The sequence below is a fragment of the Paramacrobiotus metropolitanus genome, unplaced genomic scaffold (assembly GCF_019649055.1).
Source record: "Paramacrobiotus metropolitanus isolate TYO unplaced genomic scaffold, Prichtersi_v1.0 Parri_scaffold0000070, whole genome shotgun sequence".
NCBI classification, from domain to species: Eukaryota; Metazoa; Tardigrada; class Eutardigrada; order Parachela; family Macrobiotidae; genus Paramacrobiotus; species Paramacrobiotus metropolitanus.
The window spans coordinates 333,903-471,695 of record NW_026570290.1 but is presented as its reverse complement, the minus strand read 5'-3'; the positions used below and the strand labels follow the sequence as shown (position 1 = coordinate 471,695).

At 42.9% G+C, this 137,793-nt stretch overlaps 18 protein-coding genes and 1 long non-coding RNA gene across 32 annotated transcripts in view; 4 read left to right on the top strand and 15 right to left on the bottom strand.

Annotated features, from left to right (window-relative positions):
- The window catches only part of LOC129594640 (myosin-2 heavy chain-like), a gene marked incomplete at its 3' end in the record, with an annotated part of 16,922 nt that extends 10,670 nt beyond the window's left edge, over nt 1–6,252 (bottom strand). Inside the window, exon 1 of the mRNA XM_055491392.1 lies at nt 4,849–6,252. Coding sequence (XP_055347367.1) covers nt 4,849–6,252 — 1,404 coding nt within the window. The remainder of the gene's footprint in view (nt 1–4,848) is intronic.
- The window catches only part of LOC129594716 (RNA-binding protein 25-like), a 30,469-nt gene extending 22,189 nt beyond the window's left edge, over nt 1–8,280 (bottom strand). For all 6 annotated transcript variants that reach the window (XM_055491492.1, XM_055491495.1, XM_055491497.1 and 3 more), the window contains exon 1: nt 7,412–8,280. The gene's annotated coding sequence lies outside the window, so the exon portion shown is untranslated. The remainder of the gene's footprint in view (nt 1–7,411) is intronic.
- An 8,989-nt stretch (nt 8,281–17,269) lies between these two features.
- Nucleotides 17,270–27,348, bottom strand: LOC129594661 (protein vav-like). The gene is made up of 14 exons (XM_055491426.1): nt 26,940–27,348; nt 26,629–26,745; nt 25,516–25,655; nt 25,312–25,414; nt 24,406–24,786; nt 23,328–23,683; nt 22,774–22,822; nt 22,622–22,708; nt 22,410–22,519; nt 21,816–22,084; nt 19,506–19,953; nt 18,310–18,512; nt 17,796–17,953; nt 17,270–17,657 (listed from the first exon to the last, which is right to left on the bottom strand). Exons 1-14 carry the CDS (start codon nt 27,153–27,155, stop codon nt 17,601–17,603), a joined length of 2,694 nt encoding a protein of 897 aa, XP_055347401.1. The 5' UTR covers nt 27,156–27,348; the 3' UTR covers nt 17,270–17,600.
- Nucleotides 27,349–33,971: 6,623 nt separating this feature from the next.
- On the top strand, nt 33,972–34,717 carry LOC129594723 (uncharacterized). The gene is made up of 3 exons (XM_055491506.1): nt 33,972–34,099; nt 34,282–34,446; nt 34,579–34,717. Exons 1-3 carry the CDS (start codon nt 34,010–34,012, stop codon nt 34,681–34,683), a joined length of 360 nt encoding a protein of 119 aa, XP_055347481.1. The 5' UTR covers nt 33,972–34,009; the 3' UTR covers nt 34,684–34,717.
- Nucleotides 34,718–35,327: 610 nt separating this feature from the next.
- On the bottom strand, nt 35,328–37,162 carry LOC129594692 (uncharacterized). The gene is made up of 3 exons (XM_055491463.1): nt 36,198–37,162; nt 35,963–36,113; nt 35,328–35,852 (listed from the first exon to the last, which is right to left on the bottom strand). The coding sequence occupies exons 1-3, from the start codon at nt 37,027–37,029 to the stop codon at nt 35,672–35,674; spliced, it is 1,164 nt and encodes a 387-aa protein (XP_055347438.1). The 5' UTR covers nt 37,030–37,162; the 3' UTR covers nt 35,328–35,671.
- An 11,503-nt stretch (nt 37,163–48,665) lies between these two features.
- On the bottom strand, nt 48,666–49,896 carry LOC129594712 (uncharacterized). Its single transcript, XM_055491487.1, has 3 exons — nt 49,722–49,896; nt 49,568–49,628; nt 48,666–48,921 (listed from the first exon to the last, which is right to left on the bottom strand). Exons 1-3 carry the CDS (start codon nt 49,836–49,838, stop codon nt 48,788–48,790), a joined length of 312 nt encoding a protein of 103 aa, XP_055347462.1. The 5' UTR covers nt 49,839–49,896; the 3' UTR covers nt 48,666–48,787.
- Nucleotides 49,897–52,858: 2,962 nt separating this feature from the next.
- LOC129594653 (uncharacterized) lies at nt 52,859–54,465 on the top strand. The gene is made up of 2 exons (XM_055491415.1): nt 52,859–53,103; nt 53,273–54,465. Exons 1-2 carry the CDS (start codon nt 53,043–53,045, stop codon nt 54,280–54,282), a joined length of 1,071 nt encoding a protein of 356 aa, XP_055347390.1. The 5' UTR covers nt 52,859–53,042; the 3' UTR covers nt 54,283–54,465.
- On the bottom strand, nt 54,382–55,783 carry LOC129594654 (uncharacterized). The gene is made up of 3 exons (XR_008691219.1): nt 55,471–55,783; nt 55,371–55,400; nt 54,382–54,777 (listed from the first exon to the last, which is right to left on the bottom strand). It is a non-coding gene; the product is annotated as an uncharacterized LOC129594654 (long non-coding RNA).
- Nucleotides 55,784–67,922: 12,139 nt separating this feature from the next.
- LOC129594656 (uncharacterized) lies at nt 67,923–70,073 on the bottom strand. 2 transcript variants are annotated; one of them, XR_008691220.1, is made up of 3 exons: nt 68,808–70,073; nt 68,469–68,640; nt 67,923–68,394 (listed from the first exon to the last, which is right to left on the bottom strand). XR_008691220.1 is itself a non-coding variant. In XM_055491419.1 (3 exons), exons 1-3 carry the CDS (start codon nt 69,481–69,483, stop codon nt 68,354–68,356), a joined length of 459 nt encoding a protein of 152 aa, XP_055347394.1. In that variant the 5' UTR covers nt 69,484–70,073; the 3' UTR covers nt 67,923–68,353. The 2 variants fall into 2 exon arrangements, 1 of the variants encoding a protein (XP_055347394.1); XM_055491419.1 differs by having other exon boundaries at nt 69,238–70,073.
- Nucleotides 70,074–70,288: 215 nt separating this feature from the next.
- Nucleotides 70,289–86,492, top strand: LOC129594605 (uncharacterized protein F54H12.2-like). 6 transcript variants are annotated; one of them, XM_055491348.1, is made up of 14 exons: nt 70,289–70,644; nt 70,811–70,907; nt 71,038–71,120; nt 71,540–71,599; nt 71,742–71,923; nt 79,016–79,285; nt 79,346–81,244; nt 81,316–81,689; nt 81,746–82,077; nt 82,148–83,019; nt 83,082–83,359; nt 83,427–83,543; nt 83,612–85,865; nt 85,939–86,492. In XM_055491348.1, exons 7-10 carry the CDS (start codon nt 80,015–80,017, stop codon nt 82,633–82,635), a joined length of 2,424 nt encoding a protein of 807 aa, XP_055347323.1. In that variant the 5' UTR covers nt 70,289–70,644; nt 70,811–70,907; nt 71,038–71,120; nt 71,540–71,599; nt 71,742–71,923; nt 79,016–79,285; nt 79,346–80,014; the 3' UTR covers nt 82,636–83,019; nt 83,082–83,359; nt 83,427–83,543; nt 83,612–85,865; nt 85,939–86,492. The 6 variants fall into 6 exon arrangements, with proteins under 6 accessions (XP_055347323.1, XP_055347324.1, XP_055347326.1 ...); XM_055491353.1 differs by having other exon boundaries at nt 70,297–70,644; XM_055491349.1 differs by lacking the exon at nt 79,016–79,285 and having other exon boundaries at nt 70,290–70,644; nt 79,899–81,244.
- Nucleotides 85,701–88,033, bottom strand: LOC129594606 (uncharacterized). Of its 2 annotated transcripts, none has more exons than XM_055491354.1 (4): nt 87,909–88,033; nt 86,991–87,191; nt 86,657–86,914; nt 85,701–86,303 (listed from the first exon to the last, which is right to left on the bottom strand). In XM_055491354.1, the coding sequence occupies exons 1-4, from the start codon at nt 87,968–87,970 to the stop codon at nt 86,096–86,098; spliced, it is 729 nt and encodes a 242-aa protein (XP_055347329.1). In that variant the 5' UTR covers nt 87,971–88,033; the 3' UTR covers nt 85,701–86,095. The 2 variants fall into 2 exon arrangements, 1 of the variants encoding a protein (XP_055347329.1); XR_008691212.1 differs by lacking the exon at nt 87,909–88,033 and adding an exon at nt 87,302–87,414 and having other exon boundaries at nt 85,702–86,303.
- A 631-nt stretch (nt 88,034–88,664) lies between these two features.
- Nucleotides 88,665–89,439, bottom strand: LOC129594720 (uncharacterized). The gene is made up of 3 exons (XM_055491503.1): nt 89,349–89,439; nt 88,872–89,036; nt 88,665–88,797 (listed from the first exon to the last, which is right to left on the bottom strand). Exons 1-3 carry the CDS (start codon nt 89,436–89,438, stop codon nt 88,702–88,704), a joined length of 351 nt encoding a protein of 116 aa, XP_055347478.1. The 5' UTR covers nt 89,439; the 3' UTR covers nt 88,665–88,701.
- A 1,881-nt stretch (nt 89,440–91,320) lies between these two features.
- On the bottom strand, nt 91,321–91,929 carry LOC129594639 (TD and POZ domain-containing protein 4-like). Its single transcript, XM_055491391.1, has one exon. The coding sequence runs from the start codon at nt 91,927–91,929 to the stop codon at nt 91,321–91,323; it is 609 nt and encodes a 202-aa protein (XP_055347366.1).
- A 7,953-nt stretch (nt 91,930–99,882) lies between these two features.
- On the bottom strand, nt 99,883–101,336 carry LOC129594638 (uncharacterized). The gene is made up of 2 exons (XM_055491390.1): nt 100,228–101,336; nt 99,883–100,071 (listed from the first exon to the last, which is right to left on the bottom strand). The coding sequence occupies exons 1-2, from the start codon at nt 101,257–101,259 to the stop codon at nt 99,883–99,885; spliced, it is 1,221 nt and encodes a 406-aa protein (XP_055347365.1). The 5' UTR covers nt 101,260–101,336.
- A 14,928-nt stretch (nt 101,337–116,264) lies between these two features.
- On the bottom strand, nt 116,265–118,044 carry LOC129594668 (uncharacterized). The gene is made up of 3 exons (XM_055491434.1): nt 117,630–118,044; nt 116,899–117,201; nt 116,265–116,664 (listed from the first exon to the last, which is right to left on the bottom strand). Exons 1-3 carry the CDS (start codon nt 117,908–117,910, stop codon nt 116,535–116,537), a joined length of 714 nt encoding a protein of 237 aa, XP_055347409.1. The 5' UTR covers nt 117,911–118,044; the 3' UTR covers nt 116,265–116,534.
- Nucleotides 118,045–118,561: 517 nt separating this feature from the next.
- LOC129594621 (uncharacterized) lies at nt 118,562–120,281 on the bottom strand. Its single transcript, XM_055491371.1, has 3 exons — nt 119,772–120,281; nt 119,141–119,434; nt 118,562–118,934 (listed from the first exon to the last, which is right to left on the bottom strand). The coding sequence occupies exons 1-3, from the start codon at nt 120,023–120,025 to the stop codon at nt 118,805–118,807; spliced, it is 678 nt and encodes a 225-aa protein (XP_055347346.1). The 5' UTR covers nt 120,026–120,281; the 3' UTR covers nt 118,562–118,804.
- A 115-nt stretch (nt 120,282–120,396) lies between these two features.
- Nucleotides 120,397–122,930, top strand: LOC129594620 (uncharacterized). The gene is made up of 4 exons (XM_055491369.1): nt 120,397–120,405; nt 121,353–122,264; nt 122,354–122,518; nt 122,594–122,930. The coding sequence occupies exons 2-4, from the start codon at nt 121,371–121,373 to the stop codon at nt 122,696–122,698; spliced, it is 1,164 nt and encodes a 387-aa protein (XP_055347344.1). The 5' UTR covers nt 120,397–120,405; nt 121,353–121,370; the 3' UTR covers nt 122,699–122,930.
- A 5,244-nt stretch (nt 122,931–128,174) lies between these two features.
- Nucleotides 128,175–129,693, bottom strand: LOC129594637 (rhodopsin-like). The gene is made up of 3 exons (XM_055491388.1): nt 129,562–129,693; nt 128,661–129,251; nt 128,175–128,396 (listed from the first exon to the last, which is right to left on the bottom strand). Exons 1-3 carry the CDS (start codon nt 129,691–129,693, stop codon nt 128,175–128,177), a joined length of 945 nt encoding a protein of 314 aa, XP_055347363.1.
- Nucleotides 129,694–130,677: 984 nt separating this feature from the next.
- LOC129594619 (fibroblast growth factor receptor 3-like) lies at nt 130,678–137,002 on the bottom strand. Of its 2 annotated transcripts, none has more exons than XM_055491367.1 (7): nt 136,187–137,002; nt 135,611–135,909; nt 134,588–135,150; nt 132,895–133,113; nt 132,421–132,815; nt 131,117–131,340; nt 130,678–131,007 (listed from the first exon to the last, which is right to left on the bottom strand). In XM_055491367.1, the coding sequence occupies exons 1-7, from the start codon at nt 136,451–136,453 to the stop codon at nt 130,797–130,799; spliced, it is 2,178 nt and encodes a 725-aa protein (XP_055347342.1). In that variant the 5' UTR covers nt 136,454–137,002; the 3' UTR covers nt 130,678–130,796. The 2 variants fall into 2 exon arrangements, with proteins under 2 accessions (XP_055347342.1, XP_055347343.1); XM_055491368.1 differs by having other exon boundaries at nt 135,611–135,912; nt 136,187–136,313.
- Nucleotides 137,003–137,793: the final 791 nt, after the last annotated feature.

Here is a 137,793-nt window from a genome sequence, read left to right as displayed (position 1 = left end):
TTCGAATTACGCTCTCGTTCCAAGTTCTCAGTTGCTGGTGACCTTTTGTCTTCCTTTCCCAGTGCCTCTGGTACTGGGATAACTTACGACATTTCCATTATCTTTTCCGTTTCCAGTGCCTCTGGTACTGGGATAGTTCTCTTCCTGCTGCACTTTTGTCATTCCCGGTGCCTCTGGTACTGGGATGACCTTTTCTCTTCCCTTCTGTGTCAGCAAGGTCCGATTTAATGTCTTTTCGATCTCCTGCTGGATTACTTGCAACTGCTCAAACGGTGACAATTCTTTTCGCGTCATCTTTTTCTTTTCGTTTCCCGGTGCCTCTGGTACTGGGATTAGCGCTTTATTAACAGTTTGAGCCCTTTCCTGTTTTGCAAGTTCGGTGACCTTTCCGACTTGTACTTTGGCAACTGGTTTTGGGTCATCTTCTTTTTCCTCTTCACCTTCATTATCCAACAGTACAAATTTTTTTTCCAAGAAGTCGAATCCCAGTAACACTTGTACGTCGTCACACTTCGGTCGGACGTAGAAGGAATGTTCGCTTGTCTTCTTTCGTAAGGTCACTGGTGCTACACAGTAGTGCGTCACCAGGAATCCTGACGTTCCGCTAATTCCGTTAATCTTCACCAATCTATCTGGTGGCAATGGGAGCATATGAAGTCCATTCTTCTCGCAAAACGGTTTGCTGATCAGCGACGTCTCAGCGCCGGTGTCCAACATTGCGTTGACCTTTATGTCTCCCACTTTCACTTCATGTGTGTATGCTTCAATTCTCTTGGGCAATTTTCCGTTTTGAATCTTCAGTGTATGAATCTTACATTTCACAGGAATGAGCGATACTGGTCCTGGATCCATATCGGGAAGCACTTGTCCTTTTTGCTGGAGTGCTATGACCTTTCAGTATCTCGCTCAACTTATCAATCCTGTGTGGAACGTTAGTCCGAACATCGTAATATTTTCGCGGCTTTTCTTTATCTGTTCGCTTCTCTGTAGCCATTTTATCACCGGTGACCTTTTCCACCTTCTGCGCTTGCTCATTTGCTTTTGTGCCATCCATGTGACCTTTAGTCACTTCATTTATCGTCTGATGGATCAATTCCTCTTTACAGTTTTCATTTCGCTTATCTCTCAGCTTCTGAATGACTTCGCTTGTTATTTGGTCAGCTCGCTTCAATTCGTCTTCTTCGCTATCTTTCATCTCATCTGGTGACCTTTCATATGTAACCATGTCATATCCTTTTTCGGTCATCCATTCGATCACCTTCGCGGAGACTTCATTGTTCGTTTTCGTCTGATCAATTTGTGAAGACATTCCGTCTGTTCGGGCTGGTGACTTGTCATTGGCATCCTTTTTCAGCGCCTCCGATAAGTCCCGTGACCTTTCAACTGCGTTACTCTGTTTCGTTTGCGCCATTTCATTTGACCGTCCTTTTTGTTCATTTTGCGCTAAGTCCTGTGACCTTTCGTTGCGCTTCATGACAAATCCGCCACCTGTCAGCTTTTGTATGGGGACTTTTTCTCCATAATTCGGCGGTTTATCCTGTGGTGGAGCATTACGTGAATGATTCCAGTCAGCAGATGTCTTCTTATATTCCTCTGGATTGAATACTGGGACTGGGTTCGATGACCCTTGCGCTGGTTTCCCGGTAACCAACTCTTCCAGTCGCTTTCTTTCACATTGCGTTCGCAACTGTTGCATGTCCCAGTAGTCCTCTTGTGACATTTTCGCTTTCTGCTTTGCCTTCGGCGTCACAGGTATCCACATCCCGTGATTGCCATTCGGTCTGTAGGCCACTTTTTGCCAGTCCTCCTTCTGTTGTAATGTTACTGCGTCCACAAGTGAGTCGTCGGAGTTCCGTGCCATTTCATTATTCTTTTGCTGCGCTGTTCGCAGTGTCAAGTCTGTTTCTTGACCTTTTAACACGACGCTATCGCCGTGACCTTTCACATTCACATTCGCTCCCTGACCTTTCACTTGGACTTTTCCAACAGAAGGTGACCTTTCATCTTTACTAATAACGTTGATATTCTGCTTAATCCATTCTTGCCTTATTCGCTTCTCTTCTTCGTCTTCTGAACAATTCCAAAACTTTGGCTTTGGTTCCCCGTAGCAATCGCACCTTGGCTCATTCGCCTTGTCGTTTTCATTTATCTGTTTCCGGAACCATTCGTGGTGCATTTCCACTTCTTCTGCGGTATCAGTTTGCGGTTTCTTTTGGTTTAACAGCGCTTGTCGAATCTTGGCATTACGTTGTGCGCGTCGTTGCGCTAACACTTCTTCGCTGCAGTACGGTGACCTTTCATTTTGCTGCACTTTTTGCAGTGTCGCGCTACCGTCACGACAGTTTCCACTCGCAGTACCATTCTGCGGTGACCTTTGGTCCCGTTGCACGTTTCCACTCGCAGTACCATTCTGCGGTGACCTTTTATCCACTTGGACGTTTCCACTCGCAGTACCATTCTGCGGTGACCTTTGATTCTGTGACGGTATCCTTATAACCGTTCCCTTTTCTTTTTGCGATGACGGCATCCATATAGCCGTTTCTCTTTGCTGTGGCGACATCCATCTAGCCGTTTCTTGTGGTTGCGGCATCCATATAGCCGGTCCACTTTGCTTTTTCGCTGACGGCATCCATATAGCCGTTGCAGTGGTCACGTTCACTGCAGTACCATTCTGCAGTGGTGACCTTTCCCTTTTATCCGGTGGTTTGGGGTCGGGTCGATCAGTAGGCTCACCGGTGCCTACTGATCTTGCCCGTTTCCCTGAACCGGCGCTCCACCTTGTTGCGCGCCCTGCACATGTCCTTGTGCTTGCTCGATCACCGGGCCACCTCCGTTTGGCTGGCCACCACCCTGTTGGTAGTTTCCTTGGCCGCCGCCATTGTTCTGGCCTCCTCTGAAGTTTCCGCGGCCAAAGCCTCTGTTTCTTCCTCTGAAGCCGCCGCGACCGAAGCCACCGCCGCGGTAGCCGCCGCCTTGGCCGCCCCCATTTCCATTTCCATAGTTTCCGTTACCTTGCTGATTCTGGAAGTTCGCTTTCGCCTGGTACCATTGCGTAATCAGGTCATATCCATTTGCGACCGCTTGGCGCCAACCACCGAGCCCGCGCAGTCGTTGCCACTCGTTGAAGGCAAACAGGTTTGGGTTCTGTTCCGGTGGTGTGTTGGCGAATTTGCATCCCTGGGTCTGGTGGTTGCCATACATACAGTATTGGCACATCTGAACGTTGTTCGCCACCCATCCGTCAATCATTTGGAACTTGAATTCTGTCCGTGACCCTTGATTCTGCTGGTAGTTCTGGTTTCCTCTATTTGGCTGAAAGTTGCCTTGACCTTGACCTTGATTCTGAAAGTTTCCTTGGCCTCCATTCCAGTTTCCATTCCCATATCCATTTCCGCCAAAGTTACCGTTACCCCCTCCTTGTTGTGGTAACCCGACATTCATGGGGACCATATTCTGTGGTGCAGGTGGGGCCACATTCTGTGGAGCCACATTCTGGGCTACTGGTCTCACTTGAGCTGCTGCCTGTATCGCCGCCACCATCGCGTATGTTATCGGTTGCCCCGTCTGACTGTCGATAAAGGTCACCTTTTCGGTGACCTCTCTGACCGGAGTCTCCACGCGGTACTCAACCGGCTGCTGGGCTGGCGCAGCTGCCATTCTCTGTTGCGGCACGTTTTCAACTTGACCTTGGCGGATGGTCACGTATTCTTGATTACGTTGACCTTTCGGCGCCTTATACTTTTCCTCTCCCGTTGCCCAATGTCGGAAGAAGTCCTTCACGTCCGTTGGCGTCTTACACTTCTGTATACGCAATGCCTTGTAGAGTTCGTTATCCCCTCTACATCCTTCAATTAGGAAGCCGACTGCTTGCTTTTCGGTGATAATTCTCTTCGCTTTGAAGCGCATTATCGCCTGATAATACTGGTCAAGCGATTCCTTTCCGAGTTCAAATTTCCTCGCATAGGCCTCACGTAAGCCTAAGACTTCTTCGTCTCCATCGCCATATTCATCTTTGAATTTCTCCATCCATTCAGTTATTGAATATTCGATTCCATCTTCTGCTGCGATGTCCTTTTCTCCTTCAAACCATGTTTTTGCAGGACCTTTCACTGCACTGGCTATCTCAATCATGACTTGGTCGTCCGTCAGCTGGTAAGTCCTTTGGGTTTCTTTTACCAACCGTGTCCATCCACTCACAGTGTCTCGGCTGCCGTCAAAGGTCATGAGGGGTGTTTTCCGAGCCATCGAATTGAGTGCCTTTGTTAATTGTACCGCTGTGTTTTCTGCTCTCTGATCCTCGTCTTCTTCGCTACTTTCATCATCATTGTGAGTTCGTTGCGCCTTCCCATAACGAGACTTCCTTGGACGTTCCTGCCGGCTGGGGGGTCTGTCTCGTCGTCCTTCGTCGATAAACACATTCGTTTCAATGTGCGGGGGAAATTGTGAAGGGTCACCTCGACTCATATGCGGGTAACTTTCCGAAGGTGGCTCTTTGTCGTCTTTGACCTTTTCGCCATCTCTTTCATTTTTAACACTTCCCTTACCGGTGCCGGTTCGTAGCGGCATCTCAAAGTGGAAGCTTTTGCCCGTGCCCGTTTCATGCGCCTTGCTATAACTGGGCGGGGGCGATTCCACCGTTGCTGTTCTGACTCCGTGTTGTAGGAGCTGTTCATCTTTGTGTTTGTTGGACGTTTGAAGAGCTTTATTCTCATCTTCAAGGCGCTTAATCCTTAAATCGGATTGTTCTTTCTCATTCTTCAGATTCTGATTCTCTTGGTTGACCTTCGACATCTGCTGATGCAGTTGAAGCGTTTTGTCTTTAATGACCTTTTCAGTATCATTTTCCACTTTCCTGATGTGTTCCGCCAACTGTGTCACATCCCTTTCCAACGTCGTGTATTCTTCGGCTGCTGCTTTCAGCTGATTTTTCGTCACGGTGACCTCATCTTCTCTTGTCATCGCCGTTTGTGTCATATCAATCAGCTCCGTATTCAGTCTGATAATCTCCTGTGTCTTCTGATGGACCGTTTGTTGCCACTCTTTATCCTTCAACTCGAGCACTGTGACCTTTTCGTCCAAGAGGTGTGCCTCGTGCTCCCACCTCGCGCCTTGTTCTGCCATTGTCTTGGCGGCTTCTTTTAACTCTTTGATCTCATCGGTGACCTTTTTGTTGTCATCCTTCAACGCCTTGTTCTCTTCCATCACCTGTCTTATTTCATTTTTCAACCGTACACCTTCGGTGGCTGTAAGATCTCGCAAGTCCTTTGCCACCTTAGCGGCTTCATCAGCCCTTTGCTGGTGATCGTATGACTCCTTCTGGAGGGTCCCGATATTCTCGCCGCGCAGCTTCAGGTCATTCCTGAGCTTGAAGACTTCGGTGGTGTTCGTCAACAGTCGCTGAGTAGCATCGGCGAGTTTTGTTGCGTATTCGTCTCTTTTCGTTTCAGCTTCGGTGACCTTTAGTTTCATCGAGTCGCATTCGTCCTTCAATTCGGCTAAGTGCCGTGACCTTTCCGCTGTTTCTTCTGACATACTCTCATTAAGGTCACCGACCGCGAGATGACCTTCCATTTCTCTGTCATCTGCCATTTTCAAATATTCTTCCGCGAGTTCTCTCTGACGTTCGTATTTGATTTTCCATTCATCCGCTGCGCTTTCCAGGTCAACTTGTTGTTGTTCCAATTCATAAATTCGCGCTTCCAGTGACGACAGCTTATCCCGGTTTTCTTTTGTTCGTTTCATTGCCTGACTTTCCTTGGCTTCGAGTTCGCTTTCCAACTCCCTCACGCGAGTCCTCAAAGTCGTTGTGGGACTGTTCGGTGATGGCGGTCTAACATTGCTGACCTTTCCTGTTTGTGTCCGTTCAATAAGGTACTCGGGTATGTCCTTGAATGGTGTCATCCCTTCAGCACGGTCAGCTTCTTTCATCGCAGTCTGGAAGGACATATTCATCGTCGCTTCATCATCCGTGAAGTATGATTCATTCGATTCATCCGAGACCATTGGAGTTGCCCAAAGGTCATCACCGACAGTCTTATCGTTTAGTGAAAGGTCATCCAGTCCCAGTTCCGCCAAGTCCTCTTCGGTGACCTTTGTGTTTCCATCTTCCACTTGAGCTTCCACTTGAGCCAGGTTTACATTTTTATCCTGCTCATTCGTTCTGCTGGTGGTAGCATCCAACTGTGATGCTCCGACCGGTTCCGCTCCCCTTTCTGTGGGCTTTTCCTCCCCGGTGACCTTTTTCTGGTTCATCGGATTATCTCCCGCTACAGGTGCGAGAGTTTCCTTTCCGTCGCCGCTGGAGCTCTCTTCATTCTGTGTAGCCCCTAGCGCCACTTGATATGTGCTGTCACTGCCTTTACTGTCCTTCCTTGCAAAGGTCACGGCCGCTCGGGTCTGTCTATCATGTCCGACTGGACGCGCGAGCGACTTGTATTCTTTCTTATAGGGATCGATTACGCTTTGTTGTGATCCCCGGGAGCTCCTGCTTCCCTGACTGCTGGTAGATGTCGGTTCCTCTTTGTCTTTGTCCATGTTGATCGGATAACTTGGACGCTCCTGCCAATTGTTCTCACACACGCGTTATTGTATGGTTTATGCGATTGTCCTAAAGGTCACTTTGTACCTCGAAATTTTTTCTAAGTCCTTTGTAAAGGTCACTTTTCGACTGAAAAATTTCGGCTAAGTTCCGTCTAAAGGTCACTTTTTTGATAAAAAGTTCGAGAGATTTGCCCTAAAAGGTCACTTTCGGACAAAACTTCGAAACCGTTCTTGCAGTTCATAACACGTTAACGAATGAATTCCTACAGCTGCTGATATCGCTGTACTACTATTCAGTTCAATTTCGCTTCAATAAAGGTCACCGTTCGTCAGTTTCAGATCATAAAGGTCACTTAAATTGGTCAATTTGGTCAATTCCAACTTTTTGGTAAAGGTCACTTTCCAACTCAACTTCTGTTAAAAGGTCACTTCTCAACTCAATTTCAAGTTAAAGGTCAATTTCCAGCTCAATTATGTCAAGGTCACTTTCTAGCTCGACTTTGGTCAAAGGTCACTTTTCCTTTGTCTGAACTCAAAAGGTCACTTTTCGTCTCAATTATCTTATCTCAAATCAAATTTCCCCTTGCAGCTAGAGTTCAGCGGAAAATCCCCATTCGGGTTGTTTACTTCTTTCTGATTGGTCCGCTAGCTCAAAATATTCAATTCAAATTTCGGCCAATCACAGCTCAGATAACTGACCAATCACGTTAATCCGTTAAGAATTTTTATCTGCCTGACGTCACGGTCAACGGCCAGACATGCGCGCCGCGTGCAAAACTCCGCCTATTTCTACGCTCAGCTCAGTACGGGCCAATGAAAAATGAGAATTTTACCATCTAACCAATCCCGTAATTAATAACGGGTTTTCTACCTGTTTCCTCGTCCGTTCCACGAGAATCGATCCAGATGATCCAGATTCTTCTTCCACTGTCCGTTCCCGCGCTGCCGCCGGTTTTACCGTAACGGTTGTGCCGCACGCTTTCGGTGAGTTACTGTGCCGGCTGACTGCCGTAGCAACAGTAGTGGCGCTCTACTCCAGTTTGGAGGAGTCTGATCTATCTTTTCCCGTGCACCCCTTTTGGCGCTTCGCCGCTTGTGGCCCACGGCTTAGGCTTCGCTGAAGCCTTGCCGAGTAACGGTGACACCAGTGCAGGTCTTCGCTGAAGACTCCGCACCGAGGAACACCGCCGACTGAACTCTTTGACTCTTGCACAGCTAAGGAAACAGTACGGTTCTTCGCTGAAGATCCCGTACCGAAAACCGAAGCTGGAAAATCCACGTCAGATGAGGCAGTTCACCGCTTGTGGTGTGCGCTTTGCTGTGAGTACAGACCTGTGCCTTACTGGTCGGGTTCCACGTCAATAACAGGCCAACTTTGCCTGACACAAATCAAATCAGAGAACCGCTGTCGGCTCTGCTACCATCTAATGGTAGATCCAGAATGGATCCACAGACGGAGACAGAAACGGAATCTATCCCGTGGAGTGAGCGACACGATCTGGGTCGCGAGCTATGCGGAAACACAAAACGTCGCACCGTAATCGCTGACTTTTTAATAATATTGAAATTCTGGAGAACAGAAATCAACAAGTGATCGGCGCAGCTCGATCGTAAATCGTAGAGCCAATTCAACAGCGTGCGGCGCTGTGCAGCACGTGCTATGCCGCGCCCACTATCAGAACGCAAGCCAATCACAAGAGACACAACACAGACACGTAGTCCAAAGGCGTAGCGCCACAGGCGTAGCGCCACTGACGTGAACGCTAGTGATCCCGGTCTCACAGAGGGGTGCAGCAGCACGGTTCGATTCACATAGCTGCCATCACAGTTTCAATCGAAGCATACCTAACCGCACGCGGGCTGCGTGTCTGCGTACCGCTGCAGCCGTGCGCAGGCGGCGATTTCATGAACGCCATGCGCAGCCTGCAGGTAGCGTGGTTGTCTGCTCAAACTGGTCCACCGATGCAGCGGACCATTTGCAAAACCCGAAAACCTTGATTTACTGGAAGTAAAGTTCGGAGAGTGCATTTTACCCGGTTAGAGTAGGTATATTTGCTGCGCTTTTTTCCCGTATACCGACTCTGTGGTCTAACTTGTGCGGGCGGCTACAGTAATATGAACTAGAGCCCCCAAACAGTATACTATACTGCCGTATACGGCATACTGTACGGCACAACAGTACGTAACCGTAGTGAAAATTGGTACGGTAACGAAAGTGCCGTACGTAACCGTAAGCCAAAAACACGCTTTTACAATGGGCTTGCCGTATACGGTACTGCCGTATACGGTATACCGTACGGTCAATCCAGTTATTTTTGCCGTAACCGTACCGTACAGTAGGAGCCGTAAACGGAAACCGTACGTAGCCGTACAGAAATTTGCTACTGTTTGGGGGCTTTAAATTATGAACTGTATCGATAAGGTACTTTACTTTAAGTATATGGGCTCAGCACTATTTGGGTCACCAGCACCACCCGGTTCACTTCCTGTTGTTCCTTTGTGTCTTCATGAAAACAGAAAAGAAAACTTATTGATGATTATGCTTTAAAAGTGATAGGGCAGTTTTAACTCCTTCTATGAAAGGTAGTAATTTTTGTGCATTTAATTTTGTCAGGAAAATTTAACACCTGGTGAGCAAAATATGATAACATTAACCTAAAGGGAGCGAAATATGAGAAAAATTGAAGTACTATGTGGATCCAGAGTGTGGAACTTACTGGCTCGCATTAAAACTGGGTACTCCAATCCAGGTTCAGCAGAATACACGATACGATCGGCAGCGGTAGGTCCGCGAAGGACACTTCGTCGACAGGTGCAAACAGTGCAGTTAAAGCGTTGTTAGTCAGTGCATTTGCCTTGATAGTACGCTGCTTATGCCGCCGAAACAGCCAGTCTACAATCCCACGCTTACCGGGTTTAAAACATCCACTCTGCAATCCTCAGCGATATCGTTGTATGCATCACAGGATTGTTGCGCCGCCAGATACAGATTACAGCTCTCTGCACGGCTTCTTCGTCCCAGAACATCCATCGCCCGGCGGCGCCACCGTGGATTTCCGCACACACCGCCATTACCGTGTTACCGATCATGCGAATAAACACCCGGCAACCGATACTGAATTCGGTCCGCCCCCTCGTGACGCACTGACACTGGAATACAAACCTAAGTAAACTAGCCCTACATCTGCTGGACGGGCATTACAAAGACTGAGTCTGCTCTTCATCGACATCGCTTGTCGCGTTTCTTCGCGGTCTATTTACTAGCAATTGGCATGAATGAACAACAAGCTTTTGCGGTCTTTATTTGGCTGTACCGAAATATTCTGGCACTTGTATAGAGACGTACATTTATGGCTAACATCGTGTCGGTAATCTCGGTGTACTGCGACTGCGCGGCTAGTTGCCTGAGTTCTTGCTTCTGTTACAGATTCCTTTCCACTTCGTTTTCGTGAGCTGCTATATAAATTGCTTTTGTTTTCGTTAAACCATCGTTTGTTCAAAGTAACACAAAGTGGGTGACATTCAAAGTCTTCATCGGGCCACCTGCGGTGCACCACAAGCACTTTTCCACAGTTCACATTGTGCGTTATGTACCGTTCCAGCTAAGTTAGGGAACCTTCTAAAAGCACAGGAACAAGAAACCAGTATCAAGAAAATCCAAGCGGCTCTGTTTAAAACCCGTCGGGCGGTGATGTACCAGTACAGTTAGCGGAGGGGAAGATGTTCATAATACGCGTAAAATAGGTACTTGGAGTACTACTCTGTATGTAAAAGGTAATCAATGTGAGCGAGCTTAGGAGTTAGGAGCACGGGACAAAGCCATCCTTTTGCAGTACTTACTGATTGTGATCAGTCAGCTTTCTGACAAATACCATTTGCTAGACAGACGGTCAATATTATTATTCAATGTAATATTCTATAGTAAATTATACTCACCAGGGAACATTTTCCGCCTCCAAATTCAAAAAATTCTCATATTTTGTAAAACAGTAGTGTACTATTGTAGTATGCTTAAAAAAATATTCTTAGCTGCCATCGTCAAGGGGGCGTGGCCAGAAAACAAATAAAAGTTTGCATACTATCCTGCACTGCGTAATGCAGTGCAGTACAAGTTATTCGTAATTATGATGTTAACTTTTCCTGCAGCACCGTGGACCTTTTGCAGTTGTCCGCTGTCGTGAAATGATGTAAAAGAGCCCCACGTGCGTCGGCTCGCGCCATTGCTGCCTGGGTACACATTTTCGAAAATTTCATCGACTTGTGTTGTAAACAATAGGTTGTGCAAGAAACTTCTTTCTGCAAATAAACAGATATGTGCTGTAGGCAGCAATGGCACGAGCCGACGCACGTGGGCTTCTTTTTCTTTTACATCATTTCACGAGAGCGGACAGCTGCGAAAAGTCCACGGTGCTGAAGGAAAACGTTGATATCATAATTACGAATAGCTTGTACTGAATTGCATTACACTATGTGATAGTATGCAAACTTTTAATTGTTGTCTGGCCACGCCCCCTTGACGATGGCAGCTAAAAATATTTTTTTAAGCATACTACAATAGTACACTACCATTTTACAAAATAAGAGAATTTTTTGAATTTGGAGGCGGAAAATGTTCCCTAGTCAATAGAAAAATACCAGAGAAGGCTTTCTGTAGTCTGGCTACGGTTCCGTGAAATCTTACGAGAAAAGAATTGAAAACAGGCTTTTAGGCATGAAAGGTCCCCAGCACCATTGGCGAAAATGGAAAGAGACAGGGAAGTCAGTCAAAGCAGGAAACTGACGCCACCCGTCATGCTTGCTGCTTCCCTGCTAAGATTCTCATTCTGTTACTCGTCTTACACGATAATCGGTTAAAGCTTAATCCGTATCCGGCTGGGCTTTGTCCAGCAGGAAGGCAAAAGTGCTTAATATGCTTAGTGCTTGTGGCTTAGAGACACACCAGTCGTTTTCACAAAAACAGTTTAATAAAGCGTAATAATCGCAAAGTACGGCTATTTTAATTTAAGTTCTTGTTGGTTGCACTGGACCAAGCCTAAGTACTGGTTGTGATTACCAAAACCTTTTCATTATCTTGTGCGGAAACAATGGCTCAGGCCGCAAGTAAATTAGGTAGGCCGCCATACAATCTCGCACTCCTGGACATATAAACTTAAATCTTAATTGTTCTTTTTGACAGAAATTGCCTGTGGGGAAGCCGAACCGGTAACCTTTGGAAACGTGAGTTCCTTCTTCATACCAACGGAAGTTAATTTCGATACGGTCTAGAGTCTTTGTAATATTGCAGGACCAGGAATATGTCGAATATCTCCTGGCGGAGCTAGCTCGCTGTACGGCCCTTTGGGAAGAAATGAAAAAACGCGCTGCCAGTGAGCGCTCACGCAAAAATTGCAACCGCAAGGTCCGCAACAGCTCTAGCAAGCATCTGTGCTGTACCATTATGTAATTGGACGGATGTGTTTGACGGCATAAAAAGCGGCGCATTTCTCCAGCTTTTCTTATCCGTATTTCGATTTCGGGATATTGCCAGCAAGTGTTCTCTGTTTGATATTGCTCCTAATGTTGTACTTAAGTGTAGTTTTACATTAACAGGTGTTTGATGCAGAACGTAGGGTTCTACTGGCTTTCGTGTCAGATGTACTCTCCCATGGTAGTCCGTCTCATTTTCCATAAGGAAGTGGCTGAATAAATTTGCCTAGTACAAATGCTGTGTTGAGGTAACTTGCTGCCTTTTTCTTTTTGAAACTCATAAAGATTCTTTACAAACTCGGAGTTCGATAGTTCACTGTAATTTTATACCATTTTTTTATCATTCTGATACGTAATTCTTATCATTTTTATCATTCTGATACGGGCACTGTTTTCGCAATAACACAACAGCGATATCAGTAAAATATCCAGTAACGGCATACAACCATAAACAACCAGAACAATATAAAGTGCACAACAATCGCCTCATAATTAAACACGGCAAAAATATCCAACGCAAGCACAAACATGCAAATACTTCAGTTTTCAAAAATCCTAATTGCCAAATTATGTCCTCTGCCACAAATCCAGCTTCCATTCGCTCGCAGGCCATAAGATCCCAAATGCGAAAAACAAGTGAAGAAAACTGACCAAATGAAGAAAGGCGGTGGTGATAACTGCGTTTCCGGTTCTTTGATTTTGACATTACTAAAGGGAAATTACCAGATTTACAAAAACCAATAGACACCGCTTTTCTCATCCCACATATGCATCAGAATACAGTCGTATCTTACGAATAAATGGGGACTAATTTCAAACTCAAGGACTTAGGCACTGCTGCTACTTTGTATAACCAAAGCAAACGTATGCACTGTAGCGCTCCAGTCCTCCGCCCGGAGAGTACAACGTTGTGCCGAAACATATCCGGCGTGATTCATACTGATACAACATACTCGCCATGCCGGGTTTCCTTCTTTTATAATTATGAATTGTCAGCTGTTACTGTACAAGCATTACTTTTATGATAATTATACCCTAGTCACCATTTTTACAGCATTCTCAACTGCATTAATGCAACCATAAATTAGTACGACAGATATTAAATGTTAATAATTCCGAGCTCCAGAACGTCCAGGGCGGCTCCAGGCAAACTCAAACTCGAAAGACTCAGGATGCATGCTCGCTGCTCATAATATTATTAAAAAGAGCATGCTCAGTTGCCCATGCACAGATGCTCATGCCCAGGAAGCACGCAGACTTGCGAGCTGCACAGCCTGCGCTCAAATTTACACCTGAACGTCTTGGAGCGAAGTTTATTCTATGTTGGCACTGTTGGGCTCTTTGACACTGTAAAGCCAGTAAAGGACCTGAGATCGTGGTTGTTTATTTTCTGAGTATTTCTGATTAAAGTTGTCACTTGTCAGTTCCTGAATAATGTTGTCACTGTCAGACTACTGTGTGCTCGTTGCATAGTGCATACTTCCATCGCGTGCGTTTGGGTCGTGGACACCATGAACGCAACATCGCTTTATCTTCGCCAGCTGTACTCGGGTTCCAGCGAAATCAACTACGGTAACACGGTACTGGTGCGCCGCCGCAATGGTCAGTGGTGGCTGGCTTATGTCCAGGACATTGACGCCGATCATTACTTCATCGACTTCGATGCCAGCACCGTCCGCGCCCAGTGGATTTCATTCCCGCCATCTCTGGCCACACCGCTTTCTGAACGGCATGAATCCGACCTCCCTTGAAGGCTCCTCGGTTCAGGTGGGCCTGCGCGAGGAGGATGGCGGTCCAATGGTGTTCCGACCGGGGACTGTGACGACGAGTAAAGTGTACGGGATGTTCTGCGTGGTACACCTGCAGAATCCAGACAGCTTCTGCATCGTGCACTACTCCCGAATCCTGAAACGTCTGCCAGTGCCGGGGAAGGACCGCAGTCTATTCACCCGTAAAAACGGTTTTGTGTACAAGAAACACGTGGTCAAATTCGAAAAAGCGCACTTGTTGCGGGATGTGGAGTTCCTGCCTGTGGCTTTGGCTAGATCTTGCCGAGCGAAGATCCGAGGGCGCGAATGCTGGCGCGATGAGCTTTGTGGAGATATTTGCAGAATGAAGATGGCGGCGGGAATTGACAAATCCAATTTCCAGTGCAGGTGTGGCACGATGAGGAGCTTCCAGTTGAACATCGGTTGTCGGGCGTTTGTGCGAGTGACCGCTGACACAATTACGGCTGTATGTGTGGAAATTCATAACGGTGGCTCCGCCGGGCGATGGATGTTCTGGAGCGCAGATGCCGTGCAGAACGCTTGTCAAATGTATCTCGAGATGCAACTGTCGTGTGGTGTACACAACAGTCTTGCGGAGGAGTTTGGAATGGCCGTTAGTATACATGGTAAGTGAGGAGAATGTCCGTGGTTTCTTAGAACAGGCTGCTGGTAAATTGCAATAAGTACCACGTAAGTTGACGTAACCAATCCTGTTACTGCTGCGACTGTCACCGCAGTAACTTCACTTATTTTCAGATACCGAAGATATGTCAATCAGAGACCTGCCGTCGCCGATCCTAGCGTTTGTTCTGCTGAATCTGGACTGGAGTAATCAGTTTTGTGCGAGCCAGTAAGTTTCACTCTCTCAGTCCCGCTGGGTCCTTCTCGTGGCCGTACTGTACAGTTGATTTTATTTTTATACATAGTGGCTTCGACATAAGACCTTAATGTTACAGCACGTAATTTATCCTATAACACTGATCAGTTTTACTTTGTGTCAGAGTGTGCGGACTTTGGCGACTCATTCTGCGGGAATACAATGCCAAGCGGCACATCATCTTCGATGTCGGCCAGACTTGCGTCAGATGCAAGTGGCAGGAGGTTTTGCACCCCGCTGTATTTCACTACCTCAGCGCGTATAAGTTCGGGTCCATGCTGGTGGCGAATATTACGAAGGAGACGCGCTCGGTGGCGCTGGTGGACAATGGACGGCATTATGAAAACCGACACGACTTCATCAGTAAACTGCTGCTGATCAAAGAAATCTTGACCTCTAAGGGTCTTCGCCTGCCGCTGCTCATTGCCAAGAACGGATATGATTGTGTGGACGTCGGCGCTTCGTTCCTGTCTCTGCGCTGGAATTACGCTAAAGCGAAAACCTTCGAGTGCGAAACGCTCATGCAGGTAATGAGTGTGTGCGAGCAGTTGGTGCTTCTCAACTACACGGCGTCTAGTCGAAACGGCGACAAATCCTGCTTTAACATGTTCTACACGAATGGTGGCATACCATGGCAGAAACAAGATCTATTCGCGCGCCGTCATTGGGATGGGCATCTGGATGTGATCATTCCCGCTCTACGCTTCCGGTGGATGGAAACAGCCGCCGAACAGTGTCGGCAATTTGTAGCCGCCGTTAACGACAACTGCCCGCCTGTTAGTCAACATGTACTGAAAAAAATCACCGCAGTATATGCGCGCTGGGCGAAAACGTTGTTCTATCCCAAGGAATGGAACGGTATTCGCCGATTTCTTCAGTTGTGAGTATAGTGTGCGCTATGTTAACTGATTAGCGAGTTCCGTAAAACTGAACTGCGCTCTTATATTTCCCAGGTTCAGCGATCCAGCACAGACGCAACAATGGGGTGGAGTGGACTTGAGGAAGGTGGACGTTGGTACGCTGAGTAAACTAGCCTTACATCTGTTGGATGGGCATTACAGGGACTGAACCACAGTTGATCTTAACCTCATCGACATTGATATTTCGTTCATTCGCAGTCTAATTAACACTTTCCATTACTGACCCTTTGCTGTCTTTATCTAGCTGTGTAGAAATAACACTTGTACAGAGAAGTGTGTATATATATGACAAATATCGTACCGGTAGGTTGCGACTGCCCGGAAGTTGTGAGCTTATATTTTCTGATTTATGTTATTGACGGTTATAACCATGCGATGCGGATAAGCTGAAAAGGTTAAGAAATCCTTTTAACTGGATAATTACCAGCAAATTTCGTTTGTCAATCGTTGTTTGAAGTAGCATAAAATCGCTGTTACGATAAATTCACCTAGTGGCGTGTGTTCGCGTAGTGTCTTCGTCGGGCCGGGCCAGCTGCGATGCTCAACAGGCAAGTTAATTTACCGCTCAAACGGAATAACTTGATGAAACTGCTAAAAGCACAAAAAACAGTAAATTATAAATGGCAGAAACATCTCAGCGAATCACGTTATGAATGCATGATGCACTCTGGAACACCCATGGAGGCCCAGGGCCACGTCGGTCAAAGCGGAAATACCCGGTTAAAAAGATCAACAGTCTCCCAAAGCTCTGGGCGATCATGCAGAACCAAGCTGTCGTTGGATCTCGTACACAACAGTGACAACGCTTAATCGTACAGAGCGTCAGGCCATTTAATTAATAAGTAGTGGGCATTCTAAGTGTGATAAGAAAAATTAATATGATCTGCCGTAAACAAATGCGGAGATGGCTCACTGGCAGGCCCTGTACGAGGAAATGATGAAAAAATGCGCTGCTAATGAACGTTAACACAAGTTTAGCATTAAATATCTGTGCTGTGTGTTGTACCATTATGTAAGGAAGAAACTGTTTTGACGGAATAACAAACAGCCTGGAATATCTTTCTACAGTACTTTTTCTTGCGCCTCGTTTCTATTTTTAGTTTCTTTGTTTTATGTGTTTGTTATTACACTGATTTGCTGTACAGGCACCGCTCTACAAGAGATGATGTTATCGTTAGATGACCGGTATACCAATCTTTAGCTGGGATTTACAGAGTATGTTAGCTTTACCTTTACCTCTCTGTATGTTAGCTTTACCTTACATGTAAGTCAGTCATGTCGCTTTTTCTGTGCTTGATGAACTGGCATAAATTGATTCGTATACAACAATTTTTTGTTCAGTTAAACCACTGCTTTTTTCGTACCAAAGATACCGGAGATACAGTACTCAACAGAAGACTTTAATGGTTGAATTTCGACGATTCACATAAGATATTAACAAATACTCTGCGATTTTTACCATTTTACGTAATACGCCTCCACTGGTGTTTTGGAATTTGGATACAGCCGCGTTCGAGGTATTCTAATACTGTGTCCACAATAAAACCGATGCACAGTCTGACTCGAAAATTTTAACATCTCTAGTACGTCAGGAGAAACGATTTACTGCAGAACAACTGACACTCCGGTTTTGGTGTGTGTGCGAAATCTGCAAAATATATTTCGAGGAGAAATTCCGTATTTTTTTACTGTCTGCCTCCAAAGACATACAATTTTAATTTGGCATCCATCATTCATGTCAGCACAATATCCAGTAACGGCACAAATCATAAAATATTCAAAAAACAGAAATTTAAACAAAAACACTATAAAATGAACCCTCGCACTTAAAAACCCACAGAAAAACTGTTTATCATCAAAAACGGTAAAAATATTCAAGACGCACACACATGCGGATACTTTAAATTCAAATCGTACTCGTCAAACGACGTTCCCTGCCGCAAAATTCAGCGTCCATTCGCTCGCAGATCAAAAGATCACAAAAGTGAAAAACAGGTACAAAAAAGTGGCCAGAAAATAAGGCGATGATCACTGTGTCTCCGCTTCTTTGATTTCCTCCACATAGCTGAGCGGGAAATATCCAATCTGGAACAACAAACAACACTTAGAATTTTAACAAAATATGCACGATCTACGACTTTTTAATTTAATATACCAATAAAAGTAGAAAAAGATCACAAAAAATTAGAAAAGAAACCCGGGAAACCATAAATCGCGACTCACTTTGCCCTTACAGCGCCCCTTCCACCAGCCACGCTGCTCACCCTTTTTCCCGATAACCTCCACTTCATCACCCACGTTGATGGTCAGCATGTTGGGTGATGTCGCGGAAAACCCGTAGCGGACAATGGCACGCGCCAGCACCGGTTCCGCCGTACCATCTGCAACACGAGCATAATTTAAACGCTTGTCACATGATCTGCAATAAAAAACAGACTACCACCTTCAAAAAAATTGTTATTAAAATAAATGGAATTTCACTGAATTGCCGTTAAAAGTCAGAAGTATCTGACAGCCATGGGTCACCTGTACAAACCAAGCCGTCTCAGGGACTGCATTCACTACACGGCAGTATAATTATACTCAGACGAACGACTACAGATTGCAGTAAAAACGGTGCGAAATTTTCTGTTGTGTATATACTATTACAGTTTAGCTCAGAGTATAAACAATTAAATTAAGTTAATATCTAAATTATACAACGCTTTTAACAGCATTTTATTAGCCAGTAACTTACTGTCGGATATTTGTGGCAGCAGCGCCCTCTTATAGGGCGTTTTCAAGGTAGTCGTCATTCCCTGAAAGGAGGTTTCCAGGCTGTTGTTCTGGTACCACAGGATGAGATCCAGCACAGATCGGAAATACTTGTTCGGCGCCAAATACACCGTCTCGTTGTCGGAATGCTTCAGGATGCGGATATGCCGTACTTTGTTCTCGAATCTGTCAATAACAGTTCTTTAACCGTTTCATTTTGGCAGTTACTAAAGAGAACACGGCCGCTACAAATTGGTGGTTTTATTTCATTTCGTAAATTTACTGTGCTTGTTGTAATACCCGCAGATGTTCATTTTCTTGTAAACACCTACTCATGACTCCATGATCTCCATCTACTGCCAGGCAAAATTATAAAGAACCAACAATATCATTACACGAATAAATAATCGGCTGCACCAAGAAACAGGAACAAGTCTGCAATGTAGTTATACGGCCCATTGTACTTATTTACGTACATATCTGTACTTAAATAATCTACGACGAATCTCTCTTACAGTTAGAGGGTGTGCTAACAAAATATCATATTACTGTATAAAAGTTTCAATTAGTAAAAACGAGTTCAGCTTGCGCTGATAGAAAACTGAATTCAGAATTTGAATGCACGGGTTAAATTTGAATCCAAAAATGAAATTTTTAAAATCAGTCGTAAGTTCTAATTTAAACAAAATTTACAATTTAGCGTACTGTAGTGCAACGCTGCCTACAGCATTGCATCTGGAGATACAGCGGTATAATATGGGTTTGATGCAACCACTCCACTACGTTTTCGATTAACGTAGCTGATCACACGGTACCGGCTGCCACCCCACCGCTATCATTTACCAATAAATTACGTATCAAAAAGTATTCGCAAGATCGCATCCACTTTTACAGTGTTTTAACTGTAGCAGTAAAAGTTACATTAAAATCGTCATCATTATTTTGAAACTCATTAAATCTACCGTATCTGTATGTAAAACGTATATGTACGAGTAAGTATGTACATTATCACTAGGGTAGTACATCTGTAGTAACGTAACTTCACAAAGAACGAAAGTATCCCAAGGACACATTTCATTCTTGAACGCTCCACTATGACATAACACAATTCTTTAGAATCACCTAAAAAACTTTATGGGATCCCGCTGCAATCTTTGACCAGCAGATAACACCACTTACTTGACACTGATGGCTTTGTACGTCTCTCCCTTCACACTGATCCGCAATAAAAACGTTCCATTCGGGAACCGCTGTAATATCTCCTCCGCCTTCTCCCGATCCATAAACCCGGCAAACCACGGATACAAACTCAGTTGCTCATCCTCCTCGTTCTTGTATGTGAAATGACCGTTGACCGCCGGGGAGAAGGGCGAACCGGGACTGTGGGGGGACGGTGTCAGCAGGCTATGACGATTCCCATTGGGCACCTGCAGACCGCCGCCATTCCCGCTTCCCGGGACATTCTCCGCTTCCTCATCGTGCGACATGAGGGAATCGGAGTGGCGGAGGGTTGACGCGGAAGTTCCACCGTCCAAAGAGCCGCCTAGACGGTCCAGGGAGGAAGGGAAGCTGCTAATGGACATGGCGCGCGGTGAGCGACCCGTCGGGCTGTGGACAAGGGTGCTGCCTGTCGGATCAGAACACCAGATGTCGTTATAACACCGGAGGTAAATTTGTGAACCGGAAATCAGGAAATACGGAAATGTGGATTGATAGGTGTGTGTGCGGCGCTGATATATTAACAGTTTTGTCACTGATTACTCGATTGACTACTCGATTGCACCCATCAGGATAATTAATCCTTTTGCATCTCATCGAAAAATAAATATATCTTCGACTGCCGATCAACCACGCACTTACTGTGCAAAAAAATATCAGATTTTCTAAAAAAAAATGTATCCAAGTGAAGGCGTTAACACAGGAGTATAAAAACTGAAAAAAATAGGGATTTCGTGTGGTAATAATTTCCGGTGAAATGCAGCGCTTGCTGGTTGTGCCTAATCAGTGCCGAGGTTTATCAGCCCTGTCGAACGTCGAGCAAACAACACAACCGGCTGTTCCATGATAGTGCGCTCTCAATAATAGCGATTGCCCATCAAAGCGGTTTACACGTTTGTATGAATCATAAAGCAATTCCGGCGAACAATAATGCAGCATGTGCGGAGGCTCCGCTCGTGTTATCGCACCGCACGCAACTGGTTCCGAGCCAGTTTGCTCAGCGGAGGAGCATTTGTTACCGGGAGGCCGAAAGGGCGGTTACGGTGTATTCAACGTACACCAAACAACAGCGGTCATTTATTTACATGATTATGGGGGAAAATCGCCTTTCATACGAATTCAATCAAGTAAGCAAGTGCATTCGGTTCAAACTTCACAGCGTTTTAATTTTTGACCGACTAAAATATCGAGCACTACTGTAGACCAGCTCCATATCGCTACAGCCCTGCATAGCGGACTATCGATCGCACTCGACACTCCTATAATTATGGAGAAAATTTTTATCAGAAACACGCTAGTCCTACAGTACTTGATTCTAGTGTTCGAGTATAATTTTTTTGCGAAATCACAAAAAAATTAACGAAATGTGTTCCTAATTTAATAACAAACTTTCTTAGCAAAATAAAATCAAACCCTGACTAAATTGTTAACTAAAAATATAACGAAATTAACTTGTAAACTCATTAATAGAAATAACAAGAAAATATTGCAACTGGAGAACCAATACACCAACAAAATATTTATTATATTTACTAACTTATTCTGCATTAAAAAAAAGTAAACGTTATCTCTGCTCGACAGCAAATTAGAAATCCTAAAGCACCAGTAGACTCTTTATTATAAGAGCAATATCTTCCTCAAGCAATTTTGTGGTCAGTCACTTCACTACGACAGCTTGCATACTCAAGCATGACGCGCGCGTGCAAATGCTGTTCACACTTCACACCAACGTGAATGATCCTCCACAAATCGCAACAGTTTCAAAACATACAGTAGTTCAAGTTCTGAAGCAGAACGCCATTCAGAAAAATACTACTTACTTTACAAAAAAACACAAACATTTCCTAAACATTTCGTACAGCACTGTGCTTCAAAGTCCATAGTCTCAATACAATACGTCTAAAAATCCCTTCTTCTGTATTAAAAACGAGAATAGTTATTATAACCCCTTATCGCGAATCAGAAGTGGAAACCGCAACAATAAAATTTCCGTCCTAGTGTGCACACAGCATACTAATCCCCACTAGATGTAAAGCGAAACTCGAGTGTCTTAAAAATTTCGACAAAAGTCTGAAAACGACACATTTAGTTATTTTTTCCGTGCAATACTAAAATCAGTAAAATGGTACATTCAGTTACCTGTCCGTGCAACATTATAATTCAATTTATACTGTTAAACTTATTATTTTCGGGCTATTTGGACAAATAATTACCGTTAAATACACAGACGATACATACAAGTGGGTACAGAAAAAATGTTGCCGGACCAACCTGAGGAATGCCGGTGCGAGCCGTTGAACTTCATGGACACGGAGGATAAGGAGCGTGCGGGGACACTGGGCCGGTGGGGGAAGCATTCGCGGAACTGGGGAATACACTCCTTATGCACGCCGCCATGACACCGCGGACATCGGTAGCCCTGGAAGAACTGTCCGCGCAACAATTTTCCACACACCGCACACAGTGCCGGCTCGGGAAACGTGCAGTACTCCAGATGGGAGTGCGGACCGGGCGGCGCGCCGGGTGGATTCAGATTCTCCCTACACAAACAACAGGACACTGCCGCACATCGTCTCACGATTACAGCAGGATGCCGATGAACAAAAACCCATTCCCAGAGAAAGCCACAATAAAAACAAAGTGGGATTCTCAAACTGCTATCAGCAGTACATTCGGAAACATGTGAAGGCTCATAAAAAAATAAAATCAAAATGTTTCACCAAATAGTGTTCTATTAAGAACTTTGAAAACTCAGACACGTAAACGAGCTCATAAAACCCGCCGCACTACGATCGCTATAGATTCAGCAGTAAAACGAATTCACGATGTCGGCAAGGAAAGAGGGAATAATTGGCGATGACTCACAGTGCTAATTTGATATTGTCGATCCATTTGCGGCGCAGCTCTTCCGTCTTGACGGCCATCGTGTAGCCTACTTGGTCCTTGTGGTTGTAGATGTGCCACTGATGACTCCACTATGCACACGCCAAACCCAGCATGTCAAACAAATATCTCTCCGCTTCATTACCGCAGCGCTAACCAGGCTAAATTGTAAAGACAATATTAAAAATCTTTACCTTGTCACGAAGCGACTTGGCGGGAACGGTTTCATCCACGTTGAAGTCGCTTAGATTCAGAGCGCTCTTATAGCAGTACTGATCGTTCTATACAAGCAGAGACTCTTATGAAAAAACATATTTTGAAAATGAAAATAGAATCCAGAACTTACCTTTGTTTGCTTAACAACCAGCATCACCCGATCAAACACAAAAATATGCCTGCAATAATGAAAAATGTAACTTATTCCGCCTTTCACAATCCTGAAACATGCAAAAGCAAACAAACCCAGCACAAACATTCCGCAAATTCACTACCGCAAGATATTTAAAACCGAATAAGAAAATTCTAAATGCATTAACTTTCACTTTTCTTAACATATTACAGTTAGTACCAATTTTCTCTATTTAAACGGCTCCCCAACGGCACGGAATTTTAGTGGAAAATCAAACTGTGTAATTAACAATTTCGGTAAAGAAAAAGCCATGACGACGATTTGCACAACATTCGCTTGCGTGCATAATGCATTTAACGTAGTTAAGTGGCATATGAACAATTAGAAGTTCCATTGTTTGTAAACCTACTTCAAAAGCACCACTAATTACACACCAAATGCAACTTATCTTCTGTTTTTTTTTGACTATCTGGGAGAATAAAAATATTCCAATCTGAGAACCAAAAGATGCCAAAAACTGCAAAGCGCAGAAAATAATTCTACGCATTTACCTGGTTTTGGGCGTGGTGGTCTCGTGGGGCCGGAAGCGGACCTGCCCATCCTGCAAGAGACGGCCCCATTCCGTGAAGTGTTGTTTCCCGGGCATTTCAAACTCCTGAATACTGTTCTCAATGGCCTTGATCCAGTCGATCATCTCGTTGTCGCGCTTGACTTCGTTAATATACACCGCCACGTCCAGCATGATATCCAGCGCCGCCTGCAGGTCCCCTTGGTCCTCCAGGGACGTGTTGGTGCTGTGCTTCTTCAACTCACGCAACAGTAAATGGTACTTGAGAATGCGCTGCATCGGCAGACTCAACAAGTCGCGTAGGCGGAATTTCCCGTCGTTCGTGTCATTCTGGCATTTCTATCGCAAAAAGAATACCAAGTAGCACACATTACTCCTGCATTTAGAAAAACCAAACAAAAAATTTTCAGAGTTGTGGATGGTTTTAACCAAACCTTACTTCGCAAGCGGGTAAAGCGGCTGTATAAATTTACTACTGTATATTCCAGCGAGCAGGACGCACGGAAAATCACCCAAGCGCTATACAACTACATAATTTTACGTTAGACCGCGATGCTTTTCTGTATATGAATAGCTAACAGTAACTGCAAGATACCTACGTACACTAACAGTCTAACCCTAACTTGTCCATAAGTAATACTGTTCGAATGTTTGTAACGATGTACAGAGTATGGGACAAACTACAGGCTATTAAATTTCAAATTTTAAATTACATAGACCAAAACTTATCAGTAGGACAAAATTTATGTATCATTTTCTTTTTCATCACTTGCATTTCTTATTCATTATTAACAACTGCAATGGTTTTAATTCCATACAATTTATAAGCTTTAAGATCTGTCTCAATAAAAATAATGATTCACAAATTACTCCTTAATGATTACTTCTTAATTTCCGTTTTATGCAGTCGTGTTTGGTTGTAGACTCGTAGCCATGAGATCCGTGAAACAAAGCAACAAACAATAAATGATTAATAATCCGGATATTGCAAATCTATCAGTAAACCGATAAATTTTTCAAGCTGCAAATATGTTTGTTTACGACGCTCCAAAACTACGCACCTTTATTCGGCAAGCCACATCCTCACTTTTGGCCATCAATTCGTCCAGCCGTTGCTGCGCTTTAATGAGCGACGCACAATAGCGCCCATACATCGTAAACTTCATGCGCCACTTGGCAAAACATTCCTTCAGCATGCGGCCCGCGTGATTCCGCGATAAACACGCCGTACGCAGATCTTTAAAGAAGTCCTCGTGCAGTTCAGCCAAATCCTCAATGTTGATAAAAATGGTCAGCACTTCGTCGGAATTCAGTACGGCCTGTACGGGCCGCATAAAATGTTCAATAATCAACTTGAGCGCTTCCACGTAGTTGCGTTCGGTATCAAAGAGCTCCTTCAGACAGTGATCGCGTTTGTCCCGTGGCTCGGGAAATTTATCCGTCTGCAGATGTCAACATTAGTGCGATCAGAATCACTATTAATCATTAATGCTTCGATTTTTAGCTGAGCAGTAAGCAACAGGAAAAATAAAAAAAACAAAATGCAAAAATTATCATAATTATAAATAGATACAGAACACATGTAGTTAAAAAGTAAAGTTTTTAAGACTTCATTACAATACCAGAGAATTTTACTTATTAGCTATCACAATTGTACAACTGTAAACCAGTCCTTGACATTCTATCCCTTACACTACGATAGTTCTGCAAATAAATTGTTTGCGCTTTGCTTTAGAAAATAATGAGAACAGGGTTTGATAGACGACATTCTCCGACAGAACTGCCGCAACAAATTACCGAATAAACATTAATTTTCATTACACACTTACGTATTAATTTATAAATAGCGCAGATAAATAAACAAATAATTTAAACATATCAGGAAAAAGTCAGCGGCTTAGACTTCGTTACGGGCTATAGAAATCCGTTGTTTTGGTAAGAAAAAACCGAACAGCAATCGCACTTACCAAAATCTGCGGAACTCGGATATAGCATAAATCCTCATAGGCATGGTCTTCATCCTGCGTCGTCTGTAGTGCCGAATTAAATGCGTCTTCGTCTTCATCCGGTCTGAGAATATAAACAACGCGTCAGATAAAACGTCACAATACGATAATCGTAGCCGCAGGCGTCAAAATAGAACAAAATTAATAATTTATTATTATTATTACACAGAATGCTGTTCCAGGTTTTTAAACGCATCCACATTGTAGTATTCCACTGCTTTGGCTGGTGGACTCCTAGGAAACATGGGAAAGCCTCGTGCACGGACTGGCTGCGTCTGGGACAATTCGGAAAGGCATTTCAAAACCTGCGAATAACAAATCGAAAATGCAGGTTTAATGCTTACTCGGGCTTTCCAACTATTTGAATTGGGCACTTCAGAATTTTTCCCTCGATTTATCCATGGTATAAAATAAAAAATTTTGAAAAAAATTTAAGTCTGGCTTTTCAGTGCTGCAACCCAACGATCGCCCTTAAGACTTTTTCGAAAGCACAAAAACTTTATTCCAAGAGAAACGAATAAAAAGTACCGACTATAAAAATTATTAATTATAAAAATTAACGATTCCAGCTCCATGCTGCACATGCATGTATATTTGACAGAAACATTGCATTGAAAACAAACAAAGACAGAAGCACTGCATTTCAACCTCGAATTTATGGAAATCAGCTGCCACTACACTACAGATTCAGCAAACATCATTCACGATTCGGCGAGGACATTTTGGATAGTCAAAAATTCTGTGCACGAAACGAGTAAAAAATACTTATTTTCCAAAAGCTAGTTTAGAAAGATCTTTTTTATTTTGACCTAGAATATTATTATCATTTTACTTTACTGATAATAAACTGCGATTATTTTTACATCCACAAACCATCGAAAAAGGATACAAAATCTTTCTCCGCAAAACTGTTACGAAAGTTTTAAGTAACAATTTTTAAGGCACGGCTGATCAAGCGGCCAAGCCTCAAACGACCGACAAGATACACCAGATATTATCGAAATAATAAACAGTCAATCTTCTGCATGACTCATGCCAGCCTTCTTTCTATCTAATCGATTGGCAACTTTTCTCCACGCTTCATAGTAAACAAACCAGCATACAGCATTGGTAAATCTGGGCGCACAATTAGCATTTTAACGTTTGCAGTGCGTCTGTTGGCCTAGAAAGCTACGCTTCACAGGAAACCACAGACCACGACAAAGAAGAAGAACGCAAATAAAAATTCAAAGACGGATGCAAATTTATGGTACACGTAAATTAACGTAATATTCGTACCTCTAAAAAATTCCCCAATTCCGCCAACATCGTCGGCTCAAACAGCTGATTAGGCCGCATTCCAAACTGCGCTCGACAGGTATCCAAAAATAAACGGGCATTTTTCAAGCAGGCGAACTAGAATGGAAACAAAACTTTCAATCATTTCAAAATCTCACTAAAACATTCCGGAATCAAGAATTTCTCAAAGATAAAAATTAAAATTCCAAAATTAGAAAACGCCATACAGACATACCCTGTAGCATCGGTGCAAATTCCGCAAAACTACAGGGAAATGTGTGCAACAGCCTTAATTAATTTGGATAATTTACCTCCGAGAGTTTTGGAGCCAAATTGGCATCTTTCAGATTGATACAGCCAGGCTTCAGGATGTGTAGTAACTGGCATAAAATGGCTCCATCCTGGAGTGTTCGGGCGAGATCCAGGAGTTGAGCGTTCGGCCACGTGACACGATGATTCGGTGGAAGCACCTGGCACTGTACCAGCCATTCTGCGCAATCTTGCCATAAATTCGGATTCTCAGCCATAGTTTTGCGTCACATTTGGATACCAACAGCCAACAGGCACAATATCCAATATTGCCTAAAAGGAAAAGGGCTAAAAACACTAGTGTATACAGTATAAGCTACAACAGATAAAAAAAGTATCACAAATTTGAAACGTCTAAAAACAAGCCAAAAGGCAGTGATGTTTCAATAAAATATGTTTGGCCAAATTCCGCTTCTGATCGGTCTGTTAAAAATGCTGCCTGCCGAAGTCAGCCAAGATTTTGTGACTTGGTCGTTGTAGCGCCTGACGTCACTTCCTTTGCTACGCTTCTATACGGCAGTTACGTGTACAGTTCTGTAGATCCGTCACTTCACTCCGGCACTCGTGCATGTATGCTTTATTAATGTAATCATTATAATACATTATTTTATCTAATTAGTACAAAAAAAAGCTAATTTTCACACAAAAGCTATTTTCATTTAAAAGCTATTTTTTATACAAAAAAAGCTATATACCTACTGCCGTTTTACCTGGCTGATCTTTGCACACCGTGCATTTAACGGTTTGAACCCGCATTCGGTAAACAATGCCCGATGGGGGTTGGCACAACAACAGGATCGAGTGATGTGCGACAGACAACTCTCATTTTGTTAGTGTTTGCTTTTGGGCTTTGGCAAACTTTCTGTTACCTTCAGAACAAGACTGCAATGAGTGTTGAATATCACTACCTTCAAGTACTTTGTACTGCATGTTTCGCAATTTTAAAATATTTCGCGTTATCTCTTTCCAGAGATTCTTTCGGGATAGTGTAGTCTTATCGTACTGCTCGAACTCTCAGCTGCTAATGATCTAATCTCGGAGATTCACGAATTCGAAGCATTTCATTTTCTTGTATCGACTGCGAATCCCTCTGTATCGAAAATTGTGGTTCACGATCGACTTTCCCCAGACACTGTCAAATTCACTTTGAAGTTGACCCTTGATAATTTCAAGCTCTACCAAAATCGAACGGAAGTTTTGTACAGTGACGGGATCGTTTCGACGGGCATGGAAGAGGACAGCGGATTTGAGGGACGCTGGCGAGTGTGCGTGGAGACGTGCTATAAAGAAACTGTGGCTGGGTCGGAAGCAAAATATGTTTCCGTCTACTTGATTCTCACTGATGTTAGTAAGGATTCCGAATCATACACCGGTGACCACACAGTGGATGCCCAGTTTAAAACTTGGTACGTACATCTTGCTGACGTGAGTAAATGCTGATTAACTATTAATTTAACGAAATGGCTGTGCGCCCCGATCGGGGCGCGAAGTAAACTGGCTGTGCGCCCGGTCAGGACGCGAAGTAATTTGGCTGTGCGCCCGAATTTTATGTGGAAACGAAAACCTTCCAGGCCCCGAATTTAATGGGTTTGCAAAATACAGGTAGATACCAATTACACAATTTACTGAAATCTTCTAATAAGGTACTAAAATGGTACACCGTTCATCTCGGCAGTTCAAAGAAACTCGCAAATTAGCAGCTTGTTCAGCCGAAAGCGTCATTTGCGGTGTTTCCGGTTTGGTGGTTTCGTGCGTAAATCGTCCACGTTTCTTTGACGGTTTTGAGATTATTTCAGTTTCGATTATCTGTTTCAGCCATTGTCGGAATTCTGTTTCCTCTTTATAATTCGATGTTTCAGGATTTCCTTTCAGCATGATATCAAGCGCAAACGCGCACGAGTAAACGGCACAGTTACTTGACGCGCTCGACTGTTTCGGAACCGGCGGCATCACGGTATTAACGTCTTCCTTATCGCCGCACAACGTCCATATTTGCAGAAGAACCCACGGACTGGGTTTCCATCCCAGCGAGTCATAGAGAGTTACGACACGTGTCTGTGGATCGATTTTGGCCGTCACGAAATGATTCGTGATGTTAAACAAAGGTTGCACGATAGTTTTTCCATTCATGTAATCTTCTCTTACTGTTGTAATGACCTCGTAATCCGGCTGGCACCTCTGCACCCACAGCGGGCTGAGGAAGCCGATAACAGACTTTACTGATGGAAGGCCAGCTCTAGCCAAAGCCCAGACAGCAGCAACTACTTTAGAGTCGATGAATTGTCCGATGGTTGAAACTGAAACGACGCATGTCAGATATATTGGTGTATAGGAAATCTGCCTGCTATATTTTTCACCAGACGGTTTCTTCCTCCCGCTTCCTCGGGATTTTCATCTGAGCTCCATCGCCTTTTAGCAGATGTATGCTTTGGATGTTCATCTGGCAAACTGTGGAGGGTTATTACAGGAGGGCATGTTAGACGTCGTCGTTAGGTTTACTCTTGTATGGCTGTGTGGGCGGCGCATCGGGTGTTTCCGGCTTTTGCGAATTTTCATAAAATCCTAAGCAGCTTTTCGGTGGTCGACCGCGTTTATTTCTGGCATCGCGAAACAGTTCAAATTCAGGTAAACTCCTTCTTGGACTTTTTTCTGTCTCTTTTTTTGCATTTTCTTCCAGTAAGTGCGCAGGATTATCGACAACTTTTCCAGTTAAATCTGTCTGACAGGAAACTGACGCCGTCTCAACTACCGGTAATACGCGGAACAAATGCCCTTGATCAAGGTGGTCCAAGGCACGCTGCAGTTGTTGCAGCATATACTGGTATCTTTCTGAATTTTGCGCTGCGACAACAGATGAAAGATCTTTCGACAAAATTCTGAAGGCTTCATTAAACTTGGCTGTTCTTTCAAGGTCACCTGTCTCTCCGGAAACATTATAATACCCATTGCACCATGTATTACGTGATAATTTTTGGTGTACAAAATTCGGGGCGCAAATTCGAAAATTCGGGGCGCAAAGCCAAATTACTTCGCGTCCTGACCGGGCGCACAGCCAATTTACTTCGCGCCCCGATCGGGGCGCACAGCCGATTTGCTTTGCGCCCCGATTGTCGGGGCGCATAGCACTGACCTTAATTTAAATAATGTTACATTGTCAGTCCTTAAGTGTTCAGTCAAAAAACGGTTAATTAGTGAATTCGAGGGTTTAAGTAAACTCCCTTCTCTTCTTCCCCAACTTTACAAAAGGCATTACAGTACATGAACAGCGAAAAAAGAAAATAAATTATTATTTTGCGGTGAACGATATCAACCGTCAATAAGTAGGTACTGTATTAATCGTAACAACGGAAATTATTAATTTTATTACAATTAAAAAGAAATGTTGATACCTTTTATGTATTACCTACTAAAAATTTAAGCATCAGCTGTTACTATTAATACGAGAAACCATATGCTTGCGCAGTGAAGCAGTATTTTGTATTGTACAAATACAATACATTTTAAATGAACAGCAAACGAAGTTATACAGTACAGTACTTATCTGTCCAGTGTCCACAAAGCTACACTGCCACAGTGCCACTGAGCACTGGCTGCAGTACGGTTTTAATCCGTAATTAGGTGGTATCGTATATCTGTACGATCAGTGTAATATTAACTTACTTCATTTTAATATTTTGCAGTTCCTTTTGTTTGTGACTTGACGCAGGATTTATACTGGAAAGAAAGTGGATCTTCCCCTCCGAGACTTCCACATCACAACAACCCAGACATTTCCCCTTCCTAGCCTAGCTGGTTATGGCTTTCCGAAGGCTGTCAGCTACCAGAAGCTAAACGATGAAGTGAGAGACGACTGCCTGACTTTCATTTTGGATGTTGTCGTGTATGCGAAGCATAAATTGCAGCCCACTCCGAACGTGATAATCGCCAAACCCTTTGAATCTGATGGGAAATTGCTGCTGAATTTCGCTTCTCGCCAAAACCAGTTGCTGTTGTCGGAACAACCGTCGCAATCAACGGACTTTGTTCTACGCTCAAGTGACGGTCAGAAATTCTCGGTTAGTCGCAGTTTTCTTACTGCACAGTCTCCAGTGTTCGCTGCCATGCTGAAGCATAACTGCAAAGAAAAACAAAAGTCCTGCTGTGATCTGGTGGATGTTGATGGAGAAAGTGTGGGAGTTCTGTTGGACTATGTGTAGGGATGTAAATTCGGCAAGATTAGCGCGGACAATGCGGAGAAGGTATTGATTATGGCGGAGAAGTACGAACTGCTGGATCCGCGTTCGGTGTGCGAGCAGATCCTGGCGGGTGATATTCCTCTGGAGAAGGCGGCGCATTATCTCGTCCTAGCTAAACAGCGCGGGTTGGATGTGCTGAAGACTGCCGTGTTGGATGTGCTGCCGGGAAAGATGGAGCACGTCCTGCATACCGAAGCATTTCAAGAGGTTATGCAGGCGGATGCTAGTCTGCTTCCCTTAATTGTGGAACACGCCTCAAGAATGCAGGAATAAGCACGAGGAATCATATTAGCTCTTTACAGGTGATGGTGCTTTGTTTTTGATGCCTTTTTGGTTCTGTGTTGATGAATATTACAGTATTGGTTGTCGTCCAAAGGACTGAATGGTTTTCGATTTTTGGAGTTGTACTGCAAGAGTGATTCTTTCTTTGAAATTTTCAGCGAACTTGAGAGGCGAGTAAACTGACGATAGATGCAGTGTTTACGGCCATGCCGGAATTTCATTGGAACAAATACATTGCGTTCTTTTCTTTCGGAATTCTAGACACAATCAACTCACACGGGTTATTGGCAGTTGCCAAAAGTGTAATGAAATTATGTATCGCAGCCGTTGATTTTGAAAGGAAGCTGTTATTTTGACACTATGTAGAGCATGTTTTCGTACCAGGTACATGGCACGCTCCGATGTCGAAATGAGCAAGTCTGCATTGTTTCTGTAATTTTACACAGGGAACTGAAAATGATTGTTGTGTGTTACAACTAAAGCCGTTTGTCGAATTTCATCCAGTAAACCACTTGCTAATAAAAACAGAAGAGTACTGCATAACACAATCGGCAAAATCGGCAACCTTCACACATTTTATCGACGCCATTTAATGCCACAATAATAACATTTGTACCGGTAATTACTACTCTAGGTGCGAACAACCGGACAAAAAGCAAGCATTAATTCCTGAGCCTCAGGTCCGTAAGATCAATGGAGTGAATAGTGCCACTGCTTAGAAGAATCCGTGACTGATACCGTGATACGTATACAGTTAAAGTAACCAAAAACATGCCATTGAAATCTCAAATCACCACGGTTTTGAAATAAGTCAGTGGATAGCTTGAACAGAATGGTCATCACCAAAACCCCCCAAAGATTTTGCTATACAAAGTAGATGGGGGTGTTTACAAGTACACATGGCAAGCTGCAACTGTAACCTTTCTGCCGGTAGTATCCGCGGACTTGGACAGTCAACGCAAAGGAAATTTAGTACCAGTCTGTCTTCGGTCTGACAGTGCACTACAACGTGAATAGATGTAATTATGAAGGATTTATGGAACTGCCATAATTTTAATACTTCTATGGTTGGAAGCGCATGTTTTCATCAGCTTGACGCCTCTTGAGCAGATGCCTTTCATATGTTGATTCACATATGCGCCTCGTTATTCGTTACTCGTACAATAAGTAATAAAGAATTATGTTCTGCTTTAATTTTTTGTGCAATGGCGTTCTAAATTTGCATAAATTCTATAAATTTTTTGGTTCTACAGTGGAACTCTGAGCAATAAAAAATATGTTCAAATTCAAAACTGTAGATTCCGCTTCCTTCCACGTGGTTTTTTATAATTCCGCCAAATTGTCGATTCTCCTTATTGCTGCTAGCCGTGCCCTTTCCTGTGGGATGTTTTGTGTAAGCCACCGTGGAATTAAAATTGCTGCGCAATGTTTGCTTTACGCTTCCCATGTTTGAGTACGATCTACATCCCTCAGGAGCTATGACTTACACGAACTCTGTAGCTCCAAATATGAATGAAAGCGGTGTGATCATGATATACCGGAGTGTTGTATTTAGGAAAAGCTCACCTAAATTTTCATATGGCCCAGTAATTTGTCCAACCATGAAGTATTGCACCCAAGGCGAACAGCACAGTCGATATCGTCCTTTCCTAGTTAAGATGGCGAACACCAAGACGAAATCCGTTCCAGATACGTTCGGCTGGTTTGACCAATGCTCTCAAACTATTTTACTGGTTCTGCGGTGGTTCGGTTTATGCCCGTGGCAGTTATTTGAAACCGGCACGACAACCGTATCGTACGCCGTCGGCACGAGAATTGTTATCTCACTAATCACAATCTGCGGCGCAGTCGCCGATCTTTTAACATTATATGACGCGATAATGACATCCACAGGACCGACAATTCACACTATCATCGTCGCCGGATTATTCATTGAATACGAATTAGGCTGCATAATTTATGGATTCCTAATGGCATTCCATACAAAGCAGTTGCCCGCAATTATGGCACAAATGTCAACATATGTATGCAGTGCGTCAATACCGCTGTACCCGGTCAAACGTTTTCTAGCGGGTTTTTCTGTCCTGGTGGTCCTCAATACTGGAGTTTATTCGTATCTCTGGAAGTTGCGTGTGGACAGCATTTTCCATGAAAAAATGATAGTTTTCGGTTATGAATTTTGGACCGTTCACGGCGCGTATCTCCAGGCGGTAGCATTGTCCCTTCCGGCGTTTGCAGCGTTCGGCTTTTCGTTATCGTTCACTATTTTGGCCATGACCTTAGGATTGGCTTTTCGCCAGGTTGAAAGTCATTGCACGGACCATTACGCAGCATACAAAGCCGAGAAGATTGACTACAAGGAATTTGTGACCGGCATTAAGAAATACCGTCAGCATCACTTGACCTTATCAGAAATTGTGCGCCAGCTGGATGCCGTATACGCACCGGCCAATCTTATTAGTTTGGCCATAGAGATTCTTGGTGCGGTTTTGCTAATTGGCACTTTAATTCTTGCTGCGCCATCCAAGGTTGGATACATCTTTACGGACAGTGCCATGGATCGAGTTATGTACTGTTTTTGTGCGTATTGTAATTTGTTGTGGCTGCTGTTCCGGACCGTATCGGCAGCATATGTTCACATAAAGGTAACCAATAAATAATAATTTTGTTAAATGCTGTCGCTCAAAAAGCCTTAATGCTTAAAAGTCAAAATTATTATGGTTGGCTTTACAGAATACTTAATATGCTTTGAAAGGGATTAATGCTTAACTAATATTTGCGGGCGCATTCACAAGTCAGTTACGTATTAATTTTGTTTCTTTCCCAGGCGCATTCAGTTACGGTCATTTTGAATACGATTTTGGAGGAGACGGACCGATGCGATGTTGCACTGGAGATGCAGATTCGCGGAACGTTACGTCGATTACGGGACTGTCCGGTAGTGTTTACGGCGTGGAATATCTTCACGATGAATGTGGAGTTTATTGTGTCGGTAAGGAAGATGCGCAAAATCTGTTCTTAACGTGTCATTGCAGCGTTCTTATGAGCTGCAACAATCGTATAATTTAAAGATGTCCAATGTTAAAAACTTACAGTAGTTATAACTGAAGGTTTGGTTCTTTAGATGTTCGGAATCCTCGTCACATATATTTTGTTTATTTATGAAACAAACCCGAAGGACGGTCGCCATACACCTGTGCTGTTAAACTCCAGCGCCCGATTTTCGTAAAGCGGTGGTATACTTATTTCACAAAATCAGTTAAAATCTGACAAGATCCCAATGATCACGGATTCACGATTGATCTGCTACAATTTGAAATTTTGAAGAGTGTTTCCATAACGTCTGAAAACACTGAAACTGGATGGCTTTGTCCAATCACTGCCATCCCTTTCCATCTTTTATAATTGCACTCGTACAAGGTATTAAACAACACAGAAACCGCTAAAATTCCGAGACACACGCGCTGCAGATTGAGACCTTCATAGTCTTAGATTGAAGTCGGTGACCACTGCAGCGGTCGGTCGGTCGGTCGGCAGCCTTGAAGTCGGTCGGCAGCATGTGTTCGTGGTATCTGCATAATATGTTTCTTGGTTCCCGTGACAAACTTTCACAAACCTCTCGGGACCAACCAACTAGAGGTTGCGTGGCTCAGTCCTATTCGAATTTGTGTACTTGGCTTCCAGGCCCCTTGTTAAAAACAGTATCCAGTGAACTCTACCGTGTCAAACTACAATTTTCAAATGAACTGACTTGTGCAACTTCGGTACAGTACTGTAGATGTTAAATGAGCTTGTACAACACGCAATCCATTACACATTTTATCCATTCGCAACAATACTATCGTCAAGCAGAGCAGCTGCTGGACAACAAGAACCGTTCTACCCTTTCCTGATAATGCCAGACTTTCAAGCAGATGCGCAACTGCAGGCGCAGAAAGAAACAGAGCTACACATTCTGCAGTGCGTAGGTACATAAACCATCTAAAACTCCGTACAAACGACGGAATTAAAACAAAACCGCATAATAATACATTCGTAAAGAAAGCGGTAAGCTAATCAATCGAGATACGAAGTACTGCAATAAATCAACGAAAAATCTCGCAAATAATCAAGAACAAAATAAAAGCATCAATTTTGTAATTTGTAACGGCGGCTTTATAACATGAAAGCAAAATCATTACATGTAACAAGAAATACCGTAACATCGGCTGGAATATTTACACTCGCTTCGCTATATCACCTGTGCGGCGTCCATCCGCATTCTTTCGACAAGCCATTCGCTTCACCGCGGTGCGGTAGCGCTGGTTAGTGCGCTGCACAAACATGCGCGCATCGATCCCATCCGCAATTAAGGCACTCGCACAAATGAAGTCGGGTTTGGTGTTTTTGTAAAAGCGCCTACAATTACAGAACAACTCAGTACCAGGACAACTGTTCCTGTGTAAGTCTTCCATGTGTGCGCACCACGCAAGCACTGCACACAGAGAACGCAGTTAGAAAATTGTTACCAATTGTCCATCTTCAGCGAAGTGAAATACGCATATCGGACGATGTAACCCAAAGCACCGTTCTTGTCCAGTATTTGCTGGACGATTTGGCCGGTATAATAGTACGGCGGATGGCCTTTCGTCGGCTTCGCTGGGAAATGCACGATTTGCCCTAAAAGTATTTATGCCAGATTAGTCCCCCCGTCTCAGAAGAAGAACGATTCCAACATAGAGGAAAAGTACGGAAAGCGCCGACCTTCTTGGAAACTTTGTCCCGACGCTTTATCCGTAACCCGATGAGCGCGCTGCTTACGCGGCGGTGCAAGTTTTGCCGCGGACGTTCCGGCTTCAAGGGCGCCACTGCTGGCCTTCCTGGTTCGACGGCTCCGTGTCTCTACAGGCGTCCGAGGAGCAGTATGGGGTTTATCACAAATCGCAACGCCTGCTTCTTCCGATGGTAGAGGTTCCGCCATAGCGGCCGCCATGACCATGGCCGCCACATCACAGGTCAACGACCCCGTTCCGCTCGCGCTCATCAAAGCGGATCTGACCGACACGTCATCCTTGGCTTCCATCCCTTCTCCCTGAACTGCGTTGAGGTGGAACGATGCAGCGCCATCTGTAGAGTCACCGTGCGACGGTCTTGCAGCATGGTACTCGAAATCGAAGAAACTCTTGTCCAAGGTACGTTCGCCGCTGGCATTCTCTTCGTTCGTGCACTCTACACTAAAATGGCTGTCCTCCAAGGAAACAGTGAACGACGGCATGGACAACTGCATGGATGCTGCATCACTATCCGCCATGTCGAAACTGGAGGACTCTTCCGACGGATCCAGGGAATTCGACTCGTCCGTGTGGCGCGCTTCTTCATCACTGTACGACGACGATCCTTCTTTGTCGCCATTCCACGATAATTTCGATCGGTCTCCCATCGAAACGTCACTGGTATCCATTGCAGAATGGAATGATCCCTCATCCGACACGTGCAGTGCAGACTGGAAAGAATCGTCATCCGATGCAGAGTAGTACAACTTCTCCATAAAGTCCTCATTTGAAGAGCAACACGACATAAAAGACGAGGAGTCCATAGCTGTTTCTTGTTAAAATATTTAATGATCAAAACAAACAGTTTCAAAAGCGAACAAATTAAATGCAAACGCGAGTTCAAAATTTAAAAAAAAAGCTCGACGGCAAACACCTTTGCTTACCGCAGGCTCCGCAGCCAACATAAACACGAATGAAAATGCGAACGACTGTTAGCTGCTGGCAGTTACAGTATGTACACTGTGGTAATCAAGGCTCTTAAAAGTGCGTCGGCTATTGGCCGGATTCACGCTCCATGCGCCTGTTGTTCGATAATCAGTGGCGGACGGCTTTCCAGCGCGGCCCCTCCGCCTTTTAGGCGTCCGAGTGCAAAATTCCCAGTAATTCAGTTTTTTACAGCATGAAGTATTCCAGCAGTCCAGCTTGTACTTACTACTAAATGTGATTGCAGTTTTGGCTGTATCCGGGTGCTGATTAGCATCGTTGTAGCTGATTGCGTCAGAAGCTAATATGAACACCAGTGCCAGTTCCCCAGTGTGTTGCTTCAGCACAATTCTCGGATCGATCCTTGTTCCAAATGAAATGATTCTGATGGTAAATTACGGCATAACCTCAACATCGACAACGCTAGCGCAATCGAAAACGTATTCTTTAAACGATTCTTTCCATGTGTAAAAGACCGAAGTTTCTTCTCATACGAGTGCTCACCGAATATTAAGGCAGAGACTTTACTCGCAGCGTTACTTACAAGTTACAGATGAACCATTCGCCGCCCGCTAAGACGGCATAACATTTATAGAACCAGAAAATGGATAATGTGTTCGACAGATATTTGGAGTTTGTTTTCTTATTTTTGCGGGTGATGGGAATGTGTCCTTGGCAGCAAACGGAAACCAAAACAAAAGTGCTGTCATACTCCATAATCGCTCGAGTGTTGATAACCATGCTGGGAATATGTACCCTAATTACCGGACTTTTGACGTATACTCATACTTTAATTAACACGAACGAACCGACAATCCCATTGACTCTTGTTGCTGGTTTGTTCCTTATATACTATTTACTGGTCACAGTTTACGGCAGCATGATGGCGTTCCACAGTAAGCCACTGCCGGGTATCCTGGAACAACTGCACCGGCATGTAAAGGATGTGCCGTTCGTGGCGCACACGATAAAAAATTACGCAGTCGGGTATATTGTTAGTGGCATTGTGTTTCTGGTTGCGTGGTTCTACATTGCGGTACTCCGTTTGCGGGATGCTCGAGGACGAAATGAAATCATTTTTGGTGTGGAATTTCCGTCACTATACGGTATCTGTCTGCATCAGTTCTTGGAAACCGTATTGACTTACGTGGCTCTGGCATTCTCGCTGTCGTTTGCTATCATTTCGATGACCTTAGGATCAGCCTTCAAGCAAATCAAACGCCAATGCACGGCGCACTACCGAGCATTCAAAATCAAGAAGATCAACTATAAAGACTTCTTGGCGCGAATTAGAAATTGCCGTCAGGAACACCTGACGTTGTCAAAGATCGTTTGGCGGCTGGATATCGTGTACGCCCCATCCAATCTGGTCGCTTTGGTGCTAGAAATTGCTGGAGTGGTGCTCCTGGTTGGGATACTCATCGGTGTAACTCCGTCCAAAATTGGGTTCATGTTTACCAATAACGGAAGTAATCTGGCATATTGCTCCGCCAGCGCACTGTTTAATATGTGCTTACTGCTGCAGAGGACGCTGGCAGCGGCTTATGTTCACAGACAGGTATACTGAAACCACGGGAGAAAGATGCGCCAGGGCTTGCCAAATGTCTTTCGTTCGGTCATTTCAAATTGACCGTTCTTTTTTCCTTAGGCGCACTCGATAGTGCCAACTCTCAACATCATCGCGGAGGAGTTTGACAGCAATCACCATGAACTGGAAATGCAGTTCAATAAGACCCTGCGACGTCTGCGAGACTGTTCTGTCGTGTTCACGGCCGGGAATATCTTCACCTTTAATGTTGATTTCATTTTGTCGGTAAGGACTCCTTTGCGCTGCTTTGACAATCAGTCACTGTAAATGCGGTGCAACCAGATGGTTACATGCCATAACATGTCATCTCGGTACCGTAAGCCGTATACAAAATGCCACAACGAATTCGTAATAATTTTATTGTTTGCAGATGTTTGGAATTCTCGTCACCTACATTTTGGTTATCTACCAAACAAACCCAAAGGCCAATGTCGCACCATTTTTGCTGCCGAACTCTACCACAATTTTTTTATAAAACAGTATATAAACTGTTTGCAAAGCGCTTTTGAAGGCTGGATAACATTAATTTTTGCTCGTTTAGGATTAGAAACATCAAAATTCAATGTTTTGCATCGAGGATATATCAGGTCATTTTAATATTGTTCACCAGGCTCAGTCGGCACGCAAATATGTATGTCCTACTTTCAGTACGTTGTTATTATCATAATCGCCATTTCCGCTCTGTACACGCATATTGAAAACGGCTGCTTTCGAAATACTCTGATTGGGAGTTTGGGAATATATATTCATTGCCTATCAAATATTTGCATCCCGCTGGTACTTAACCAGGTGGATGCTGAAGTCATCGTTTCAACTTTCTTGCATTCTTTATTAATTTATTTGCATTATTCCCTCTTTCGAGCTGGGGATTCACCACAGTCCGCCGATTGTTCTGTTTCAAAAACGGACCGCGCTTGCGCGGTTATCATTAAGGTTAGCTATGGCCGAAAGAAGATCCGTATCATGTTGTATAGGTTTCAATTTGAATAATACTCGTAGTTGCTAAAAAATTACAGTACAGTACTGTTGTGCAGCTGATTGCACCATGTGGCATCATAACACGGTGCCTGGCTTAATGATGAAGCTACCGTAGGTCCGTACGTAATCCACCGGTGAAGAAAATGGAGCTGAATCCTAAGCCAAATTATAACAAAGTTTTACGGGAACTTCCGTTTTGTTCTGCTACTACTGCGTGACTGCGTCTATGGAGAATGTACCCCTGGCACCAAACGACCGCCGGATCGCAGTTCTTACTCTTGTATGATTTTTGAATAACGATTTCCATCTTGGCAATAATTATAGGTTAACTGCCCATAGCCTGGTGGCAATAATGCAGCTCGTCGTGGCATGTGGAAGGCTTGTGCAAAATTTGAAGAGGAGCGTTTATACTTCGGAGTTCGGAGTACTACAAGACTTTTGGTACACCTCTGTGCGTTTAACGTTTTGGAATTTTATTGTGCCGATAACTCTCCAACCGGACGGTGCACGCACAAACGGTTTTCACGCCAGTGTATGCAAATCATTTTGCTATAAATGCTACAAAACAATGCAAAAACGGCTTTGGGAGTGCGCAAAAGTGAACGTTTTCGCACATGTACACAAATTTGGTACCATGACCCAACACATTTGAACCCTTAAAAGCATGTGAATTATTTTGTGAATGTTTTAAGCTGCCCGAAGTTTATGGAATCTGCCAATATGGTGATGCAGTATCTGACACAGATTTTGTTGCCAGCCAGCCCTTCAAACCCAGCGAAAGGTTACTTACATCAAGAACGTGCCCATAATTGCCGTAATATAACAAACCTGCTTTCAGTTTACGTTTAATAAAACTGCATGCTTGTCGCCAGTTTTTGGGTTTACTTAATGGTCAAAGCTATGCGCAGGAGTTTCCATTTTTAAAAAAATTTTGTACGTCAAGGATCTGCACTAAAACTGTTGAAAAATACTGTACAAATCAAACAAACTCGTACTCAAAACGCTTCACCATACGTACTTGTAGTCAACTTGTTCCACTTGTAATATACTTCCCACACGCCCTGAATCATTATATAAAATAAATAAATCACGCCCTGAATCATAATATTGTTTGATTTGTACAACATTTTTCAACAGTTTTAGTGCAGATCCTTGACGTACAAAATTTCTTTAAAAATGGAAACTCCTGCGCATAGCTTTGACCATAATTATTGTTTTGATTGCATGGTAATACAGTTGTACAAGAAACAGCCTCGGCTTCGCCTCCGCGTTTCTTGTGGTCCATGGCCATTTATTTGAATTTGAATGAATATTTATTAGATTAACATGTCTATTCGTCGAAACATGATCGGTACATGCAATAGGGCAAACACGAATTTTCTATGAAAATCAGTTCATGATTCTCTCAACCTTGAAAGCATTCCTTTTCGCTGTACATACAGATAATTTTACGATATCCCCTACTCGAAAAGAAAGCCGAAATATCAGTCTATAAAGTGTGAAATTCGAAACAGTGATAGTGCGCTGGATCACTAGTTCGGTAACTCATCACTTCACTGGCTCTTTTCGCTGGAAGTTCGTGTGTGCCCAGTGGTGTATGTACGGTCAGTAGTGGTGGCTCGATTACTTGCTTAGCTAACCGGTTCCGTTTGCCGGACAGTAGTGGTAGCTCGGTCACTCATGTACACTGTACAATAATGACAGCTCGGTCACCCACTCACCACCCGGACTTTCTGCGCCGGGCAACAGTAGTAGCTCGGTCACCCGCTCACCTAACGGACTTTGTACACTGGACAGTAGTGACAGCCGCCACTGATAGCTCGGTCACCTGCTCACCTCTCGGGCTTTCTGCGCCGGACAGCAGTGGTAGCTCGGCCACCCGCTCACCTAACGGGCTTTATACACTGGACAGCAGTGTTAGCTCGATCACACGCTCAACTAACGGACTTTGTACACTGACAGTAGTGACAGCTCGGTCACTCGGATCACCTCCCGGGCTCTGTGCACGGACAGTAGTGGTAGCTCGGTCACTCGTTTCATCTCGGCTTCGCTTCCGCGTTTCTTAAGGTTTACGACAGGTCTGTTTGAATTTTTACTTTAATCGTTTTTATTCGTATCTTTTGGCTCTGTGAACTGGACTGAAGTGGTGGACTGGTGGGGCTTTCTGCGCCGGACAGTAGTGGTTGCTCGGTCACTCGCTCACCTAACGGGCTTTGTACACTGGACAGTAGTGACAGCTCGGTTACCTGCTCACCTCCCGGGCTTTCTGCGCCGGACAGTAGTGGTTGCTCGGTCACTCGCTCACCTAACGGACTTTGTACACTGGACAGTAGTAACAGCTCGGTTACCTGCGCACCTCTCGGGCTTTCTGCGCCGGACAGCAGTGGTAGCTCGGTCACCCGCTCACCTAACGGGCTTTGTACACTGGACGGTAGTGACAGCTTGGTCACCTGCTCACCTCCCGGGCTTTCTGCGCCGGACAGTAGTGACAGCTCGGTCACCTGCTCACCTCCCGGGCTTTCTGCGCCGGACAGCAGTGGTAGCTCGGTCACCCGCTCACTTAACGGACTTTGTACACTGGACAGTAGTGACAGCTCGGTCACTCGTATCACCTCCCGGGCTCTGTTCACGGACAGTAGTGGCAGCTCAGCACTCCTTCACCGAACGGGCTTTTTACGCCGGACAGCAATTTTTTCGCTCACTCGGTCACTCAGCATCGTACAGTAATGACAGCTCGGTCAACCGCTTACATAGCTATCCATAGTGGCAGTTCGGCCACTCACTGGCTTAGCGGGCTATTTTAACTAGAATGTAGTGGTATTGCGGTCAACTAACGGGCTTGTGCACTGAACAGTGGCGGTAGTTCTGTCTATCGCTGCTTGACCGGCACTTGTTTAGAAATTGTCCTTGTCCTTGATGACAACGTTGGATATGTAGTCGTTCTTGTCGCAATAACGCCTACGGTCTGCTAATTAAATTGATTCTGATATTAAATAGTTAGTTGAAAATACTTTCATTTTCTAACTATATTTTATTTGGTTTACGTGGCAACATTGCCTGGTTAAAAATACCACGATGATAATTATTATTATAACAATTTAGTTACATTTAGTGAAGGTAGTCAAAACTCCTCCGCTGTGGCGCTCGAAGCGGGAGAGGTTTTAAAAGAAATGAATACTATCTGGCCGGGTTTTCGACTACGGGCTTTCAGAATGTAATATTGGTTTTGGTCAGTCTTTTCTGGTTTGCCGGCTCTGGTGTATCCCATTCGTGGCAATATAGATCTGAATCTTGATAGTTTTTTCCACCTTCCCTGATATTTTTTGGCCCCTGGGCGCCGGGGGGTTCATTGGTTACAGTCTGACATTAATATTAAGCTATTAGCATGCGCAACACACTACGACTGCAGGTACTGGCAGCGTCCAAACATCGTATTTTCTCAATGTGTTGTGCAAGGCAATGTGCTGAGAAAAGAGAAAAAACTGCATCAAATCAAAAATTCGCGCGCAAATGTTGTAAATGTTGGAAACTGTTTAATATGGGCAAACAAAATAAAAGAAAAATGTGTCTCAGATGCATTTATTATTTGTATATTTTTCTCTTCGGTAGATTTTTTGGTTTCTTTGCAGTTCAGTTATGGGATTCTCATCACGCATACAGAAGCGAAGAACGCGGTCAATATGTGGCGCTCCGGCGTCGCATATTTTTACGGTGCGCGTCGGAGTTTCGTCTCCGACAATCACAGCAATCCCGGCGCACGTTCAACGCCCTTTGTTCCAGGACTGGTCTTACTAAACAGGTTCAGCTTTAGCCGCTCGGTTCACTCCATTACACCGCCATCTTTAAAAGCCACGACATCAGCCTTTGTTCAAGTTCGTTCAAGTTCAACATCACCCTTTGTTGGCCCAGATCCACAACGACGTCAGATAACCGCGCGCCCCGATACGCCAGCGTTACTCGTCACTCGAATCGAAGTCGATAGGGATTTCGGCAGGAAAAGGTTGGACGCCGGCCAGCCCCCGCGGCGTGCCAGAGATCTTTCCAGAACGTGTGGAGGACGAATCAACCTGAAAGCATTACGCTGGGTAATTGAATGTCAGCAGTAGGGAAACGCGGAGCACGGAAATACAAATCCGTGAAACGCGGTGCTGTTATCTGTGCTTATATTTTCAGAGAGATCTACCTTGAACCACAACTCCCAGAGCGTCGCATCTCTGCATCCGGCAGAAGTCTGTGCGAATTCTCTGGGTGCCCGCATTTAGCGAGCGGCTTCGTTGCCACAGGGGCTCTGGAGACAATAACGACCTGCTGTTCCTAATTTCGCTTCCATTTCGCCTCACACTGCCGAAGTGCTAACGTAAGAAAAATGTTCATCGCGCCACGATAGGTCGCAATATTAAAAAGCTGGCTGTAAATGGAGTGGTAAGAAGTGATGAGGAAGACATGCTGCCTGTTTCCGACTGCGAGGACGAGGAGGCACCTGCTAAAAAGCGACCGAAAATCTGGCAAGACGCTGACGGTACCAACAGAGTGCAATATGTAGAGGATGCGCTGACCGAATACTACACCTCAGAAAAATCTAACGGGATATGAGATATATTAGCATTGTTCTATAAGGTATTTTAATAAGATCTAAGACCTGCAAAATAAACGTTGTTCAAGCTTACGAGTTTACCCTTCTTGGTCGAATTTACCCTTCTTGGTTCATTTTACCCAAATTCCAAGGTTGGGTTTCCTGGTGCCTTTTGCTAACGTAGGCTCGCTCATTGGAATGATCGTGTTGAAGTTTTGGAGTGAATCATGAATCCATGAGAGCTTGAGGCATCTTAATAGTTCACCGGCAGACAGGTCCCCAGCTTTACTGACCAGTTTCATTTTACAGAAACATGTACCGGAATATAAACTGTGGAAGAAAGCCATCGAAGTATTAGCCGCGAACGGAACGGAAACGGATCGGTGTTTGTTAACAACGGAATGGAAAAAAGGCTTTTGGAGTAGCCTTTCCAGTGCAGGAAATTCAAGTAAACAAGCGGGTAAACGTGTAATCTTTGTGCAAGGCCATGCTGCGCCATGCCAAGTGCTGCCCAGTTTTACGAACATATTATATTATTTTGTGCAGCTGATCATGACATGTAAGAAGCTTATGTACAGAGAAACATTGCAACATCAGTAGACAGTAAGTAACATAACGTACTGTACATTTATGTTCATCAAGTGTGGCACGTAAAGCGTCGTTTGCGGATTACGTATCAGCCTCTCCATCCGGTACTCCTCCGTCCATGGCAGACGTCCACATTAGTGTCAACGTAATAAGATTTTATGTTTTTTCATACAAACTAGATGTGGACTCCAAAAGGGATCTCATGGCCGATTTGGATGCGATATACCTGCGCCTGGGAGAAGCAAATAACCTCGTATCCAGTTAATAAACTACTTCGTTTTTGCCACTTTTTGTTGGATATCAATCTTAAAGACCGAAAATTCCTTTACATTATTGCTTTTGCTGTTTTCGAGTCCATCATCAGTTATTATTTACTCACCCGGCTGACCGAAAACGTTTTGGTCGGGTGTCTTTTATACCAGATTTCCTGGAACGATCACCTGAGAGCAAAATGGTACCACAGTACCACTTAATACCACGGTGGTATAGAGTGATTATTTATGGGATGCACATGGCTACGACGAAAAATATTCAGTGAGTCAAAGTATATTCGTATACTTTGTGCCTTTAAAACTTTGAACAATAAACAGAAGTTTTTCTGTGCACAATTTCCTCCTTATCACATTTTCTGTAACAACAGTCAACCGGCGGCCACGTAATACAGAAAACCCAAATAGCGCCTCAGCCTGCTGACAGCAGCGTCGTTTGACAGCGAGAGTGAGTGAGAATGAGTGACAGCGAGATTGAGACGGAGGCTGGCAGCCGATATTGACATACTCGTAGTACTCGTACTTCGAATACTGCCTTATATGGGCTCCCCTTATATTACTCTCCCTTATCTGGGCTCCCGGCTAGTTTGCAACACCCGTCAAATTAAATTTATCGGATTTATAGTAGAACCCTTTTCTACTTCTTTCAATCGGATTTACCATTAAGCCCACCAAAGAATTCCGAAATTTAATATACGAATTATATTTATATATTTTATTTATATATATTCTTCCATTAATTTCAACCGAATCTGCCAATGAACAAATTGAAAAATGCTACAAAATTACTGGCAAAATAAGTATTTTAAATAAATCAAAATTTTCAGTCAGTGATAACACACTGATAACAACTGCGAAAGTGTGAGTAATAACGTAACCGCCCATGTAGAGGGTTGCTCATATTGCTCGGGAGCCCAGATAAGGGAGAGTAATATAAGGGGAGCCCATATAAGGCAGTATTCGAAGTATTGATATACTTCGGTATTGATATACTCGTAGTTAATCCTAAACAGATAGAACATAGAAGTACCATTTCTATTACAAAATTTCTATTGGCGAATGCTAACGCGCAAGTGATGTTATTGTCGTACTACTCGTAGTGGATATAAAAACTAATTACGTTGGACTACGAAGTATAGCTTATACTAGATGTCGGAGATGGTATCACAGAAATGCCTAAAACAATGTATTATATCACACCTGCTCGAACTTTTCTTTTTTTTTCTAGTTCTAACTTTAGCTGATAAAGTATAGTAAATCTGGCCTGTTTTATAAGTCGACAAAATACTGAATAATGTTTGCTGTAAAAACTAAAACAACCGGAAACCGAATGCAACATGTCTGCCCCTACAAATGGAAATGCGTAGCGGACGAGAGAAAATTAAACTGGCTTTCAGAAAATTAATGACCTGTTTCTGATTGTATCGTTGCCTGATATCGAAAACAGATTGCTCATATGGCTCTACAGTAGATCTAAGGCTTCCGAAGACATTGGTGCAATTTAACCGTAGTAATGGCAAACCGGTGCGTCTGGGACTGTATAATCGGCTACACCACATTGCTGTTATTATTATCACAATTATCGGGCTTTGAAGTAGGTACGTGGAATATATAATACCACAAAATTTTGAATGGAATAAAGATTGTAGGTAGCCTCTGATGAAAGTTATCGCACCCCTGGAGCTACCCGAAAAGCAATATATAACGACAGGTTACAGACATGGACCATGTTTTAAATGTAACGCGGCAACTGGTTAGTGGTATAGGCTTAGCTGCTCGCAATAAATAGCGTTGCACACCAGTTTTTCACTGAAGTACATACATCCACTGTAATCTCATGGGTGCCAACTGCCAAGGCGTACATCGTACTAGTATACTGCATGTACATTTGATATTTACCGCGTTACAGAAATGGTACTTCTATAATTATCGAAGTAGTAATAATATAAATTTAATCTCTAGTTCTAGCATCCGCTTACCTAGCAGGGGCGTCGTCATGATCGCAGCCACTGTAAATACGAGTAACAGCCATTTCTGTTTCACTTTGGAACCCGATAGCTCCAAGACCGTTCTCGCTTACCGGAAACAAATCCTTAAATGTTTGTACTTTACACAAACTGAGGTTGCACCAAAGTTGTGTAACAGTACATGCAACTATGTAAGCATAGTGCACTGTACACTGAGCGATTACCTTTTCAGGTTCTGAAGTTTTAAATACTTTTTTTATTATGATTGCGTAAGTATTTTATGAAAAAAACTATTTTTGAAATATTCTACAATAGGATACTTATTATATTTTTTAATTATTATTTTATTAAAAAAATATTATTCAGTATTATATTCTAAATTTTTTTCATGTATTGTTATATTTTGTAAGTTTTACATCCTATTTTTTTAAAATTTTATAATAGTATTCTCGTACTTGTTTTTTTTTAAATAAAATTGCATTTAACTAAAAAATTAATATTTTCGAATTTCTGAGATCGTAATACGCTGGCAAACTTTGTGGTACAGACATTTAAGTATAGAAGGACGCTGCAAAAGCATTCGGCTGCAAGAGTATTCGGCGCATTAATAAGTGCATAACCAGTTTTCCAGTAAACGGCCAGCTGTAACGTGAAAGAGGTAAATACTTTCTGAAAAAAACTACATAACACCTAATTTATTATGGCAGCACATTCCAGAACATGCATAAATAGAGTTCACGTAGTATCAGTTCAAAGCGAAAAAATAATTACAGAAAGACCATACTCGTATTAAGGGTTAGTGAAGGATGTGGACTCATGGAAATGGTCAATTCTGTCCGCTGACTTTGAATCTACTCAATTCTTACAACTACATTTTACAAAGCCGCTCCTGGGGTAGTGCATGACTGCCTGCCCATATTCCATTAGGCACCGACGAGCAATTTGAGAAATAATTGCAGACAACCCATACCAAATATCTGGAACCAAATAAAAGATGCCGCCACATAGGTTTAAAATTAAAGGATAGTTATGAAACGTAAAGTGCTGCGGTAGTTTCATTTGCTTGTACTCTTTTAAACGCTTGTCTCTATTTTCAGTCTGCAAATGACTTTCTTTATTAAAACCCGTTTGGCAATTTACGTATTTACCAAAAGTCTTAAAAATCCTGCATTGCATCCTCAAATTTCGCAGAGAAATGTACCTTTTTCTGTCTTACCTGATTTCAGAAATTTAATGAATTCTCCCTTCGTAGCTCTGGACGATCAGCTCGAAACCGACTGCAACCAAACCAGTACAACCAACGATAAGGTAATTGCATCCACGCCGCCAACTGAATCGCCGTACCGCACTGACAATATAACACAAGACGCCGCAGCTACCCCTCGTCAGAATTCTGATATAATTTAATGGTAGCTTTTGAATTACATGTAGATATTAGAGGCCATGTAATAATTCTTACATTTATACCAAAATGACCGATTTCGATATGAGTAATAGATGTAAAATATATTTATTCAGGTAGATCACAGCGAGCTTGTTTTAAAGCACACCGGCGATGCCATTAGCAATACAGCACGATCCTTTACACGTTCATCACGCAAAAACTAATACTGTAGTCCATGAATAAAAACGCTTCTAGCAAATCAGCATAAAATCGTTAAAAAGATAGCATGCAGCAGTCAGCAGTAAATTCTGAATGTCGACATCCATGCCTTCTACGGCGAATCCGCATTTTGGAAACAACGCAAAAGGGCAGTCGCACATCCATCCTGCAAAACAATTAATTAGCGCATTTAAAGCACTATTAGATTCGACATTTTTGGTGTACGTTCCGCTGCGCTCAAGTGACATGAAAGAATTTTTCTGCACTTTGAAAAATTAGTTCTGTGTAGCAGTGTAGCATGCATGATGACATGAATTGTAGTGAAGTTGCTCGTCAACAGAATTAGAATTAGTCTTCCAAACGACTATGCGGAGAAAAACCAGTAATCATTAATCATCAAAATAACTATCAAAATTAAAAACATTAGTTTTTTCAGAGCTTTTAAGAAACTTTTCTTTATTTTCATGTTCTTTCAAGTTAAAACTGACAAACTGCTAACAACAAACCTATATTGGTTTTGAAATTTTGTTTTTTGTTAATTAAAATAAAATAAATGTCATTTTACCGCCATAGGCAATTAAAATGGTTATTTGCCATAAAATTCAAAACTAAATTTCAAGGACGCTTGCATGTCGACATGCACTAATGCAAAATCAAGATTTTTGCTGAAAGTTCGTTTTAAAGAAGTTTAAATACTTTATTATGTTATTGACAGTAGATTTAGCCACGATCTTTTTTTGTACAGTAAACTCATTTTAAATAAAACCGTTAGTGAAATGCCCGTCTTTTACGGTCAGTTATCACGCACGGACCTGCTATCTTACTGCATGTCTTCATGCATATTGTTCCCGTTGAGCAACACCTTCCACCGACCTGTAAACAAAAAAATTGACTCAAGATTGGAATACTAGTAAATTTTTTGTTAGTCTAGTGTTTTACACCTGAGGCTGACAATGATGGTCTCACCGTAAGATCAGCAGAAACTTCCTTGGGTCTTGTTAACTTCACAGCCGAGATCGTGTTCTTGCGTGCACTGTCAAAGACGCGCTGCGCCTGGCAGCTCTGCAGAATAAACACTATCATGGCTCACAACTTCACGTTAATGATACAAATGGATCTGGCTGTCGACAGCCATATAACAAAAAACTTGAGCTGGTTAAGCAGAATCATAATTATTAAAAAGCAAAACTTTCAGAAAGTTAAAAATGTGGTTTTTGAAGTTACTTTTCAGAAGCAAGGGCGGCACAACGGCGCTGAACGTGAACGTGCTGTGAATGCTGAAGTAACAAGCTCAACCAATCAGAGGAGGCATAACAGCAGCTTTTAATGACTAAGCTTTGCAGCAAAAGTTTAACTGCCGACGCTCGTGCACTTGCACGCTAATTATTTTGTAAACAACTGCCTTTCTTATCAGTGTTTATCAGTGTTTAAAAGAATTGCAACTATACAAATATTGCTGCAATTTTTAGTAATTTATGTCGGTCGACCGACACTTTTGTTTTTGCACAGAAGCTATAATTCCCGTTATTGATTGCACAGCAGGGTTGTTATGTTGAGACATTTTGTGCCAAACGACCAGCAGAGCTTCCGTTTTGATATATTAACCTGTTAATGTAACTAATATTTTATAACAATACAGAAAAAACTAACAACATAAAAATTTTTGGCTTTTACAAAAGTTTTGCCTTTGTCGACCAGAGGATGTACGAGTAATTACGATAAAAATTTGTGCTGATATAAAACCTGGTTTCTAACCGGCTGCCCAAATCTTGCCGTGGATATATGTTGTGAGAGGCTACCGATATAATATAGTATTTCGATATAATTCAGAAAATACTTTTTGACGTGGGTACGCCGCCATGCAACGCGATACCGGCAACATGTGGCGATCTAAGACGTGCAGTCCCGACATGCCTAACGACTGTAAAGGGCCTTTTGGGGAGAACTTCCTACTGCTCACCTGCCGCGGTTCCAGACTGGACCAACCGAAAATGATCGAGGTCGCGATGAACATAAGCCGAATCAGTCCACGCCGACCTGTGGCCATCCATTTCGAACGCGTGGAGAGTATGAGCGGACCCACACCGGACGTCCTCAAATCCGAGGTCATCGAGCCATTCCGTAACCAAGTTATCGAAATCAAAATGCGAGGCCGTACTGGCTACACGGACAAAATTACCGGCAACGTGTACGAAGTGGGAATGCTACCGAATCTGTATCGCTTCGGTATCTTTCACTGTATGGGTCTAAAACTGCAGAAAAAAGATTTCTCCCGAATGCCGCAAGTCAAAATGATTTACATCGAATTGTCCAGCATTGAAGACATGGAGCCATATACTTTCACCGATTTAAAGCATCTGCAGCTTCTGGTGCTGGAGTCAGGCGCATACACCGGCATTAGTCAAGTGGAAACATACCGCAGCATCGGCCGTCCCGACAGAGCCCCGCTGCAGGACAACGATGTGGAAAGGGTGCGAAAGCTGCACTGTGACTGCAAATATGCCTGGTTTCGTAATTTCCTGACGAAGAATCCTTCCCTCATTGCCAGTAAGCAACCAGGTGAAGCGTATGCCGTGGGAGCCTACAAATCACCATGGATATTCATTCAAAACGCTTTGATACCGGATGTCCTTAGTGTCGATTGCACTCGTCCCCTCGTTATAGACAACATCCGCCGCAGCAACGGTTCCCTGTATTCCTATAATTCACCCTGCTTCAATTTAAAGTGTTAAAAAATGCGTAAAACTACATGTAGTTGATGGACTGTTTGCTTGGGGATGGATGTTCTTTTTTGTTTTTGCATTAACATTTTTGCATAGTGAGTTTCGTCTGTGCTGCTTCCGTTGCTGTTGCACTTCTTCAGTTTAATCTACCACCGCTGTAGCGTAACTGGTAAGGCTTTATTATTAAAATCACACTGGTCAGCTAGACAGGGAAACGACAATTAAAATTATTATACATAGTAAATTAGTAATACAACATAGTGACAGCCACAGGAACTTTAATATCTGTACGAGAACATGTTAAACAGGTTGCTAACCAATAATTACCGTGACCTTTGTACGTACATTCACTACTTTACATAATATTATAATTATTATACTACAACTACAAATTAATATTAATGGTATTTTCTACACAATGCAATTTACGCTGCTACTCGATATCTTTAACTAACTGTAAGATGGTTCACTCTGATGCTAAGCTGATTTTGTAAAGTAGTTTTGTAGTATACGTACTCGTAGGTGACGAATAAAATCGCCTTTCATTCCACCGCAACTACAGACGAGACACGATTACTAATACCGTGGATGAAGCCGAAACAATTAAATGGACATCAGCGCATAAAGAACTGCGGTAAACACATACTGTGGTCGTTCTTAAGATTGTTTGGATCTGTTCTTTTTTGGATCTGTTTGTTCTTAAGATTGTATAATTTTTAACAACTGTCACACACAACTGTACTGGCAGGTAACAGATAATGCACCTTTCATCAACGTGCAGTTACGTGCAAGAAGTGCAATAATTATTATCTTGTGTAAAAAGACTACTCCCGTCTCATACCATTAAAGGCCTAAATAAATTATTAGTTTTATATCGTTTAGAATTGTCGGCATTATCGAATTTATCCTTTCATGGTTAGAAGTTGTCGGCATGGGAAACACTTCGTTTCGTTGCGTCTCATGAGAAGTTTCTTGTAATTCTTCAAAGAAGTTCAAGTACGTTTTTGCAATTATTTTTATGCACTAAGAAAAAGGTGAAAACATTGAAACAAATTTGTATCCTGCAACAGAAAGAAAATTCAATCAACAAGATTGTGACTTTGTGTGGAACATCTCAAAGCGCGTGATCAAAGGTGAAATGGACTGCCTGGGAACGGATTTTGCTTTTTCATAACGTTGCTATCTGATTTTTATGTAAGACACTTTAATTTCACTGTGAACCTGTGAAAAGCCTTCCCGTAAACCGTCCAACCAAGAACAGCATATCCAATTACACCGCAGCAAAAAATTTAATATCATTTCAGCTAAAGTGATAGTACTCTTTTGAAGCGCATACGGAGTAACAACATTCTGATCGGCTCAAAGATTAAGCTGGCGACCAACGCTGAACAATCTGATACTAGTTAACAACCGGTGCCTTGGAGTTATATCGTGGAACACAATATAATCACAGGGAAATTAATTTTAAAATTCAGTTGCAGCAATTTCGCGGTAGGCAACAGTATCAGTGTTTTCTATCCCGCGTTAAAACTGTGCGTAACTTTGCTCCTTGACCGGCCGCAGAATGTTGCAGAAGTGGCTGTTGCTTATATTTACAGCGGCTGTGATTACAACGCCCTTGCTCGGTAAGCGAAATTTGCAATGTTGATGATTCTGTCCTTCTACAAAATTGAGAATTTTCTGAGTTCGGAGGCGTCCTTTGTTTCCTACCCTAGTTGTTTCCTGCTCATGGTTAGTATGCTGTGCACGTATAATTTCACACCAACGTCAGGCAAGTGCAAAATTGTTTTGTAGCTCTGGACGATCAGCTCGAGACTGACTGCAACCAACCAAGTGCAACGGACGACAAGACAGCTGCGTCCACGCCGCAAACGGAATCGCCGTACCGTCTCGACAATATAACCCGGGAAGAATGTCGCAGCTACGCCGCCATGCGACGCGATACCGGCAACATGTGGCGGTCCATGTCGTGCACTCCTGACATGCCTGGTAATTGTGATGGGAATTTCGGAGAAAACTTTTTGTTGCTCACCTGTCGCGGCTCCGGACTAGACCGACCGGAAATGATCGAAGTCGCTACGAATATCAGCCGAATCAGTCCACGCCGACCCGTGGCCATTCATTTCGAACGCGTTGAGACTTTCAGTGGACCCACACCGGACATTCTCAAATCCGACGTTATCGAGCCATTCCGTAACCAAGTTATCGAAATCAAAATGAGAGGCTGTACGGGCTACACGGATAGAATTACCGGTAACGTGTACGAAGTGGGAATGCTACCGAACCTGTACCGCTTCGGTATCTTTCACTGTATGGGTCTAAAACTACAAAAGAAAGATTTCTCCCGCATGCCGCAAGTAAAAATGATCTACATCGAACTGTCCAGCATAGAAGACATGGAGCCGTACACTTTCACCGATTTAAAGCACCTGCAACTACTTGTGCTGGAGTCGGGCGCATACACTGGCATTGGTCAAGTGGAAACCTACCGGGCCATCGGCCGTCCCGACAGAGCCCCGCTGCAGGACAGCGATGTGGAAAGGGTGCGAAAGCTGCACTGTGACTGCAAATATGCCTGGTTTCGTAATTTCCTAAGGAAGAATCCCTCTCTCATTGCCAGCAAGCAACCAGGTGAAGTGTACGCCGTCGGAGCTTACAAATCGCCCTGGATATTCATCCAGGGGGCATCATCTCCTGATGTCCTTAGTGTTGATTGCGCTCGGCCACTTGTGAAGGACAATATCCGCCCCAAGAACGGCTCCCAGTATTCTTATAACACTCAGTGCTACAATCTAAAGTGCTAAATAATTCAAACGTTTTCTGTGTTAGGCAGTGGATGCTCTTTGCATAGCGCTCTGGGATACTAGGTTTGTTTGGTGCTACTTTTGCTTATTGCTTTTTGCTGCTCTCTTAATCAAATAACCTCCTATCCCATTAACAATGTTAGCTTATTAAACAAACAGGTTAGTAAATACTAAATAGCTTGCGAGTGAAAACTGACACGCCACAGAATCTTAGATACAGTACGAAACATGCAAACAACTCAACCCATTAAAATGCTGTCAGTATTAATAGTCACAACACAGTAAAATAGTCGCAGTGCGTCTTAAGCCACAGTCAAACTGACGAGTACAGGTTATTGTCAGTAATGATGACGTATTGAAGCTGTACTGACGTACGGGAGACGCATTGACGTATTGATTTGACGGCATAAGGTGACATTCGAAATGCTCGGAATGGCCCTTCTTCTCTCCGGTCTGCATGATCAGAATGACGTAACTGATAAGAAGCCCAAACATCTGCAAAAATCCCAGATTGCTGAAATATTAACTGCACCCGACGCAGACCACTCTTCAATTTACTGCATTTCGCATCTAATAATCTTTTGAAATCGTGTTAAACAATTTCAATAAATACCGTCCCAACAAAGGCTCTGTCGACGCGAACCATCCCGCACACTGTGAAATTACACCGGTTTATTTGTTATTTGGTACAATCGTTGAAACAGCACATTTCTCCTCGAGGGACTTTGTTCTTGTTGCAGCAAGCGCCGAACTGGATATGTCATGTCAGCCTGAAGAGGGAACGCTTACGCTTCCTCTATCACATGAAACTGCGCTAAAGAAAAGTACTGTAATCCCACCTGTTCGCGGACATACAACCTGCCGCACGTAACACCAGCTCCCATAAAGGCCTCCATTAAAATTATTGTGATAGCACTTTCTAACGGCACAGATCCCGCGTGTCTGTACGTAGCGTTGATAAACCACATAATCCAAATTTCAAATTTTAAAATGAATTTCAAAAATTTTAAAATTCATTTTAAAATTAGAAAAAAATCGTGGAAGTCTGGATCGGTGTAAAAACGATCTTCATGGCCATGTGCATTTACCTTCGCCGAAATCCCAATGATCCCAAATCCCTAGAACAGCATTAAAGTTAAGATCATATTGCAATAGACCAGCGACGGAAACCAGCAGATGACGACACACAGAGTAAGCAAGGTCGCTGCTACAAACGGTCGCGATCGACCTTTTCCGTTGGTGAGGAGGCGCTCTGCGAGCTCGAGCTTCGTTAGTTGATGGGTTTTTTCGGGGCGCAGCATCTGATGATACGGATCGTAATGTGGCTCGCTTCTTCATATTTATTTGTTGAATTACCCAACTTCGTGGGAGGGCATGTAAGTAAACATTGTGATACTGTAATGATGTGAAATCGGTTGCTCTTCAGCAATGCTCTCTACGTGGCCATTGAAGGCCCGTTAAAAATCGTGATCATGCCGTATTCATACTGGCCGATTGGCGTTTCGGCATGCAGATTGCACATCTACTTCATCCAGATTGTCGCGCGCGCCGGCATAACCGTACATGCTTATTTGTTTATTAGCCTGACGCGTGCGTCGGCAAATTTTTGGCCGATATACTTTCGCGACCGTCACTCCATGGCGGTCGCAGCGGGTGTTTGTGTGTCCATGGTCTTCTGCGTTCATGTTATTCTCTTACCGGGAGAGATCCTGGATGCCGTGTACTACCGTATTCCCGGGGAAAAAGGTCGTTGGTAGGACGACCAGGCCCAAATACTGTATCCGCTCGCACATCTTGAACCACAGAGTTTGTGTACGGGAAAAACACACATTCAATATACACACTCTAACCGGGCAAAATGCACGACTACGAAATATTGCTCATTTGGTTTCAAGATGAACAGTTCTTCTTGTGAATTTGTCCAATGAACCAAGACTTTTCATTTAAATACTGTAGCAGTTCACTCTGGAAAAAAAGGTTCCGCAGCTGAAAGCTCGAATTGTTCTGTGGTTCATCGCCATCAAGAATGTTGACGCTGAACGTACCCATCCCCCTCCAGGGGTACCCCAAAAACCACAACAAATCAGTTTGTAACTCGTGCATACGGCAAAGCTGTATGTTAATGGCTGCTATTGAGCATAAACATGATTAAAATTGTTAGAGCTCTAATTTTTTTTTAATATTCAAGAAGTTCTCCAGACCAGATGTTGCAAAGACATCAGAAATTTATCAAATCGAGAATCGCGCGTTTGGCCCGGTTAGAGTGTGTATATTGAATGCGCGTTTTTCCCGTACACAAACTCTGTGGTTCAAGATGTGCGAGCGAATACAGTAACCTGGTCCATCGTCAGTTCCATTGTAATTTCACGACATGCAAAATATTCATTCTTGCTTGTTATTCGTTTTTGCTTTGCCACATTCCACATTCTTTTGAGAGAAGACTGGGGTTGGCTTCAGCAAGGACGACGGAGTCAATTGCCCGGTGACGCATGTTCCGGTGCTAGTGTCTTCATCTAGTGCTCAAATAAATCTTAATAATTACGCATCGTCGCTGTTGTTGCCGTAGTCCGCATTAAAGCCAATAAATTGACAGGCTGGGGTATATGTAAGCTGCCCTGTTTATGACAATATAACAGAAAAATGGAGTTGTTAAATAAATACAATAAAAGAAGCCAAATACAACATAAAAAACCTTCGGAAAATAGCAAATCGCCGATATTTCTGCGCCCGGACATTCGGGGCGCAAAGCTAAATTCTATGCGCCCGGTTTGTCGGGGCGCATAGCAGTTACCTTTTATTTAATAGATACCGGAAACCCGGAAATCCTAAAAGCAGTGGATAAACCTGATGCTGAAACTGCTTGGAAATTTATTAAAATGGTTCAGTTTGTGTGTAATGTTGACTCGCGCGGCACAAATCGCAATAACTGCCTATTTCGCAGCGAAGCCAACGAGCTATTTTCTGCAAAAAGCTGCTCATTAAAAATAGTAGAAGTATATCCCCCAATCTTTTAAAGCGAAATCACAATAGTATGTATAGAACTTGCAGAAAAGTGAACATTCGCACGAAGCCGACGCACGAAAATTGTATAAAAAAATGGAAATTATTAGGAATTTCTTGTAAAAAGCGTATAACTCGAGTATCGTTTACTGATAATCGATAGCAGAAATGATTCTTGAATCATTTGACCTTTGGGTCTACCACTCTTTTGGTATAACACTCGCACAGCTGCGTGTTTAATTTACGCTGCATTTCATGGTCCATCGCGCAGACACTGCTAAGCAAAGCCTTTGGGTTTGCGCAAATCTGGTTCAAGACGGCACATTCACCACTGAAATGATTTACCTAATTTATCGTTTCTGTGTTTTAACCTAAAAGCCAGCCAGTGTGTATAGAGGAAGCCGGTGCTGGCGCATAAGAAGCCTACTAAGTAATATGTGTGGCCACCATTGTCATGGAAACTAAAGGTACAGCCGAGCTTTTGCTGAAATGAAAGCTTAAGCATTTTCACTACTGTATCCAGTACTTTGACCATTACCTTCCACCAAGTACGCTTCGCACTAGTTACAAGTGCTTAGTACCAAACTGGCGTACAAGATGAGTGAACCAAAAAAAGTTTTGAAACTAATAAACCTACGTGCAAACTGGAGAATACGTAAATAATAGGCGTAAATAATATATACGCTAAACGGCCATCACGAGATACTGTGTACTACGTTGGTTCAATGAAATGCTGTTTTTTCGTCTTATTCCGATAGAGGTTCGTCATCATTCTAACAATTCTTTTCAGTACAAAACGTGCGAGATTGGTACAAAAGCTCCTCAATAAAATAATAATTAGTTTTGATTCACCTCAAACAATTTTATGTGCATTATGCACATTGCCGTCAGGCGCGCTGCTTCAACCTTACAAAGCAGTTTTTGTACTTCTAGAAGAGGAAAGCGGGCCCAGATTACTATTTGAATCATTATCTGATTTTACTTCTATTGTGGAATTTATTGGACAAATTAACAAAATAAAAAAAGCGGTGATGAAGAAACCCCCGGCCCCCAAGGGGGCCATTCATATTTCAGGAAGGGTAAAAAAAAATTAAATTACGATTACCGCGATATTTCGTTCGCGTGGTTTCTCGACGACGGAACCCTAGGCGGCAAGCCAGCGGATGTAGCGCATGCCTTCGACCAGGTTACCGCAAGAGCACGCGCTATTGGCCTAGTGGTAAACGAAGCAAAGTGCGAGCTTTATGTTTCCGGGGGAACGGAAAAAGCACGGAGTGACATCATTGCAGACTTTTTGCAGAAATACCCGAAACTTCGCATCCTTGCAAACGCTGATTTTATGCTGTTAGGAGCACCGGTTCTAGACGAAGCCATGGGGTCAACAGTTGCCGAGAAATCCTCCACCCTGAAGATAGCATGCGAGCGTTTGGCACTCTTACCACGACATCATGCTCTTTTTCTCCTAAAAAGCTGTCTAGGAGCTCCCAAAATTGTCTACATGCTCCGTTGCTGCAATGCCTGGAAACAACCGCAACAGTTGTACCAACTGGACGAAGTTATGCGCAGCTGCTTTCAGTCCCTGTGCAATGTACGTACCAACCACGACGACTTCCCATGCTGGCGGCAGGCGACACTACCAGTGAGCAGAGGTGGCATAGGCATTCGTCGAGCGGAGGAATTAGCACTCCCAGCCTATTTGGCATCGATTCACTCCGCGTCCGATTTAATGTCTAAGCTGCTACCTGATCACCCCCCCGTTAACACTTCCGCTGCCTTGGAATTGTGGAAAACGAACGCGCGCCTCACTGATCTTCCTGAGCCTAACTTTAGGAAGTTACAACGGTCCTGGGACTTACCGCTGTGTAATGCATCACTATCGACTCTCTTGGACGTTTTCCGCCATGACGAAGTAAACAGGGCTCGACTCCTGGGTCAGTCGACACCAGAAGCCGGTTTATGGCTGAATGCCTTGCCCTCGGCGCATATCGGTAACCTTCTCGATGATGAAACTGTAATGATATCGGTCGGGCTGAGACTGGGAGTTGCAATCTGTGAGCCTCATCTTTGCGCTAAATGCAACAAACCGGTCGACGTGTACGGCCACCACGGCTTGTCCTGCTCTTTTTCGGCCGGAAGACATGCTCGCCACGGTGGCTTAAACAGTATTGTGTGTAGAGCGTTGGTATCAGCTGGCATCCCCGCCAAAGCGGAACCACGGGGAACTTCCCACACGTCAAACAGACGTCCAGATGGTTGCACCACCTTCGCCTGGAAACGCGGTATGTGCTTGGCATGGGACGTGACATGTGTGGACACTGTCGCTATGTCACATCTGCGAACAACTTCAACGACAGCAGGATCCGCTGCCGCACAAGCGGAAGAGAAGAAAGTGCGATTTTATTTGTATCTGGAGGGTAGATATATCTTCGCACCGCTGGCTTTCGAAACACTTGGTCCATGGGGAAAGTCAGCTACCCGTTTAGTGAAAGAAATCGCCAAGCGGCTTCAGCAGCACACGGGAGAGCCACGCTCGCACGAATTTCTCCGCCAGCGAATGTCACTGGAAATTCAGCGAGGAAACGCCGCTTCCGTGCTTGGAACAATGGAAGGAGCGGCGTCATTAAACGAAATTTTGTTTTTATGATTAACTGTTTATAACTGTGATGTTACCGCGTTTCAATGAAATAAAGATCTCTCCTTTCGTTATTGTTACGGAAATTCCATTTCCAAGCAATACCATTACAAAGTATTGCAATTCCAATAAAAACGGTTGCCCCGAGACACTTCGATGAATTAAACTGTTGTCTGTGCAACAGTTGGTACGCCATCAGACAGATTCATCACACATTTTAATTCTCATTCGTAACAACACGATCGGCAATACTGTTGGACAACAAGAACCATTCTTCACTTTCCTGATCATTCAAATGACGATCCGAACTAACTAAAATTGACGACCGACTATCAAGAAGACGTGAAACTGAAGGTGTCGAAAGAAACAAAGCAAAAAGCTACAGATTCTGCAGTGCATACATCAACCATCTAAAACTCTGTACAGAAGACAATTCAAGAGAAACGTTATATCTGTAGACTCTGTACAGATCGAGGTAAGCTACTATAAATCTCAATACTAAATCAACGAAAAAACTGTTGCAGATATTATAAAATAAAATAAGCGCAACTGGAAGTGCGTTTGTAACATAAAAGCAAAATCAGTAAAAGAAATACCGTCACATCTCGGGTGGAACAAACTAAACCCGCTTCGCTCTTTCACCTGTGCGGCGATCCGCATTTTTCCGCCCATTCACTGGATTCACCGTGGTGTGGTAGCGCTTGTTGGTGCGTTTCACTAATTCCCGCGCACGCTCTCCGTCCGCAATCAAGGCAGTCGGACAAATGAAGTCGACCTCCTTGTAAAAGCGCCTACAATGATAGAAAACTTTGAGACCAGAACAATTACGCAAATTTGAGTCACGAGTGACACTTGCACATTTACGTTTGAGTTAAAGATGCAGCACAAAAAACGCAGTAATAAAAGTATGAAAGTGCTTACCGCTTGCCCGTCTCCAGTGAGGAAGAATACGCGTATCGGACTTTATAACCCAAAGCGCCGTTCTTGTCCGGTGTTTGATGGACGATTTGGCCGGTATAATAGTACTTCGGATGGCCTTTCACCGGCTTCGCTAGGAAATGGACGATTTGTCCTAAAATTGTTTTAGCACGAATAATGTACACATCTGCGTTGTAGAGCAATTCACGAATTCCAACACCAACCTTTCTCGTATCTTTTGGCTGGCTGGTTACCGGTAATCCGGCGAGGGCGCGGCTTACGCGGCGGTTTGGGGTTTGTCGCGGACGAATCAGCGTTGCTGTTGGCCTTCTTGGTTCGGCGGCCACGTGTCTCAACTGGTGTAGACGGAGTAATATGGCGTTCGACGACTGCTTGTCCCGATTGCTGAAGATCCGCCATAGCGGCCGTCATGGCCATGGTCACCACTTCGCGAGTTAACGATGTTTCTCCGTTCGCTCTGATCAAAGTGGATCCGACCGACGCGTCAGTCTTGACTTCCATCTCTTCTCCTTGAAATACGTTGAGGTGGAACGATGCAGCGCCATCTGCAGACTCACTGTGCGACGGTCCTGTAGTACGGTAATCGAAATCAACGAAACTCTTGTCCAGGTTACGTCCGTCGCTGGCATTCTCCCTGTCTGTGTACTCCACACTAAAATGGCTGTCCTCCAAGGAAATAGTGAACGACGGCATGGACAACTGCATGGGTGCTTCATCGCTATCCGCCATGTCGGAGCTGGAGGATTCCTCAGACGGATCCAGAGAATTCGACTTCTCGTTATGACCCTCTTCTTCCTCACTGTATGACGGCGATCCTTCGTTGTCGTCACTGAACGATAATTTCGATCGGTTTCCCATCGAGAACTCATTGACGTCCATTGCAGAATGGGAAGATCTGTCATCCGACACGCTCTGTGCAGAATGGAAAGAGTCGTCATCCGATGCAGAGCTATACAACTTCTCCATGAAGTCGTCGACTGAAGAAAACGACCGAAAAGAGGAAGAATTCATAGCTTTTTATTAAAATACTTAAAAACAAACAAACAGTCAAAACAAACAGTTCTAAAAAGCGAACAAATCAAACGCAAACAGATTTCGAAACAGAAATGAAACGAAAATCGGACGACAAAAACCTTCGCTTTTCGCAGCATAAACACGAATGATTAAAATGAAAAAAGTAGCTGCTCGCTTGTTTCAGTGTTAAAATCAAATGCTATGCGTAGAAGCAATCAGTTAACTTTAGCGACTGGCCGGCTTTCCGTGGAGTGCGCCTATTGGTCAGTATTCAGTTGTGGTGTATAAGTTTTCAGTGCGGCCGCTCCGCCTGTTTTAGGGTCCGAGGGCAAAGCTGTCATCATTTTACTTTTTAATAGCTAAAATTTTTATAGCTGGTATTTGATATGACCGCAGGTTTTGCTTCATCCGGAAGCCGTACCCAATTAATTAGCACCGTTTTAGCCGATAGGCTAAGTTAAACCACCACACCCGTGGTTTCTGAGATGGTATTAAGTTTTCCATGTTCCGTTTTTAAGATGCTTCCTTGCGTGTTATTTCAGCATAATTCCCGGTTCGATCCAAATTCAAAACGAAAAGATCGCTAATGCCAAATTTTTTATGACGCTACGATCAACAGTGTTAGCGCCATCGCAAACGCTTTTATAAAAAGATTTCTTTCCACGTGAAAAATTTGAAACACCGAAGTCCTTCATGCGAGCCCAATGCTAAATTTTTAAAGCATAGGCTTTATTTAGTTACAGCAAATAAACCGTTCGCCCCCGCTGATAAGTAAGGAGGCCCAACAGTTATACAGATAGCGCCAGAAAATGGATAATATATGTATGTTCAACAAATATGTTCGTGTTGTTATTTTTGCGCGGGAATTTGCCCTTGGCAGCAAACGGAAACCGGAAAACAGTGCCACCATACTCCGTATTCGCTACTCTAGACTGCTGGTATCCATGCTGGGAATATGTACCCAAATTACCGTACTTGTGATGTACAATACCTATACATACTCATACTTTAATTAAAACGAACGAACCGACAATCCCGTTAACTCTTGTCGTTGGTTTAGCTCTCTACAGTAAGGTACGGCCGGGTATCCTGGAAAAACTACACCGACATGTAAAGGATGTGCCACTTGTGGCGCTCACGATAAACTACTACGCAATCTTGGTATATTGTTTTTGGCAATATGATTTTGGTCCTGTGGTTCTACATCGTGGCACTCCGTTTACGGGATGCTCGAGGACGAAATGAAATCATTTTCGGTACGGAATTTTCGTCGCTATACGGTATCTGTCTGCAGCTTTCCTGGAAACCGTACTGGCTCTGACATTGTCACTGTCGTTTGCCATCATTTCGATGACCTCAAGATCAGCCTACAAGCAGATCGAACGCACGGAACACTACCGGGCATACAAAACCAAGAAGATCGATTACAAAGTCTTTTTAGGGCGAATTACGTAGAAACTGTCGTCAGGAACATCTGGCATTGTCGAAGCTCGTCAGGCAGCTGGGTAATGTGTACGCCCCGTCCAATCTGGTCGCTTTGGTGCTAGAAATAGCTGGAGTGCTGCTCTTCGTCGGGATACTCATCGTTGTAACTCCGTCTAAAATTGGATAGATCGCTTCGAAGAGATTGTTCTTTCGGCGAAGGTCAACGCTGCTTGCGGTGCCGATGCCCAAACAGCCTACACCGAATTAACTGCCCACGTTCGCAATATGTTTCAATGCCAGGGTCAATAGCGAAAAAAACTTTATACAAAGTACATGTGACATATGTACCTCTACACAAGCATACTTGTGACATATGTACCTCTACACAAGCATACTTCACACACAAGCATACGAGGAGAAAGCTAATATCTTCGGTAGCGCAGTCAAAATCCCGAGTCATTTCGAACACTTGGCCCATGCACATTTGACTTTGAGAAAGCTAATATCTTCGGTAGCGCAGTCAAAATCCCGAGTCATTTCGAACACTTGGCCCATGCACATTTGACTTTAACAGCCAACCGAAGAAGGCTGTCAATCCTATTAACTTGACCGTCCGCCGTGGATAGGTGCGCCAATCAACACCGTTCTAGCTAAACGGAGACTGGCAACCTCCTACGGTTGACTGTTTAGTCAAATCGTGCATGCGCACAGTCAGGGCCACAGTGTTCGAAGAGTCTCAGGAATTTGAACGCGCTACCGAAGATATTAGCTTTCTCCTCGTACAAGAAGTATGCATGTCTGCCCGAACGTATTCAAGCTGTTTTAAACACGACAAAATTGGCGGATACTGTTTTTACGCTTTCCTGATTTGTCTTCTTACCATCAATTCGCGTTTGTAAAGGTTAATGTAGGAACCACTGTATCAACTTTGTTGTTCGGCCGGTACTGCATGACCCAGTGAATTCGCAATGACTAGACAAACAAACAAAAACGTCAGTGCCTGCGCCCCTCGCCAAGAACAAAGGGACTGGCGGTTGAGAAAAATTCGAAGAATTTAATCTAAACTTCGTCAAAGTTTTTCAGAAATAAGAACTGAATCTACTGGTCGAAAGGTACCGCGAAAGGCAAGAATAAAATCAGAGCGATATTAATAAACAAAGGCGGCTACCCGTTACTGGTTCGAATTAATCTTGTCACCGAGTAATCTGTATTTTGGTTTATAATTTTCATATAATATTCCACATGCGGCCACAAAGATTTATCGTTGGAATTTACTGAAATACGAATGATTGAATCCCAATAACAACAGCACATCAATGTCAGACACAAGAAGAAAAGCATTTCGCTAGCGAGATTGTAGTGTTTGGTTTGGCATATGGTGGTGCCGCGCTGGTGTGATATCTCCATCGGCATTCAGCACCGCTCATTAGCCCACACGCTGACAACGGCGCGGTATCGCAATGGGAGCATGTATTACACGATGGCAATATGAGCGAACTGGAGCAACATCCCAATCTGGCGGAAAGAAGCCAGTTCAAAGGTCATGGCAGATAACCTGATTCGGGGAACGCCTTGCGGTCTAGACTCTAGAGACAGTTGTATGTGCCAAGGTTGGCAGGCGGCAGCTACTGGCATTTGAGTGCACAGTTCTTTCGTATCTATCTGTCGTTCTATCTTAGCGTTCTCTTGAATCTCGCTGACAATTGTAAGAAAATGGGAATGAACGAGAATTAACCGGTGAATACCGGTAACCACTACGCGTAATACGGCTACCATGCATTACGTCGGACGTAAGGACAGTGACAGAGTAAATTCAACAAAAACGATCAAGTATTTTACAACCGGGCAGAATATCCCAGACAAAACGGCTTTGCTTAATACTGATATGGCATATGTACTCGTACAATGTACTAATTAGTGAGCATTGAAAATATTGTATTTACCTACGAAAAACAACGGCATACGGTACTGGTAAAACGTTGCGGTTGCACAAAGTGCAAAGTTGTCAAAAGCAAAATTCGGGTAGCAGATGTTACCTGACTTCCACCTTTGACAAATTTGCTGTGCAGAGAGCCATATCTTTGAACGGCAATATCATCGCCGGTGGATTACCTGCTTGTTGCAGTGATGATTATCGATGTAAATCACAGGACAAGACAGGAAGCACGAGATACAAATATTTAATTGATTGTATAATTTGTTTATAATACGGTAGTAACGGTAGCTTAAGGCTTACTTGCATCTAGCCCCAAGTGAAGTGAATAGTACTAGAATATTCGGATGTTGAAAAAATATCCACGGAGATCGCTGCAATTTGAGCACCTATTTGCTCAAACTGCACAGCTATGCACATCCACAAAAACAACACTGCCGGCATTCACAGGCGACAGACGGTTGCTGCGTATGGGAAAGACGCGCTCTTGATGTGAAGTGAATAGTTGATGTTGTGTTGAGTCCTGGTCCGACTAAGGTATAATCACTTGTATGCCGTAACCGATCCCGCCGATGTCTAACCGCTTTTCTGATAGACTAAAAACAGACTGCCCAAGGGCTTGTTCAGTCATGATTTACACCAGTCACCCTTTCTCTATTATCAATAGCAGTAATTTTTACACAGCCGCTGATTCATTTATGTCGCATTTTAGTTTTACGAACTAGACAAAGACCTCCACGCGTAAGCCTGCAGAAACATATTTGGCTGCATATTTAATATGACAATATCTCTTGTTGTTGAACCGGCTCTTGAACAATGTCAAAACACCAAAAGTGTTGGCATAAATTTTGTGTGCATTACTCGTACCGAAGATTCACATATTCTCGAAACTGCTGTCGCCACATTTATTTGCAAATGTCACACATTAATGACAACAATCATCAGATGACATGGTTAATTAATAAATGCAGCAATTAACACCGCCCCAAACTGGCACAGCTTCCTCTCAATCAAATAACAAGAAGTGTTCAAAATCAGGATCTACAGATTGCAGGGCCCGCGTAAATTGCGTTGCATTCTTGTCGATGATTACCAACCAACATCGGGTTATTATTTTTGCTAATTTTCTAAATAAAAGGACCCAACAATATTTTCAATAAGGATTAAAGCACTGAATAATGTTCTCCGAACTGTATTGTACGCAATGTTCCACTTCTTGCTTGCTGTATCTTGTGATTACCATTGCGGTTATCGGTAAGTTGCTAACTATATGTACAGAATGCCGATTTTATTACATATACTTGTCCAGTTCTATCTGTGTAATAACCTTTCTATTTTTTGATGTAACAGTTTTAAAATTTCCAGTCGGATGTAATCGTACAAGTCAGGTATACTGAGGCTAAACGCGTATAATATTTTTGCAAAAACGAATCCGTTAGAATGAAAAGGTACCTGTACCGGCTGTGGCTGTACGTTTAAGGTCGGTTACATCGAGTCAGTCATTAGCAGTTTAATTAAAATAACGGCAAGGTGAAATGCAAATATCAGTTATTGCTGTTTTCAGCTACCACACGAGGAAATGATATCTCCTCTTCCGATTTATTCAAGAGCGCTTCCAGCTTACCTTCCACGTCCAGTCGTTCGTTCACCTTCCGGTTTCGCCGCCGCCAGTGCCGGTAAGAAAAATGACCCCGGTTTGGAAATGCATAAATCATTTGTGATAATACGTGCTAAGGATGCTCCTCAGATTGTCGACCACCGACAAACGCAACACGATGACGGCTATTCGACCGCCCAAAACTCTTATAAACTAACTACACGTACTCGTGAACCACAACCGACAATTGATCCCCGGCAGCCAGGTGGTCCTCAGGATTCCAAAGAAAACTACCGCCATTTGTTTCTCAGAATTATACTATGAAAGATTTCAATGAAATGGAACCTTATTGAGTGGTATTTCCAAATTTAAATGGTAATTTCCAAATGGTAATTGAATGATAGTTTCCAAATTTTTTTTCAAGTAAATTTTTAACAAAGTGAACATGGTTCAGCCCATTCGAGGTATTCAAGGAATCGATATTAAAGAAACGAAGTAGTATCGTTTCGTTGACACGACTGTAGCGAGGAGGAGAATTAGTAATGAACGAGCACGAACACTGCGCTTTTCTTATTTTCGGGATTGTTCTTTGAATGTACACTTGATATCAGATGACTATTTTTACTTCTGCATTTTCTTTTTACTCCGTGCAACAAGTGGTGATCTAAATATATGCATTATGCACAAACACTGCCAGTAGATTTTAAAATGATAGCAGCTCAATAGGATGCGTAAAAAATATGATTCCCCATTTAATTTATTGCTCTTGTGTCTTCTAAAAATTTTGTTTACTACAAGTTTATGCTGTATACTCCGTGGCATACGTTTCTTAACTCTACAGTACGTATATACAAAGCATTAAAAACTGCCCATGTGCCAGTGGCCTAGCGCCACTGTGCTGTAGCCTGTTTTACAAAAATGCATTTCTTTCTTTCATTTCTGAAGTACTTTAATTTTGTATTTCCGAGGTACCAACCCGTAAGTATGTAGGCGCAGATTTATGATCCTAGCAAAATGCATGCAAGTAGTCGCTTTAATTTATTTGTCTTTTGGTTAATTACAGCTTACAGGTACAAGTACTTTTAGCTAATTACAGGCATTATAGATGTGCAACAGAGAGTCTCGGTAAAATTTATATGTATGTCGAAATTACGAACACAAGGTACTGAACATAGCTTCATTACAGGCTTGAGGCCTCTTTAGACTTCTAAAGTACAACAGTATGGAACATAAATACATTTCGTACAAGAAACCCATCAGAAGATTACGCATTGCCATATTTGAAACAGTCTCGTGCGAGGAACAGGTAATTAGATGTTACCTAATATATATGTACGTCCGAACGATAAGAAAAGTATCTACTATAGCGTTTTATGAAAAACGGGATAGGAACTAGAGCAAGCAAAAAAGATTTGTGGTGACGGCGTTAACCATGAATGCCAAGACGCACAATATCGGCTAACGCCTTACGGACATCTTTGCTGTACAGTTGCACGGAAACATGGCATGGTGATCGCCTTTGGAATTCATCTCATACAGGACCAAAACGTACGCAATCAGAATGCCGGACACCTAAAAAGCGTTGAGCCAGTTTGGGTTATTTATACTCAAATCTTTCACAGGCACAGCAGGTGTATGAAGCTTACCGACAGAATAAATTCGGTGTTCAGTGTGAAGATATTTCCAGCCGGCCGTGAACACGACAGGGCAATCTCGTAAGCGACGCAGTGTCTTATTTATCTGCACCTCGAATTCATCGTTTCCGTTGGTATCAAACCCTTCCGTCACGCTGCTTAAAATCACCGCAATCGAATATGCCTACATGAAAACATACACTATATGCAGTACCACCGTAGTTATTCCGCATTACAATCGCACTTAGAAAAAGGTTGCAGAATTGCGCATTCTGTTCCACACCAGTTCCGCTGAGGTAGAAATACCGGTTGGTAATTACTTTTGCTTTTTACAGTCAAATTCATGGTTACCTGCTTTTGCATATAAGCTGCAGCAAACCAGCCGTTTCATCAGTACGAAAACGTTAACCAATGCATTCAACGAGCAAAACACAAGATCAGTGATATTATTCGTAAACATGTGCCCAATTTTTGAGGGAGCCACACCGATTACTGTTCCGAAATTGAACACCACCAGAAGAACTTCCAGCATTAAGCTGACGAAGTTGGACGGAGCGTAGACATCATCGAGACTGCGAACAATGTTAGACAACGCCAGATGCTCGTGCCGACACTTATTAATTTCGGCCACAAGGCCCTTATAATCCCTTTCGCCAGTTTTATGCTTCTGATAATGCTCAGTACAGCGGTTTTCAATTGCCCTGAAGGCAGATCCTAAGGTCACCGCGAAAATGACAAACGATAACGAGAATACTATAGCCACGCAGCAAATCACGCTTACTAAAATCATCTGGAGAACCATCCCGTATAAGGAGCAAAACTCAAAGCCGAAGATGACTTCTTTTTGGTACCAAGCATCTCGCATTCGCCGTATCGCGATGTAGGTTAGCACGACACCAAATCCACATACACCGGCAGCATACCACATACAGCAGAGTCTCAGTGTGTGCATTACGAGCGGCACATTTTGGACCAGTCGGCGCAATTCTTCCATAATAGACAGCAAAGGTTTGCTACGCAACGCCATTATGGATCCGTAGACAGTTACCAGGAGTGATGTTAGAATAAATAAGCTGGCTACAAGAGTCAGTGGAAGTTTTGGTTCATTGATGGTAATCCAAGTGTGTGATTACGTCAAAAAATCAGCAGTTATAGCACACAGCGCCACAGCAATGAACAAGATTCGGGAGACTACAGAATACAGTAACAGTTTCGGTCCGGAGTTCGTTTGCTGCCAAGGACACATCCCGAATATGCGTAAACTTTGTAAAACAAAACGTGAATATTTGTCGTACATTTTGCTACAATCTAGATTAATCACCGTTTAGGGAACGGAACCGCGAATTGCGTCCAAAATAATATTGACTGCAGCGACATAATCCAGAGTCTAGACGGATCAGCTGCTAATATGGTAGTAAACCGATACTACATAAGTAGATATGACTCATCAATTATTAAAAATGGCGTCGGTTACGTCATAAACTGGAGTTGGGAGCTGGACTTTCTAATTACAATTCCCTGGTTGTACATTGTACTTGCAGCTCCCAACTGCAGCATATGATTCACCACAACTGCAGCATATGATTACTGCATATGTACACTGTATAGAAGTACACTACCTAATTTACTCACTTACTGATATTCACACACACAAGTTGTTTACATTCTTTTACCGCATGGAGCGGCACTAGCACATTAGCTCAGCTGGCTCGTCAGCGATAGCCAGCCAGTGTATCACTGATACACATGCTGTGCAAACCTCAAGGAGGCTCGCAGCCCAGATGCAGCTACCTGTGCAGCCGTGTTGCACGCGTGCAAGTGGTTGTTTACATTCTTTTACCGCATGGAGCGGCACTGGCACATTAGCGCAGCTGGCTCGTCAGCTATGGTGCTACACACCATGCGCGTCTCTTAATTATTGAAAACACTTGTAGTAATGCTGTGCACTTGTAATATACATAATTATTTGCCAACTTACCGAGTAGTTTAATTGCTTATCTGGATTGTGCACGACTTGGATATAACTGTGAAACTCGACATGTGCCCAGTGTACTGTATGGATACTGCTGTACACTGCACAGTTATATTGGTTCACTTTCACTGTTTGATTCAACAAGTTGTTTACATTCTTTTACACTATGGAGGAGCACTTTAACGCATCAGGCTCGTCAAAGCCTTTCAACGTACAGTAAGTGAAATATAATTGCTTTCTAGTGGACATTACTATTTCCTCTATTCTCAGCTTATTTATTCATAAATAATCATAAAAACTAACAACTACGATGGAATATTATTTTCTTTATCACTGTACATTATGACTGTACTGTGTAATCAATTTTGACAGTTATTTGCAGTCTTATGGTCTATTGCGTGCATGCTTATGCGCGCGTGCAGATCAACTGGAAAAAGTCCGCCAGGGTCGCCGCAAATTTTTTTCCACTGGAGCTAAAGGTGCATTTTTATTAACGATTACTCCGCTAACTGCAGAATTTATGAATTTCTTGTACACGAAGTAAGTGAAGCTAATGTTTTTAGTTTATATTGTGTTGTAACACATGGTATATTTTTTATGTGTACATAGTTTCGGGGATGCTACAAGCAACGAGGGCTCGAGTGGAAAAAGTTGGCCTGAACCTCTCAAAACATTTTTCCACCTTATCAACGGTATGGCGTAATTTGCTGATTCCGCAGTTTTTACATTACAGAAATTATTATTATATGCTTGTATGTTAGCTCAATGCTTTCATAACAAAAAATACATTTCGTAATGAACCCTAATTATCATAATTAATGATTAATGTACTGTACAGTATTGCACTGTATATACTGTACAGTGCAATACTGTACAGTATTGCACTGTATATGTAGTATGTACCATGTACTTTTAAGGATAAACGTTCTTTACATTTCTTAATAAATTAAGCACTATTGCTTTTTAATGCCAAGTAATAGAAACATGTAACGATTGCTTTTTTATAATTTTATTTATTGCTGCATTTAGTTTCCTAATAACAAGCGCAACTCGTTTTCAGCAGTTTGAAGAGTATTAGTTTTTTTTGCACCTAATAAATTAATTTTTCCAGAATGGAAAATCATCGCCGTACAACCTTGAAGCCGGACTCGCATGGCCGGAAATATTTCAGGTTCAAACATGGCATCAGCTTTTGCTCTTATTGAGTTGTACAATTTCTCTAAACTTAGAAATTTCCCAAAATTAAAAGTGGCGACAATGTTACCAATTCGTGGATTCTTTAACGATGCTTTTTGATAGCCATATTTTTGCAGTTTCCGGTAATAGTGATCCAATAACGCGAGAGCGTCACTGATGGACTTTGCACCATTAACTGTGATCTTGCCGTTGCGGTACACCTGGCAGTGCGATTTGTGAGGACGAATGGAACGGAGAAGAAGCCCGGAAAATTTATGTGGTGCATAATGAGAAAGCGGAGCGCGTTCGAATAAGCTGGGTAAGTCAATTGCGTAGCCAAGGTCAGCAGTTGCAACAACGTTAGTTATTCTCGCCATTCAGCCAATTTGCAAATGTCTCCGCTTTTGAAAGCGTTGTTTGTGGTAATGAAGTAAGCTCCTTAAAATTTGGGCACCCAATGTCTTCAAGATTAAACACTTCAGGTAAATAATTTTCCAAAATCTTTTGCTTTTCCAATCCTTTGGCAAAAAACATCAAACGCGCAGGTCGTTCACCAATAAGCTCCAGCATATCCTGAATGGCACTAGCGATGTCTAAGTATAGATAATCTCCACGATTATGCCAGACAAGTCCGTGCGAGTGACGCGATTGGCTTCTAAATTCAACGCGGTAATGATTAAAGTGGGATGGAATGGTGAATGTGTAGCACCTGCTAGCACCAGTTGGGCAATCACAAAATGCTAGCTGTTTTATAAGCCGTTGGGAGCCTGCGATAAACCAATCAATATCCAAGACAACCCTCCGCTTTGAAGTCTCCATTCTGTTATCGGTACGCTAGCAATAGCTCCGCCCTTTGGAAATGGATTCCTTAAATAGGTATCCGCGCACGACAGCTGATTTGAGATTCCGACTACCCGCTTCAGTCCTTGTTGTGGGGCCAACGACTTCGGGGAAAACGACGTATGTGTCAAAATTAATTATGGAGCGCGATAAATTATTTGACCAACCATTTGGAAGAATTATTTTGGTGTACGGAGAAATGCAGCCAGCCTACGAAATGCTTCAGCGCAAAGTCCCTGGGATTGAACTGACAAAAAATATTCAACAAATTGTGGAGGATGAAAATTATTTTGATGGTAAACAAAATATTTTGTTGATACTGGATGACGTGGCAAGCAGTTTGGTGAAAAACGAGCATTTATCTAAACTCTTCACTCAAAAAGTACACCATAAACGCCTTTGTGTATTTTTATTATTCAATAACCTATATAAACAAGGGTCTGCTATGTGTGACGTGCATCTTAATGCACAATATCTTGTACTGTTCAAAAATAATCGTGATGTGAACCAAATCAAGATTCTAGAAAGGCAGACTGGTTTAAAACATCTCAGCGGGGCTTACGAGGAAATCGGCCAGGAACCATTTCAACCTCTCATTTTGGATATGAAACCAGATACACCTGCCTATTTAAGGATTCGTTCGGCAATATTACCGGGAGAATTGACAAAAATTTACATCAATCCACAAACGACAAACTTGCCCAAGAATGTGTGATCAGATTTTAAAAGACTTTGCACCGTTTCTGCTTACCCTGCGATCGCTGAAACCCAAGCAGCGTCGTTTTCTTTTGGAAAATATTTCGAAGCGACAACTTCGCTGTTTTGAAGAAATTTGTTTGAATTTGGTGAAGAATTCAGTGCCTCTTACCACCGATCAGCTAAAGGTGTGTCAGCGTTGGCGTCGGCCATTAAAGCTGATTGCCCTCAAAAAATATCCTTTACGAAGCAAGAGGGAAATTTTATTACAGCGCGGAGGATTCTTACCTGCGGTTCTACCTGTATTGGCAGCTGTTTTGGGAACTGCTTTACTGAAATGAAACCGGAAGTGCATTATATTGTTCCCGCGAGCGAAATGAAAAGACTCGCAAGTGACACGGTTGGTCGTATTGTAACGGATGTCCAATTACAACAGCAGCCTACTGAAGTTCTTGATATTGTAAAACTGGACGATTTGATGAGAGATATAATTTCACCGAATACGCTAAGCGAATGGGAAAAAGCGGAACTGTTATCAAGAAACTTGGTTCGGTTTTTGGCGCTGAAAGAGTCAGCGTTTGGCCCTGACCAAATGGTTATTTCACCTCCAGCATCTGTGCCCCCAATTCCAGTACAACTATTAAAGAAGCCATGGGTACCCCCTAATATTCCTGATCGTATGTTAGACGCTTTCCCTCCTATTCCACCTGCACCCCCGGCAAAACGCAAGCGTGCAAAGCGAGAAGTATTTGATGAAAACACTTTGCAAGTCGAAGGTCCCATCGGTTCAAGAACCAAATCCCAGTTCAACTGGATGACTATTAATAACAAATGAGTGGTGGATGCGTTCCCTTTTCTTTGTCTTTGGGTGAAGGTATGACATGGAACTGCACATCTAGCTGTTGCGATGGATCAAGCAGTAGCGACGACGAATACGATGGCCAATCTACTGCTACGACAAGCGTATCTGAACCCTCAGCACCCGGGCAGCTTAACGGGGATTCAAAAGTTTCGCAGCCACTTTCCACAAGCACCACACTATCAACAAACGCGGGAACAGCTGGAGCATCTGGATCCATATACAGTCCACAAATCTCGACGCAAAAAGTTCAAAAGAAACCCCGTAGTTGTCTCAAACCTAGCGGAGCAATATCAAGCCGATCTGGCAGACATGTCAAAATATGCGAAGCAGAACAAAGGATACCGTTGGATATTGTTTGTGATCGACGTCTTCAGCAAGAAAGTGAGCTGTCAACTACTAAAGAATAAAAGCGGTCCAGAAGTAAAACTTGGTCTGGAAAAGGTGTTTGCAGAACTCGGAGCTCCCATTAAATTGCAAACCGACAAAGGCCTTGAATTTTACAATAAGGATGTTAAGAATTTTTTGACAGCCCAAAAGGTGTTTTTGTTCTCTTCTGAAAATAAAGCAATCAAAGCATCCTTAGCTGAAAATGGCATACGCAATCTCAAGAAACGAATATGGAAATTATTTCGACACCGACAGTCTAAAGTGTACTGGGACGTTCTGGGAGATTTGGTAAACAGTTACAACAACGCAATTCATTCTTCGCATAAAGTCACGCCTAATGAGGTTAGCCAGTCCAATTCTTTGCAAATATTCAATCGACTACATGCGGAATTATTATTGGGAAAGCAGAAAAAGCCAAAGTACAGCGTAGGTGACACAGTACGAGTAGCCATCGACAAAACACTTTTTGAAAAAGGATATGAGTCAACATTTAAGGAGGAAATTTACAAGATACACCAGGTATTACCACAACAGCCACGTATTACTGGATGAAGAAGGGGACTTAATTCGCGGGAAATATTACGAAGCTGAACTCAGTCGTGTCAGAAATGGCTCATAATAGGTTTTACGTTACGCTTCCATCTGATGCCTGTATGCAACAGTTCCCAAAGAATAATGCAGCTGAAGGGACAACAAAGTTAAAGAGCGTGATATCCCTACCGGGACAATGGGAAATGGCACTGGTGGAAATACAGTATCCTAATTCAATGTACAATTTACCTGGTCCCCAAACACTGCACGTTGACCAAATTACTTCTATGGATAGCAACGGTGTTTTCGCTATGGACCGGGACACAATTACGGTACCTGCTGGGATCTATGAGAAAAGTGACATCATTAATTTTATCAACAGTAAAGTACCACGGTTAAAGCCATTTCGCGATTCTGCAGCAAAAGAACAGGCGGCTTTTCAACTAGAATTATTAGCAACCGAGCCCAAGCTCAAAGTGAAATTTCCCAGCGTACGTGTTTTTCTGGATTTTCCTCCCTCATCTTTGCATCTATCCCGTATGCTAGGATTAAAAGAACGACGATTTTCTGCTGCACAGTCTGAACAATACGAAAATTTTTTGATGGAAAAAACGAATTTTGCTTCCGCAGCTACAACACTGTCCGACCAGCTGAAAGCCTTGGCAGAGTTGCAACTGTTGGAGACGTCTACAACAATGACAGCGGATAAGCCCGTAAATATGCACATTGGGAACCAATCAATTTTTGTCTACTGCAACAAGTGCGACTACAATATTGTGGGCGATGAAACTATGCAGCTTTTGCGCGCTTACCCCATTAAAGCAAGTGTTCCTCGCTTCGAAATTGTTTCGGAAAGGTTTGAGGATCCACATTATTTACCTGTTTTATACGATCGACTGGACACTATTGATATCAACATTGCATCTGATCTCGGAGAAGCGGCAATTTTTCAGACTGGAAAGTCAATGGTAAAGCTGCATTTCCGCCCCATTCAGTATTACTATCGCTAAAAAATGCCCGTAATACTCTTTGAGCCCTCACCATCGTTCTATCTGGATTTATTTGCGGGGGCCGCCACGGGCGCTGGTAGCCAGCACGGCTATGGAGCCGTCATGACACGCTATCGCGGGAGTTTAATGCAAAATGGCAGTGGATTTATGCTACCTAATTTTCTGCGCGCAATGTTTAGTAAATTAGCGCATTTTGCTGCCCCGGTTATTAAAGCAGCGGCACCACATGCCAGAGCAGCAATGGAAGCAGCAAAGCCTCACTTACGCGACGCAGCGACAACAGTTCTTAGTGAGACATCCAAGAAGGTAGGAGAGAAAATTTCGGAAGCGTTAGCTGCGCAACCTCAGCAGCAAGGAGGCATCAAACGGCTCAAGCGGCAGCACAAGAGTACAAAGAAGATAAAGAAACCTTCCTTCCGACTTAAACGGCTTAAACGGATTCCCCCAAGAGAATTTGAGGACGCATTCTAAAATGGCTTTCATTTTGGAAGGAAGCATGCCAGCTATGCAGGTCGAATCGGATTTATTCTCCGTTCCGGCCACTCTAGCGGATTTTGTGCGGACAGAAGAAGAACGCATTCTACCAACATCAGGGCAAACAGAAGAAATTAGTTCTGGAGAAATTTCCTTTTACATCCCCCCATCGACGTCGGCGCTGCTAGTGCTACCGGAAATTACGCTAGAAATGGACATTGCAATCAAAAAGCAAATCGCGGGACTTGGTGCGGCTACGCATATTGAAAACACGGATCTGGTAGCACCAGTGAACTTGATAGCGCATTCTATATTCAGCTCGGTAGAGGTAACAATGGCCAACCGGCTGATAACTAATTCCAGCCCATTGTATGCCCACCGAGCGTACTTGGAAAATTTGTTGGGGTACGCACCGGCTGCCCTAAAAAGCCAGGCAACAAGTGCTGGATTTTATATAGACACTCCCGGGTACCTAGAAGATCATGCCAATAACGCAGAAGAAGTAACGCGGAAAGCCATGTTTGTGACCAACGAGTACGTCCCATTCAGCGCCAAATTATGTACGGACATTTTTCAGCAGGGAAAAGATTTGATCACCGGTGTACCGCTACATGTGCGCCTCATTCTGAATAAGCCGGAATTCTACCTGCGTTCATACGCCAATCTTCCAGTGGATGCTTTTAAAGCATACATTCGCAATCCGCGGCTGTACGTCAAACGCTTTGTCCCTAATCCGGCATATTTGTCTGCGCTTACTGCCCAATTATCGACCAAGACTGTGAAATACCCTATTGAGCGAGTGTGTATGCGCGTTAATGATATAGGTATGATTCAGAGCACAGTGCTGGCTAATTTACATATTGGAGCAGTACCCAAATGTGTTTTTGTGGGATTTGTAAAAAGCTCGAGTTTTCACGGGCTCCGCCGAGGCAATCCATTTAACTTTGAACATTTCAATCTCAACTATATAAGTGTCGAAGTCGACGGACAGTCATATCCCGCACAAGCCTACCGACCGAATTTCGCCACGGGTGACTATTTGCAATCATATGACTGTCTGTTGGAGACGCTTGGCCGCTTGCACGCACCGGACGGGGCGCTGCCTTTCGACCGTAAAGCATTTGCGGAAGGATTTGCTATTTGGGGATTCGATCTGACACCATCACGGACAGGCCGGGGACCGATGAGCACCGTGCGCCAAGGAAATCTATCAATTCGCCTGCAGTTCGCCGCCCAATTAACTGAACCGATTATGGCTATTACGATGATGGTGTGGGATAATATTATTGAAGTCAATTCACATCGCCAGCTCATTGCGGATTTTACGGCTTAAAAACCTAACGTAAGTGTTGTAGGACTTAAAAATGTCGTGTTGTTGCCTGCGCGGTAAGCTTCAGGGTCGCCAGCGGGGGTGGGCGCGCCGTCGGCCCCTATTGACGCTGAAGTGAATCGTGCCGGATGTGGTAAACAATGGGCGACCGGAGCGCTTCGCGCTCTCGGTCGCCCGTTGTTTACAGGACAAAATAAAAAAAAAAAAACAAATTTTTAAATTTGATGTGATCTGCAGACTGGTACTACAATGGACACCGCTGAAATTAACCATGTGTTACGTTCAAGCACCGTGACGAGAGACGCTTTCGTTGGTGTATTTGCTGCGGATATGCTACCACCGTCCCTGCCAATGAAGCTGCCATGGGCATGCGTTGTCAATACTGACGAAGCTGCAAAGCCAGGCTCGCATTGGTTGGCGTTCTACCAGGACGTCCCAGGACAATTGGAATATTTTGACTCTTATGGTCACGAACCGAGATTTTACGGCATCCATATTGAAAGTTTTTGCAAGAACGCCGAGTTAGTTATTTCGCAAGCGCATCGTTTACAAATGGAATGGAGTACCGTGTGCGGACAGTACTGCTGCTTTTTTATTCTAAAACGGTGCTCCGGCGAGTCATTCACTTCTCTTATTCATTTATTCACCAATAGCAAATCTTCTAATGATAGAATGGTTTGCGCTTATGTTAACCATTTCTTCAATTTGAGAACTGTAGTCCGTGATAACTCTCTGCTTATTCAGTCTGTTTTCTGCCAGTTATTGCAATAAAGTCACGTCATCAACACCCGTTTTTTCACGTACTGTTTGTATATAAGTTTAAAATAATTTGCTGTGCACCAAAGTATTTTGTCACCACAGCGTGATGTTGCGCTGCATCCGTTTTGACGCAAATAAAATACTTTGTCAGTGTGTGTAACGTAACTTGCAGATACAACAGTTTCTCAACTTATTACGCAGCGAAAATTAACGATTTCTGTTGCTGTTCTGTTCAGAGAATGGTATACCATATTGTTGTAGACATTAAGTGGTATGCGCTTAATGGTAAGCCAATTATTACGTCACTCACAATAAGTTCTGTCGAATTTTATTGCTTTTATTATACCACATTTGCGCTAGCGCCGAACAATTACATTGTTAATAAATATGGCGTTTGTTCATCGGATATTGATGCCGTGTTCGGTAAAGCTTTCTCAGAGTTAGAAGAGCAGTTAGGTCGAGCGTTTAAAAATTATCTCCGCTATATTAATGATCCTGCCGATGTCGTTTTCTATGCAAAAGGGGATCAAAAGTGTCTCATTCTTCAACAAATACTAAAATCTGATGTCATTAATCTTGATACACTGGGATGTCCGCGTTTTGCCGCTTTAAGTAACGACAAGTGCTACAGTCCGAACAAAGCGCAAGCTTATTCTAACTGGATGCTGGACCACTATTTAAAAATCCGGACGAAATGCCTGCTTTGCCGCATGCAGATTCCTGAAGAAAGAGCTCAACATCGACGCCAACGACACTGCCGCAGATCACAACCAGATAAGAATTCTTACTGGGGTATGCGCAAATGTATTTCGCTCTTTTACAAAGATTTCCAAGGGGTCTGTTTTATTGCAGATGACCAAGGAAACAGATGTTGCATCCGCTGTGGCGCTGTGTTTCCCTCGAACGTTGATTGTACCTAAGAAAAACGCGTTGCGAATATTATCATAACCCACGAAGTTTTACCGAATGAGTCATTAGATTTTGTTGGCCGTTGTAACTATAAAATGCTGTACGGAATTTTGCTCCCACATACGAATAAGCTGCTTATATGATGCTGCATTTGTTCAAATAACAACGTCCTGCTCTCAGATTTTTTTCTTCACCATGGCTCGGATTCCTGATCCGTGAACACCGTCAACTGCCCTTGAGACCGATGTGGAAACTGAGTTTGCAGATAGTGCTCTCTTTAACCATAACTATGCGCTTCTTGATCATAATTATTCTGCTGCCCCAGCTGGTGTGCATGTGCAGCACTTAGAGGAGCTTGATCCAGATTTGTATGATATTAAAGAACATTATGAGTTGGAAAAAACCGGAGCCAAATACTCGAAAAAGTTTTCAGTTTTATTTGAGACTTATAAGTGTCAGATAAACGGCCTTGAAAATTTATCGTTCAAATACGCAGTGAAGACCATAACTCGGTTGTTGAAAGATATTCTCGAAACGGTGATTTCCAAAATTCCTGCGCACAACTTGGTGAGAATTCGCGTATACCAGGCCGCATTGCAGTACCCAATTTGGATGCCACCTATTCAACGCGATCAACTGACTATCGAGCGATGGATGGCAACCATCAAAAGGATTTTGAATTCGAATCAAGCGTTTTTATTGGACGAATCTTTTGAATTGTCAGTGCAGCATACAGATACACCAATTGGCTCATGCAGAAAAAACGTGTCCCAGTTGTTGCGGCAAATTTTGGACAAAAAACGTTGCATCACTCAAATTCGAAACTCGGACAGTTTATGTATGGCTAGAGCAATTGTGGTCGCTAAAGCGCATGCGGAGGGTGATAAAGATCTTTATACAAAGCTTTACCGAACCAAAAAACTGCAGGATGCAAAAACCAAAGAATTGCTGCGGGCCGCCCAGTTGCCAAATAGAGAATACAGTTTGGAAGATATTGCTCGGTTTGAAGAAGTTTTGCCAAATTATCAGATTATTGTAGTATCTGTCGACCACGGAAACTCGGTTGTTTACTGTGGCGCGTATGCTGAGAAGCGGATTATGTTGCTTCATCATGACCGGCATTTTGATGTTCTAACATCTTTGCCTGCCTACTTTGAGCATCACTACTACTGTTACCGTTGCATGAAAGGCTACAATCACCGAGAAGACCACCGGTGTGAGTTCAAATGTCACCAATGTCTGTCTTCAGCGTGCAAGATGCAAAAGGATTCAAAATTACATTGCTCGGACTGTAATCGCGACTTTTATGGCCAAGAATGTTTTGAAACGCACAAGTCAGGAACCAGTCCAATCTGTTCGAAGTTTTTTGTATGTGGAACATGCAAATCTTTCGTTTCTCTTGTGAGACGTCGAATGCGGACTAATTACGACGCACCTCAAGATACCCAAAGAGATGCTAACAACGGCGATGACGAGGAAGACGAACCAGAAATTGAACTGGATATTGACGATCAGCAACATCGTTGTGGGGAAGTATATTGCGCAACCTGTTCACTCTTTCACATGCCGGAAGAAAACCATGTCTGCTATATGCAGCCCATCGAACTTACGGATAGCGAGAAAGCAAAACATTTAAATGAAAAATTTGCTTACTTTGACCTCGAAACCTATCAAGATGATACAGGTGAATTCCGAGTGAATCTAGCAGTCATCGCCACGAAAGATGAGAAGTTTGTGCTCCCTGAGGATGGAAACATTAATGGTGACATCGCAAATGCTGTTGGGGATTTCATTTTTAGCGAACGTTTTCGTGGATACACTTTCATTGCGCATAATTTAAAGGTAAAAAATATCAAAATCAACAGCAGCAGCAGCTCATTCATAACTAATGTTAATTTTGTTTTGCATTCCAGGGGTTCGACGGGTATTTCCTGTTAAACTATTTAGTAAAAAATGGCGTTATTCCACACCCACTGATTTTCAATGGTTCTAAAATTATGCAAATGGATTTCAGCAAACTCAAAATAAAATTTCGAGATTCCATGAACTATGTGCCATCGTCACTAAAGAATTTCGCGAGGGCGTTTGGGTTGCAAGAAACTAAAGGAGATTTTCCACACAAGCTAAATAAATCCGAAAACTGGAATAAGATCATCCCTTGGCCAGATCGGCATGACTACGGTTACCAATCCATGAAAAAATGCGAGCGGAAACGTTTCATAAAATGGTTTCGCAAGGAACGACGCCGTCATCACAATCAGTTTGATTTTAATGCACACTTCATCAAGTATGTCCACTCTTTTTTTATTTATAATATTTTCGCCGTATTCAGTTATTTTACAGGTACTGTTCCCAGGACGTTCTCGTACTACAACAAGCATGTGAGAAATTTCGAATGCTTTTTCAACAAGTATCTGGTGGATTGTGCCCATTTGCTTCTGGCCTTACAACGCCTGGAATGTGCAATTATTTCTGGAGAGCGCGAATGCTAAAAAAGAATCAAATTGCTTTAATCGGTCCACCGGGACAAGGAAAAAAATCATCTGTAAAAGCAGAGCGTTGGCTACGATCGATAGAACTGGATAACGATACAAAACTGGAAAGAGAATTTCGAATCGGACACTGGACCGTTGATGGCTTTCATTCAGGAACCAAAACAGTCTACGAATTTTTAGGTTTGTCACATAATATTACGTTTTATTAGTTGTGACCTTTGACAATAACCGAAACATTATATGTCTTTAGGATGTATGTGGCACGGCTGCAGCGACTGTACCACGAACAGCACAATGCACCCGTTTATTGGCAAACCAATGGAAGAAGTAAAAAAAGCGACTCTTTTGCGGCTTGATGCAATAAAAACTTTGGGATACACGCTTGTATCGATTTGGGAGCACGATTACGACATGAAATTTGCATCTGACAGTGAGTTTCGGAAGCTGACTGAGCTCGCCAACGTCGAGGAGCCGCTGCATCCGCGGGACGCTTTTACTGGTGGCCGAACAAATGCAATTAAACTTTACCACAAATGCGGACCAGGGGAGAAAATTTATTCGCTTGACGTTATTAGCGAATATCCATACATCAACAAAAATTTGCCATATCCAGTTGGACCACCGGTTATTATCACTAACGACTTTCCACCAGTGGAACAAATAATTTGGAGTGGTAAAATGTCGCATTATTCCACCACCGTCTTTATTCCTACCAGTACTGCCCTACCGAACGGATAAGCTGACCTTCCCGTTATGCGCAAGGTGCGTGAAAGAGCGTGTTAACACTCCATGTGATCATGAGGACGACGATAGAGCGCTGGAAGGAACGTGGTGTACACCGGAAATTCATCGAGCACTGGAAGTTGGCTACCGTATCGATAAAATATATTCCGCGTGGCACTACCCCGAACAAATGCAATATCTATTCAGAGAGTACATTGATCTGTTTTTGAAGCTGAAAACTGAAGCGTCTGGCTATCCTTCAAACTGTCACACGAACAAGGAGAAAGATTTTTATGTAAAAGAATTCCTTGCTAAAGAAAACATTCACCTGAATAAAGATAATATTGCCAAAAATGATGCGCTCAGAGCGCTTTGCAAACTTATGTTGAATAGTTTTTGGTAAGAACTGTAAAGCTGCTGAAACGACGACTTATTTAATCATGGAGGAATTATTTTTACAGGGGAAAGTTTGGGCAGCAGGAGGACCGTTCCAACACGGCCATGGTGGAGAAAAAAGAGGTCTTTCATGACTTTTTGTTTTCAAATAAATACGAAGTTGCCGGATTCGACTTGGTTACGGATGAAGTCATGGCAGTACAATATCGTTCGAAGAAGGATTATATACTAACGAATAAGAAAACCAATGTTGTCATTGCGGCTTTCACTACTGCGTATGCACGATTGCACGTCCTTAAATTTATGGAGATGGTTGGGGACCGCCTACTATATCATGATACCGGTATGCAGTAATTATAGTGACTTTTTTTTTTTGCCTTCTTTATTCATCGGGTTTTGGTTCGTTACAGACAGCATTTTCTATATTCACAAAGACGAACTGCCTGACCCACCAACGGGAACTTGCCTCGGCGACTTGTCATCATCGTTGGAACCTAACGAGCACATAGAAGAATTTGTGGCGCTTGGTAAATCATTTACTACCAATAACTAATGGTTTTTGAGTACTACACATGTATATTCCTTTACTTTATAGGACCCAAAAGCTATGCTTATCGTACTAACACTGGTCACGAAACAATAAAGGTGAAAGGATTTACGTTAACGCGCCAGGCTAGAAAACAACTGAATCTGGAAAGCTTAAAAGAACTGCTACTGGAAAGCCTTGCACCGCTGGATGAACCAAACGATATTATGGTTAACTATCCGTTCAACATAACGCGGAATAAGCGCAAGTTGGAGGTTTTGTCTACGGAAATGAATAAGCGCTTCAGACTTACCTACTCAAAACGTCGAATTGTCGACACCGAGTTTCATACTCGTCCCTGGGGTGACGTTTCCGGAGAACAGGCCTTCAATTTCCAGTACCGTACAGTTGTTAATAACAGTTTTAATATTATGGCTAATTCCAAAAAATGCTTCCAGCAATATTATTAGAATCAGCATGATGACAATGCAGGAGCCTATTGCTGCCTCGCAGAAGTTCTTTTTGCACACAATACGAGCCATCTTAGCAAAACTATGTTCTGGTAATGGGTTTGTTTTCTTTGCACATTGTGTCTCTAATAGTTACTTCAATACAAAAGTTACAATAAACAGCGCAGCTAAACTCTAGTTAAAAATGTGTGAATAAATGCGCATACCAATACGTTCCATGTAAATTGCATTGTTGTACAGTATATACAGTGTACAGTGTACAGACTTACTGATTAATTAAGTAGAACTGGTAACTATAGTTACAAAGTCTAACCGGGAATTGCAGCCTTTGCCGATCCACGCGGTAAAGGAATGTAAACAACCTGTGTACTTCTATACAGTATACATACGCAGTAATCATATGCTCATTTGTGCTGAATCAGATGCTGCAGTTGGGAGCTGTAAGTGCAAAGTGCAACCGGGAATTGCAGCTGGAAAGTCCAGCTCCCAACTCCAGTTTATGACGTAAGCGCCGCCATTTTTAATAATTGATGAGTCATATCTACTTATGTAGTATCGGTTTACTACTTAATATGCTTCAGCATTGCGGATTAACTGCTGGTCATCGTCATTTTCAAGTTTACCTTAGATCTAAAAAGTCTCTTGTATGCAACCTGGTTATGGATTGCCGACCATGGTTTGCTGGGTTTTATAAATTAGCTTTAGCACATTCGTAGCACAGTTGTCTGTTACTCGGCTTATTGTTTCCGATCTGTCTAGAACAGATGCCTGATAACTGTAATACAGAATGGAATACAGTTTCTGGGTGTCAGAAATGTAGACGACCAATCATAAGTAAACAGAAAACGTATCCTGAAAGCCGCGGAACCGTTGAAAGACGATTGTATAGTGTGTCAACAAAACCGGCAGCATAATCCACGGCAAAGCTGAGATGCACTGGTGGTCTGATGTTTCTCTATGTACGAGTAGTTACTGTATACTCCTATAGGAGAAGACAGTCAGCTGACGGAAACGATAGTAACACTGTTTATGTACAATGCTCGGTTAGTCTATTGAACTCGAAAAGAGAAGCATCAGTTCCTTTAATTCAATTTAAAAATAGCTGTGGTTCGTGCTTTTTGATAGCTTGCAGTTCACCCTGCAATCTAACTAAGTGACCTTTGATGACGTTGCCTCCGTCAAAAATTTTTCTGGTCTTTCAAGGACTGTATTCTTTAGAACGGTCAGAGTTTGCTGCATACGGGTGGTCAAGGTACTGGGTCAGTCAGACTATCATCATCTGACTACGTACCGCATTCAGTGTTTGAAAATTTGAAATTGTTGGTCGGTGAATTTTGCGCATTGTAACTGTCAAGGCTGCATGTAAGCCCTCAACCATACATACAGTCATATGTACTGTACTCGTATACTGTATTATGTATCAGACATAATCTGTTCTATCTCCAGTTCTTAACATTCGTATAACCTACCTTACATAGATATGAATAGTACTGCATCACACTTCACATTTCTAACAACTTGCGAAAGATTATCACCGGTTAGTAAGTAAAGGTACTGGGTGTGTGCGTGTGCGGCCTCGCGCAAGTACATTTGTTCGTTGCAAACATTATTTTTTGTAAGCGTTCCAGGAAGGATTTCTTTTACGTGGTCAATCAATTTTACGAAGTGAAACCCTTTTTTATAAACAAGGCTTACAGAGGACGTTCGAAATTAAGCGGGGGACCATAAACATAAAATACAGTACTAAAAGTTTGAACTATTGCCTATGTGTACGTAATCAGAAGTTTTGTTTTGTAGAGGTGTTGCAAATCTCACAAGACGTTTTTTTGGGTTAGCCTACAGCCTCGACCAAGGTACCTTGTTCATGGTAGAATTTAAGCTGAATAAACAAACAAAGCACGAACAATGTTGCTCAATCATTCGCAGTTGTCTGCCAGAAATAACCTTCATCAAATGATATCATCCGTGAATGCAGTCATCAGAGAGTGCGACTGACTAATAAAGTAACGCAACCTTTGTATTCGGCGGAGCTTGTCCCTGATATGAAGTAATTATGGAATCACAGAATGGTTTCTGGACGTGATTATAGTTCGTCACGTGCGTCATCAATATCCAGAAAGTCTCCTAGGTAGTCATCCTCCTCGAGATAATCAGTATAAAGAGCGCAAAGAAGTGTGTCGATATTGCTTTTGATGTGTGGATGGATCTGGGAGTAGTAATCCGATACCACGGCGTGGCATTGTGTTCCGATCACTTCCGGTGTATAAATCTCGAATATCCGTCGAACAATCCTAAACCGTTTCAAAGTATGAACGAGAATTTGGCTGTAAACGAATATGTGTATACGTATTAAAAGTTGTTAGCTTGTAAAATCTGTTAAGAAATATGAACAAAATGGTAAAATGGCGCCGAAATACTGTATAAAGTATCGATGTAGATTGGACTGGTTTTTATAAATAGCGCTTTGTAGTGCTAATGGCCGTGACAATGTTACTGTCGGCGCTCGTGGTACTGGTTCTTGCACCAGTGAATATACTGACGGTAGTTGCAAACAAGCCATACTCTTTTGAGTAGGTATTGTTATTAATTAATACTTCGAATTATGGATTGAATCTCCTTAGAATGCTTATAAATTTGGCCTTACCGGCACGGAGTGTTAAACATATCAAAGGTTTGAGAAGTCTCCCGTACAGCCTCCTGTATAACTGGATCCTCCCACAGGCCCATAGGAAAGTTCAGCTTGAACATGCATCGCACACTTTCCGTCAGGACGAAGTAGTGACTGCTGTTCGTGCACAGTTCTTTGAAAATATTTTCCGGTATTTCAGTGCCGTCAGCTATATTGATTACGTGGCACGGTTTGGATAGAACGGGAATGCATTTTGCAACATTTTCCAACATTCTGCAGCATCGTGTTCGAGTTGAAAGCCACTACCAACAGTGTCAAAGGTCTTCCATACAGTAAATCATCCGCTTACCTGCACACTGCATCGGCCACTGGTTTAGGATCGATGTTTTCCGGTCCTACCCGGTCAAAAAATGCTAATATGGCATTGTAAAACCACGGCTCCGACCTGAGTTCTGCGGCACGTAATCCAGCGCATTCCTCAAAGTTCTGAATATCATGCTCTTGACAATTCGATGATAAGTAATTACGTATGGGTATCAGACACTCGGTCCTAGCGAAACAGAGAAAGACAATGCAAAAACATAGGAAAACGTGAACCAGTCTTGCCATTGCATTGGCATCAATGAGCACTAAAGAAAATTAACTAAGAATAATTATTACCTGCTCAAAGGGGTGTTTCTTTTGTTTTCTATGTATAGGAATCGGTCAAACTTCTTGTGCGATGTTTATTTACCAACTTAGGTTGATAATGCTTGAGAATCGATGTCAACATTAATTTCAGATCAGTCAGATAAATCATAGTTATTTGTAAATTACTATTCATGTCCGGGTTCAGGGCCAGGATAAGATAAGACATTGTTCCTCAACTTGAAATGATAGTAATATACTGTAATGAACAATGTTATATGGGCATGGCAGCACTAGGTCTGTCCTATGATCAACAAGCAATCAACAGACACTAAGCACTTCGATCAACAAGACTTGAACTGCAAACAGCGCAGAGGTGATAAGGATACAACTAGCTTAAGCAATTTAAAGATGGCCGGAATGTTCTGTACCGTTGAAAAAATGAGAGGTGGCCGAAATAAGTGCTGGCCGAAGTAAGCCTCGGCTAAACTGAGCGGTGGCGGAAGTGATCCTGTGCGGCCGAAATGTAACGCGACAGAGGGACAGAAATTGCTTTAACTTTAGACGTTGGCCTATTTTAGGGTTCACCGCAGTGTGATTTATTATATATACATAGGTACATATTTACAAAATTACGAACCAACGGCGAAACACTGGCTCAACGTCCTTAGGCCGCGAACGACTGCAGGATGCAGATGCCATGCGACTGCAGTAACCCACAGTAGTACACCATAAAATGATGCCGTCTAGAAATTTCGACTTGAATGCTAACAACTCACATTCATATTCAGAATTAGGAAACACAAATTTTTGCGCTTGATTTTATAGCTGATGTGCATGTAATTTTAGAAACACCCACATGACACATTTTGGTTTTTGTTCCGATTGTTGTCCTTCGTAATTCATATGCCTTTGGAAATATCTGCCATTGTATTTGTGACAACTAGCCGATATACATTAAGTATCAAAGTCTTCAGCTCTAAACCATGCATGACCACTTCCTGTACATGTCAATTATAATGTACAATGGATCAATTTTACTGTAACTCGCCACATGTGGCGGGTGTGATGACCCGTTATTCACACTATGCAGCATAATTGATAGCTGTTATTGAGAAAAGCCGAAGTACTGTAATCCTTGACAAATTGTTTAAAACAGTAATCGCTGGTTCACTGTTGATAAGTTTGGGCCAGAGGGAATTGTTCGTGGTCCGTCATGAAGAAAATTTGATACAGTAACTGCTTGTTAGATTAAACTTCCCTTGAAGTGTCGCTCAACGAATATGCGCTCTATTTAACGAATAATAAAGACATCCATCTGAGTGAACGATAACTGTCATAATGGCTAATGCTATTTTATTGACACTCGCCTCACGAGAGTAAATAAAAGAAGATACGGGCTTGAGCTGATGATCGAGAATACAAGGGTGTGTTTACGTTGTACAGTTGCATGAGAACGCAGCATGGTGATCGTCTTTGGAATTCATCTCATACAGCACCAGAACGTACGTAATAAGAATGCCGGAGACCTGAAACGGTAACACTGTTAGTTATCAGTGACGTCGCGTTGTTTTCGTAGTTTCAAAAACTGGTAAAACCTTACCGACAGAATGAACTCGGTGTTCAGCGTAAGGATGTTCCCAGCCGTGAACGCGACAGGACAATCTCGTAAGCGACGCAGTGTTTTATTTATCTGCACCTCTAATCCACCGTCTTCGCTGTTAAGCTTTTCCGACGCGATGCTTAAAATGACCACAATCGAATGCGCCTACGAGAAAACGTTGTAAGTGGTCCTAACCAGCCACGGTTTGCTCCTAACTGAAGCCAGGCCAACTTGTCATTAATACGATTCTATACCCGCTGGTATTTGGGTGCCGGTTCGTATGTGAGTAACGTGACTATTATTAGGTCAGCAACAATCTCTTCAAAAATTATTTACATCATGTCGCACGGGACCATTAAAATAATCTGCTTATCGCAAAAGTACTAGTACATAATAAAACGCTATAACGTTAAAAAGTTTGTTTTTACACAAGTCGAACTGAAAAACCACGCATGTCCATGGACAAGTGCCATTCACCTGCTTCTGCATATAGGCCGCTGCGGTCACCCTCTGCATCAGTATGAACAAATTAGCTGATGCAACAAACGAGCAATGTACCAGATCCATCGTGTTGTTCGTAAACATGTACCCAAGCTTTGAAGGAGCGACACCGATTACTATCCCGATCATGAAGACCACCAGGAGAACTTCTAACGTTAAACCAATGAGATTGGACGGTGCATAGATATCATCCAGACGTCGAACAATGTCCGACAGCTCAAGATGCTCGTGTCGGCATTTATTTATTCCCGCGATAACTGCCTTAAAATCCGCGTCACCATCCTTATACGTTCGGTAGTATGCTGCGCATTCCTGCCCAACCTGCTTGAACGCAGACCCCAAGGTCACAGAAAAGATGGCAAACGACAAAGAGAACACTACAGCCACAGAACTGATTCCGCAATTTAGGATAAATTGGAGAACGTGTCCATATACAGCATAAAACTGGAAGCCGTAGAGGATTTCTTTTTGGTGCCAAGCATCCCGCAGACGCAGTACCGTGAGAAAAGCAAAGATGCTAAGTACTCCATTTAAGCAGACAGCAAACCACACACAGTAACGTTTTAGTGTGCGCGTTATGAACGGTAAACTTTGGACACATCGGTGTAATTCTTCCATTATACCCGGTAGCGGTTTGCTATGCCATGCCAACACGGATGCGTATACAGGTACTAGAAATGCAGTTAGGATAAACAGACCAGCCACAAGGGTCAGTGGAATTTTCGATTCATTAGTAGTAACCCAAGTGTGCGAATACATTAAAAAGTCAACAACGAGGGCGAATAAGGCCAGTGTAATCAAGAAAATTCCAGAAACTATAGAATAAGGCAACAGTTTAACTCCGGCATTAACGTGCTGCCAAGGACACATTCCGTGTACTCGTAACCACAGTAAAAGACAACGTGAATATTTGTCAAACATTTTCTCGGAGCTTTCAGCAATAGTCAACAACTTACTTTCAGCTTTCAGCAATAGTCAACAGCTTACTGTACAGATACTCGTATGAAAAATATTACCGACTGCACCATCATATCCCGGATGAGAATCAGAGGCTAATGTAACCTCCAGTGTTGCATTGCGGTTTTGCAGATCACCGACTTCAAAGTCTACCTACAGCTGTTCGGAAAACTGAACATGTGTCTGAGTACGGGAGTACCGGCAAAAGTGTTTTTACAAAATGGCTGCATAATGTAACACTAGATCATCAGCGGATCTCATTTTTCCCGTGCATTATGCTGTCAGTTTTGTTGACACATTAGACAAAGTTGACAAGCTTCTTTTAATGGGTCCGCGCTATGCAGGATGCGTATTTTTTATATTTTACATTTCATCGCGCATAACGTTTTCGTTGTTGTTTGTCACTCTCGTTGTGACCTCCTGATCCGCGTTAAAGCATAATGATCAGTGAACACGAACGTTAAGAACGGTATTGCTGTTGCCGCTTTCTTTATAGTTCCACTGCTTCCACACAAGTTGACACAACCAAAGCTTTACCGTCAGAATGTATTTTGTGTCAACAAGATATTTCCAGCCGTAAACACGACATCACAGGTTGACAACCCGGTAACCCACGCAGTATTTTATTTAGGTCCATCCGATCCGCTTTGAAACGGTAATGTTCAAAATCACCGCAGCTAAATATGTCCAATATGTCTGTCCAAATAAAAGTAAATATGTCCAAATAATAAGTATGTCCAATACGTCTGTCCAAATAATAGTAAATATGTCCAAATAAAAGAAAACCCACCACTTGCATTTACAATAACGGAAATTTCGAAAAAGAATACCAACGCTTAACCCAATAAAGAAAGTTGACAACGATTAAGAAAAATAATATTGTTATCGCATGTGCCGTTAAAGAAACATATCAAATGTGCAGATATTTAATCGAAAAAAAGAGCATTAGCATTTACTTTCAGAAAATTGACCTTGCAAATAATGGTCCCCATCATTTCGGAAAGCATCCCATGATTATTTGCAGCAGGGCCGGCTCCGATTGGATGGCCGTTTGCAATACGCTGTCCTCTCCAATTACGTCAATATTCTGTCGCATGAGACGCAATGCAACTTCCTTTAAAATTTTCAATCCTCGTTGATGAGCCATAATGAACCGACGCACCACATTCTCCACCGCCAGACTCTTAATCAGTATCCCTTCACAAATGGAGCACAGATCCATGATCTCGTATTTATCCGCCATGGCCAGCGCTTTTTCCGCATTTGTTCCATTAATCCGGGCGGTGTTAAATGCGTACAGGTAATCCAGGAGAATCTCCACAGTTTCCTTATCGACATCGATTAGATCGCATCGGGATGTTCGTTTCTCTCGAACGTCATGAGACAGCATGGCGGCGAAGACCGGTGAATGGGCTGCCAGCTGGAAACGGTGTACGGGGAACTTGTGGCCATCACTGGAACGCAAGACAAAGTCGGCGTGATGGTTGTTCCGTGAATGCAACAGTTCCATTTGGCGATTGAGAAAATCTGAAAAGTTTTTAACAGGCGCTAACACTGACGGCACGCGAATGGTGTCCGGCTCCTTGTTAGGGGCATACATTGTCACTTGGATTGTAATTTGATCTCGTCGTCTTTGATGAGTCCAGGCTGATTGGCACAGCCGAATAGGTGATTGTGGCTTTCGAAATAACCATCCCCATAATGAGCGTTATTTGCGCTGAAAATCTCGGATAACGTTACGGGATCCCGAACTAGAGTATCCTGAGCCTTCCAGTCATCATGCTGAAATTCGTCTAAATAGTTAAGGTTGAAAAGTTTGTTGTTGACAGCAAACTTCAGTACATAAAGAATTGCCAATTCTTCAGCAAAACATGCAAATAACCACGCAGCTATGAACCAACCTCATCGTGAACAGCGCTGTCACGGGTGGGGTTCTGTAGGCTTCAGCTAACTCTAAATACACACCAACATAACTTTGATCTGGATCACGATATGACCCATAACGAGGAACAACGGATATGCGCCAGCGTCCCACAAAATCGGTGATTCCTATCTCGGACATAGTAAGACCTCGACTGGGCATGCGCTTGAATCCTGGATAGCATCGATAAGTGTGGAAATCCCGAATGGTCCACTTCAAGGTGAAGAATACCGATTCCCGACTGGTTCGGTCTTCGACAACGGCAACTGCTTTGTGTAGCGAATCCATTGCGCGATAGATTTTTTGTTTTATTTAAAGAACAACAAGATGCTCAAACTCAACGAGGTTTGACCTTTACTAATTAGTACTCGTATTCAGACAGTTGCGCCGAAAAAACCCAAATGTCAAAGCACCGATCGTTTATAGAGAATAAGGCTATAATATCGAATCACGTGTGTAGTTGTAGTTGAAGAATCAAAACAAAGAGCAGGTCTTGTCTTCTCTACCGCGATGGCGGGCTTAATGGTTTACAAGCACAGCGCGCGGCGCTTACGCGCCGCGCTGCAGTGCAAAGGCGGTTTTTGTCGGCTGGGTCTTTTTGCTAAACGCTTTGAAGTGAAACGGTTTTATATGATAAGTAGGTCTTATTGAAAGGGGAATACAGTTACTGTATCTAGAAACGGATTAAACCGAAATTTTTTGGTTACAAAATGCTTAAAAGCGGGGACACATCATGCGTGGCCTTCGGTTACCAAAGGGTCAAAAGAGCGGGTACCGCACGCGTGGCCTTCGCTGACCAAAAGCTTAAAAGGGCGGGTACCGCACGCGTGGCCTTCGGTGACAAAAAGCTCAAAAGGGCGGGTACCGCACGTCTGGCCTTCGGTGACAAAAAGCTCAAAAGGGCGGGTACCGCACGTCTGGCCTTCGGTGACCCAAGGCTCAAAAAAGCGGGTACCGCACGTGTGGCCTTCGGTGACCAAAGGCTCAAAAAAGCAGGCTAAACAATCATGGTCTTCGGTCACCAATGGTTCCAAAAAGGCGGGTACCGCACGCGCGGCCTCGGTGACCAAAAGCTCAAAAAAGCGGGTACCGCACGTGTGGCCTTCGGTGATCAAAAGCTCAAAAAGGCGGGTACCGCACGTGGGGCCTTCGGTGACCAAAGGCTTAAAAAACCATCGGTGACCGTAGGCTTAAGAGGCCTTCGCTGACCAAAGGCTTTATAAGCCGGGTAGCGCTCGCGTGGCCTTCGGTGACCAATTGCTTGAAACACTTTTGGTGACCAAATTCCTGAAAGGCCTTCGGTGACCAAACGCCTGAAAAGCCTTCGGTGCCCAAAGGCTTGAAAGGCTTTCCGTGCCGAAAGGCTCGGTGACGAAATGCATAATAAGGCGGGTACCGCCCGCGTGGCCTACGGTGATCGAGGGTTTAAAAGGACTTTGATGACCAAAGGCTTAAAAAACCTTCGGTGGCTAAAGGCTTAATAAGGCGCGCACCGTACGCGTGAGCTTCGGCGACCAAAGGTTTAAATGACCTTCGGTGACCAAAGCCTTCCTTGTAAAATGCTTAAGAAGGCTGGTATCGCACGCTTGGCATTCGGTGGCCAAATGCCTAAAAGGCATTCGGTGACCGAAGGCTTGATTGAAGCGGGCAACGCACGCATGGGCTCATCTTAAATTAATCAAATTACCTGATTAAACCTGTTAGGCCTAATAGGCATAGAAAGTTTAGTCCAAGCCAACTCGTGCTAAACTTTCCATGCCTTTGAGACCCAGCCTATTAGGCCTTTTGTGACCGAAAGCCACGGGTACGATACCCATTGCACCCGTGCCTGTTAAGCTTTTGGTCTCCGAAGGCCACGCGTGCGGTACCTGCACTATTACGCCTACCTAGGGCCTTTTAAGCCATTGACCGCCAAAGGTCACGCTTGCGGTACCCATCCTTTTAAGCCGTTTTTAACCGAAAGCCACGCGTGCGGCACCCGCCGTTTTCAGCCTTTGGTGGCTGTAAGCTTTGGTCTGGCAATCTGGTTGATCTGGCGATCTGGTAGCTCTGGCAGAACCGGGACTGAAGTTTCGGAAACTTAGTATAGGTTAAGGCCATTTATAGATCTGGTTAACCAGGAAAACGTTGGTACAGGTACTAAGGTTTTATAAACCTAATAAATTCTAAGGCTGAAGGTTCGATATCGCTGATATGGCTGATATAGCTATGGTTCGATATGCCTATTAAGTTTGTGTAGGTACTAAGGTATCGAAAGCTTAGTATGACCAACGCTAAAGGGGGGATCTGTTTAATGAACCAAAGTCAAGAGTTTTAGTAAGCTGTACAGGTCTAAAGCCGCAAGGATGGTTATGGCCAATCAAGAAGTTTTAGAGGCGGGAGTGTGACGGGCACACAGCTCTAAATTACGCACTTTTCGGTTACCAAAGCCAAAAAGGGTTCATTCCGCACACGCACCATTCATTTAATAAGGCTGAAAGTGTGGATTCTGCACACGCACCTTTTTTCGGACAAACGCAAATTTCGGTTGGAAAGGCCGAAAAGGTTAATTTCGCACACGCATCTTTCGGCTACAAACGCAAAAGACTAAATCCGGCAAACGTACCTTTTGGTTACAAAAAGATGAAAAAGTTAGTCCAGCACACGCACCTTTCGGTTACAAAACCGTACCTTTAGTAAGCTTAGTTTACCAAGCTTTTGGAGCTCAGTTGTGTTTAGTTTGAAAACTTAGTTTTACTAAACCTTTGAAAGCTTTGTTTTAGTAGACCCTCAATGCTTAAAAGTTTACTAAAGTTTCCAATGATCAGTGCCCAGCGGTATTAGAAATGACACTTCTGCTTGGCTTTGGACGATCTGGATGATGTGGCAGTTCTGTTTTTGGCTGATCTGGTAGTTCTGGCTGCTCTGGTAGCTCTAGCTAATCAAGTAAAAGTTCGCACAGGCACTAAGGTTTGGAAACATTAGTAAGGGCGAAGGCTGAAGATAGGACTGTTTTGTTCTGGCAGCTCAGGTAAAAGTTTGTACAGGCACTAATGTTTCGAAAACCTAGTAAGAGTTTATAAAGTGTGTTTTAAAGGCTTGAAAAGCTTTAAAGCCGTACGGCTGTTTCTGGCCAATCAGAAAGGTAAGGCTGCTTCTGGCCAATCAGGTTTGGAGGAGGGATCAGTCTCGCACAGAGAATCCTGCTTTAATAAACTGGATATACCAGCAAATCTCACAGACTGTGCGCTCGTTTACCAGTGCGGGAATTAGCCGTACCACTTGATAAACGCCGTACGATGGGTTCAACGCCTTCCGTGGTGGCTGCCCATTACACAGAGCCTCCGTAGAGATTTAACATTGCGCTATGCAGAGCTGCGCTGCAGTCTGCAATGGTTTCTCTGCTAGTAACACTGCAGTTCTTTACTCTTTTGTGTTTAATTTTAAATTATTGAAATTGATTTCAGTTACATTAAAATAAATTTTTACTAAGTACGATGGAGAATTGTGTGTTCGATATAAGGATAATCCCTCTTTGTTTCGTTTGTGAAGCTGTACAACGCCTGTGTGTCGCTGCCGTGTAGCCTCTACGGTCTATCCATGGCGAACTTGTGAGCAGATTTTGCTGACTTTACTTACTGACTAGTGACTACTGTCTTTACATTCGGAACCCGGAATGCCAAATCATCCAGCAACAGAACAGCAGGTCATCCAGGAACAGTAAACCAAGCTATTAAGAAAGGGAACTTCTGGAGTGGGGCAAAATACTACTCGATTAGCATAATACTGAGTAGGATTGCTCTTTTTGCGCTGTAGCCTGTACTGTGGTGACTTACTGACTTTTTGCCCCACTCCAGAAGTTCCCTCTCTTAATAGCTTGGTGTACTGTTCCTGGATGATCTGCTGTTCTGTTGCTGGATGATTTGGCATTCCGGGTTCCGAATGTAAAGACAGTAGTCAGTAAGTAAAGTCAGCAAAATCTGCTCACAAGTTCGCCATGGATAGACCGTAGAGGCTACACGGCAGCGACACACAGGCGTTGTACAGCTTCACAAACGAAACAAAGAAGGATTATCCTTATATCGAACACAGTTCTCCATCGTACTTAATAAAAATTTATTTTAATGTAATTGAAATCAATTTCAGTAATATAAAATTGAACACAAAAGAGTAAAGAACTGCAGTGTTACTAGCAGAGAAACCATTGCAGACTGCAGCCGTGCAGCGCAACTCTGCATAGCGCAATGTTAAATCTCTACGGAGGCTCTATGTAATGGGCAGCCACCACGGGAGGCGTTTAACCCATCGTACGGCGTTTATCAAGTGGTACGGCTAATCTACATACGCCTATTCGTCTTACCTCTCCACTACAAAGAGCAACCACCGCTCAGTCGGAACATGTTCATACGACACTAAGCAAAGCAGTCGCATGACCTCTTTTCGTACACAAACTGTCAGCTCTTTCAGTTAGTGCTTGGTACATCACAGCGAATGAATGAATTACCACAAACGCAGAGTTCAGGCGTAGTCACTACTCACTAGTCACCGACGCAGCAGAAAGGCATCTTAACTGGTGCAGAATGCAGCAGCCTAGCAGCAGCCCGTCTTTGGAATAAAGTAAGAGCGTCAAACAAAATACAGATACATTCTGCTGCGACTTTGATCAGTATCCGACAATCGGATTTCCTAACACCGGAACACCGAAACAATAGGGAGGCAGCGATGCTGCCGATGCATACTACTGTTTTAGATTTTAAGAAATGTCAGAAGCTCCCGCAGTGCTGGAAAAGGAGGCTCGAGTGGATAGCGAAAAACATCTAGACTTTGAATGGAAGGTACACTAGCTGCCTATCATGTGATAAGCCTTTATTATTGTTGGTATTCTGCAGCTTCTAAAGCGAACTGTACGGGACACGGGTACTCTTGGCGAAAATTTGGCAATAAATTTTCTCTAATCTATTTTGCTCAGAACGTGGGGATGGCTTGTTTAATTATTTTCTTGACTAGTTAACACTAAAAGGTAGTACATTCTGTTCCCAAGATGCCGGTCGAGGCGCCGACGATAGAAGGAAACAGCAGCAGAAAGCGAAGACCGATGCGGAAAAATGGATCAGACGAAACTTGTGTTGTTAACAGCTAGTCAATCTGTATCAAAATTAACGCGTTAGCAAAAAACTACTAGAGTTCGACGAAAGGGGAGCAGCAACCTACTACTTCTTCTCGTAGTACAATACATTGTACTGTGTTATGACAGACAAATGTCGATATACCAAGCGGGTGAGCCTTTCCTACAATTCGAGCAAAATCGCAACAAAGGAGAAAGGGTTACACAGTTACATTGGGTGACAAGCAAAGTACTGTCGGGGAAGGATTATCGTTGCTGATTTCATGAACGATCACAAGATACGTCGCTAGAATACCGCAAACCTGTCAAGTAAACAAATTGACGTTAGTAATTAAAAAGATGACGTTAGATTAAAAAGTTTATAACGTGCGGGAGAACATATCCTCGTGATGACTCCATTGTACCGTTAGAATAAGATCAGCATTCAACCGTACAATATTCCACGCAGTGAATTCCACGGGACGTTGATGTAGGCGGCGTAGTGTCTTGGAAATCTGGTGCTCTAGACTGTTATTCTCTTCGTCGATATATTCAAAAATGTTGTACAAAATATTTTCAATGGAATGTGCCTAAACGTTGACAGCGCCATTTATGTGAAGTACAGAAACGGAATACGTCACATAAAATAAACTGTACATCAGTACATATACTGCGATGCATGTTGGTTACATTAAAAAAACAGTCAGTTGCACACATTACTTACATAAGTGCACATCAGGTGGATACCCGAAATGCTCGTCAGGCAAAGAGCTTCAAAGTTTAGAGTGGCGATTGCTCACCTTTCGATGCAAATATTCTGCGATGATCAATATTTGTCCAAGCATCCATAAGCTCACTACAGCAGACAAGGACAGATGCACCAAATGTAGCGTATTATGCAGGTATATATATCCCAGCCGTTGCGGTGCCACACCCATCGCCATACTGATCAACAGAATGTCGTTAATTACGCTAAGCGATAGCATAACGAGATTGGACGGCCCAAAGATCACATCCAGTTCTTGGACAATATTGGTCAATGCCAGATGTTCTTGCCGATATTTCCTGATCTTCAGAGCAAACTGCTTGTTGTCGAGACGTTGGGTTTGGTATAAGTGGAACGACGATTCTAGTCGTTGCCTGATTTGATCGAAGATTGACCCGATCGTTATGGCATGGAATCCAAAACACAGTGTGAACCATAAATTAACTGACGTCACCGATCCAAGTGCCACGGACTCGAAGATGCGCGCATACACAGGCCAAAACTGGTGGCCGAAAATTGTTACCGAGGAGTGCCAGATCCCATGCGTCCGTAGGCATTCCAGTGGCGTTAACCCGATACATACAACAGTGAACTGGATGTAGAACATATTTACATACCGCTTGGGCAATATGGTTGATACAGTGGCGGAACTGATAAACATCACGATGTTTTCCTTGACTGCAAGGAGTTTTTCATTGTAGCATCCAAACACATGCAGAATCAATAACCCTGATAGGCCAAAGAGAAAGTAAACGGCTGCTACCACGGTCAACCTCATTCTTGATTCCTTACTGGTGATTAATGCGTCAACGTAGGTTAACAGAATGCCTGTCAAATTTGCAATAAACGTCAGGGTTAGAACAATTTTAACTGTTATAGCGCCAAGCGAGTGTTTGGAAACGGATTCAGAGGAGCTACGGGTAAGCAATCCGAACATGCGCAGTAAGGAAAATATGCAACTGGAACAGTTCTTGTACCAGTTGTAATTGCACTTGGATACTGTGCCGCTTTCCATTACGAAGATATTGACGGTTTAGCCGAATCAGCGGTAAGCAGTAAGCGATTTATTGGCAGTTTTACATTGTCTTCCAATGGTCCAATTATTCAAACTTCTAACCATCCCGGAAAATACATTTTGAGATAATACTCTGTGCAAGACAGCAGCAGCCATAGTCAGTATTTAAACAAACTATGCAGAAAGTTTTGACATATTCAACCTTGTCGTTATACTCTGTATGTCGGCGCGCAGGACGCTACTTGTAAGCCGGTAGTATATGCGGGATTAAAAAGGAATTAAATACGAACAAAAGTTGGACACCTGTCTAGTGTCAACTAACTATAGGAAATATGAATGCAGCTGGAAATATGGCTGCAGCTGGGTTCCCTTTTTGTTTTTAGAGTAGAACTGGAAATTACAGCTCTCTCCTAAGACACTATAATGGAGTGACACTTATCGTAAAGGCATATGTAAATAAGAAGGTGAACAGACATTGCTTATCTCAGTTATCTGAGTGAAGCAACCAAAGAGCTATCTGTGAGAATTTAGGTACAGAAATTTCCCTTTCTTTATTGCAGGTCCATGGTACCGAGGGCCACCGCACACTCAGTTATATACAGAGATTGTTTTACGAAGGCCTTGTTGTAATGTTGACAGGGAGCATCCAGCTGGTACAATGATCATCCTTAGAGTTCATCTCATACAGCAATAGGACATACGTAACAAGAATTCCGGTCACCTGGGAAAAAACGCTTCACGGTTGTATCATCGCAAACAAGGATCTGTTTACAGTTGACAAGCAATCGGTACCGATAAAATGAACTCAGTGTTCAGTGTGAAGATACTTCCGGCCGTAAGCGCAACAGGACAATCTCGTAAGCGACGCAGTGTTTTGTTGATCTGACCTTCCAATCCGTCGTTGTCGCTGTTCAACTTTTCCGAGATGGAGTTAAGGACCAGAGTGATAGAATGTGCCTGGAAAAAACACGAGTGCTTCGAGAACAACGTTTCACCGTAGATACCAACTTTCTGAAGTTCGTCAAAGGTATTTTATAATAGACATTAATTAGAATTTTGTGTTGGAATCAAAGGTTGCGGCTAAATCGTTTCCAGACTAATGATTTTGGTTACCTTGCAGTGCATGTAAGCCGCCGCAAAGGTTCTTTGCATAAGCATGGTCAAATTACAGAACGCAATGAACGAGCTGAAGAACACACCAGTTGTATTATTTGTGAAGATGTATCCCACTTTGGACGGTGCCACGCCGAATAATGCTCCCACAAACAGCACACTTCCACCGATCTCCGCGGCCAAACTAACCAAATTAGCCGGCGCGTAGATATCGTCCAGCTGCTGCACTAAGCACGATAAGGTCAAGTGCTCTTGCCGGCATTTGTTGATCCCCGTTGCGAATATTTTGTAGTCGATCTGCTCGGTATGATAAGCACGATGCAGGTATGTACACTGGCGTTCCGTTTGCTTGAAAGCCATGGCTAAAGTCAAGGCCAGGAGGACAAAAGATATCATGAACGCTAGCGCAACACAAGAGTTGCCGATTAACGCGACAAGCTCGAACGACACTGCGTAGACTGACCAAAATTCGTAGCCGAAAATCACTTCTTTCTGGTGCCATGCATCTATGATTCGTCGCGCAACGATAAAGAAATAAATGATACTACTGCCACCGAAAAAGATAATGAACATCGTGATGTAGCGTTTCAACGCGGACGCAATGACCGGCGCGTCACGAACCTGTTGACCGATTTCTGCGATTACAGTTGGTAGCAGACGGGAGTGAACTGCCATCAACCAGCCGCATATTATTATCACGAGTTCGTAGAGAACGAATAAACCCGCGATTAAAGTCAGCGGGATTTTTGGCTCGGTTGTGGTGAGCATAGAATGGATATAAGTCAGAAGGTCACCGATTAAGCAGGTGATGGTCAACATAAATAGGACAATTCTGCAAAATACGGAATACCGCACTATTTTCGTTCCGGTTTCGGTTCGGCACCACGGACACAATCCGCCCAAGCGCAGTAAGAATAGTATCCCACGGCAATAATTTTCAAACGTGCTGTTTGAAACAGGGTTGTTAGCCACATTTTTCTCGTCAAGCCGTTTGTTGCCGGCAACGGATAGGAGATTTCGTACATGTGGCATATTGCTCAATACGGAAGCAGAAAATTGTATGATTTCACAACGACGGAGAGCAGCGACAACTGTGTCAGTTGTACTCAAGTTTTACCTAGCTCGAATAACGCTGGAAATTGTGGAATACTACCCTACTGGGGAAGGGATGCAATTAATATGATGGAATGTGCAAAAACCGAAAGCGTCAGCAGGTGCGCGGAGGCTGTATTGAAGACTCCCTGTATTCTTCGTTCTTGACTGATATTATCTAACATACTCCCAAAGGACGGAAATCAAATGGGCGGATGGACTTGTTCTACTTCGCCAGTCGCCACTTGAAGAAATGAAACGTATCAAATGGCACTTTACTTAAGAGACTGCACGTATCTCTAAATAAGGCAACGTTATTAAGTATATGATAGCCTGGGTCCACAGTTGCCGTCCACTAGTTAATGTCTTCTCCCAGTAAAATGTCTTCTTCGCAGATGCAGGCGAGATGCACAGGAAGTAATCGTCATAGGTCAGCAGAAGAAGACAGCGCATCTGAGCCCAGAAAAAGGCTAAGATAAGGCACCGTGAGTGACTGACACTTTGAATTAGTTGACTACCCAATTTTCGGAGGCAATAATCAGCAAATGGATGTGTAATAGGCTGACAAAGGCACCGGTAATATTGATCTATCTGTACACTGATTTAGTTTGCGAAATACATTCCACAGCCGCACAGCCGCGTTGTCTTCTCTGCAGCGAATGTGGTGTACTCGTACTGTAGTAACAGTACAGTAATCAACTAAAGTCTCGAAATAAAGATGTTTATTAAGTACGTTATCTGTATCACAGTACATACCGTATCTCCTTGCATATCGTTAAGTGACTGATGGTTTGCAAGTTACTTTGTCATGAAACCGATTGTACTTGTTAACCTGCACACTTGATCATGGGCTTAACAATGAATACGTTAGTGCAGTCACGCATTCCCAGTTCCTGAAGGATAAGGCATGGTGCAGTTCAGCGGAAAAGTTGTTGCTTTATCATCTGTCGCATTGATTTCATACAGAACCAACACATACGAAAGGAGAATTCCGGAGATCTAAAAAACAGTTTAGATGCGAAATACTGTAATTACACAGCCCCATCTGAAGCTTATTATGCACATAATATTTGTATGTATTTGACTTTTACCGATACAATAAAGTCGACGTTCAATGTGAAGATATTCCAAGCCGTAAACGCCACGGGAAGAACCCGTAAACGGCACAGTGTCTTGCGGATCTGCATCTCCAGGCCAAGTTTTTCGCAATCAAACTCTTCGGAAATGATGCTTAAAATCCCTCCAAGAGACTGTGCCTAGTAGTAAGGAAGATTCTGTCATTTCTGTGCCTATGGACCATTATTAGTACTGTTGCTTTGACAAAGATTCTGGAGCGTTTTATTACCTGTCTATTAGCATAGGCAGCCGAAACCAACCGTTGTACTAGCAAAATCACATTAAACGATGCATAGACTGCGTAGAACAGGAGATTGGTGGCATTTTTCGTGAACATATAACCCATGCTCGGAGGGCCGACACCAATGACTACACCGATCAACAGCACCAATCCCACCACTTCCAGTGCCAAGCTGACGAGACTGGAAGGTGCATAAATATCATCCAGTTCACGGACAATCTTCGACAAAGCCAAATGTTCTTCCCGACATTTGTTAATCCCGGCCGCAAACACTTTGTACGTGCTATCACCAACTGCATACGCTCGGTAATACGCGGCACACTGGCGCTCGTTCTGCTTAAAGGCTGATCCGATAGTCAGCGCCAGGATGGTGAAAGATGCAGCGAAGGCCACAGCGATACTCGCATTTCCACATGCCACGACGGCCTGCAAAATTACACCGTGAAATGCGCCAATCTGGAAACCGAACATGACTTCCTTCCGGTTCCACACATCGTGTATTCGAAGTACCAGAAGAGAAAAATAAGCTGCACTGAGACCTGGTAAACCCATTCCCATTAATAAAATGTAGCTTTTAGCCGGCTTCATTATCATCGGGACATTTTCCACATGCCGGCGCAGGTTTTCGATGATAGCCGGTAGTTGTTTACTATGCAAGGCCATCATCCATCCATACACATTGACCAACACTGCATAGAGAATAGATATGATAGCAACAATTGTTAGCGGAATTCGCGCTTCGCGGGTGGTCAGCAGGGCGTCTGAGTATGTCAAAACGACACCGATTAAGCCGCATATTGCCAATATGGAAAGCGTAATTCGAAAGAAAATGGACCAGTGTAAAAACTGCGTTCCGGTGGCCGTTTGGTGCCAAGGACACATTCCGCAAAGACGCAGCATTAGCAGAACAAAGCGGAAGTACCCACCAGGCTTGTTACAATTCGACTCAGGATTCGGGTGCATTTTCTTCTGCGGTGGATTACGTAGTTTCATAATTAATTCAGGCAGTGTTATGATGACACACGGTGCGGATGGATTCACAACAGCAAATTTTCAACAAATATTATTCAAATTAATATCTATACCCATAAAACGATAACATGTAGGTATCTCCAATCGGCCAGTTTACCTTAACAAATAACTGCGAAGGCGGTTCCGTTTCTAAACCAAATCAACTGAGAGGCTCTGGTGAAGTACCAGCTCGAGAAGCAAATAAGGCAAACAAAGAAGGCAGAACACGATGACTTTAGAATCCACCAGGGTAACTTTCCGAGTGATACTTTGATAGGCAATGAATAATCGTCATGTATTCCCAAACTCCCACTCCGATTATTTCGAGAGCAGCCATGAGTAATGCGTCTACCCTGCAGAAATAACGAAACTATCACCCTTTCAAGCTCCCGTGCCGCCGATACATACCAGCGTTTCACTTTGGCATCCATGATCGTTATAAGTTATAACTAACAAAATTATAATAATAATTTTCTTGTGACCTTAGAAATAACTTAGCATGCAGTTTAAACACCGTTTTATCGAGACTGTTTGGTTGTATTTAGCAGCAAAACTGTCGCGACGTTGTACAGGGATTTGTTTGTTTGGTACATACATGCTTACCAATAGTGGTAAACATGTACAAGTATCTACCACTCTATCCAATCTAAACATGTGTCTATCAAATTATCTATCGAATCTACACATGTATCTAATGATTGAGCAATCTACAAAGAAGAATACAGCATAGTTAAGCAAAATTCATGATCGGATAAAGTGCATAGAACATGCTATTTAAATCAAAAAGCTGCTCAAGAGCTACAGTAATATTATGCTGTTTGTGTGCTCCGAAAAACAAACTTGCTTTTCCAAACTAAAGATGCGATTAAATTATTTGGATACTTGGACGTGTTGACAAGAAAAAATATAAGAAGATCATGTCAGCTAAGAACCACACCGGCAAAAGATAGGGCTCATGCGTTGAGGAAGCAGGTTTGAGATTTCCTTGTCACTCACGGATGACGTCATGGTGTTGGAGATTTCTGCACCAATGAGCGGCAGCTGAGGATCATTTGAGAAAGTGCTGAAAATATCCAGTTTCTTATTGCAACGCACAGTCTGTGTGAAGTGCTTAATAGCGACTGGGATCAGAACACAACTTCAGCACATCTTCATTCAGCTCGAAGGACCACATCATCAACGGACTTGGGACGCAGCGATCGGGAGCCGCACGAAAGCATGCGCTCGAACCGTTTAGAAAACTACAACAAAAGGACTTTGGTTAACCACCGCCTTCAGTGCATGTTACAACTCGATGCAAGGCAGTCAGCTGAAAGCTGTGGAGAACCCGAAAACCAGTTTCGCTATTTTGTGCGCAGATGTTGATACAAGTCTATTATACAGTGCTAAGTGAATTGTAATTCAGGCAAAAGTAGTGTATTTCATGATAATTATTATTTTGTCCTACAGATTTCGGTGTTATATTATATAAAGAATAAAAATTATATAACAACAGTATAACATTTAGTTAGTACTGTATTTTCTGTGGTGTTTAATATGCATGGCGAGATGATTACCGATTATTATTTTCTAGAGCTGAAAGTTGATACTGGTATTGATGAGCCATTTTAAATGGCAACCATATGATCTAAGCGTGCCTGCACTGAGCATCAATTATGACCTTAGCTTGCTCTTCTGTGATGTTGCCGCTCATGACGATTTCATTGGCTTTTTGGAATTCCGGGTTCTGCAGGGACTGATTTTGCCTATAAATATTCACGGAGCATTGGAAGAGCGCCAACTGATTCTCCTCCGTACAATTTGGTCCAAACGCTGGGGATAGTCCTGGTAGACCCAGCATCGTTAGCTGAGAATACACGGCTCCGCAGAGCAAAGCAATCGCGCAGAGAACCCGCAACATCTTTTGAAGTTGTCACGCTCGGATAAAACCGCAACAATAAAGTCAAAAAAAGCCGAATGTGAAATCTGCGGTGTTGGCGGTTTTTTTAACAAGCGGTGTAGTGCTGCGGTGTGACCGGTGTATTTTGTTTACGCGTGTGGCACTGGCAACGACAGGGGCAGTTTGTGGTAGAAAACTGGATAAACTTTGCACTCTTTACCTGGAAATGTAATCAGCAATTTGAACGCGAAATTCCTATACACCGTTTTAACTATCCCAGTTGCTAGAAAGCCATCGAACAGTAGCCGAATAGATCTTATGATTCTTATCATCTCAAATTGTAATCCCCGAATCCGGAAGGCGGCGATGGTATCGTACCATGCCGCAAAATTTTACGGCGTTATTGCCTAAATTCTGTTGAGTCCGTAAGAGTACTCGCATAATCAGTACTAGTAGATACTATTCACTTTACGTTTATTAAACTAGTAGACACTATTCATTTTACTTTATTAAATGAAGCAACTTTATTAAATTATGTAAAGCGAATCATGTACAGTGAATATGCAAGTACTCGTACTGTACATTAGTTTTACGTATAAAAAAGATTTTTAAAATTCATTTCATATTAAAGTTCATTTCATGACTATACAAATTTTGTAAACGTCATGTAAATGACCTTTTTTATACGTAAAACAGATACTATCGCACTTCAAACAAGTACCAAGGCACTTCACCGTAGTCGAAATTTTGCTTACTTCAGCCCGGTCCGTTCTCCCAAAGCACTCCAGTTTCCCTTGTCTGTACTTATGTCCCGTGGTTAGTGCTATATACTACTAGTACAGTACTACAAAACGAATTTAAAATGGGCAGCTAACCATTTTAAATTCGTTTTGAAAATAGCATTTTCATGACCGATCGCACAATTTTTTCCAGTTTTCGGTAAATTCGCAGCTTTTCTAACAAACTAGCTTAATAGTCTGAACGTTATTAGCTGTTCCCTGCTCCCCCATTTCCGCAGTCCCCTAGAGCAAACGAAATATCCCTGGGCTTATACGTACTACGGAGTCAGTTACGGTATGTTACATAAATATTTAAATTAGTGTCCTACCGCAAACTTAGATATTGCCTTTATGACCGATTCTTCAAAACGATACTTTTTGATTAAATGCAGTTCCAGCTACAGTCTGTAGTTAAAAGTTAATATTGCAAGAAAAACATACACTTGCGGCGTATATTTATACGACTTGCTTTTTCCGTGAGCGTACTATAGTATGTGGTCTAGAAAATGCAGCTCCATCTTCGAAGGAAAAGAAGAATGGATCAAATTGCAAAGATGGTGCAATCCATTTCGTGGAGCGATAACGGATGGAATACAGTAAACATTATTATTGAGGATTTGAGGTATTGCCACCGGTGTAAACCCTTTATTGCAGACTTGGATGGGTTATAAAAGACAACAATCCTAAGCGCTGGCGCTTTGACATGCGTGACATGCGTACGAAGCCATAGCGTTAATTCCTTAATTAACGTGTAGAACTGACAGAAAGCAAAAGTTGCAGTGCCGATATCCTAATTTTTCAGATCTATATGGCCACGAATGGATACACCGGAGCCGGCAAACCAGAAAAGACTGACCCAAACCAATATTTATATTCTGAAAGCCCATAGTCGAAAACCCGGCCAGATAGTATTCATTTCTTTCAGAACCTCTTCCGCTTGGAACGCCAAAGCGGAAGAGTTTTGACTACCTTCACCAAATGCAACTAAATTATTGTAGTAATAAGTATTATCGGAGTATTTTTAACCAGGCAATGTTGCCACGTAAACCAACTGAAATATAGCTAGAAAATGAACGTCATTCCTACTATTTAAATTATCAGAATCTTTTAATTAGCAGATCGTTATTACGACAAGAACGACAACGAGTATATATGTAACGGTGTCATCGATGAAAATTTCTGCACGAGTGCCGGCCGGTCAAGAGACCAAGCTATCGGTACTGTCCAGTGTACGGGACCCGTTAGGTGAGCGGGTGACCGAGCTATCGATACTGTCCAGCGCAAATAGCCCGTTAGGCAAACCAGCTAGCCGGTGACCGAGCTAGCGGATGCACAGAGCCCGTTAGGAGAACGATTGACCGAGCCACCGGTACTGTCCAGGGTTCGGAACCCGTTAGGTGAGCGGGTGACCGAGCTACCGGTACTGTCCAGTGTACCGGACCCGTTAGGTAAGCGGGTGACCGAGCTACCGGTGCTGTCGGCCCGTTAGGCAAATGAGCTAGCCGGTGACCCTGCTACCGCTACTATTTTATGCATAGAGCCCGTTAGGGGAACGAATAACCGATCTAACGGTACTGTCCAGTGTACGAGACCCGTTAGGTCAGCGGGTGACAGTTCTGTCCATTGCACAGATTCGTCACATGCAGAACCATTGACCGAGCTTCCACTACCCAGATTGATCAGGTTAAGGTTCACAGAATCATGGATTCAGTTGTGAGAATTTATGGTGATTTGAAAGAATTATGAACTGATTAAAATAATCATACTCGTATAAAAATCAAATCCGTGTTTTATATAAAATCCGTTTTTTGCGCTAATACGATGTACCGATTATGCTTGGAGGAATTATCTTATTTTAATAAATATTCATTGAAAACTAAATAAAGTGGCCGTTGACCACAAGAAACGCGGAGGTGAAGCCGAGGCTGTTTCTTGTACGTACATATAGGCCCGCTACGTCATAGCAGCCACCAGTAACGTTATAGAGCTGGCAGCGGTAGCGCCATAGCGGTCTGCTGCGTAACGTCATAGTGTTACTTCCGTAACACAAGTCAGTAACGCACTTCCGTAACTTACTTAACGGGTTCCGGGCCTGCGCTACGTTCCGGTGGATTGTTTACCTCTCGGGTTCAGTAAATTCGGTTTCACTGTTAACAGCCTCATTATGGTTTCCGTTACCTGACGTCATTCTCACCTAGGTTTGCTGATTTCTACAAATTAACTGCAGCGCGTTTGTAGCACGGTTTATTACGGTACAAGCTAGACCTTGGCAATTATGGAAAAACCCACCGTTAGAGTCGTTATGAGTTACAGGGAGTGTGCGAGTTACGCTATTTTTGCAAGTAAAACCGAGCTTTGTGCGCGTGTACCCAAGCAATGTGCGCGACGGAATGCACAAAGGGGAAAAATGTTGTGTACGGAGCGCAAACTGTAAAGAAGCTGGTCTGGTGTATCAACAAAATTGGCAGCATAATCTAAGTCAAAACCGAAATGCACTGATGATCTAATGTTGCATTATGCAGCTGTACACGCATGCGGTCCATACTCTCAGAGCCAATACGAGCCTAGTTCCCCGGACAGTAAGTAAAGGGCGATTATAAACTGCTAATTCACACCAAAGTGCGTTTATTCGGTAATTCCTGTACGATTACAGCGGAGCAGTCACTAAGCTGTAGCCAGCAATAAGTTATTTTTGTTACACAGCTTGAAAATAATGCTTATTTCAGAGTCTAGCAAAATGTATGACAAATATTCACGTTTTACTTTACCGTGTTTACGCTTCTTCGGAATGTGTCTTTGGCAGGAAACTGGAACAGGACCGAAGCTGCTGCCGTATTCCATAGTCTCCCGAATTTGCTTTATCCTCGTGGCGCTATGTGCTTTAACGGTTGATTTTCTAACCTACTCGCACACTTGGATTGCCACAAATGAACCGAAAATTCCACTAACTCTTGTGGCTAGTTTATTTATTCTAGTTTCGCTCCTGGTGACTGTCTACGGTTCTCTGATGGCGCTGCGTAGCAAGCCGCTGCCATCTATCATGGGGGAATTACGTAAACATGTCCACAATGTGCCGCTCGTGGCACGCACGCTGAAATGCTGCTGTATATGCTATGCTGTCTGCCTTTATGGACTTGGCATTTTATTGACTTACATCACGGTATTGCGTATGCGCGATGCTTGGAATCGAAAAGAGGTCATCTTCGGTTTCGAGTTTTATTCCGTATATGGACTTGCTCTTCAGCTGTGTCTGATGAGCGTGATTTCTGATGTGGCTGTAGCGTTCTCACTATCGTTCGTCATTCTCGCCGTGACCTTAGGGTCAGCCTTCAGGCAGATTCCATACATATCTACTGAGTATTATCGGAAGTACAAAACAGGTGGCACTGATTATGAGGACCTTCAGGTGGAAATTAATAAGTGTAGACGCCAGCATTTGGCATTGTCTGACATTGTTCGGCGTCTGGATGATATCTACGCTCCGTCCAATTTTGTTAGTTTAATGTTGGAAGTTCTTCTCGTGGTTTTCATGGTCGGAATAGCAACCGGTGTGGCTCTCTCAAAGGTTGGGCATATGTTTACGAATAACACAACTGACATGCTGTTCTGCTTATTGAGTGCAGTGCTTAATGCTTTCGTTCTCATGCAACGGATGATTGCCGCGGCTTACATGCAAAAGCAGGTAAGTATGTACATATGTACTTTAATTTTCCATGGACAAGCGTGATTTTACTGGTACCTTACAAAACATCCGCTGCAAGTACTGTAATTAAAAATGCTACCGTAAGCAGCTTACTCGGTCGGCCAGTACAAAAACTGAATACATACTTCTGCTGTTGACAATAAAATTTACCAGAAATTTTAATGCCGACTACAGCTTCAGTGATTCACTGCAGTATTTTCGACACCTGCGAAACTGATGCGGAATTGCACTAGCAAGTCGGCAACCATAACCTAAGTGCAGTGCACTTAGGTTATGCAGTGCAGTGGGATGCGGTGGGTAATCCAAACACTTTTCTGTAGGCACACTCAATTATGAGGATTTTAAGTATAGTTTCGGAAGATTTCGACAGCGGAAACGATAGACTGGAAGCCCAAATAAACAAAACACTGCGTCGTTTGCGGGACTGTCCTGTCGTGTTTACGGCTGGAAGTATCTTCACACTTGACACCGATTTTATTCTGTCGGTAAAGTTTTGGCTACATGAACTTTGAATGCCTTGGCGAGAATAATCTCATCAAAGCTTTTCAGGTGTCCGGTATTCTTATTACGTACGTTTTGGTGCTTTATGAGATGAATTCTAAAGACGATCACCATGCCATGTTCCACTGCAACTGTACAACAACATGCCCGTAAACAAATGCTGCTGACATTCACGGTTAACGTCATCGCCATGACTCTTCTGTTCGTAATTCTTATCCTGTTTTTCACTAACCGTTCTAGTACACGTACTGTCTTTCGGCCGTACAGTATTATACTTCGTTAAAGCTAATTAGTTACTCCATGCGTGAAACTGTTTTTGATATATATGACAGCGCTTGATATTGATGGGTTTACTGTATGCAAGATATGCCTTGGAATTTGAAATTATACGCTGTTCTACCGGTATAAAGAAGCTTTAGAACGGGAAAAGCCAAACTTTACAAAGCTTGTGGTTTAAACGTACTTATTCTCCAAATATCTGACTGGTTTGAAATTAAAGCTGATACCCACTCGCAGCCGTCGCAGGCGCTATCAGCTCAGGTCGGTAAAGAATGATTGCACTGGAAATTTGTCCAATTCATATATGGAAAACGAACGACGAAATACCGTTCTGTGTAAGTGTTACAAAAGGTCCAGCAATCACCAGTTACAGTAGTTGTCGTTAGTGCTCTCTGTAGCCAATGCAATGGCAAGAGTGGTTCCCGCTCTGTTAAGCTTGTGCATTGTCGTTCTCTGTCCCGCGAGTACCATTGTCCACACTTATCGTCGAATTGTCAGGAGCTTGGTATTCAAAACTATGACGAATGCGCTGCATTAAGTAATGCGAAATTAGAGTCGGGACCGTCGCTCTACGATGCCATATTATCGCTTTTTACAAATAGCCCAAAGGGACCGGAAACTGTTGACCCCGAACCAGTGGTTGATGCAGTGTGCAAGTAAGCATACGATTTAGTGTATTGACAGTTGACGCTATGGTTAAACCGTTAAAGGTTTCAAACTGATCCACTATGCTGCAGACTGATGGAAGCTGTCGGCGAGTGCATTCCCAAACGGTGTTACATAATTAGACCATACGATGACACTGAAATACATCTGTACCGCAAAATGCTTACAAAGAATTGTGCGCGAACAGCAGCCACAAGTTAGTCCTGACGGAAATTGTGCGATGCATGTTAAAGCTGTATTTTCCAGTGGGCCTGGACAACGGTCCAGAGGAAGATATACGGGAAGCTTATCACGCTGTTGACGTCATCAGCGCTCCGTGTCGGTAAGACAAAATTTATCAGAATCCTAGGGCGATTAATGGCAATCGGCACAAAATGTTTGGCTAAAATACGGGTACCTCCTCTACCACCAACAGCAATATTTCCACTTCATTTGTTCGATCACTTCTGCTACCTATTTAGACAATTGACCACGGAAGTATTCCAGTTTTCGGAAGGCACAAAATTGTCGAAACAAATGTTTTACGAAATCTTCAATTTTGTTTTTGACTTTCACGCATAACATGGGCCAGTCACAAGTAATCCCTTCAAAAACTCGGACCATGAGCCAGTCACAAAACACACGCTATTAGAACTCCAATCTTGAACGGTGCGAGATAAGTACAGTAAAACCTCTCTATAAAATACAGGCACGGTTCCATCAGTTTCGTATTTTATAACGGGGTGTATTTTATAAAGGGAAACTGTATTTGTAATTTGTGAATTGCGCATACAGTGAAACCTCTCTTAAAATACACTTCTTTATTAAATACACTTCTTTATAACATACAACCTTTAAGGAACCGGATTGGCTCGCATGTTATAACATAGGGGGGATTCTCTTTATAGCATTCACCTCTTTATAAGAGTTACATACACCTTTCGCGGAACCGAATGTAGTTTTACCGGTGTAGAGAACCTCCGCATAACATTCAGCTCCGGTTAAATACAGTTGCATTCAGTTACCCGGATGTAGTTTAATGCAGTCACAAAACCGTCGAATATAGCGAGCAACGTGAGCGTTGATTGCGTTCATGGTTGTAGCGTCGGCAATGCTTTTTAGAAAGCGGAGAGAACAGCGAGCAGAACTCAAGTCACTCTAGATCGTTTTTCGGACAGCAGTGGATGTGATTTGCATTTGTTTTGTACTTGTTGCATACTGTCTTATTGTTATCAACTATGTACAGTAATAAAATACTGCTCGGCTGTCGCCCCCGCCCCCTAAATGTAATTAGTGCCCCTGGGGGCAGTTTCCCTTTATAAAATACACCCCGTTATAAAATACGAAACTGGTGGAACCGTGCCTGTATTTTATAGAGAGGTTTTACTGTATACATGTATGTGTAAAGTTAAAATCAAAGTACTGTAGCCGCCCGCACAAGTTGCTCCATTGGCAGATCCGGCCGCTGCCTTCTCCCTGCACACACTGCGCTGAACAGCGAGCAATGTGAGGCCAAATATCCGTATACCTCACTCTGTGGGGCAACTTGTGCGGGCGGCTACAGTACAAGCCCGTTTTGAACCTGTAGACCGATGTAATCGTGACGCAGTAAATAGCGTACAATAACGTATCTACTCTACGCTGGATGCACTGGCGTAAATCACACAATCTGTTTCACTTGTCTACAACTGTCTACCTCACACCGCAGTGGCATTAACGGACAGTATCGTGACGTGCCGGAACCCTTTGAATGGCTCAAGAGTCAAGACCACGTTTCTGAAATACAGTGAAACTTCTCTACTACGTACACCCTCCGTTCCTTGCTTCCTGAACGTTACAAAGGGGTGTACGTTAGGTAGAGGCACTGCCCCTAGGGTTGAATAATAGCGCCCCCCCCAGGGGTAGGTATATATTTGTGTGTAGCAACCCGAGGCGGCGCCGTGTATGTTTTGGAATGTAAAATAACTTCTCTAACTTGACGGCGTTAATGTTTTCGAGCATTTTCTCCAATAAAAAACTGATGCTTTCTTTTTGCGTCTATTTTTAAACAGCTACAGTACGGTAACTGACAGGTTAAGTTCCCAACTACGTACGTAAATGTTGTTTTTTATCGTTTCGCTGTTTTGCATCGCATGATCCGGCATTGGGCAGACTTAAAACTAGAAGCCGAAGCTTTCTTTGAAATTGTTGTTTCTCGTTCTTAGCCAGCTGTACGTAACGCAGGGGTTAAATGTACCTTAAAATTGGTATGCCGTTCCATGATAGGTGTACGTTATACTTGTAGAGGGGTGAACGTTATAAAGAGAACGGCCCCTTTTTGTTATAATATGCCGGACAGTCCGGTTCCCAGCCGTATGCACATGATAAAGGGGTGAACGTTATAAAAGGGTGTACGTTACGAGGGGTTTCACTGTATCCCGCTTACAGCTTTCTGACGGTTTGAAAATGAGCTTGTAGGGTCTGTTTACTGTAATGATTTGTACGATTCGTGTACCTTGTGAGAATGGAGATACCATGGTGATCAGTTTCCCGCAGGTCACAATATATCTGAATAGCGCAAGTAAGTAGTCGATTGCTGAAAAAAGTCGATCGAAGGAATGGACCATTACCAGCACCACGGCCACAAAGAAGACGAGTATATCACTGTCACGGTCATTATTTTGTACCGCTACCAATACTATGGATACGAATTATGTACCTTGATGATGCTTAATCTACATCGCTGCTTGTACTAAAGGCCGTTTTATTCATACACACATCGTCCTGCATAATGCACACATGGTAATTCCAAGCAGAATTCTCGTTAGTACAAGTGCTTTGGAATATTTTTAGAATTATGCGACGGCTGTTGATAATGCATACACCGGAAGTGATCGAAGCACAGTGTCATGCCATAATATCTGATTACAATTCGCGGGTCTATCCATAGCCTATAGACCATATCGACACATATTACGCTCTTTTTACTGACGATGATCTCGAGGAGGATCCGGTCCAGATCATGAAGCGCGTGACAAACTCTAATCGCGATCAAAAATTATGCATCGCGTACCAACGCATGTGCATATTTTATCGCCATCCTAAAAAATCTTCTTGAGCCACTAAAAGAAACTTTTTTATGTAGTAACTTTCCGTGATTCCTCATTTTATACTCGTATTTATATCATGGGAGGTAGTTGTAAGATGCGAAGGGCTAGGAGGTGGCGCTGATTTCGTTTAATACGTACAACGTCGTACATAAATGCATGGACAATGATCGTGGGTTTACATGCATTCTTGTCAGTTACAATTTGCAGTGCGTAACCCACCAACCAACTGCTTCGAAACCGAGAAAGCAGTGCGTCGTCTGAAATTTGTGGTGCATCACCCCAACGTGACCACCTAGATGCAACCGACTTGATGTTGCTAAAGAGTACAGTCCTCTAAGAAAGCAGGAAACAGTTTGACCGAGGCAGCGCAATCAAAAGTCACAGTATTAGAATGCAATGCCTTGCAGGCTACAAAAATGCACGTCTTACTGCTGTTTTTAGATTAGTTGAATCTAAATTAAAGGTTATTATTTTCTTTTCGAGTTCAGCAGATTACTAGTTGATTCATCAGTTTTGCCATCGTTAGCTGACGATATTCCTCTCCATGGTTACAGCGTTTTATAAGTCAATTAGCACATTTGTAGCACAACTGTCAGTTGCTCGCCTTGCTGTTTCGGATCTCTTCTAAATAGAACACTGTTTCTGGATGACAGAGGAAATGTAAACGTCTAAATATATAAGTAAACATAGGGAAAACGTATCTTTCATGGCGCGGAACCATTAAAATACGCTTCAATTGTGTGTCAACAAAAGTACAAAAGTGGCAGCATAATCCACGTCAAAACTGAGAGGCTTTGACAATCTAATGCTTCTTTTTGCAGTTACATATATTAGGTAATCCATAAAATCAGGCTGCATACAAGCAGACTTTTCGAAGTTAGATTTAAAAGGACGATGGCCAGCTTGCAGTTAATCCACACTGCAGAAACACTACTGAAGTGTTTCAGCAGCTGCTCCTTGTCTAGTAGACTTTGGATTGGGTAGATGCAGTCGGTATTCCTTTGCAGGCAAAAAACGGTTCAGCATTCTCTGAACGGTCATAACCCTGTGATTTAGCAAAATGTTCGACAAATATTCGCGTTTAGTTTTGCAATGTTCGCTGTAACACAGTACCTTGTCACAGCTAATTAATTGCGATCCGCGAATGGATGTTTTCAGATATAACACTACGTTATCTTCTGATGGGATTTTTGTATGAAAAGTATTGTTCGGAATTTTGAAACTACTCGCACATATTATTGTACTTTAGCATTCAATAGAGACCTCAAGCCTGTAAGGGAGCTCATACCTATGTAATATGTTCAATAACCTCAGTTACCTGTACAGTTGTTAAACAAAATAAATCTGACAGGCGGCTTTCCTTCTTGTGTCTGACATTATTGTGCCGTATTTACTGCGATTTACCGTATATCCCATAAATTCCAACGATAAGTTTAGGTAGCCAAATGTTGAATATTTACGCAAAAATTGTAAATCATAATGAAAATCGTTCAATGAAAAAATCTGTTTCAAACCGTAAACGGGTATCTTCTGTTCCATGATAGAGTTTTGATTTTCTTGCTGTCTTTCGCAGCACTGTTTGATTAGTAGATTCAATACGTACGAGTATTTCCGAAAATCTTCGATGAAGTTTAGATTAGACTCTTTGAATTTTTTTCGTTCACCGTTCCCTTTGTTTTTAGTGAGGGGCGCAGGAATCGGCTTTTTTTGTTTGTTTATCCATTGTGAATTTATTGGTTCAAGCAATACTACTAGCGTATGCAAACAAACTGATACAGCGATACACCTTCACGCAAACAGCAGAACTGATGGAAAGAAGGAATATCCGGAGAGCGGAACAACAGTATCCGTCAGTTTTGCCATGTCATGTTTGAAACAGCGGGAGGATGATTCGGGCAGACATTTGAATGAGCTTGTGTACCGTAGTAGTACGAGTACTTAGTATTTCATGATTTTGTGTGAAGCTTTTCCGCTATCGACCCTGGCATTGAAACATATTGCGAATGTGGGCAGTTAATTCGGTGTAGGCCATTTTTGCATCGGCGCCGCAAGTAGCATTTACTTTCTCCAAAAGTACAATTTCTTCAAAACGATTGAGCAATCTGCAAAGAACAGCATATCTGTAGTATCAAAATAAAACCTATTGCATACGACAAAGTTCTTGGAAAATGCCATTTAAATTAAAAAACCTATTCCAAGACCAAATTAAGATTACTTGTATGGTTGTTTCGTATCGAAACCGGCATTTCCAAACCGAAAACAGCATGTGATTAAATTATTTATAAACTTAGATTTGTTGATAAAAAAATAATATGGAACTCAGTTAAGGACTATACCGGCAAATGACGGTGGTGAAGCGTTGAGGGAACGAGTTTGAGATGTCCTCGATACTCGTAGATGGCATCATAAGACTGGAGATTTCTGCACCAATAAGTGGCAGCTGAGGATCACTCGCGATGATGCTGAAAATATCCAGTTTCTTATTGCAACGCACACTCTCGGTGAAGAGCTTGTAGCGATTGGAAGTAGAACACAATTTCAGCACTTTCTCGTTCAGCTGGAACGACCACGTCATCGACGGACTTAAGACGCAGCGATCGGGAGCAGCACGAAAGCATGCGCTTGAACCGTTTAGAAGACTACAACAAAAAGACTTCGTTTGGTCAATGATCAATCACCGTCTTCAGTGCATGTTACAAACTCGATGCCAAGCAGCCAGTTACGAGTAAAACCTCTGGACAATCTCAAAAAACCAGATTCCAAGTTATAAGCGTAAATTAACATACCAGTATATTCAAAGCGAACTGTAATTGCGGCAAAGCAACTGGATTGTGCATCATCATTACTATGGCGTCACCTAGAAATTTCGGCATTACGAGTATTACGATCCCGAAAGAATCAAAATTGTATTTCTAACAATGGTTTAACATGTAACCTACGGGCAGTTAGTATTTCGTTTTCGGTGTCACTCACGTAAAGATTACTTATTGTCATTTTCTAAAGCTTAAACCTTAAACCTGAAAAGCTACTCTAAATTGCATCTGCAATCTGCATAATCTGAGCGTACCGGCAATGAGCATCAACAATGAACTTTGCTTGCTCTTCGGTGATAGTGATATTGCCGCTTATGACGGTTTCTACGGCTTTTTGGACTTCCGGGTTCTGCATGGTCTGATTTTGCATATGAAGATCCGTATAAAGATCCGTGGAGCATCGAAAGAGCGCCATCTGATCGTCATCCGTACAATTCGGCCCAAACGCTTGGGATAGCCATGGCAGGCCCAGGATCGTCAGCTGAGGATACACGGCTCCGCAGAGCAAAGCAATCGCACAAAGAACCCGCAACATTTTTAAAAAGTTGTGGCACACCCGGGCTAATATTAAATTAACATACCTAAGCTGTCAATGTGAAAGCTGAAGTGTTTAAGGCTTTTATAGCATACGGTATTGCCGCTTTGTGACTGGCTTTAGTGGCTTGTTGTATTCGGTTTGTTGCGACTTCAGTGCTGTGTTAAGTGTTAACCACATGGGTAGTTCCTTGGCATAAAATTGGGCGAACTTTACACTCTTTACCTGGAAATGCAGTGAGTAACATGAAAGCAACATTCGCACGCAGCGTGTTCCCCATCCCAGTCGCCAGAAATTCAGCGACCAAAAGGAGAATAGATCTTATCGTTTAAGATTATAATCATCAACTCAGGAAGGCGACGATGGTATCGTACCACGCAGGAAAATATGTCTGCATTGCTGCGCAAATTCTGCTGAGTCAACATATTCAAATTCAACAACCACGAACATGTGCTATTGCTTTCTAAAAATTAAAAAGCAACTGGACAGAATTCATAGATTTTAGCGTGGCGAACACTTTCGTGATAGCCGTATAGAAAACTGCTTCAGGCTTTTAAAGTTTTAATAACTAACACATAACCGAGAAGAAAATTCGATTCAAAAAGTTCCAACCTAAAGTCGGTATACCAGAAATCACATTGTGGATTTGCTTTTGCTTGGTCAACGCGAATTCATTCTGTCTTGCATGAAACAACACGCAAAAAATAAAGTTGATTTAGTGGATACTGTGACCTTCACGCGAGCTATAGATTGATAGAAATAAAATGAAGCAGATCGTCAGCACTTCGCATGAAGGCGCAAAAAGCGCATTTTTAAGTTTGACATTTAAAGAACAGCTGTAATTCGGCCTGCTTGCGCTTGCATAATTATTTCATATCTTAGTAGTTTTATCCGCTATCGACTCTGGCACTGAAACGTCTTGCGAATGTGGCCAGTTAATTCGGTGAAAGCCGTCTGGGCATCGGCACCGCAAGTAGCAGTAACCCTCTCCGAAGGAACTAACTCTCTTAAGCGGTTGAACAATCTGCAAAAAACAATACGGTATTTTAGCAAAATATTTATATAGGATAAAGCGCAAGGACAATGCCATTTAAAGAGCCTGCTAGAGAGCGACATTAACAGTTTGCTTATACGGATTTTCCGCATTCAAGCTGTATTACCAAACCAAAAATAGCGTGCGATGAAATTGTTATAAAAATGTGGGAACATCCCTTCAGTTGAGAAGCATACCGGCATATGATGGTGAGGAAGCGTTGAGGAAGCAAGCTTGGCGTGTCGTTACTCGTAGAAGTCATCGTAATGTTGGACATTATGACATGAATGTTTGCCAGCTGAGGATCACTCACGAAGGCGAAGTCAATGAAAAGTCGTTTATTGCAACGCGCAATCTCTGTAAAGTGCTTGTAGCGATTGGGAGAAGAACACATCTGCAGCACATTTTCATCCAGTTGGGAAGGCGGTATTATCACCGGACCTGAGCCACAGCGAGCTGCACGCAAGCATGCGCTCGAAGCGTTTGCAAGGCTACAACAAAAAAGTACGGTCAATCATCAGTGCATGGTGATGTGATGTAAGACAAGCAATTAAAATTTGTAAATAATCCAAAAACCAATAATTCTAAAGTTTTGATGTTCTGAGAACAGGTTAACTTGCAATATGTGCATACAACGTGCAGTGTACTTGCGACGACACACGTATTACACAGTGTACATACATCCGCATTATTAGGTCGTGATTTACAAATGTCGATGTCAATACGATTACGAAAGAATCAAAATCATACAGCAATAATTTAACCTGAAGCTTGAAAATATTGGTATCCAAAGCCTACTCTATGTTCATCCATATAATCTTTGCGTACCTGCAAAAAGCATCGGCAATCTCCTTCGCCTGCTCTTCAGTGAACATGCCGGTCTGAAAGATTTGGACGGTCTGTTGGAATACTTGAGCCTTGGTCATATTTTGCATCTGAATTTCCGCGGAGCACTGGAAGAACGCTAACCGATCTTCTGTCGCACAATTTTCTCCAAAATTTAGTCCGGTTAGACCCGGCATCGTCAGCTGAGAATACACGGCTCCGCAGAGAAAAGCTACCGCACAGAGAATCCGCAACATCTTCGGCAATTTGTGGCGCGCGGAAAAGCGCGAAGTATCAGTAATAAAGTAGAAAAGGTTTAATGTAAAAGTCTGAGAGTTTGCGGCTTCTGTATTAAGCGCCACGTTTGTGACCGGCTTGTTTTATATCAGTTTGCCGCTACTTAGTGCAAAGTTTACCCAGTGCCACAAACGCCAGTGTGGCAATAACAGCCACGCTTTACCTGGGAATGCAAAGGGTAACTTGAACGCAAAATCAGAGACACAGCGTTTTCACGTTCCCAGTGGCCAGTAGCCAGCAAACAGTATCAAAATAGATCTGATCGTTTAAGACTATAATCACTGAATCGGGAAGGCGGCGATGGTATCGTACCTTGCAGCAACATCTTTCAGCGTTGCAGGTACGTACTAAGTAAGTGCTGCAAAAATTTTGCTTGCCGTAGTTCCGGTAGGCAGTATATTCAATAAGTGCGCCATTCGTTTTACTTGTGTAAAAGGCAGAGTTGTAAGAGCCATTTTAAAATAAACCTTGTCAGTTGTCACACGTAAAGCAACTGTTATCGCATTTTAGATTAAAATCGGACGGAAACGCCGTTCTAATAGGCATATGGAGGGATACTGGGGACTTTTAATTAATCATTCAAAACCGAGAATCAAAATTAGTTTTAGAAGGGTTGTCACCAGAAATTAGTTTATACTTTACTTTAGGACTTTTATTGTGGGTTGTCACACCCCTCATCTGACCAGAAACGCTATTTTATCGGGCGTTGCCCGTCGGTGTTAACTCCAAACTGCACTCCAGTTCCACTGCTTATGATTGATCGCACGCAATATTAACATGCGTGATGGAGATTTCTTTGTATTTCACTTCCTACGGCCACAAATTTATACAAAGTACAAGCAAAACGAGTAACCAAATGCAGTGAAATTTCTAACCGGCTGAGAAATTTGAACAGTGCAATTGTTGAAGTGTATGCATTCAGAGGGATATCTGGAAGTATTCTGCATGACGGTGTCATTACCAACAAACTCCAAGCCCAGTCCACGTCAGAAACGCGATCTATTGATGATCTAATGTTGCATTAAACGACATGTACACACTCCGGCCAGCTGTGTACGCGCTCACTTTGTCCAATCATATGACTTTTGTAGAGACGTGGACTTGAAAAGACGTCGACCAATCAGCTAATATAAAATGTAGTAGCGTTAGCCACCGACGCTCATCTGAGACTTCGGTTCAGCCGACGCAAAAATCTGCAAACAAACGCGGTTCAACGTTACTTAAAATGATTGTTCTCTAGTAGTAATTTGCAAAATGTTTGCTAAATGTTCACATTTCTTTTTGCAGTGCTTACGTGTATACGGAATGTGTCCTTGGCAGGAAACTAATGCCGGAACAAAACTGCTGCCATATTCGATTGTCTCCAGAATTTTCTTGGTCACACTGTCGCTATGCGCCCTAACTGCAGACCTTCTGATGTACTCGCACACTTGGAATACCACCGACGAACCGAAAATTCCGCTGGCCCTTGTAGCTGGTTTGTTTATTCTAACCGAAGTCCTAGTCACTATCTACGGATCTGTGTTTTCTTTGCGTAGCAAGCATTTGCCGGCTATCATGGATGAACTGCGCCGACGAGTCGAAAGTGTGCCGCTTGTTGTGCGCACGCTGAGATGCTGCTGTGTATGGTATACTGTCTGCTTTAATGGATTCCTCGTTATATTAACGTACATCACGGTACAGCGGTATCAGAATGTTTGGTATCAAAAAGAAGTCATTTTCGGCTTTGAATTTTACTCCGTATACGGACTCGTTCTCCAAACTGCCCTGTTGCACGGGATCAGTGCTGTGGCTTTAGCGTTTTCGGGGTCGTTTGTCATTCTCGCTGTAACCTTAGGCTCAGCCTTCAGGCAGATTGGATACGAATATGAAGCGCATTATCGAATGTACAAAACCGATAGAATTGATTTCCAGGAACTGACAGCGGGAATTACTAAAGGTCGACATGAACATCTGGCGTTGTCGGACATTGTTCGGCGTCTGGATACCATTTATGCCCCCTCCAGTCTCGTCAGCTTGATTTTGGAGGTCCTTCTAGTAGTTATCCTGGTTGATATAGTGATCGGTGTGACGCCGTCAAAAATTGGATACATGTTCACCAACAATACAACTGATCTATTGCTCTGCTCACTCATGGCGTTGGCTAATTTGTTCTTACTGATTCAAAGAATTACTGCAGCGGCTTATACGCACACGCAGGTAAGCAGAACCTTCTTCAAGGGAAAATAAAGCTTTTTTTATTGGACTTGGTGACTGGTACTGTCTATTACGAATGCACTTTTTTGTAGGCACATTCGGTTGTGGTGATTCTAAGGACCATGTCGGAAGAGCTTGGCAGCAAAATCGATGGGCTAGAAGTGCTGATAAACAGAACAATGCGCCGTATACACGATTGTCCTGTTGTGTTCACAGCTGGAAATATCTTCACACTGAACACTGAGCTAATTCTGTCGGTAACGGTTTCGACTTTCAAAAATTGCGGAATGGCGCGGCGGAAATAACAATATCAGGTGGTTATTCCCTTTCAGGTGTCCGGCATTCTCATTACGTATGTTTTGGTGCTGTATGAGATGAATTCTAAAGATGATCGCCATTACATGCTCCCATGCAACTGTACAACGAAGTTCCCGTAAACTGATCCTGTGCATAAACCTACTCTAGATATAAACTGATTACTGCGACAGTTTGTACGACAGCCGCGGACAGCGTCTGTCAAGAGAAATACAACTGGGGAATGCAGCGTCAGTGATGGGCACTATGGAAAGAGCTGATGAACTGAGCGAGATTTATTTGTCATAGTTTTATGGTGTTTTCTAAATTGTATGAACAGTTAACCGGTTGTGATAAAAACAAAGCAGATCTCGACTGATTATTGTTACCGTTACACACCAAAAGCGTTTGCCAGGGCCCAGTCAAAAGAAAGCGCCAGTGAAATTATACATTCACAGTTACACATATCTCTGGTTCCACGGAAATGATATAACTGCTAACTGTTACCGTTTCCGTATACGGATTTTATTATTGTAATGCCAGAAGAGAATGTCATGATTTGTTTGAAACAAGTATCAAAGAAAGCTCCTTGTGCGAATGCAGAGCAGCTTCGGAAATATTTTTTTCAGTGCAATCTTTAGTCTTTATTACTATCGAAATTCCTGCCATTACCGATTTACCGCTATTTACAAAAACACAGCTGTACTTCTCTATTGCTTTTTTCGGCTAGTTCTTTCGAAAACGGCCACGTTTAAATCCCTGGTATTTAATTAATCAGATGACACTGTCAGAGACAAGATTCAGTTTGCACAGTACGGTAATCCATTCAAACAGAGCTTTGTTCAATTTGAGGCTACAATATGGTACATACAACTGAGGCTTGATAAAGTTAAATAAGCTGACGCGACCATCCTTTAAAATATTCTGTGGAAACCAGTCAGTTAATTGTCCACTAAATAAATTCTGAAAAATTTACAAAGCCATTGATTGACAGTCAACCAAAATAATAATTAATATTACTACTTAAACGCACTTAAATTTAAAGCTAGCGCACACTATCCGCAAGTTGTATATAAATATATCGATATGGCGATATAAGGTGTGGGTGTTAACTCCAAAATAATTTCATTCCATTGCACATCAATTACAGAAACGCAAACGCGTACTACATTAAAACATTTTGCGGTTGTATTTCTGTCACATAGTGTACGATTGTTGTACACAGTCAACAAATACGCTTTTAAATGTTTCTGTACTAAATGCATAATAATTATTATATTAGTGAATTAACACGTCTTACTGTAGTTGTACGAGCTTACAAGGTCAGCGCAATTCAGTACTGTACTCAGTACTGTACGTGTGGTTTTCAAAATATTACAATAATTATTATAATGCCGAGTCGCTTCAGGTGAAAACTCTTATTGTAAGTGTAAGGGTACATCACGCCAACTTAATCACTTACACAAAATACCAAGTCTTAATTGTAACAATTTTACATTCGGTTAATTCAAAATTTCTGTAGCACTTACAACGAGTCTCACCACTGTAGCACTGCAGCTATTAGAATGACTACCTATCTGTATAACCCCGTGGGTTGCCGCTGGGGTTGTGACGTGAGGAGCTCTTGTAGTAGATTAGCTCTCGTAGAAGAGTCTTCGGTGAAAAGAGTTCTCGAATCCGTTGTGCCGTCTGTATCGTCCTTCCAGTGCCGTCTGTATCGTCCTTGGAAGGAAGATTCAGACGTCACGACATAGTCGAGAACCGACTGCAGAAATTCCTGCAGCCTGCTCAACGGCCGATTCCAAAACCCTAAAGCAGTTAGTAGTATTTTAAGAATTTCCTGCGCAATAATACATTCTAAGACGTCATTGCAATTTTCTTAAACAAGAAAAAACGATAGTATTGGCTCCTTATTACGCGTATTCAATAAGTAAAAATGGGGCAATGGTGCAGAGACATAATGGTAACTGCAAAACGAGCAAGCAGTTGTTTATCCTCTTCTCTCTCCCAACTGATACTAAGAGAAAACTAAAAGAGGGAAAATAATGCAGGTCATCCTTCGTACTACGCATACCTATTTTTGCAGTTTTTATAACTCCCTGGAGTGGGCCTCGACGTAAATTTGCAATTCTCTCTGGTCATAGTGCTTGCTAACATGCTGTCGAGCCACATCATGCAATTCTCGTGAGGTTCGTTTCAATGAGTAAGATTTTTTCGCTCTTTGTTAATAAAAGATGTACCGTGCTTATTCTCAGTCAAGCAAATTAGAATAATCACTCACCCTGATTGTTAGTGTATGCGGTAAAGCGCAAACAGTTTGGGCACCGTATTACGAACATGCGTCATTTGTGTCAAGTTTCAATATTAAAAGTCTACGACTGTGCATGCCGACAGAACAACAGGGATACAGATACCGGTCGAATCCATTTGCTGATATTATTTATCGGGTTATACCGGGTACGTCGGCGCTGATGAGCCTTGCTCACAAAGAAGGCAACTACCGTAGCTCGGCTAAGCTAATCTGATACATTAGCTTTGAGAGCATTTATTTCGGTTTACTCTAGATATATCGATATATCTAGATGTATAATTACTAGGAAAGTGCATCGTTGTTGGCTAGCACCGAAAGACCAAAGCGAAGCGGTAAACAAAATTAAATAAACACTTTAGGAGGTTTATCTTTTTTTAAACTTCCCATTTTCACTTATTATTTTTTTGGGTTCAATAAATATAGGTCTTAATAAATAATTTCCCTTTTGTGAAGTTATTTAAAACATCAAGAAGTGACCGACGTGACCGACTAAAGTCCCGTTTTCTTGAACATAGAGAGCCTTCGCTTCGCTTCGGTCGATTTTATCAATACGATGGCAACGTAGTTAGTGGTAACATGGTTGACAGTTGTCTGAAAACAGCAGTTAGTAATAGTGTCTATTCGCCTATTCCCCATTCCACAACGGACTGATTTATCATTATTTTCTGATCTATCTGTAAATATTTTTTGATACGAAAGTGCTACGTGTGTCTATGATGAGGTTGGTTTGGAAACTTCTTTTTACTGCAAGAGAGCTGACATTACCGAGAAACAAGTTGAAAAGTTGATCTTTGATTGAAATAAGTTGATTGATAACAAGTTGATAAGCTGATCGGAAGGAAATAAACTGACATTCAGGCTTGAAACGCCACGTTTCTTATGGCCCTATCGTACGCTGCAGTAAATTGTCATTGACCTTTCTTCAGCTAGATTGTGAGTCATTTATGACCACTGATGCTTGATAGTGCTTTGCGGGTTCTATCAAATAGGCTAAGGATTGGCGTACGCAACTTCTTTTTTGTCGTTACTGTCATTCAGTGTCAATTTAGGAACAGCTGGTTAGTATCGGGCCGTAACTGAAAAACAAAGCATTTTGATTCGTAAGTGACAACTGTAACTGGAGATTTCGTGCGTGTTCGAGTGCTATATGAGCATGCAGCCGAAACTTAAACGCGCATCAAACGTTTTTTTGGTCAAGCAGTGTAGCTCTTCACCGCATTTGATTCGTACCGTACCAAGCAGATATGCTCGAAATCGGTTCCTTTGAAATGTATTACAACTACTTCCTGCGCACAATGCAGGTCTTAGGGATGAATCCATGGAGAATGACAAAAGACGGTTTGCGTGTGACGCCAGGATCTCTCCTCGTTCTGTTTACAATGTCGCTAATCCTTCTAACTGGTTTGCTCGCTAACATTGTAACCTATCTTGATGCCCTGGCAAACTCAACGCTGTATATGGAAACATCCATCGTAGCTCTCATATTCATTATCCCTGTTGTATCCTGTCTTTTCTGCGTAGCGGAGCTTAGTTATGACTGTAAAATATTGGTAGCGGTAAAAGACCCCATGACCCGGTATCTCAACCGGCATCCGCTGTCCTCTCGTCGTCCACAGTACATCTATATCGCACAAATTTTATTATTTTTGGGGGCCTTTCTGTTTATTCTCTATGCTAGCTACAGTCGCTCCACGGAACTCTGGCACACAAAAATAACGATTTTTGACAAGCATTACCGAGCACCGTACATGCTGGTTCCACAGTTCTTTGTAATGAAGATGACGATCTTTGTTTTTTCCTGGTTCTCCACATTGTTCTCATTCTTTGCATTGACACTGGGCGTCGCGTTTGATGATGTTAAAAACAATATCGCCTCAAACGTTGATGCGTATTCCGGTGCCTGTTTGTCCTATGAACAGCTGGTAGAGGAAATACACAGCTGTCGTATGCGACATCTGACCCTGTCGAATCTGGTGGCCCAACTTGACGAAGTATTCGCCCCGTTCAATCTGGTTTCACTTGCTTCCAATATGGCGGTCGCGGTTCTCCTAATTAGCGCCGTTATGGGCATTGCGCCGCCACGGTTTGGAATTCTGTTTTTGAATACCGTACCGGATAAGTTATTCCTCACGGTCTGCGCTATGGGAAGTTTCATTACCCTAGCCCAGCAACTAGTTGCTGCTCATTACATGTATGCAAAGGTAAATTCAGTTAACCGACCGTAAACCTGAAAATTACAGTGTATCCCCGAATAAACCAAATTTGCAGCAAAGACTTTCTATATATTCAATTTCAACAAATCGTAAGGCCTAATTATGTGGGTAATTCGACTTTCTGTATACCGTAAGAACACGGTTTCTGTTTACGAATTCCTCACCGTTTAACAGGCTCACTCAATTGTTTGTTTACTGAACAATCTTGCGGAAACCTTGGACTGCAAGAGTCAGTTTCTGTATCAAGATATCACCAAGACGGTGCGACGCCTGCGAGATAATCCCGTTCATTTCACCGCTTGGTATTTGCTGGCATTAAACAGTGATTTAATCCTGTCGGTAAGTTTCCAACTGTCATTTTACTAAAGGTCGATAAAGTTAAGAAACGCTAACCACAGTCGTGGGCTAGTAACTCATCATCTCACTAATTATAATATGTATGTAATATGTATTATGACTGTTAAATGATTAATGAATTTAATATGTTATATGACTAATTATAATATGTAATATGACTGTTAAAGCGTAATGCTGCGTAAGACGTACTTTAGGACGGTTAGTGCACACAGTATGCGTAGATAGTGCCTCCAAAGCAACTTAAAATGATCGCGATGGTCTCTAATTTTACCGAATTTCATCACGTTTGATGGTTACTAGATAATTGGATTATTGGTAAGCTACTTAGTTGTTCTACACGAAATGGAATCGAAAGGACAGCACCAACCGAGCGGAATGGCAGAAAACCAGTCTTACCAACTGATATACAATTCAACGATGCGCAGCTTTCTCTACTGATGTATATTCTAATCATTTTATGTATCTACATAGAAAGAATTGCAAATACGGGAGTCAAGTGCGAATTTTGGAGCTTTCGCTGCATGAATTGTAGAGTCAGTAAATGAAGAATCACTGTTAATTTTACCTGAAGCCTTAATCTGACAACCAGTTGGAGCGGAAAGATTGCTGTTATATAACCAAATACACAGCTGTAAAAGGTCAGAGCTAAAACAAAAGCAATACTACATAAATTGTGCGCGGGTTTTAATGGGGAATTGTTAGTATAGCCTTAATTCATCAGCAGTAGTTGTTCATGGCTCATCGAAATTTGCTGCTGACACTTATGGAGCCTTGTGCGCTGTTGCCCACATCCATTCCTTGTTTAAAGCTCGACTCAGCTGCCAAATCCTTGGATCTGTGCGAAAGCTCCATCATAACAGGATAAACAGCCGTCGGTTTCTTCCACGCTTTATGCACGAAAATTGCCCACCATTGGCTTAAAGCGGCACGGTATTCCTGATGAACTGTGAAGAAAATCACCTAAATATAGAAACTCTTCATACCGTACTTCAGTACATTCCAAAAGCGTTCGGCTACAGTTACGCAGTCTGGGCGAAAAGCGTTCGGCCGAAATTGCGGATTCGAAATTCATTATAATCCGAAACTCCGAATTCATAGGGTCGAAACGTACAAAACAATCGAGCGAGCAGAACTGCGATGGGCCTTTTTTGGCCGGGAGTAGTAGACGCACCACTCATCCTGACGGTTTTACCAAGAATTATTAGATACAGAAAAATTACTTACGGGATTTCCGGCGTAGCCAAATGCAAATGCGGTGCGTAGCCAGGCCACAAGCATGGGATGGTCATCAAAGAGTGCCCGGTTATATGCAGAAATAACTGTATGGGGAAAGTAACAGACGCTTCTCAAGACAGCGGATAAGCAGAGCGTTAATGAGAGTTTCACGGCGCGATTGCGCGTACGCAGACGTTGCGCACGCCCCATCACGAGGCGACGGTACATGACGTGCATCAGCATAACCAAATAAGAGGCCGCTGTCAATCCCAGCGGTATATTCGTGGTCAGAAAAACGTGTAGTTTTATGGCGATACTGTTACCGTCCAGGATCTGCACGCCGCAGGCGTATAGTGGCGGCATAGTCTGAAAACGCGCGCCCCATCCAAAAGCGAATGGAATGAAGATGGAGGTGGATATTAGCCACACGATGACCAGCGAGACCACGTTCAGGCTGTGGTTTGTTATTCGTTTCCGGTAGAAATTAGGGAAAGCGATGGCGGATAAGCGGTTTACGGATAGGATGAAATCGGTCCAGTTGGCCAGGGTGCGGGTGATCCCGAACGGGAGTTGCAGAAAGGTGCACAACAGAACCGATGACTGTAAAGTAAAAAGGTCACGATAGCCGCGTGCTTTACTTTGAGATGGTCGCTTTAATTTTGATTATATTTAGACTATTAATTTTTAAAATGTATGTCAATGTTTCTTTCACTATTTCCAAAGGATATATCAGGCAGCAATCGTTTGCAATTTTGCAACAGGTTTTGTAAGAACTCTATTGAAAAATTCTTTGAAATTTTGATGTCAGTAACCGTAACTGTACACCGGCACTTTATGCTAGACGGCGTAGAATTAAGAATAATTAAAAAATAGCACCAAACATTGAAAGCATTAGCTTGTTGGTTCCCACCGGGTAACTGGCAAAGTAGGTCTGCGTGTAGTTCATGGGCAGGTTGGCTCCGCACATGAGAATCTCCACGGCGGCCATGTGCAGCACTAACAGCTTGGTGCCGTTGCGCTTAACAGCGGTATCGGTTGTCATCGTCCAACGGTGCCGGATCACTTGGATTAATAACCAACAAAGTACGGCACCGGTAATCGAGAACACCATAGAGAGAATGTACCACCCAAGCAACTGCGCGTCAGACACCGCAGTAACATTCCCCAAGCATGCTAACGTTGTGTTCAAGGTGCGGCTGCTAATGTCGGTCTGATTAGCGTCATGAACACCCATGTTTCGAAATGTTTATCAATGTATCAAGTGTGAAAAACCGTGCTGTAGAGAAAGCGTAAGATTGAATACGAGAAGCTTGAAACAGCAGTACATTACGGATATTATTGTTCCGTGAATTTGCAAGTAGACGAGCTGACGCAGAAAGATATCCTTTATACGGCGCGCATACCAACACGCAATGTTGAGAATTGCTGAGGAACCCCAGCGCATGCTGTTCACTTTATCGAAGCAGTACATGGAACTTAATTAAATAGCGGTGTGTGGAAGGCTTTTCTGAATTTCCGGACCGAGACGAAACCAAGTCAGAATGCACGCAAAAATCAATGGACTGCCCTACCGAACGCTATAAAAACGCACCGACTTCGTAAAGAATTAATTGAGATTGGAATCAAGCCGGTGTATAATGATTAGAACAGCGGGATATATTGTCCCAGCAAACCGAAGAGTGACTGACGTATGCCGACGCAGATCATAATTATATGCCTCTCTATTTTGTGACACTCTCATCAGACTCGGCGTCGATGATTCGCTCTTGTGACTTGTGGTATGCCATCGTCTAGCGCAGCTTTCTTCTGCTAGCACAATTATATCGGGGCGGAAACCATCTCGATTACTGCAGATGAACAGTTAGATTTTAAAGTCCCATTATTGTTGAAATTTTATTACGGTCCACGGTTAAATAATTATAATGGTAAACTTAGTAAAACATAATATTTAACTCTCATTTTTGGTGCATACTGGTGTCGGTTTTCGCCGTCTTGCACGCGAAACGTTTTTCAAAGGTCAACTTAACCGCATAACAATTTTTATATCGGCCTTTCTACTGCGGTTGCCTGTTTGCAGCAATAACAACGGTTTAGCAGGCTTTTTAATAAATAAACACATAGGAATATACGAGAAAAAAAACAACATTAACTGGTAGTGCTAGTATTTTCGGGTTCTTTGGCCATTCCATCCAGTAAATCTCGGTGCTCATAGTTAAACTGGTTGTAACACATATCCAGACACAAATACGGTGACACGGAATCGTCCCCAATGAAATCGCCCAGCTCATGCGTTAACTGTGCGAAATCCGGCCGCTGTCCGGGATCAAGGTGCCAGCACTCTTGCATTAACGCGTATCTGGAAGAGCAGCCGTTTGTGGAGTACATATTTACTAATGATCTTTTTTATTCTTGTAATTTACACGGTAATACTGGTCACGTGGATAAACGCATTGGGAGAAACGTACACTGGTGTTGGGCAAATAGCGGGTCGTTCTAGACGACTGCCATGGCGCAGCGCCGTGAGATGCTCCACCACTTCGGCAATGTCCATGCGGGTATTACCGTAAGGAAGTTCTCCTAGCGTGAACAGCTCCCAGACTACCACACCAAAAGACCAGACATCCGATCTTGCCGAAAAAATCTTGTCGGTTATGGATTCGGGTGCCATCCAGCGAACCGGTAAAACAGCCTAAGTAAAATATTCCCCTTTTTACATTTGGAATGATCCATCTGCACATATTCAGAGCACGCAACACCGCATTTACATTATGTAGCCAATGCCACCAGAAAGTAATTATTAAGATATTTGCGTTACAGCAGTATGTAATGATAGCTATAGCGGGAAGTAATGCTGTTTAATTGGTTTACCAAATTGTGACTGCGTTCTAAAGGTTGCCTCTTTTTGATTTTTCCAGATCCCATTCATACCCCAATTTTTTACAATTTTTCCAACCCATTTCTGTTCCATTATTTTTCGTTCAGACTCATTTTCTTCCATCTCCATTTCAGCGATTCACTTTTCAAAAAAAAAAAATAAGACATACAACCAATGACTTTCTTGTCGCCGGGTTACGGGAAATGTCATTAGCAGTCAGCTATCCACGCGAAGCGTGAATTTACCGTTGTTTCTCCCGAACTTTTTTCGATCCTACCATTTAGAAGTTATCACGATCTCGTGCGACGGCGTGAGGGTGTCGATGGTTTTATGAATTTTGAATCTGAATTTTTTTTAAAAATGGTTGTAAAAATGTACATTAAATCATTATCTCTATCCTATTTTCTAAATTTCCCATTTCCGCCAATTTCTTCGTTTTCCCCATAATCTGTTTCCATATTTTAAGCATCATTTTCCCATCCATACCATTTTTAGTAAGGATAAACGGGAAATGGGGGAAAAAATGGGGATGGGAAAACTGTGCGGATGAGTAGGTTGTTCTGGTCAGCTCGCCATACGCGTACGGGTATTATGTCAGCAAATTTATCGGAATCTAGCCATCTTGTTTTTTATTAGTTTTAACTTTATATCTGTTTCTTTCGTTCATACATAAGGGTCAATCGGAAATGTCAAATAAATTGGGCTTGTGATCCGATGCTTTCCTGATTCCGTTAATCGCAGTTGTAACTGCATCGGTAACCTTTGTGTTTTTCCAACCTACTTAACTAGCCGCTGAACTGAAGGTGCTCTAGCATCATCGCTTCAGTAACGTAAGCGGCCAAAATAAATTGCCAAATTAATCCCTATATGTACTTGGCGCGCACTAACACATACTTGATGATCGAGTAGGATGTATTCAGCCATCTGCTTGGACATCCCGAAATCGGAGATCTTAATCACTCGTCCATCGCAAACCAGGACGTTACGAGCAGCCAGATCCCTGTGGATAATCGAACGTGTTCCCAGGTATTCCATCCCGCGACTGATTTGGAATGCGAAGTTGATTAAATCCCGTGTTGCAAGGATCCGCCCATCGTATATTTTACTGTCGCCGCTACCGTTGACGGCTTCGGCATCTACTGCACGTTCTAAACTGTCGGCGTATTTCTCATCATAAAAGAGAAGGTCACCGTCGGGACTGGTATGATTATAGAACCTGTCGCGATGGTCCTTCAAATACTGCAATAGCGAACCATATCTGGAAAACTCCAGCAACAATAGAATATCTCCTACAAAAATTGGTGTCTGCCTTCAGTGCCTTGTAGTTAACCATGAATCTGAATGCACGCAACGGATGAGGAATGATACCTTTCAATACAATTCCCAGTAGATTGCATATATTTAGATGGCGGGCTGCTTTGGACATCATTTTAATTTCCTCCACTAGTTGGCGTGTATGATCAGGATTATTTTTATCTCGCACCATTTTGATGGCCACTTCAACAGGATTAAATACATACGAACAATTCAAGCGTGCTAAGCCCTTCCGCACAACACCGAATTCGCCTTTACCCAAAATAACATTGCCTGCAAAACAACTTCTATTATGGTCTGTGTACGTATTTATTACTTATGCCCTATAACACAAGACTACAGTAGAACAATACAATACTGAACAGCCACCAATTCGATTCACTCCGTTTCCGAATTGGTGGCTTTACTGCTTCCTGGCCATGCGGCGGTTGAAATTACAGGCGCACTTGAGCTGTGGAAAAAGAACGCTCGTCTACCTGAAATACCGGAAGCGAACTTCCGCAAGCAGCAGAAGACATGGGACTTGCCTTTGTGTAACGTGTCGTTGTCCACGCTGCTAGATGTTTTCCGCAATGATGACCTTAACAAAGCCCGCCTTCTTGCTCAGTCTAAACCAGAAGCTGGCATCTGGTTAAACGCATTGCCCTCCGCTCATATTGGCAACCTCGTGGACGATGACACTCTTAAAATCTCAGTTGGCCTGAGATTGGGAGTGGCGATATGCGAACCCCACGAATGTTTGAAGTGTCATAAGCACGTTGATAAGTACGGACACCACGGTCTTTCGTGCGCATTTTCCGCAGGTAGACACCCGCGACATGGCGAACTGAACAGCATCGTGTGCCGCTCTTTAGTGTCAGCTGGAATCCCTGCGAAGTTAGAGCCCCGCGGAGCGTCACATACTTCCGAACGACGCCCTGACGGCTGCACAACCTTGCCTGGCAGAGAGGGATGTGTTTAGCGTGGGATGTCACTTGCGTGGATACTGTTGCGCCTTCCCACATTAAATCTACGGCGTCAAACGCAGGCGCAGCTGCGTTGGAAGCGGAAGAAAAAAAGGCGCAGCTGTATGCGTACTTGTTCGGCAGGTATATCTTTGCTCCGATAGCTTTTGAAACAATGGGCCCTTGGGGACCGGCCGCCATCGCCATTATCAAAGAATTGGGCAAACGACTAGAACAGCAGACAGGGGAGAAGCGTTCCCATGAATTTCTACGTCAACGACTGTCGTTGGCGATACAGCGGGGGAACGCGGCCTCAGTTTTGGGAACAATGGAAGGAGCAGAAAAGTTAAACGAAGTTTTAATGTTGTAAAATTGTGATGTTTTTTGATTATGTACTGTAACAATGCGATGTACCACAGGTGAATAAAGAGAGGATACTGAACAGTGAACATACAGCATCAACGACTAGATGAATAGAATTTGGTTGATAGCGCTAATATGCAAAAAAAGTGCTGCATGCCGATATTAATTTTATATGCCATCCATTTATCGCCAACTTGCAGTAATAATGCAATCTGATCGTTATACAGTATTATAGTACATGTAACTGGATAAATAGTGACGATGAATAGAATACCTGCATGCATATTTTAAAAATTATTATCTATATGCGCATAACTATTTTAACTATTTGAATAAATCAGCGGTATCGTGCTGATATTGGTTCAGCCTACGATTCCAGCGTTTTGATGCTCATCCGTACAACTACAAGCAGTTGATTTTGCGGAACTGATTTTGCTTACTCATTTGGATGTTAGCTAAGGGAACCTCCAGCAGTCGCACATAATTAATCAGCGCCGTGGCAACTTCTCCACTGCACGTGCGTATATACGCCAGGTTAACCTCCGACCCGGCCAGTGTACTGCGATCCGTGGAACTGCTGCCTTTACGCATACTGCCCACATATAACCGGCGTCGTTTACGCACCCACGCCGTCACGCAGATCCCGGCACCACATGCGAGCAATACCACCACCGTGATGACCGAACCGAGAACCGGCGCCAAGATCGATGTATCGCCACCCTGCTGTTGCGTCTGGGTCAGTGAGGATGTTTGGTTAGGGTATTGTCGCACGACGACATAATCAATGGAGAAGTGAGCCGGGAAAACGGTGCTGGCGTCGGGGTGGGAAGCGGACAGGAAGGGTCCGCCTACGGCCAGTTTCATCACCAGCTGCATGCTGATCGAGGGGATCTCGTTGGGCTCGGTGGTGTTGAGGATTTCCCGGCCGTCGAAAAAGAACCCGAGATAGGTTTCCGACCAGACCATTTTATAAACATGGAACTCCTGAGCCAGGTCGCTCGAACTATGTACATACAAACGTGTTCACAATACTACTATATAGTTAAATAACCGAACATAGGGGTGAGCAATGAAACCGCACAATAATTATTTCAAAAGTCAGCGTACGAACGTACGATTATAACACGTATGTTTAGTACAGTTTTATAAATTTAAGTACAATTTTTTAAAGGAAGTATTTTAATTTCATGATAGGCACTTATAAAACTAATTAATCAAAGCAAAATTGGAGTTGGCTGAATCGAACTGCGCGACCAAGAAAAATTTATTGTAGTATATAACTCAGTTATGTACTATAATAAATTTCTTGGTCGCGCAGTTCGGTTCGGCCAACCTTCGGCAGAATAAACAGTTTTGTTTTTATTCTCCATAAAAAAACAGTCAAAACTAAAACGACAATATCCTCTTGAGGTTCATTTACGTTATGTGCTGACCATCAAACATCATGATCTTTATGTGCTGACCTTGTGTAATGTTTCTGAGTTGCCACCACTGATTTGTTATCATTCAAGTAGACGGCCTTGACTTCACCGGCGAATGTGTCGTTTCCGTCGACACCGATGACCGTGGCGGAAGGTGGCCAGTGGCCTTTACAGTTCGTAGTTACCGGTGTACACATGGGACTGAATAAAAAGGCGCTGGATATGATACCCTTGCCGCCGGCAACTTTGACGCGCCATTCCACTTCACCGTACAAAAAGTGGAATTTATTCATGGTGTACGCCATGCCGGAAGTGTAATTTTGCTTTGCAAAAAATCCATCCTACTAAAACTAAACTGGTTCACCACATATCGTAAGAAATAGAAATTAGGCCGACAAATTATCGATCATATACACTCCGTGCATTTATTCTATACATAACAGTCACATACAGATATATTTGTAAATATTTGTTTTGTTTTAAGTTTAATTTTAAATGCATTTTTAGTCATTAAAAATTATTAATGACAGCTAGCACGGAAGCCTAGCGAAATGATTCGTACTTTCCGGTGTCGTTGTTAATTTTTAATAAATTAATTAAATAATCGGACTAACATACCTGTGTGTCCTTGTGGTTTTGGTCGCCGACGTATTTCACTGTAATGGTCAGCGTGCCATTCTGCACAGCGACATTCTGCGGATCATAATACTGCAGTTCGGAGCCTAACGCCGTGGGCATATCCGCGACGAACCATTTACCGAGATCCACGGCGGTACCATCAAAGTCATCCCGAAATACTTCCCTTAAGAGTGTGTCATCTGTCGCTGCGCTCAGCGCCAGCAAAAGAGAACACCCGGAATAAAGCAGGAAAACTGACGTCATCATGGCGGAGCAATACCATGTTGTACTCTTCCGCTGTTAAATTTCTTGCACATCACAACGAATAACCGGAATTATTTCTATCCGAAAATGTATTCAGCCGGTCTGGATATTCGAAGAAATAACTGTTTCACATAAGGAAGAAAATGATGCGAATATTCGGGAAAATGAGCACATGTTTCATTCAATGGCAGTTTGGAAGTTTCCGTTACTCCGATGGAACATGTAACACTCGTTGATATTTTCCAGATTACTAACACGTCAGCCTTTAAAATACTTCGTCCCGGTAAGGATAATCAGCATGCGATGGATAAAAGTGAGAGTTTTCCACTAAAATCACCATCTGGCTCTCTCCAATCTGGACAATAAAGTTTTATGACGATAAGGCACACTTCGCGGCCGCATTGCATGTTTGGCAGTAACAACAACGCTTCACGATAGTCTGTGTTTTCAGAAACCTATTGCTGTGTTTGTTGATTGCCGCGCGCTACAAGTTTCTAATTAATGAAGTGCGTGCCGGCATATGCATCGTAATTGATCCCCGAAGCGGATCAACATGGACAATCAACGCGAGCCGGTACATTATTATAGCAGTGCACATTGGCGTACTTAATAATTCAGCGATAAATATCACGCCGCAAACTTCCTATCTGATCGCAAAAAGACATGTGTGACTGTGCTGTATATTAATATCGTATACCGGTACTTCGCTTCATTTGCGGTTAATGTGCTGTTTGTATTTCATTCAGCTTAAACTGCAATGAACGGCGGGAAAATTACCACGGTGAAAGTTTTCACAGAAGACGCGATGTCAGTCGCAAGCAGGATGGTTTGTTTATGTTCGCGAAAGCCGGTCAAACAAACATGCGGTTGATTTGTAAATTCCTTGCATGTAAGTAATGCTTGGGCACGGTTATGCGGGAACTAATTTCATTAGTCCGGTATTTTGAAACCGTTGAATATTGAGTAATTTTATAATAAACAGAGGAATGCATACTCAAATTGGCGTCAGAATGCGTACATCGAGTTTGCTAAGTACAAGGTACACGGAAATCCCTTATTTTATGGACCAAAGCGCAAAGTAAGCATACACGTAAATCTACTCGTATAAGCAAAAATTTGTGTTAAGTACGATTATGTAAAGCTTGAAAAGCCGGACATTTTGTCTAAACACTTCATGGAACTGTGAGAAAAAAAGGTAACGCTTTTGTAAATTTAATTAAAGGAGCGAGCGTACGAGTATAATCGTACTCTGTAACTTATTTGTAATGCTTTATAAGCTTATCTACAATACACGTATATGTAATACATATTATGCAAAACCTTGTTTCAACCACAGACAAAAT

What these genes read in the sequence shown, in the direction of transcription:
- LOC129594621 (XM_055491371.1), bottom strand. Translation starts at nt 120,025, where the DNA reads ATGTTGCGGATTCTCTGTGCGGTAGCTTTTCTCTGCGGAGCCGTGTAT. An exon ending in ATTGCCGATGCTTTTTGCAG is followed by an intron (nt 119,435 to 119,771) that starts GTACGCAAAGAT and finishes TTTTTGTTGTAG; the next exon opens with CCTTGCAAACGCTTCGAGCG. An exon ending in TTCCTCACCATCATATGCCG is followed by an intron (nt 118,935 to 119,140) that starts GTATGCTTCTCA and finishes TGTTTTTTGCAG; the next exon opens with ATTGTTCAACCGCTTAAGAG.
- LOC129594692 (XM_055491463.1), bottom strand. Translation starts at nt 37,029, where the DNA reads ATGGACTCCTCGTCTTTTATGTCGTGTTGCTCTTCAAATGAGGACTTT. An exon ending in GGGACAAAGTTTCCAAGAAG is followed by an intron (nt 36,114 to 36,197) that starts GTCGGCGCTTTC and finishes AAATACTTTTAG; the next exon opens with GGCAAATCGTGCATTTCCCA. An exon ending in TCGCTGAAGATGGACAATTG is followed by an intron (nt 35,853 to 35,962) that starts GTAACAATTTTC and finishes CTGTAATTGTAG; the next exon opens with GCGCTTTTACAAAAACACCA.
- LOC129594712 (XM_055491487.1), bottom strand. Translation starts at nt 49,838, where the DNA reads ATGATAGTGTTTATTCTGCAGAGCTGCCAGGCGCAGCGCGTCTTTGAC. An exon ending in AAGTTTCTGCTGATCTTACG is followed by an intron (nt 49,629 to 49,721) that starts GTGAGACCATCA and finishes TTTTGTTTACAG; the next exon opens with GTCGGTGGAAGGTGTTGCTC. An exon ending in GACATGCAGTAAGATAGCAG is followed by an intron (nt 48,922 to 49,567) that starts GTCCGTGCGTGA and finishes ATTGTTTTGCAG; the next exon opens with GATGGATGTGCGACTGCCCT.
- LOC129594661 (XM_055491426.1), bottom strand. Translation starts at nt 27,155, where the DNA reads ATGGCTGAGAATCCGAATTTATGGCAAGATTGCGCAGAATGGCTGGTA. An exon ending in ACCACCACGCCCAAAACCAG is followed by an intron (nt 22,823 to 23,327) that starts GTAAATGCGTAG and finishes TCATTATTGCAG; the next exon opens with GCATATTTTTGTGTTTGATC. An exon ending in CCAAGTCGCTTCGTGACAAG is followed by an intron (nt 22,520 to 22,621) that starts GTAAAGATTTTT and finishes GCGTGTGCATAG; the next exon opens with TGGAGTCATCAGTGGCACAT.
- LOC129594638 (XM_055491390.1), bottom strand. Translation starts at nt 101,259, where the DNA reads ATGCCACATGTACGAAATCTCCTATCCGTTGCCGGCAACAAACGGCTT. An exon ending in CGGCTTACATGCACTGCAAG is followed by an intron (nt 100,072 to 100,227) that starts GTAACCAAAATC and finishes TGTTTTTTCCAG; the next exon opens with GCACATTCTATCACTCTGGT.
- LOC129594720 (XM_055491503.1), bottom strand. Translation starts at nt 89,438, where the DNA reads ATGGATCTGGTACATTGCTCGTTTGTTGCATCAGCTAATTTGTTCATA. An exon ending in CGGCCTATATGCAGAAGCAG is followed by an intron (nt 89,037 to 89,348) that starts GTGAATGGCACT and finishes GTTTTCTCGTAG; the next exon opens with GCGCATTCGATTGTGGTCAT. An exon ending in ACACCGAGTTCATTCTGTCG is followed by an intron (nt 88,798 to 88,871) that starts GTAAGGTTTTAC and finishes TTACCGTTTCAG; the next exon opens with GTCTCCGGCATTCTTATTAC.
- LOC129594723 (XM_055491506.1), top strand. Translation starts at nt 34,010, where the DNA reads ATGGATCGAGTTATGTACTGTTTTTGTGCGTATTGTAATTTGTTGTGG. An exon ending in CAGCATATGTTCACATAAAG is followed by an intron (nt 34,100 to 34,281) that starts GTAACCAATAAA and finishes TTTCTTTCCCAG; the next exon opens with GCGCATTCAGTTACGGTCAT. An exon ending in ATGTGGAGTTTATTGTGTCG is followed by an intron (nt 34,447 to 34,578) that starts GTAAGGAAGATG and finishes TTGGTTCTTTAG; the next exon opens with ATGTTCGGAATCCTCGTCAC.
- LOC129594620 (XM_055491369.1), top strand. Translation starts at nt 121,371, where the DNA reads ATGTGTCCTTGGCAGGAAACTAATGCCGGAACAAAACTGCTGCCATAT. An exon ending in CGGCTTATACGCACACGCAG is followed by an intron (nt 122,265 to 122,353) that starts GTAAGCAGAACC and finishes ACTTTTTTGTAG; the next exon opens with GCACATTCGGTTGTGGTGAT. An exon ending in ACACTGAGCTAATTCTGTCG is followed by an intron (nt 122,519 to 122,593) that starts GTAACGGTTTCG and finishes ATTCCCTTTCAG; the next exon opens with GTGTCCGGCATTCTCATTAC.
- LOC129594639 (XM_055491391.1), bottom strand. Translation starts at nt 91,929, where the DNA reads ATGTATGCCCCTAACAAGGAGCCGGACACCATTCGCGTGCCGTCAGTG.
- LOC129594637 (XM_055491388.1), bottom strand. Translation starts at nt 129,693, where the DNA reads ATGACAACCGATACCGCTGTTAAGCGCAACGGCACCAAGCTGTTAGTG. An exon ending in CCTACTTTGCCAGTTACCCG is followed by an intron (nt 129,252 to 129,561) that starts GTGGGAACCAAC and finishes TTTACTTTACAG; the next exon opens with TCATCGGTTCTGTTGTGCAC. An exon ending in TTGGCTACGCCGGAAATCCC is followed by an intron (nt 128,397 to 128,660) that starts GTAAGTAATTTT and finishes TTCTATATTTAG; the next exon opens with GTGATTTTCTTCACAGTTCA.
- LOC129594619 (XM_055491367.1), bottom strand. Translation starts at nt 136,453, where the DNA reads ATGATGACGTCAGTTTTCCTGCTTTATTCCGGGTGTTCTCTTTTGCTG. An exon ending in ACTGGGAATTGTATTGAAAG is followed by an intron (nt 132,816 to 132,894) that starts GTATCATTCCTC and finishes CAATTTTTGTAG; the next exon opens with GAGATATTCTATTGTTGCTG. An exon ending in ACATCCTACTCGATCATCAA is followed by an intron (nt 131,341 to 132,420) that starts GTATGTGTTAGT and finishes TATTTTACTTAG; the next exon opens with GCTGTTTTACCGGTTCGCTG.
- LOC129594605 (XM_055491348.1), top strand. Translation starts at nt 80,015, where the DNA reads ATGCCACCTATTCAACGCGATCAACTGACTATCGAGCGATGGATGGCA. An exon ending in TCATTGCGCATAATTTAAAG is followed by an intron (nt 81,245 to 81,315) that starts GTAAAAAATATC and finishes TTTGCATTCCAG; the next exon opens with GGGTTCGACGGGTATTTCCT. An exon ending in TTTAATGCACACTTCATCAA is followed by an intron (nt 81,690 to 81,745) that starts GTATGTCCACTC and finishes GTTATTTTACAG; the next exon opens with GTACTGTTCCCAGGACGTTC.
- LOC129594653 (XM_055491415.1), top strand. Translation starts at nt 53,043, where the DNA reads ATGTTGCAGAAGTGGCTGTTGCTTATATTTACAGCGGCTGTGATTACA. An exon ending in GATTACAACGCCCTTGCTCG is followed by an intron (nt 53,104 to 53,272) that starts GTAAGCGAAATT and finishes ATTGTTTTGTAG; the next exon opens with CTCTGGACGATCAGCTCGAG.
- LOC129594606 (XM_055491354.1), bottom strand. Translation starts at nt 87,970, where the DNA reads ATGGCATCTGCATCCTGCAGTCGTTCGCGGCCTAAGGACGTTGAGCCA. An exon ending in GAGCCAGTGTTTCGCCGTTG is followed by an intron (nt 87,192 to 87,908) that starts GTTCGTAATTTT and finishes CTGTTTCGCTAG; the next exon opens with GACCGAGTGTCTGATACCCA. An exon ending in GTGGCCGATGCAGTGTGCAG is followed by an intron (nt 86,915 to 86,990) that starts GTAAGCGGATGA and finishes ACGATGCTGCAG; the next exon opens with AATGTTGGAAAATGTTGCAA.
- LOC129594656 (XM_055491419.1), bottom strand. Translation starts at nt 69,483, where the DNA reads ATGGCGTTGCGTAGCAAACCTTTGCTGTCTATTATGGAAGAATTGCGC. An exon ending in TGGTTCTCCAGATGATTTTA is followed by an intron (nt 68,641 to 69,237) that starts GTAAGCGTGATT and finishes GTTTTCATGTAG; the next exon opens with GCATATTCGATTGCGGTGAT. An exon ending in ACACCGAATTTATTCTGTCG is followed by an intron (nt 68,395 to 68,468) that starts GTAAGCTTCATA and finishes AACGCTTTTTAG; the next exon opens with GTGTCCGGCATTCTGATTGC.
- LOC129594668 (XM_055491434.1), bottom strand. Translation starts at nt 117,910, where the DNA reads ATGTTGCGGGTTCTTTGTGCGATTGCTTTGCTCTGCGGAGCCGTGTAT. An exon ending in ATTGTTGATGCTCATTGCCG is followed by an intron (nt 117,202 to 117,629) that starts GTACGCTCAGAT and finishes TTTTTGTTGTAG; the next exon opens with TCTTCTAAACGGTTCAAGCG. An exon ending in TTCACCACCGTCATTTGCCG is followed by an intron (nt 116,665 to 116,898) that starts GTATAGTCCTTA and finishes TGTTCTTTGCAG; the next exon opens with ATTGCTCAATCGTTTTGAAG.